Below are 123,675 nucleotides of genomic sequence, written 5' to 3'. Positions count from 1 at the left end.
TTGTTTGCTTCTCTATGTTGCCTTGTATATGACTGTCATTCATAGATAGATAGATAGATAGATAGATAGATAGATAGATAGATAGATAGATACGAATCTTAGGCTATAGTCAACAGTTTTGCAGCTTTTTGGGTTCTGCTCACTTGGGAATAATGATAAACGTAATGCTGTGATATTTTTATAAGAACATAGACCCTGTCTTATAACAAGTCAGTCAATGGATCCACCTAATTCATTGATTTTTATGCGAATAGGCAGCCCTGTCCAGGATTTTTTTTTATTGTCCTTTCTTGAAACACCAGGGGTTGAACCTGCAAACTTCTGCAGACAAAGCATGTGTTCTACCACTGAGCAGTGACCCTTTCATAATCCATATCTTACTCCTTTAGCAATTGTAATACATGTATATTTTACCATACAGATTATCATCATCTTTAGTTGTGTTCCAGCACTCCACACTTAAAAAGGTCAATGAGAAATCTTGTCTGGTTACAGAAGCCTGCGACATCATTTCTGGCAAGCTTTTGTTGTGTTCAGGTGGGTGATTGCAGATTCTACCTTTCAAGACTATGAAGATTAATGTTGGGTTTTTTGCGGGGAGGGGAGAATGCATAATGTCTGCTGAAGACTTAAACCATTTAAAGGCTTCAAGTGCCGACCACCTAATTCCTGGCTGTATGGTGCCAGCAAGCAGAAGTAGTTAGGAAGGGTATATACAGCTGTTAAAATCTGCTGTTCCATTGATACTTCTGTGGTTGGGTTTGGGCCTTGAATACTGGTATAATGGTCTAAAGATTCAAAACTGGGTTTAGTAAGTACAAATTCAAACAACTTTTACTCTTTAAACACCTTGAAAGAAACCTGGCTTTCTGGGAGTGATACTTGGAGAAGTGAGGGGCTGTTCCCCAACTAATGATGTTATTTCCCTGTCTTTTGCTTCCCTTTTTCTGAAGATGCTCCTACCACAGCTTCAGTCCACCCACTAAAATTGCTGGGGGACCAATTCTGTTGCCATGAATACCACCTGCTGCACTTCTTCCCTGGCTCGGCAAGTGGACAACCAACTGATAGCCCGCAAAGGGCTGGCCCCTGGCCCAGGGGTCTCCAGTTTTTGACCTGACTAGTAGTCAGCAATGACATTTTTAAAATGAGAACTGGTTTGTTCCTACAGCTTTCCACATCTTTAGATAAAGAGTAGCCAGTATATGTGATGAAAACGAAGTTTTATAAACATGTTTTGCTACGTCAAAATCAAGTGATTTGTCATTACATGGGAAAGACAAGCCCATGTATTTTATGGACATGAATGAAAATTAGTTGCAAGTAGTTCACTTGAGATGGGATTGTCCTTCTCTTAGTATTTGCTCTTGTTTTTTAATGGAGAGCCATGTAAACACTTAGGAGCGCCTGCTGGCATTCTCTCTTCCTTATAATCTGCACACTCAGTGTTTGATTTTTGTATTTTTCTCCAGTTTTAGTGTCTGCACAGGTTGCAGACCATGGCTGGACCCGTCTATACAGAGAGAAAGCAAGAACCATGGTCCCACTCTGAATTCTCCCCCACCCAGCTACTTTTTGCTTTTAAAAATTAAGAGATGGAAAATCTAATCACGATGCTTCATTGCCTCATCCAGTCTGGCCCTAAGCTACCTATTTTCTGATTTGGAGTCATATGTTACATTTTCCAAAACTTCCTTTGCAATAAATGTGATACTCCTTTCTCTCTTTGCTTGTGTAACTGGCTGTAACATATCATATTGCTTGTGTAACTGGCTGTTCGACAGTGGAATTTGCTGCCAAGGAGTGTGGTGGAGTCTCCTTCTTTGGAGGTCTTTAAGCAGAGGCTTGACAACCATATGTCAGGAGTGCTCTGATGGTGTTTCCTGCTTGGCAGGGGGTTGGACTCGATGGCCCTTGTGGTCTCTTCCAACTCTATGATTCTATGATTCTAAGTAGGCTGGTTGCAGAGATTACGCTTCCCCACCGCTTGAGAGTAACCAACTTACTAGGCATTTAAATGCTGGATGTAAATAATTCCAAAATTAAAATACACACAGAGAGAGATTGGAGGGAATAATCTGAATTTTAAACGATGTTCCAGTGATGAATGAGATCTTGAGTATTACTGAAGAGCTGTAAATAAAAACAACATAATATGAATATTTAAAGTAAAAAGGTAAAGGTGCCCCTGCCCGTACGGGCCAGTCTTGCCAGACTCTAAGGTTGTGCGCTCATCTCACTCTATAGGCCGGGAGCCAGCGCTGTCCGCAGACACTTCCGGGTCACGTGGCCAGCGTGACCAGCTGCATCTGGCGAGCCAGCGCAGCACACGGAACGCCGTTTACCTTCCTGCTGGTAAGCGGTCCCTATTTATCTACTTGCACCCGGGGGTCCTTTCGAACTGCTAGGATGGCAGGCGCTGGGACCGAACAACGGGCGCGCACCCCCGCCGCGGGGATTCGAACCATGCGATCGGCAAGTCCTAGGCGCTGAGGTTTTACCCACAACGCCACCCGCGTCCCTAATATTTAAAGTAGGTGACTGCTAATTAATCTAAAAGCAACAAGCTTATTGTGAAACATTTCTACATGTCACATAGTAATGCATAGAGTTGCTGCATTTTTGGCTCCAATTTCCACCTACGCCAGTGCTAATTGACATTTAGCAGCTGTGGAGACTGGTCCATTGGGGCATGTGGGCAACTGCCCCACCAACCACAGTCCGACCTAAGCCTGCCTTCCTTACATCCAGTCCAGGAGGTACCACTGACTGTCAGCTTCCTTCTCCTTAACCTCAGTCCTACCATTGTAGACTTTAGCAGGGAGGAAGATGTGGGGCAAAACTAGAATTAGTTGCCTCTGGCTCCACCCAAGTCCCAGTAGGACTAGCCACCATGACAATCAGGCTCGACATCTATTTAGTGTCTTCTGTTTGTTAGGTACTCTATCAAGAGCCCTGCAAGCATGACATGTGGATAAGGGGTTTGAAAAAGAGGGCAGGGCCATTTAACAACTATAGTAACTGGGGGTTCCAACCGTTGGGGGCCAGTGGGTATATCTGGAATATTGAGAAAGGTCCATGGGTGCCAGTCACAAAATGGCTGTTGTGGGGTGTGTAGAAGCGGCTGAGCCAGTGCACACAGGAACTGAGTCAGAAGAGCAAGCTATCTCCTGCATTGTGGGTTTTAAGTGATATTGACTGTGACCTTTTGCAGGCACAGTAGGAGGTTCTGGTGGGCACCCTGATGTCTGTGGGTGCTGTGTTGTCAATCCCTGACTTTGAGGGACATGAAAAAGGCAATAGAAGATAAAAGATGGACCAGAGTGATTTAATTACAGGTCTTTTTCTTTCTTTTTTTTGAAGGATGGTCTTGTGGTGAGACTTGAAAGCGGCAGAGGAAGCTAGCCAGAACAACAGAATAGATTTAGAGGTGTGGCCATGGAAGAGTTAAAAGGGAATTGCAGAAGAATATGAATGATCTGAAAGGGGGGATAGCATAAGTGAAGAGAGAAATAAATGGCTATGCTGCTTTTTGGCCAAGAACTCTCAAACCACTGCCCTGCAATCTTGATGGTTAAGATTTTAATAATATCAATATATGTGCATGGTTACATATAGGGGGTTAAGGGAGGGGTAGTAAGTCTGGTGGAAGACACATTATGCTACTTCTGGGGTAGTTTACTGCAGCCTGCACTCTCCTATCACCTGTGGCTTCTAGAAGCTGTCAGCATGTAACAGCAGCCACCTGAACAACAGATTGAGCAGACCCACAGCTCACCTGATCACCATCTTTGTCACTATAGAGAGATGCATTGTATTTCTATTTGAATTTTTAATAAATGTGTCTAAATTTGTGTCTATGAATATAAATTAGCCTATGGAGATTTATGTCCTCTTTCTTTTTTGTAGGGTGAGATTTTCTCTCTTGGAAGATGCGTAAGTGGCCAACCTTTGTGGCTTATATTAGCCCATTTGTAAAACCAGGAAACAGTGATCACAACACACTGCCTTGGATTAAAGTGAAATGAGACTGCAGCATAGAAAGGGGCACTCTGCAGAAGCAAGATTCTCCTGCCATGGCTGTGATGCGATATGAGGCATGTTGTTTCAAAAAGCCCTTTGGCCTTGCATTGTTCTAGCATCAATGATCTAGGTATTACAAATCTGGGTATGTAGATACAAGTGCAGTATAAGAATGTGTGCAGAATATTTGCCTATTACAAGGAACAGCTTTAACAACTCTGAGATGCTCTTAGTGGCCTTGCAGCTTCAAGTCTAGCTGCCAAAGCTGGACACTGATCTGACTTCAACACACACCTTCTGCCATTGTTGGCACCTGTCTGTCTTGAGAGACAATGGAGTGTGCCTCTGGGGGTGAAGTCAAACCACTGTGTTAGCAGCACTGAAGTGACTTCCCTGGGCACAAGCCCTGGGCTGCCTGTTTGAAGCTCCTGGGCTGCCCAGATGACAACACTCCCATCTTGGCCTCACTGATGAGGTCCAAAGGAAAGCAGAGCAATATGTTTGGCACCAGCTTAGTTGCCGGAGGTGTACAAGACGCCATCTAACTTAGGAACTCCGCTCAGGATTTGTGTAGGGTTTACTCCTTAGCCTTTTCTTCTGAAGATATCCCGCACGGCAGCGGAGGTTTAAGATCAAGAGTTTTGATTCTCCTAGATGGGCACCCTTCCCAGGTTGACTAGTCTCATCTGCCCCTCATTTCCCTCTACAGCATGAGCAGAAACCGCCTACTTGACCGTTGGACCAACTATTGCTCTCATCTGCCCAATCTGTCTTCACATGCAGGCGAAGTCCCTAACTCACTTAGGGGTTGAGACCCATTAGCTACCCTCACTTGGTTTAGCGGACCAGTTAAAGCCATTCCTGGGGTGTGGCTGCTGTTGCATGCTGGCAGCTTCTAGAAAACACAGGTGAGAGCTGAGTGGAGGGTGGGGGCCAAAGGTGGACAAACTACCTCGGAAGGAGCATGATGTGTCCACCACCAGATGTGCTGCCCCTCTCCTAATGCTCCATACACCACCTGCCATACACTTCAATCAACATTCAGGGATGTGAAATCTAGGTAATGGTCAGGCAACCATCCAATTGCCTTGCACTCATTGGTGAATTAATTCCAACATGCTCTGCAACTATTTACATAATTGCTTCATCTCCTAGGCCCTGGACCAGTGAGGGGGGTGGGGTGGGGAATCTGCTTCTGCTGTCCTCTTGCATCTAGATTCCAACTCATTTTAGTAGTCAGTGTTGCTCTGTTCCTTTAACCTTACCTGATGTGAGCAGAGTGTTCATCTGTGGTGCCAATTCAGAACTTTAGAGCTGCTCGTATTGCCTGGCATGCTGCTCTCTTCACCTCTAAAGCCCTCTCGGGCTGGCCTGACTGATAGACAGCCACCTGAACTTGAACTTCTGGCTCTGTCCCATCCTGATCTAACAGTAAGTCGCAGCAGAAGAACCCATCTAACAAGCACCTCAGCCAGCGCCGTGCCCGGGCCTCTTGTTCTGCATCCAAACCCGGGTCGGGATCCACCTGCACAATGACCCCAACCAGAGCCACCGGGTTATAGTAGATGCAGTTCTTCAGCTTGTGCAGCATTTCGGCCAGTCGATCCAGTTGGTCCCACGACTTTAAGAAAGGAGCTCTGCACAGGAAGAAGATGAGCTGGGAGTAGATCCTTTCTTGTTGCCTGGAGCAGCCATTTTCAGTCAGGACCTGGGGTCTCTCGGGCCTTTGGCTGGCTGCTTGGTCGCAACAGATCACCGAGCTCGTCACATGGAAAGCTGGGATTGGGAACTTTGCAAACACCTCCTGGCGGAAGGTCTCCACCACTGCCTGGCTTTGTAGCTCCCCAAGCAAGTGCACGTTGCCTCCCATCATAAACTGGAGAGTCACAAATTCCAGCTCCAGCTTTTCCTCGTGGGGAAGGTCAGATCTGGCAACAACAGCCAAGAGGTCCCTGACTAGTTTTAGACCTGCTTCTTGACCTTGGTTGTCCTGTTCTGCCATCTTCCCTTGCCCTCTTCCCGCTTGGTCTGTGATCTCTTCCCAGGATCTCCCAGCCTGCCTCAAGATCTTCCTATGGGTTCCTGTGGTCCACCCTCTGAAGACATCTTGGCTTGCTCTAATTTGCTCAGTATTCCTTTTGGGGGCTTCTGTCGGCTGCTCTATATAATCTTCCTGCCCACCTTGAACCTGCTCCTTGATCTTTGGCCTGGCTCCTCCAGCCATACCTGTGACACACTCATGATCCCTGCCAATCTCTTCTGGGATTTCTTGCGGCATAGCTCCATCCAGCTCAGTGCTCTCTTCCTGTGGTCCTCCTTCCTGTTCTAGAATATTCTCCTGTTCACTTTCCTCCAGCTCTGTGAATTGCTCCTGAAGTGTTCCATCCAGCTGCCTGATGTTCTCCTCAGCATCCCACTCTTGCTCTGTTACCTCCTCTTGTATTCCTTCCTCCTGCTCCATTCCCCTTAGCTTCCTTCCTCCCCCTGTTCATTTCCCCAGATCCTCCCAACTCTGCTTTCTTGTTGCCTAGTCCTCAGGCAGCCTTGTGTCATAATACACATTGACCTGACTCATTCAACACACATTAACATGTGTCACCCGCATTACTATCTCTTGAAGACAACTGCATGATAGTTTCAAAAATATGTTTTCAGACAGCGCATTTTCTGGACCTGTCTGAAAAGAAAGAAATTATGACCCAGTATAATTGGAGAAATCAAAATAATCACAGGGTGTTTACTCCCATTGGTTATTCTAGTTGGTTGTGTAAAACAGTGTTTCCCAACCTTTTTTGGGCCAAGGCACACTTTTTTCATGAAAAAAATCTTGAGGCACACCACCATTAGAAAATGTTTAAAAAATTAACTCTGTGCCTATATTGACTATATATAAAGTAACTCTCTTTAATAGGAATCAAATAAACACAAAGAAAGTATTTTATAATTACATTATTATGAAATAGTAAGTAAACAGAAATATGAAAAATTATAAAATACTTTATTCAGTGCGCAACCTGGGCCTGTTTGGCTGAACACAAAGCTGATATTCTGGCTGGAATCGAAGAAAGACACACACGTAGCTCTTCGTCAACAGCTCTCAGTCTCTCTCTGTATTTAGTTTTTATAGCAATCATGCTTGAAAAGCTCAACTCACAGAGATATGTACCGTATTTTTCGCTCTATAAGACGCATCAGACCACAAGACGCACCTAGTTTTTGGAGGAGGAAAACAAGAAAAAAAATATTCTGAATCTCAGAAGCCAGAACAGCAAGAGGGATAGCTGCACAGTGAAAGCAGCAATCCCTTTTGCTGTTCTGGCTTCTGGGATAGCTGCGCAGCCTGCATTCGCTCCATAAGACGCACACACATTTCCCCTTACTTTTTAGGAGGGAAAAAGTGAGTCTTATAGAGCAAAAAATACGGTACTGGAAAATGGGAGCAATGTCAAAATAGCTTTGTTTGCCAGAAGGGGGAACTCCTTGGCAGTTTCCAACCAAAAACTGTCCAAAGGTAGATCAGCAAATCTCAGCTTGAAACCACGATTTTGGTTAGGTGCTTGTAAAACTAGCTTGTAAAAAAGGCTTAGGTGCTTGTAAAACTAAATTCCTCCAAACTTTTGACAGCACCGAATCTCAAACTTGGAAAAGGCAAGAACAGCAGAGCCAATCAGAGAGCAGTTGGCAAGGCTGTCATGAGAGAGAGAGAGAGAGAAACCCTCTTAAGTACTTGACTTCAGAGGAACTCTTGTACTGTCTTCCAGAGTAGAACTGCCGGATTCACTTGTTGGTGCACAAAACACGCACGCAGCAGGAATGCTATTTCTACTTCTACAACCTCCTTGCCACCTTTTGATTTAAAAGAGCAGCAACACTTGGCTGAGAGAAGACAACTTTCAGCTTTGATTTCTGCTTGCTCACTCACTTCCTCCTGCCCCCCTGCTCCAAATGCTGTCTGCCAAAAGTCACTCGCCACCCAAATCTCTCCATGCTCCTGAATGCACTCAGCCCTTCATTTCTAGGGAGGAAAAAAACTAAATAATAATAATTTATTATTTGTACCCCACCCATCTGGCTCGGTTTCCCCTGCCACTCTGGGCGGCTTGCAACAAAACACTAAAATACAATAACCTATTAAACATGAAAAGCTTCCCTAAGCAGGGCTGCCTTCAGATGTCTTCTGAAAGTTTGGTAGTTATTTTTCTCTTTGACATCTGGTGGGAAGGCCGCCTGCGAGGTCTTGCCCTTGCACCCTGCGCAAGACCCACCTCGCCACCTATGAACAACCACGAAAAACCCCCGACTAAGTGCAAGGTGCATTTATTTTCCTTGGTGCCGCCAAGACATTCCCGGAGAGAAACTGGCGCCGTAACCACAGCAGCCCCTTTTTGCTCCCACCTCTTGGGAAAATCTAAATTTGACTCCTGCCGCCCCCAAACAACCGAGAAGCGGCATGGGCTCGAGTTCGCGTGAGAAGAAGAAACACTCTGCACGTGCCCAGAGGCACTCCGCTTTTCTTTCTGAGCCCGCCGCGATGCACTCTGTACATGCTCGCGGGCGCGCCTGCCTGTCTTTCCAGCCCCCGCAGGGCCCCCCCGGCTCACCTGAGGCCCCGCCGCGCTTCTGCTGCCTGCGGTGGTCGCTCTCGTAGAAGCCGAGCGTCTCGGCGGTGCACTGCTGCTGCTGCTTCCCGGGGCCGGGCGACGGCGGGCTGGAGGCGGGCGGCGCGGAGCGAGCCGGGGACGGCTGAGGGGAGCGGCACTCGCCCCCCGTGAAGCTGCTCCGCCGCTGCTGCCCGGAGCCCGGCAGGAGCAGGGAGAGCTCCGGGGGGCCGCCGCCGCCACCCCCCCACCGCCCGCCTTCCCCGCTCCCGGCGGAGGCGGCATCGGCGACGCCCGCCATCTTCACGTGAGCGGCAGCCACAAACTCCGCTCCGCGCGGCGGAGGCGGCAGCTGCTGCTGCTGCTGAGGGAAGCCTCCGCTGGCCCGCCGGAGCACGTCACTGCCGCGCGACAAGGAGCGCACCAGACGGGCCCACCTCTCCAGCGCGCGCGAGCGGCGAGCGGTCCTGGCGGCCATCTTGACGGAGGCAGGAGGGGCGTTGCCATAGCAACCGCCCCCGCGCGGCCTGCTGCTGCTTCTCCTCCTCCTGTCGCCCAGCCCGAAGCCTCACAGCGACGACGCGGAGGGCGGGCGGGAGCGAAGGGAAGCGGGCCCAGCCTCCTCTGGCAGAGTTTCAGCCCGAATAACACCACCACCGCCGCCGCCCCGCCTCTCGCCGCCCGACTCGCCCGCCTCCCTCCCACGGCACACTAGGCAACCTCTCGCGGCACACTAGTGTGCCGCGGAACACCGGTTGGGAAACACTGGTGTAAAAGACAGTGGGGGACTTGGGGCTTTCAAATTTCAGCTCTGGGGGACACTAAAATTTGGCATTGCCAGCTTCTTGCACTCCATTCTACAGCACTGTTGTGGTATCCTTTGCAGTGCGGCACCCAGTGCAGCCAAACTGGTTGCGCTACCCTAAAACCGCCTCTGTAAAATATGAAGTCCTAATAGAGGATAGAGAAATGGCTATTAATGTATTGACAGCTGCCCATATTATAACCTGTCATAATTGGGGAGAAATATAAGGTCCCCAACAATGTAATACTGGGTGATCAAAACCTGAGAAATAGCAAAGTTTGTTTGTTTGTTTGTTGCATTTGCCAAAAAAGGCTCCCAGAGTGACTTACAGTCCAACATGGCCAAAGTGGAAAGAGGAAAATCTAAACTTGGGCACCAATTTCTAGACTGTTGTTCCTATATTGACCAGCTGACACAGTTCCAGAGCCAGCTTGGTGTAGTGGTTAAGAGCGGTGGACTTGTAATCTGGTGAACCGGGTTCAATTCCCCGCTCCTCCACATGCAGCTGCTGGGTGACCTTGGGCCAGTCACACTTCTGTGAAGCCTCTCAGCCTCACTCACCTCACAGAGTGTTTGTTGTGGGGGAGGAAGGGAAAAGGAGAATGTTAGCCGCTTTGAGACTCCTTCGGGTAGTGATAAAGCGGGATATCAAATCCAAACTCTTCTAAGACAGGAAGAGCATGATGGAGCTGGATCTCCAACAAAGCTGGTGAAATGAGGCCGGCTTCTTATCTCTCTCATTAAGTCCGATGGAACGGCTGCCCCCAGGTAACAGTTGAGGGGAGAGAAGGCTTGAGGGACGTCTGTCACCGCACAGCTGATGGAGTGAGCTCTGCTTTTCGGCTCTCCCACTGCTGGAATTTTAAATATAGGCAACAACCGTTTTGCGTGGGGTTTACATTCCTGACCACCACCACCCCACGGGTTTGCAGAGCACGCATAAGTCTGCTGCAACCTGCCCCTTTTTCCAAGTTGCTGTGATGTGCGCATGTGCAGTCGAACATATATTGGACAAGCGTAAGACAGCCGTTGCCTGTATGATAAAATTTCACAAACCTCATCAGAGTATGAGAAGGGCGGTAATGTAGTACAGTAGCTGATTTATGGAAAAGTGGAATATGTTCAAAACGCATTGGTGCAACACAGTACAGGAAAATGCAAATATACAGGCCCTCAGGCATGTTGTAAGTCACTTATTTTTTTAATATATAAATACACTGATTGGATAAAACAGCAATATTGGAACATATTTGCACTTCTCATCAGATTTTTAAAAAACCTTAGAATAAGCAATCATTTAAATAAGTAAACATTGATAGAATTAAAACTATATGCCGGTAGTTTATATATAGTTTATATAGAGAGCTGGGGGTGCTCGTGTAATCTCACTGTATACAAGTTGTACAAGTGACAATAAAGTATTTCAATATAACTACAGAACTCGCTCATACCTTTTCATTTTCAGCACGTGGGCAAAACAGGAACAAAACAGCTAAAAGGCTTAAAAGGACTGCGGTTAAGGATCACAGTTAACCCCGCGGCTGAAAATAAAAGCGTATAGGCGAGTTCGCCTAAAGGTGTGAAGAGGAGGGCAAAGGACGTCACCCTGCCTTTCCCACATTTATCAGAATGAGGCGGCGAGAGTCCCGGCAGGTGCCTAGAATGGACTGTACCACTTCGGACCGCAGCTGGGGTGAGGAATTTTGTTTTTTTTAAAAAAAATCTGATTGTAAAAGAACAGTGAAACAAAAACCCTCCCGCCTCTTGATGCTAGCGCGCCTATTTCCACCTGCAAAGAGTTGCCGTGGACACAGAGGCGGAGCCCCACTAACCACCGGCATCCTAGGACACACCTCCCTGCCTGGGCGTGTTGGAACGGCCGGCCTTACCGCGAGGCCCTCAGGGATCGGGGAGGCGCGGCGTAGACGTCCGCATGCGCCCAGCTGCGTCGGGGGCGGGGCAACACGGCGCGCGAGCGCCTCTCCTCCGCCCCTCCCTCCCCTCCCCATCTTCCGTTGCGGCGGCGGCGGCGGCGGCGTCGCGTGCGTGAGGCGCCGCTTGCGGCCTGCTGCTCAAGGTGAGTCCTGTGGCGGGGAAGGCGTGAGGTAGGTGTGGGGAGGGAAGGAAGGTTCGGCCTCCTTTTTCTTCCAAACGTCTTCCTGCCACTGGAAGGGAAGAAGGAAATACCGCTATTTATTATTATCCGTGGCGCCCCCCCCCCCACCCGCCGCAAACTCTGAGGCAACTCGGGCGCCTCAATTCTCTTCAGCTTTGTGGGGTTGTAGGAGGCTCGCTAGCTCCACACACACCCTCATCATCATCTTCATCTGTAGGATGGACCCAGGCTTGATTACGTTCAGACCCGTTTATTATCTCTTGTCAGAGGATCCATCCCGTTACGAACGCGCCTCTCACCTTCTGAGGTGGGTAGCCAGTTATTGGGGGGGGCAACCTGTGTCTTTATGTAAAACCGGCATACATTGGTACCTCGGGTTACATACGCTTCAGGTTACACACTCTGCTAACCCAGAAATAGTGCTTCAGGTTAAGAACTTTGCTTCAGGATAAGAACAGAAATTGGGCTCCGGCGGCACAGCAGCAGCAGGAGGCCCCTTTAGCTAAAGTGGTGCTTCAGGTTAAGAACGGTTTCAGGTTAAGAACGGACCTCCGGAACAAATTAAGTACTTAACCTGAGGTACCACTGTAAAGGGTAAAGGGACCCCTGACCACTAGGTCCAGTCATGGCCGACTCTGGGGGCACGGCGCTCATCTCACTTTATTGGCCGAGGGAGCCGGCGTACAGCTTCTGGGTCTTGTGGCCAGCATGACTAAGCCGCTTCTGACGAACCAGAACAGCGCACGGAAACGCCGTTTACCTTCCCACCGGAATGGTACCTATTTATCTACTTGCACTTTGACATGCTTTTGAACTGGGTTGGTAGGAGCAGGGACCGAGCAACGGGAGCTTACAGGGATTCAAACCGCCGACCTTCTGATTGGCAAGTCCTAGGCTCTGTGGTTTAACCCACAGCACCATCCGCGTCCCTTGAAACCACATAGGAACCCAGTTAATTGATGAACGGTAAATGGCAGCAGCGCGCAAGGCATCCTAATTCATGCCTGCACGCTTTATGCACTCAGGAGCGACTTAGAGAGCCGCCCCAGTGGAGCTTCTGCGTCCGATTCGGCGGGTTGCGAGGAGGCGGGCTCAGCTCGTGACCATGTAAAAAACACAAACATAGGATGGGGCGCCTGGAGGGACAACGTGGTTTGAAAGCAGCGGGGACGGGTTTTGCTGCTTTTAGGGGTGGTGATTCAATGAGGCTGGGTTTCTATAGCATTCAGTTGGGCTCTACCCATTCCTGGTAGAAATATCCCTTGTGAGAAGACCTGTTTTCTGGGATTTGGGATAGGTTTATTTGGAATAATGAAAGGGCACTCATTCTAGAATCTTTTGCTTCCTTGTAACACTTGCAAGAGGATTCTTGTGCAGCATATATATCTTCAAAGCATATTAGGTGGTACTGACATGGAGAAAACTGTATCTTTTCAGATATCAAGTCATGATTGATGGACACTTTTTTAAAAAAAGTTATATCTTTTAAAAAATGCTACCTGTAAGTAGATATTTAGTTCACTGTGCTAAAACACTTATCCTTGATTTAAATTTTCCTTGACAGGAGACTTTTATTTTGAGAAACATTTTAAAAAAATAGTAGTCCCCCCTTGGTATTTGAGATGGAATGCTCCATTCCATTTCCTGGGATTCTAACAACCTCATTCTGCTTAATGTGTTGTCCAGATGTGCAGGTATCAATAGCAGTGTTCGAAACTCCCATTGTTTTAGCACATTTTGCGATGCAATTTCATTAGCACGAGCAGTTTCTGAACTCTGGGCACAGTACTGTGCCTAGGATTTCAGAATAAAACTGCAGAGTGGAAGGAAAGGATGACCTTTTTCTGCCTCCCCACTTCCAGCTACTCTCTGAAGACTGGAGAAGAAGAATATTAGGGGGGTGGGCAGGGGAAGGTCTAGACCATGTGAAATCAGACAAAATATTTTAGCTGAAGTTCATTTTCAGCTTTGTATTCTTGTTATTAAAAAGTGTGCCTAGACATTCTGTTGTTGCTCCCATAACCTAGGTTCAAGGTGCCATTTAGCGCCTAGTATTCGTATCTCAGTTTCTAACTCTGATTGATAGGGAGGGCAATAGTCACATATCCTCCAAAACTGCTCCCCTCCACTGAGAGGGAGCTTTTGGCAAATGGGAGGGAAAACTGTCAGTCACATTTACAAGTTCCATTGAAATACAGTGGTACCTCAGGTTACAGACGCTTCAGGTTACAGACTCCGCTAAGCCAGAAATAGTACCTTGAGTTAAGAACTTTGCTTCAGGATGAGAACAGAAATCGCACAGCGGTGGTAGGAGGCCCCATTAGCTAAAGTGGTACCTCAGGTTAAGAACAGTTTCAGGTTAATAAAAGAGCTACATAACGAATTAAGTTCTTAACCCGACGTCCCACTGTATAGCATATGGAAATATATCTGTTTTGGGAAAGAAACTAAAATTGCAATCCTCAGGTGCAAGTGCTGTTCTTATTTTCTGTTTTCTTAATTGTTTATATTTCTCATACAATCAATCTCATTCCCATTCTTTTTAAATACTGGTGCTCTGTCATTTTTAGGTCTGGTTCACACATCAGACTAAGTCAAACCATGGCTTAATATGAATGCATGAGCTCCCAGAGAGAAGAGCCACTCCTCCCCAGTTGTTTCACTGCTGCACTGAGCTAAACCATAGTTTGGACTAGATGATCCTTGGGGTCCCTGCCAACGCTACAATTATATGAATTAAACTCCTTTTTGGATTTAAACATAATATTCTTAACAACAAATGCAAAAGAAAGATAAGGAAAAGCAAAATAATTTTTCACTTGACTGATTCACTACTTGTCTGATATGTGTGCGTCTTGCCATTAAATCTTCAACAGATTTCTAAAAAAAAAGTTCACAAGATATTAAAAAAGGTGGCTTGCTCTAATTTAAATAATTCGGTAGTGGCATTTATGAGTATGTATTTCATTGATCAACATGCCCTTACAACCTACTGTTCATGGAGTGGGGCATGAAATCCAAGTTCAGTCAGCCATTAAGTAGATGAAAAATCTCTTGCATAGACCTATTTGGTTGGCACACATTATTCTTAAATCGGTATTTTAATTGAGTGCTATTGTAGTCGTAGGAGAGGTACAAGCTGGAAGGAATGGAAAGCCAGCCAGAGTACAAAGATCTGCCCATTTTCACATACTGCTTACATAGTTTCAAGTTTATCTTCTCAACAACGACTGTTGCTCTGTGATGAAAACTTGTGCTTTTAAAGATAAAACTGAATTTTCTGAAATTCAGATTGTGGGACAAAGGAGTCTTGGCCTAACTCTTGCAGTAGGCCCTGATCCCTGAACTTGGTGATCTAGGACCCTTTTGAAGAACACTCTCCTTCATGTCTCTCTAGGCAACAGGACAGAGAGCTCTTACAGAGATGCTGTGCTCCAGAATGCATCCCTTGCTTTCAAGTGAATAATCTCCAGCTGACTGGTTATTTATGGGTTCGCCAGAGGCAACACTCTCGCAACTCTATTGTCTCACGGAAATTATTCCAGTCAGCCAAAGGTCAGACATTTGAGCTGGAATGGTGCATGAGGCCATATGGGTCAACTAGTACTTGATCAGGAAGCCTGTGTTTATAAGCAGTTTCAGAGTACATTGAGAATATTGGGAAAGATCCAGGAATATGTAGGTTGTTTTTCTCCAGGGACAGCCCCTAGTGAGCATTGCAATCCAGATGTACATGCTACCACCCACCCACCCCTTTTGCTGATCCAGTGCTGCACTGTGTCCGCATTGTCAATTGGTGAGGAGCCAGTGCAGGTGTAAATATTGCATATCTCTACAGCAACACGAGTTTTCAAACTTAATCCCCAAATTAATTTTGTCTAGTTCTAGTTCTCCCCTTGATTAATGCCTTATGCTAATGACTAATGTGAATATGATTATAGCAGAAGTTCAGGGAACAATACTTTGGGTGGAGCAATGCCACATTTCATAAAATACATATTATTGACTACATTGGCTTAAGAGTTACTGCAGTTAGACACATCAAGATATGCTTTCTGTTTTCAATTTTTTAAAATGTTGAATAGTGCACACTTGGTTATTTAGGACTTCAGGCATGGTAAAGTCAAGAGCAGGATTAGTAATTGGAAAATCCTACTACTACTGACTTCCCTCAGACCACCTAGTGACATATTGGCAGGGGTGATATTTAAAACAGGCACTTTGTGAATCACTTGATCTCCTAGTTACTATACAATACCAGCTTGCATGTCACATAAGAGATAATCTCTGTGATTGAACAGAAATTCCCTGTTGAAAATATTTCCATCTTTGAGAATATCCTAATTTGACTCTTGGCTCTTTTTGTGAACTGTGTTGTGCTCAGCTGCTGTTGAAGTTGTTCTCCAGTGAACTTACACCCACTCACAAAGTGCCCTGGTAATATTTCTCATTTGTGAACTGGGAATGTGAAATGCATTTTTGTCTGCTCTAAGGACGATCAGCTTCAGAGAAACTCAGTTTCTAAGAAACTGATTTAAAACTGACCTATGTCAGGACAGACAGGGGAAGTGTGTCCTTGTTAAATATCCCCTGCTTCTCAGTGGCTTTTGATACCATTGACCATGGTATCCTTCTGGAGCAGTTGTCCAGGTTAGGGGTGGGTGGCACTACTTTGCAATGGTTCCTGTCCTACTTGGATGGTCGTTCCCAGAGGGTGATGCTGCAGGAGTGCTCTTCTGCCCCATGATGCCTTCATTGTGGGGTTTCTCAGGGTTTGATTTTATTCCCCATGCTTTTTAACATCTGCATGAAATCACTAAGTGAGATCTTCTAGAGTTTTGGAGCATATTGTCAGCAATATGCTGCTGAGACACAGCTCTGATTCTCCTTTATATCTGCAGGTGTGGCAGTGAATGTACTGAACTGATGTCTTGCCTCCGTAGTGGACTGGATGAGAGCCAATAAATGGGAGCTCAATCCAGATAAGACTGAGGCACTGTTAGTGTGTTCTCTGGATCAGATGGATGGGAAATGGCTTGCTATTGATGTGGTTCGCTTCCTCTGAAGGAGCAAGTCCACAGCTTAGGGGTGCTTCTGGATCCGTTGCTGTCGCTTGAGGCTCAGGTAGCCTCTGTGGCCCAGCTGTGCCCCTATCTGGTCTGGGATAGCCTGACTTCTGTCATTTATGCTCTGGTAACCTCTAGGCTAGATTACTGCAACATGTTATACATGAGGTGCCTCTGAAGAGAGTTCAGAAACGTCATCTGGTGCAGAAGTGGCTGCTGGTTAATAATCAGTGGCTTCTGGTTATTTTTCAGGCCCAATTCAAAGTGCTGACTTTGACTTATAATTTCTATAGCGTTAAACAGCTCTAGGCCATAATAATTCAAGGACCACTTCTCCTCTGCCCCAGACCCTGCAATCACAATCTGAGGCCCTTCTTCATGTGCTTCCTCCACAGAGGATGGCACCAGGAGAACAGCCCTTTTCTGTGGTGGCCCCCCACGTGTGGAATGCTTTCCCCAGGGAGGCTCTCCATGTGCCTTTGTTACATATCTTTGTTACAACTCCATAATCCTGGACAATCAACTGTGCTGGTTGGGGCTGATTTTGAGTGTTCCGGACGGGATCCGTTCTAGAGACCTATCTGTAACGTGGCATGCCTGCAACTTGAAGTGCTGTGTCTGCACAGGTGCGCGGCGTTATTTGGCGCTTATGCCACAATTTAGTGCTTCTGCGCAGCGTGAGCAGCAAAACCCAGAAGTAACCCGTTCCAGTACTTCTGTTGTTTTTTTTAAAGAAAATTTATTAAGGTTTTTTTTAAAATACAAATGCATAAATAACAACCAACTTCATTTACATAACATACTTTCATCACTTATTTGGACTCCCTCACGTCTCCCGCACCCACTTACATCGTAAATAAATTTTTTCCAAACAAATTATCATCTTGTTTAGAATCTTATATCCCTTCATTTTAGAACAATCTAACAGTTCTCTAACAAAAGAGAATATGTAATCTTCTTAATCTCACTTATCGTCAAATTAAAATCTAATTTAGTGGTGGACAGTTTAGTGGTGGACCACCAATAACTGTCCGTTCCAGTACTTCTGGGTTGCCGCGGGACGTAACGTGAAAAGACGCAACATGAAGCAGATGCAACACAAGGTATAACTGTATCTGAAAGGCCAGAGGTTACCCACTCCTGGTGTGCATTATACAAGGGAGCACCTCTTCTTTAAATCTCTGCCTATGTGACTGATTAATATTTCAAAGCAAGGAGATCCTAGTCCTCAAATTGTTGTTAATTAATTCATTCGTCTCCTCCCACATGCGTCTCAAGGTAATTTACAAACAGATCATAAGAATAGTTTGTGCTTTGCATAGTTACTCTAATCTGATTAGGTTTCTTTTCATGCTTGATTTATTTCTTCCTTCAGATGTTTCCTCTGTTGTAAGAAGTTTTGTAGTTGACAGTTCTTCAGCTTCTAATGAAGAGTTCGTCTAGTAATTTGGAAGACCCAGTTCTTTTCCCCACATTTTATTATGTAAACTCAGGGAGGAACATATCTAATATCTAATTAAGTCCAATTTGAAAATAACACAAGAATAGACCCTTGGTTGTAAAATGTCATTCAGCAGTTTATCAAAGGCTGAAATGGTGAGAGAACTGCCTCATCTTTTTCTGTCCAGTCATATCACTTTCGATTCCAAAGGGGAGATTTAAATTGATTGACGTTGCAATGAAAGTTTCATTTCTTTTCCTTCAGGGGAGGGCATCATCAATGACAAACATACATTTTGACTAGCTACAAAGCTAGGCAAAATGTGTTGGTTCCTGAGAAAGGAAATCCTTCAACAGCAAAGCAGACACAGTGGATTCATATCTATGTTCCCCTGTTCTTCTGACTTTGATCCATAGATAGTATCCTCACCAGTGTTTTCAAATAGCACATGTGCTGCTGACCCAAGATCTCTCAGTCTGGTTTCAGGCAATTTCCCCCCTCACACTACAGTTGTGTGCAACACAGCCCACGTGGTTCAGGAGTGGGGCCCAACCCTATGGAGAGTGTTTTTTCAAGGAAGGAAGAAAAAAGAAAGATGGTTATTCAAGTTACCTTGCTTGTGCAACTAGTGGATAAAACCCTTTATTTTCATTGCTAAGCTAAACTATACTAATGCCCAATTTGGGCACCTACATATAATAAAGGCATGCAACAAGGAATACCCAACAGTGCAGATAAATTGCATTTAAAAATTAATTGCAGCAATCTAACACCTACAACCAGCACAAGCTAATCTAAATAGATGGGCCTTTTACCCTGAAAAATCCTGTTGAGACTGACAGGAGTCACAAGTCTTCCAGTGACACACAATCTCTAGTTTGTGGAATGATTTGTTACTTAGAGACTTAAGACTTGGCACATATCATCTTGCTGATCACACTGATGCACAGCAGGGGTGGTTAAATTATTGACTTGTGTTGTGCATATATATCTTCCCATCTAACTCACTGTAAAGGAGCTTCAACAAGTTTATCGTTTTTCTTTCTGTTCTTTTTTATTTCAATTTATTTAGACTGAAGCAAAATGAATGAACATCCAAAGAAGAGGAAAAGGAAGACTCTACACCCCTCACGCTATTCAGGTAGATTAATATGTTTACCTATTTCATTTACAGAAGGCTATTACTTATCTTGTGAACAAAGCTGGTAAATAGTCACAAGATACATTTTGAAATGGGTGGTTAAAGAATAGCTTATTTTTCAAAACTAAGCATCAACTACTAGGACATATATTTTTCCCTATTCCTGTTTAATTAAAATGTACCAGTTTATTGAATATGCAAAGCATGTCTTTATGCATATAATATATGTAGTTATAATGTTGTACGTTCAGTATAAAAGCTGCAAACCTTTATGGTTCTTGATTACAGTGTGACTGAAATAGAAGTTTGTCCAGGAACTACAGTGTTGTGTACAACACACAGTAATGCTCATTGGTGTCTGAAGTAGCACCACTGGTGTCACCATAGTATTAAATAAGGAGCAAAAGGATTTCTGTATGCTTTGTTAGCATTGTTGCTTCTAAGAGAAATATTCTAAATAATAATTTGTTGTCTAGGCTATTCTGAGAAAAGGCAAAGTGATGGGATTGAGGAGTCATAAAGCCATAACTGCCACTGAAATACCATCCATTTACAGTATTTCTGGATTCCTTTGTTAACCTTGTTAATTTATTTACTGCAGGGAATTGAGTATAAGAACACAATGTCCTTGATACTGTCATACTTTGGAAATAAACATTGCTATATAAGTTCTAAATACTATTTTCAGCATTGGCCATCAGTGCAAAGTATATCAGTTGTAGTTTCTGTACATTTCATCAGAAAGCAGCAAAAAAAGTGTGTCAAGCTAACACTTGCCTTTCCTTCTAACTGTCTAGATTCCTCAGGCGCCCCAAAATACATAGACAATAGCGGCATATTTTCAGACCACTGCTACAGTGTGTGTTCTATGAAACAGCTAGACTTGAAGGTTTCTGATAATCGAGGTAAGGTTTAGCATCTTGCTTTTTAATTCAGATTTGTGATCTCCTTGTCCGTAACTCAGTAGAACTTGGATTAGTTCTAAAAACTAATATTTCTATCCATTGTACTTTGATACATTTTTGTCAGGCACATTAAAATGGCAAAAGAAAATACCTGCGCATCTGATTTTCATCTTGCATATCTTTTATTCCCTTTTTGCAGATAAACCTGCCAATAATGGGATTTTTAAAGACACATGTGAGTCTCCTATCTTCAATGACAGCTTAACTGAAGAGGAGAAACCACTGGACATTCAGACTGTAGAAATTTCTACTACTGAAGTCCAGGCTGTTGAAGTTCATGACATAGAAACTCAAACTATTTCCCCAGAGAAGCTTGAAGTGGAGGAAACGGAAGAAATCCCAGTTGAAAGCTGCAAAGTGCTTGAGAAAAACCCTCCCTTGAATGTTACCATTCAGCCAAAATGGCCTCTCTTACGGGCCAACAGCAGTGGCTTATACAAATGTGAGCGCTGCGCATTTAACAGCAAGTACTTTTCAGATTTGAAGCAGCATCTTGTCCTGAAGCACAAGGCATGTCCTGAGGGCAACATCTGCCGGGTATGTAAAGAAACGTTCTCCTCTAAAAAAGTGCTTATTGAACACTTAAAAATCCACGAGGAAGATCCCTACATTTGCAAATACTGTGACTACAAAACAGTAATGTTTGAGAACTTGAGCCAGCATATAGCAGACACACACTTCAGCGACCACCTTTACTGGTGTGAGCAATGCGACGTCCAGTTCTCCTCCAGCAGTGAGCTGTACCTCCATTTCCAGGAGCACAGCTGTGATGAACAGTACCTGTGCCAGTTTTGTGAGCATGAGACGAGTGACCCCGAGGACTTGCACAGCCATGTGGTGAATGAGCATGCAGGCCGGCTGATTGAGCTGAGCGACAGCTACCACAGCAGGCAGCAGCAAGGCCAGTACAGCCTGGTCAACAAAATCAGCTTTGACAAATGCAAGAACTTCTTTGTGTGCCAAGTATGTGGCTTCCGCAGCAGGCTTCATACCAATGTCAACCGGCATGTGGCAATTGAGCACACCAAAATATTCCCCCATGTTTGTGATGACTGCGGGAAGGGCTTTTCAGGCATGCTGGAATATTGCAAACATTTGAACACTCACATGTCGGAAGGGATTTATTTGTGTCAATATTGTGAATATTCGACAGGGCAGATTGGAGACCTCAAAATTCACTTGGACTTCAGGCATTCGGCTGACTTGCCTCACAAGTGCACTGATTGCTTGATGAGATTTGGAAACGAAAAAGACCTTTTAAGCCATCTTCAAATTCATGAAATTGCTTGATTGTTGTTGTTGTTGTGTGTCCCTGTGTCAGAATCTAGCTCAGAATATTAGAATTTAAACGTGTTTTCCGCATATGCTATCCTTGAATGAACTTCAAATGAATCTACTCCTATGTCACTAGGAAAGAATCACCATAGGCAGAGGCCTACTTGTGATGTAGCCCTACTTGTGTTCAGTAATAAATCCTGGCTCTAATGGAAACCAGGGCTTTGAACTTGCAGCCCTGTAGGGTGAGCTGGCTGCAGACCCAACCCACCAGCTTTCTTTACACACACTATGCAGATTGTTCAAGAAATGTTGGGTGAATTTTCAATCAGTGCAATCAATGACTTTTTCTCTGCATTTTTGGGTTTCCTGACTAGGATTTATGCAGGTAGAAAATAAGTACATCAGTGAAAACAGCTGTTGAGTTGGGGTGGAAGGGGGAAGTTGTGTGTGTCAGTGAACCTGTTAATGCATAATAGCATGTGCAGTTGGTGTATGAAGATAACATAGTATAGAGTTGTTTTGTACCTATGGGGGGGGGGGAACGAAAATAAATACTCAGATATGTGTATGTCATTTGTGTTCCGTGCTATTATCATCAAGCGGTAGGTAGAGATGTGTAGATTCGTACAGGATGCCACGAAAAGTTCCACTTTGTGAGCTGAGAATATTATTTATATGATTGAAAAACTGTCACTTAATATCTGGCAAGGGGAAGATTTAAGGTGATAGCATGAATATCTACCAATATCTAGAGGGGGTTCTGCTCATAACAGTATAGGCATTAAGTGGCAATATCTGTGTTTGAACCAAAGTGGTCTCACATTGAGATCAGGAGAAAATGTAGAAGTACTGAAGTTGAGAGCTGACTTGAAAGTTTGCTCTTCTTCTGGACACTATGTAGATGTCAGTAAGTTGGAAAAACAGCTTCTACGCAAGTCCTCCATTTGCCACTTTCATATTTCATCTCATTGTTTGGCTACCATCACTCCCAAGTGAGAGTCATACATACATGGCTGAGTGCGTCTCGCACCAGTGATGTGGATAGCAGATTTTCCAATGCTTTATTTTTCTGTGGAAAACCCGTTCCATGCCACTTGCAAATAAATATTATGTAAGCCCCAGTACAGTGCAGTGGAGGGGAAGTTGTTCTGTCGGGCAGGTAGAAAGATTTGCACTGATGGAACGATCTCCTTAGCACTAATTTAAATATGACCCAATATACAACTACAGGCTGTCCGAAAGCCTCTATAAATACATAACATGGTAAAAAGGACTATAAAACTGAATTCTGCTCTGAGTAGACCCATTAAAATTAATGGACATTAGTGAAGACCTTCAACGAGTGTACTGAGTTTGACTAATGTTGGATGCAACCTAAAACAACCATCTTAAAAGCCATCAGAGTAGCAAATGAAACCAGCAAATAATGCAAGTGTAAAAGTAGATAGCAACAAAATAACAATTTAATTGTGTTAATGATTTGATTGTCCCTGAATCTTCCCACCACACTTGCCATCCTCTCCTGCCATACCCTTTGAGAAACCCTGATGTAAGGGGTCTTCCACACTGATCTTGGGGAAGTGAAATTATGCATGCTTCAAAAAAGGTGCTGTGTATATGAAAAGTAGATATATATGCACATGGGGGGTAGTTAAGAGGATTGGGGGAAAAAATTCTCAATAGATTTGCTTTCTGGAAGCAGAGAAAGTGTTTCTTGCTGCTTGAGAAAGCGCTCTGAGAACATTAAAGTGCAATGTAGCTCTTTGAATTCTGGACCTACCGTGATAAGACTGATGAAAGCACCATGTATCCACTGTTCGAAGCTCCCATTGTTCTAGGCACGTTTTGTGACGGAATTTCATTGGCGCAAGCAGTTTCTGTTCTCTGGGCGCAGTACTGCACCTAATATTTCGGATTAAAACTGCAGAGTGGAAGGAAAGGACCTTTTTCTGCCTCCCCACTTCCAGGTACTCTCTGAAGACTGGAGAAGAGACCCTCTTGAGAATATTAGGGCGTGGGCAGGAGAAGGACTATACCATGTGGAAAACGAACATATTTTAGCTGCAGTTCATTCATTTCCAGCTTTGTATTCTTCCATGACATTCCATTGTTGCGTCCATAACCTAGGTTTAAGGTCCATTTAACTTCTAGCTTTCATATTTCAGTTTCTAACTGCATGTATCACCATGGGAGTTGCTGTTAATTTCTACTTAAATTATTCAGGTTTATTATGTGACCTATAAATGTTTCATATACCCAAGCTATAAGCTATAAAATTATATCCAGTACGCTATTGTACCAACAGCTCTGGTAGTCTAGCAAGCTTCCAAGTGGCACAGTTTGCCACTGGGCAGAAACTATTCTGCTCTGCTCAGCTCAGCTGCTTGCTAGCAGTGCAAAGCTATGCATACCTATGCAGAAGGAAATTCCATTGAGCACAATGGGACTTTCTTGGGAGTCAGTGTTTACAGTAGTGTTTAGGTTATAATGCCTATCAGCCCTCTTCTTCCTTTCCTGACCTGGGAGCAGCCATTCCATCAGACTGCTTCAGTGGGGAAGATGGAAAACACAGCTCGCTCGCATTAGCTGAAAGATAAGCTTGATCCGGCACTTTGTGCCCCAGGAATTGAGCCAGCTGGTCATTGTAAGAGCAACTTATTGCCTGGGTTTGATTCTTCCCTTTTCCCTTTTCCTTCACGTGCCATGTTTTTCTTATAACCCTGCAGGCAGGGACTGTCTTCTTTTGATCGTATGTGAACCACTGAGGGAGCTGAAGAGCAGGGTACAAATGCTCCAAATAGTTCACATTTCACATTTATCGGGTCTTTGCTGCAACATCTTTTTAAAGGCTAAGCAATGAAGAGGTCCTTGAAGAACGCAGATTGCTAGGCTGCAGCCCTATACACCATTAACCTGGGAGTAAGTCCCATCAAACTCCGAAGGACTTAACTTCTGGCATTGCACTGTTAAGCACCTAATCTAGTGTAGAGTAGTGGCTAACACTGCCATCTTCGTCTGCTCAGAAGGAAGTCCTGTTGAGTTCAAGGGACTTACTCTCGGGTTAAGTGTGCATAGAGGACTGCAGCCTTAGGTGCCCTCCAAATTTTTTGGACTGTAAGTCCCACCAGCGTGTGGCATAATAAATTTACTAAGCGTGTGGCATAATAAATTTACTAAGTCATTAAGGCTCCCGAAGACTCTTGTTTTACTGCTGAGCAAACAGGCACAAGTCTTATTTGCAAGAAGGCTGAAATCTAAATCTCAGGGTAATGGGGAATCTCTGTTTTTTCGTCATTTAGTCGTGTTTGACTAAATGGACCAGAGCACGCCAGGCAATCCTTTCTTCCACTGCCTCCTGCAGTTTGGTCAAACTCCTGCTGGTAGCTTCGAGAACACTGTCCAACCATCTCGTCCTCTGTCGTTCAGAATGGATAGGTTTAATCTTCTTGCAGTCCATGGGACTCTGAAGAGTCTCCTCCAGCACCATAATTCAAAAGCATCAATTCTTCAGTGATCAGCCTTCTTTATGGTCCAGCTCTCACTCCCATACATCACTACTGGGAAAACCATAGCTTGAACTATACGGACCCTTGTTGGCAAGGTGATGTCTCTGCTTTTTAAGATGCCTTACTAAACCAGTGTGGTACAGGGGGTAGATTGCTGGAATAGAACCTGGGAAACCAGGGTTCAAATCCCCACACTCAGCCAAGACCAAGAACCTCAACATAAACAACGAAGCCTGCCCCTGGCAGTCGACTTGCATCTCTGCTCCCTTGACCACTCCCAATCTTTCCTATCTCTATGCAACGATCCCGAGCTGAACCGAAAGGCTTTCCAACGTCCGCAGCGAAGAGACGGCATGGTGATGGTGGGAGGGGGTAAAGGCGGAGTTAACCGCTGCGCACGCGCAGAGGGAGTCCCTGACGCCTGCTGGCCCCGTTGCCCTGACCAGCGATGGCGGAGCGCGGGGATGGTGGGAGGAAGGCGCTCGAGAGGCGGCGGAAGTGATCCCTGCCTCCTCTTGGTTGGGCGAGAACGAGGGGCGGAAGACGCCGGCGAGGCTGAGCGCGGGAGGGGGGCGAGACTTGCTCCCGTTGCCAGGTAAAAGGAGCGCGCGGGGGGGGGGGCAAGTGACCTTTGGTTTTTTTTGGGGGGGGGTTACCTTTCGTCCCCCATTTGAGTTGCGGGGCTTGTTCTGTCAGGTTTTGCTTCAGGCTGGAGGGGGCTTATGTAATGCCAAACTGAACTTGGTCCCAGGCATTGGGCTACCTCGTGGCTGACCTCCTCTGACAGGTTTCTTCTTCACATTTATTTATTGCATCGAGTTATTTCTTCCTTTAAAAAAAAAAGTAGCTGTTGTAAATCTTCTAGCTGTGGGACAGGCAGGTCGCTCGCCCCCAGTCAGGACACTTGCCCTACCAACCCCCCCCCCCAAAAAAAAACCCCAACAGAATTGGGTGCAACAGACAAATTAAAAGGGGCTTGTGCTGTAGTCGACTTGGAGCAAACCCAAAGTACAGTGGTACCTCGGGTTACATACGCTTCAGGTTACATACGCTTCAGGTTACAGACTCCACTAACCCAGAAATAGTGCTTCAGGTTAAGAACTTTCCTTCAGGATAAGAACAGAAATTGTGCTCCGGCGGCAGCAGGAGGCCCCATTAGCTAAAGTGGTGCTTCAAGTTAAGAACAGTTTCAGGTTAAGAACGAACCTCCGGAACGAATTAAGTACTTAACCCGAGGTACCACTGTATATTGGACGCAGCTGCCAAGCCCCTCTCTTTCCTCTTCCTTTTTTCCTAATCTCTCCTTGGGAATCTTTTTTTAGGAAAGGTCAGTTGCGAACATTGTTGTTGTTGTTCGTTCCTGCCAGCCTGGAATCCTGGCTCGGAAGAATGCAGCTCAGACAGGATCAGGTTGGGCCCCACTAACACTTTTGAGTCTTTCAGGGAGCTGGTTTTAGCAAAAGCACCTATAAAGACTCTCAGACTGAAATCAGCGAAGAAGTTTCGACGGCAGAGTCCAGCCTGAAGCTGCCAACTTAGAATTAATAGGCAAATTTGACACTTCCAAACTTGGGCTTAGTGGTGATTTCATTTCACTTTTAAATTGTATAACCTACCACGTTTCTGTATTACTATACGCAAGGCGATTGGGGATTGGCTATCTCCCTCTTTGAGTTATCTTCCTTTTTTTGTCAGTTCATTCCCAGGTGGGAGAGTCTCGTGTCTCCTCTGGTTGGATCTTTTATAGTTTGTCTGGATTTCATTTTAAGTCACACTCTGAATAGGAATGTGGTGTATCTTGAATGTGGGGGAGAGGGTTTCTGGCCACGCTTTGGACAAATGCACACTTGCCAACTGAGGTTAGGGCTTCATAGAATTGTAGAGTTAGAAGAGACCCCAAGGCAGCTGTCCCATACATCGAATGTGCAACCCTTCACTGCAGAACTAGGGTGGTATTCAACTAAGCTTTACTCAGCGTAGACCCAAACAAAAAAGGTTTTCAAAAAGTGAAAAATATCCTCTAGATCTGTCACCAGTATTGCATCGGAGGGTATGCTCCCTGGCCCATAAACGCTTGTGTTTCCAATAAACGTATTGTTGAAGATTCCACGGAGCTCTCTGCTATTTAAGGTATATTCATTATGCAGAATAGAAAGTCTTTCATCACGCTCCATTTCTGGCAAAGTGCTTGCTCCATATATTGCATGGAGCTGACAGTTCCAGCAGCTCAGAGATACGCACCCAGTGTTTTTCTAGGTCAGTATGGCACCGTTGGGGTGGGACTGTTATGGTTTCCTCCCTCTCTGAAGAAGCTAGTCACAATCCGGTTACTAGTCAATTTCACTTGAGTTTGACACGCTAACTTGCAGGTCACAGAGAAAAATGTGAACTTTCACTACAAAGCACTTGAAGGCTGCAGACACTTTATAAGACTTTCAAGAGATCATTTGTTTTATGAATATTGCCTATAAGGATCTGCACTGAGGGAAAATAGTACTGATTTTTCTAATCCGGAGAAATTAACATTTGCACAGGGGGATAAATGGAATGCATAAAATTTAATGCAACATCTGATTGGCCACTGTGAAAACAGGATTCCTGCTTTACTAATCTAATTTGCTGTTTTGTCCCCCTCATTTGATTAAATTGGACAGTCTAATTTCATAATAATACATATTATTTCTTATCTTCTTTATTTTAGCAATGGTGAATTGTATGGGAAATGGTTTTTTCTGTCTCTAGGATTATAACAGCTAGTCATAATATCACTTCATCCTGGAGTATGATTGAAATATTGTATGGCAGAATTGAATTAAACTTTTTGAACATGGATACAAAAGGCGCAGAAGTTCAAAAGGCTTAAATATACACATGTTAATTGTGGATGACATAATTTTTTGATGATTGGGTTTCTCTGCAACAAACAAGGAAGCAAAGCTTGATAATGATGGCTATTTATTACATTATATTGTAAGTCACTTTGAGTTTACACGTTGTGAAAAAGAGACCAATAAGTCCTGTGAATAACAATAAAATATTAATATTTAATTTATTAGTTGCCCCTTACAAAATTTTAAGCGTATAAAGTATAAAGTGTATAAAGTACCAAATAAGAAGAAACAATGCCTTACAATAAAATTTGTACAAAATAGACTTAATTAAACAGCAAAAACTTATAACCAACAAACAGCAAAAACATCTTAATCCATCACGTCTCTGGTGAAAGAAATAAGTTTTTACCTGTCGCCAAAAGGATGTTAAAGATGTCACCATCTAGACCTCACTGGGGACAGCATTCCACAAGTAAGGAGCCACAACTGAAAAGGCAATATTGTCCCTATTCCTAAACCTTCCTCAGAGGGAGTACCTGAAGGGGGGGCTAAGATGAAGATTGAAGAGTTTGAGTAGTTTCATATTGGAAGAGATACAAAACCTCAAAAATATTGGTCTGTAAAGCCATACAAAGCTTTGTAGACCAAGTCATCACATTGAATTAGGCTCAGAAATGTGCTTGGTGTTGGAAATCCAGCCTTCTGTAAAGGTACACTTAGTAGTACGGTGGTACCTCGGGTTAAGTACTTAATTCGTTCTGGAGGTCCGTTCTTAACCTGAAACTGTTCTTAACCTGAAGCACCACTTTAGCTAATGGGGCCTGCCATGCCGCCGGAGCATGATTTCTGTTCTCATCCTGAAGCAAAGTTCTTAACCTGAGGTACTATTTCTGGGTTAGCAGAGTTAGTAACCTGAAGCGTCTGTAACCTGAGGTACTACTGTAGTGCTAGTAGTAGAAATAATTTGCAGATACCTACAGTAAATATCCCTGCTATTGGATCCATACCTAGTACTTTGAAATTCTTGCAGTACTTTTGAAGAAGCATATGGAAATTAATTTCCCACTGTACAATACCACTGGGAAAGGCAGCAGTGGAGTATCTTTCTCAGCTGTCATATCTCCAGCTGTCAGCGCCTCCATTGACTGCCAAGAGAAGGTACCTTGGATGCTCTTGTGTGGAATGCAAAGCATTGTGGGAACATCTGGACTCCCTTCTCTCTGTGGAGGGGCCTATGCCCAGGAAGGTTCATTTCCATTTGTGGTGGAGAGATGGGAGAGGGGAATAAAACTCTCCTTGCAAATGACACCATTGATGTATTGCCTTGGTTGCTGAATGTATTTGGACTTGCTTGGATTGGGAGTTAAATTTCATTTTCTCTTAACTTCTGTACCACTTACTCTTTCAGTTGCATAATGGCAGACACTAATCCCTCCCCCCTGAAACACTTTGTGCTGGCTAAGAAGACGATTACTGCCATTTTTGAAGAGCTCCTGGATTATGTTACGGAAGGAACGCATTTTGTTGAAGGTTAGTTTTTAGGTGGAGAGGGGCAGGGAATATATGTTTTTGCAGCGGCAGGAAAACACTGAGAACCATTCCTTCTCTCACACAGCATGCGTAGGTAGTATCTAAGAATGCTTCACCGTAATCTGTTGATGGCAGGTTTGGTTAGAGAGTCCGTCGTCTATTTTGATTCTGCCTGGCTTGAAATACAATCGAGTTACTGTTACAATGGTAAACTTGGGAGTGAAGAAGTTGGCAAAAATGATGATTAGGGGCTCAACACACATTGTAAAACTAGAAAAGGGCTTAGCGGTTTGTTCTGCCACTTAACTATGGAATTTGGTCCCACAAGGTGCAATGATGACTATCAACCTGGGTGGCTTTAAAAGAGGATTAGACAGGTTCACTGAGGATAAGGTTTTCAGTGGCTACTAGACACTTTGGCTATGTTCTACCTCCACTGGAAGAGGCAGCATGCCTCTGAATACCAGTTGCTGGAAATCACCAGTGGAGAGGGCACTGCTGCACATGGGTCTTGCTTGTGGGCTTTACGTAAAGGTAAAGGTAAAGGGACCCCTGACCATTAAGTCCAGTAGTGACCGACTCTGGAGTTGTGGTGCTCATCTCGCTTTATTGGCCGAGGGAGCCGGCGTACAGCTTCCAAGTCATGTGGCCAGCATGACTAAGCTGCTTTTGGTGAACCAGAACAGCACACGGAAATGCTGTTTGCCTTCCCGCCAGAGCGGTACCTATTTATCTACTTGCACTGGCGTGCTTTCGAACTGCTAGGTTGGCAGGAGCAGGGACCGAGCAATGGGAGCTCACCCTGTCACAGGGATTCGAACCGCCGACCTTCTGATCGGCAAGTCCTAGGCTCTGTGGTTTAACCCACAGCGCCACCCGCTTTACCTTTTTTGGTTTGGTCCCATAGGGCTCATGACTTCCCTACCTGCTTTGTCTTGCTTGATTCAGTTGGCTCAGCTGCTCTGATGGGCCTGGGCAAGCAGCAGTTTGCAGCCCTTCTGACAACTGTTAGTTAGCTACTTTGATACCACAGAAGAGCTTGGGCTGCCTTGGGGCATGCAGTTGAGTGCCAAGGATTTCTTTGGCAACCCATTCAAATTCTGAGATCCCTGAACAGCATCTGGTAAATGAAAACTTCCCGGAGTGCTATCTATACTCAGTGCGCTTTTGAACGTTGGTGTAAACTGGCTGATTTGGAGCCTTCCAAGGGCATGCAGCAGGAATACCTATGCTGCTTATTTAATAGGGGAAGAGTGTTGGGTCATGTAACTTTGGTAAAGATACGAAAAGGAAACATAAATCCTTAAATGTTTTCCTATTTGGAGAACAGAAATTTAGAATCAAATCCAGTAATCAAGAAGGAACTTCTTGACATGCCTTTATTTTTGGCCATCTAGTTAGAAATGATTAGAGTAGAAATGCCTTCCTTCGTTCACGGGTGCCGGAAAATAATGTTCCTGGGAGTATTGAGATGAGGAAGAATGAAGAAGATAAGTGGCCCTACCACTACTTTACTGTGCTGGGAAGTGGGGTTAAGGAGAGAGAAAATAAGCAGTAACAGATGTTGGATATGGAGTTGGAAGTACTTAGAATCATAGAATTGTAGAGTTACATATGACCACATGTAGGTCTGTGATTTAATGGGTCAAGACTAATCTGCTAATCTCTGAAATATTTGGACCAGGTCACCAGGTTGCCGGCAATGAGTCTAGGGAGATAAGGCAACGCTAGAGTCGGCACAAGGGATCAAGCACTGGGTCTTGATCCCTCATTGCACTAATTTGTCCCATTGGATTAAGGAAGCACTGCTGTGCATAGTAGCCAGTTGTGTCATTGTGACATTGTCCCATTTAATGGCAGAAACTTACAAAAACCCGCAACTTGAAGATATAGCCACCAAGGATGAGCTGGCAAAAATAGAGGAGTACAAGAAGAAGCTGGCAGTCATTGGTGAGGTACTCGCACGAAGACACATGAAAGTAGCTTTTTTTGGCAGGTAAGTGTTAGATGACTCTTATTTGGGATCAGTGTGTAAAATTACGCTTGCAATCTGCTAGGAGTCTCTTCTGACCAAGTCTCATAGAAATGAGTGGTGTAAGAAGCACTGAAGCGTTCCGCTGTCTCATCAGTCCCTAAAGCAACCTTGCAAGGCGGTTCAGAATCATTCATACCCATATCGCAGATAGGTTGAGTAAGGCTGAGAGATTGTGAGTTTCCCAACTACTGAGCTCAGCGGAGATGACAGTTTAGCTGCTCCTGGTTCACAGTTCACCTTTATTTTAATGCTGTTTATGGGTGGTCTTTGTTTTTAGGTCTTCTCCTCTCCCCTTTCTCGTTGTTTGTGAAAGTTTCAGTGGGGAGGCAGTCAGGCTGCTAACACTATTTGTCCCCTCTCTCCCAGAGCTGCTCTTGCTTTGAATCAGAATTGAGATTCATAATCTGACTTCCCGTAAGTTGTGTCTTGAACAACCTGGGAGAACAAACGCAAAGTAAAGCAGCCTTGGGAAGTTTCCCAAAGCTGGAGAACGAGAAGGATATTTGAACAGTGGCCCCAAAGAAAGAGCCTTTGTCTAATGATTCCACCAGAGTATAGAAGAAAACACAGTGTGCTAGGAGGTATATAATTCAGCTTCCAGAGAGGCTCTGTTTTAAGCATAAAATCATCTTTCTAGCTGCAATGTTTGCAAAACGATACTTTAAAGCCTGTAGATATTGCTTGGCTAGATCTCTGAAGAGTCAAATAAATGTCCAAAGTTTTATGGCTCCATTGCTCTGCCTTGTTCAACGCCCCTCCCTGAATGAATTCTGTGGAATAACACAAAACTTATGGGGGTGGGCTATGAATCGTGCCAACGTACTCAGTTCTCTTAACCTTTGCATGTCATAATTAAGCTTTAAAAATTAAAAAAAGTGATGTTTTGATTTGTTGGGCTAGATTTTTAATTTAGCATGGAGTGTTCTCACTCGGTTTGAAACCTGGCAGTTTAACACTGCGCTTGCCCTCCTTTTTGCAGAACCAGCAGCGGAAAGAGTTCTGTCATCAATGCCATGCTGTGGGACAGAGTGCTCCCCAGTGGCATCGGGCACACAACCAACTGTTTCCTCAGCGTGGAAGGAACAGATGGCGATAAGGCTTACCTCATGACTGAGGGCTCGGATGAAAAGAAAAGTGTGAAGGTACAGATTCTCGTGGCTTATAAACTGGTGTCCAGAAACCTTATTAAAAGGACTACACATGTACACTTGTTTCTTACCCGTCATCCTTTATTTTTCCCTCTGCCGCTCAGAAGATTGTGTTCCAAGTTTTAAGAAGTAGTTGTCCTATGCCAGTTTTTTCAGAATTTATTCTCTGCTGCACAGAACAATAAGGGCAAAACTCCTTTTTTAAAAAAAATCTAAAACAGCCAGGTTTGTGTCCTCAGACTACAACTCCCATCAGCTGCATGTGCTGGCTGCTCCTGATGGGAGTTGTAGCCCAAAACATCTAGAGGGCACCAGTTTGGCAAAGGCTGGTGCAGAAGATGCTAAAAATGAGGCATTTGGGAGGACAGGAGTTAACGCAGAGATTTGGAAAGTCCAATTTCTGTTACAGAAGACAAACACAAATGTGCCTACATACTCGTTAATTTCTTTTGCTTTCATTTATTTCAAGATATTTGTGTCCTGCTTTTGTGTCCTGAGTGGCAGTCAGGGGAGGAAGAGAGGTCCAGCTAGACTACTGGAGGCTGTCAGGAGCTTGTCCTACTCTCTCATAGGACCCTGGCAGAGACATGTTCTCTCCCTCCTGGTCGATCGTTTGGGAGCTTCAAAAGCATTCTTCAACCCAAACATCACAGCGACCAATGCCAACAGACATCGGCACACTTAGGGATCCGCAGAGTCTTCGCAGCTTGCGTAACAGACCTCAAAAACTCAGCATTTTGGCTAACCTACCTTATTTACATATAAACACACACGGAGCACTGCCACATGGCTCCCTCTCTCTCTAGCATCAGACAGCAAATAGAAAAAGAACAAAGGACAATACTCTCACTTTACAGAACACAGTAACACAAACATCCTGTCTCCATCACTTCCCACTCTATGGAGTCAAAACATACACCGTCATGTGAAAGACAACAATCCCATGACTGCAGTCATGGAGCAGGAATTCTAACAGAGGCAACATGGTGGACACCTCACTTGCCTATTATCCAGTATGTGTTTCTGGATTTTGGGGGAAGGGCCTTAGGACCAGCGTGGGAAAGGTGCGTCCCTCCTGATGCTGCTGAACTACAACTGTCATCATCCCCTAGCTATTGGTCACACTTTCTGGGGCTGATGGGAGTTGTGGCTCAGCAACATCTGGAGGGCCAATCATCTCCCATGCCTGCTTTGGAAGGAAGGTAAGAACGTGTGGAGCAAATGAGGACAATTTGAATTTTCAGAGTAAGGGGTTATGGGTTGGTGAATCACTGAATACACACACAGAGAGAAACATAGCTGAGAAGAGACCAAACCTCTATTATATGCAAGAGTTCTGCACTTATATGTGAAAAGACATAATAATAATAATAATAATAATAATAATAATAATAATAATAATAATAATACCCCGCCCATCTGGCTGGGCTTCCCCAGCCACTCTGGGCGGCTTACAGCCCATTAAAAAATGCAAAACATCAGACATTTTAAAAATCCCTATACAAGGTTGCCTTCAGATGTCTTCTAAAAGTCAGATAGTTATTTATTTCCTTGACATCTGATGGGAGGGTGGGTGCCACTACTGAGAAGGCCCTCTGCCTGGTTCCCTGTAACCTCACTTCTCGCAATGAGGGAACCGCCAGAAGGCCCTCGGAGCTGGATCTCAGTGTCTGGGCTGGACAATGGGGGTGGAGACGCTCCTTCAGATATACTGGACCGAGGCCGTTTAGGGCTTTAAAGGTCAGCACCAACACTTTGAATTGTGCTCGGAAACGTACTGGGAGCCAATGTAGGTCTTTCAGGACTAGTGTAACCTCCCAATAGCTTATTTAGGAATGCTAGTCCTTCAATTACCATGCCATCTTAAGAGGCACTTCCTAACCTGTTGATTTCTTTTACAGACTGTTAATCAGCTTGCGCATGCCCTTCATATGGATAAAGACTTAGAGGCTGGCTGCTTGGTCCATGTCTTTTGGCCAAAGGCTAAGTGTGCCCTCTTGAGAGACGACTTGGTGTTAGTGGACAGGTACAGCTCTGGAATTTTGTTGGGCATATAAAGGTGCCGTGAGAAAATGCACCGTTCTTTTGGAACGCCCCAGGCTCTCCCTTGGCTGCACTTCCTTCTTTGCTAAGCCTCTGTGCCCAGATTGGCTTGGTTTCAGCTGAAGCAAGAGGAAGTCCCATGACTGGAGCTTAAAAAGGGAATCTAGCACTTGGCTGAATTTTAAGTGTGCTTGCGAAACTAAGCCAAGCACGAGTGCAGAAATGTCCCCTTTCACTTTCAGGTTGTCCATTTTTTTCTTTTAAAATGCAGAGGACCTGGAAGTTGGACTTCCTGAGAGAGGTTTAACAAACAAACAAAAAACTGGGGAAAGTGATGCTTTTCAAAAGGGCAGCTGTGCTGGTCTGCTGTAGTTTGCAAGTCCAGCAAATTTATTGTGTGATTTTAGAGGTCATTGCTGTTAGTGTGATCTTAATCTAGGCTTGTGTTGCTTACTTAATAGAGCATTTTCCTAGTAATTTGTATTATGGCACTTCTTTGGTATGTCACTGGAAGTCATGCGAACACACAATCATAAGTACGCTGCTTACAAGGACCGATTAGGAGAATAGGGAGCTATGTATAGATGAGTACAGATGCAGAGAAAATTTGAAATTTTACAATGGAGCCAAAGGTCAAGGGGAGTGAATGAAAAGCTGTGTGTCACTGGACAGTGTAGGCAAATTTCAAGATGCCTTCAGAACAGGGATGTGTTTCCTGCTTCAATCATATATTCACAAATGATATGTTACAGTTTGGTGGAACCTGCAGCAGACCACTGTATGAGGGCTGCATCAAGATCAGGACCCCAGGGAGAGTAGTTTTACCCCTTCCCTGCCCCCTGCATGCCACTGACACCCTCTCTGTCCCACCCTCCAAGCTATTTGCTCTGGAAGTGATGCTTCCAATGGAAACTTCCTTTCTGGGTCTAATAGGAGCTCAGCTCAGGTGGTTGTGTTGGGATTTTATCAGAGCTGTGTAATGCCGGGGGGAGCTAATATTGCTTTGTCCCTGTTGTCTAAAGTGGGTTCATGTAGCAACGTCTTCCCTAATTATCCCCTCTTCAAACATTAACTGCATTCATTCACCACTACCCCATGCAAGCATTGCTCACCTCTGTTCATTTCAACACCCCTTCATTTCTCCCTCCATACAACTTGCCAGTCAAATGAGGAAATCTTCTATTCGCCACAGTTTCCTGTTTCATCAAAACCAGGAAACTATGGTTTAGCACCCTTGGAAAAAGGCAGCTTGGGAACAAGCCAGGATATTAAACCCTGGTTTTGAATTGATTAGAATATCTTCACTTTTTCCAAAGCTGTTAACCATAGCTCCTTGGTTTAGGCAGACTGAGAAGCAACAGTTAACGGAAAATTTCCTGGTTTGCTGACTTGCATTAAGGAAGGAAGCACCTGTGGGGGAGTGGCCAAAAGGCTAGTTCATATCTTGGATTATTAAGGCAAAATGTGATTGGACTTTCCCTCTTCTGTGTTCTTATTTCTGAATTGGAATAACTACTTCAGGTTGCTGAGTAACTCTCTGACTTCATTCCACAGCCCTGGCACCGATGTCACCACAGAGCTAGACACCTGGATCGACAAATTCTGTTTGGATGCCGATGTCTTTGTTTTAGTCGCAAATTCAGAGTCAACCCTCATGAACACAGTAAGGCTTGTTTAAACCTGCTACTTCATTTGCCTCATTTGCAACACACCTTTCCTTGGGTCAGCAGACAAGGGCTTGAGATATTGTGCAGACTCTTAGTGGAATAGCAGCATCTGAGTTTTTAAAATTAAGTCTGTTGCAGAGCATTTTCTTTATTGGACAAACAAGCAAGGGGAAGATGAGAAGTTGAGTTTGACTGCATCTTCATTCAAAGGTCTGCTTGCTACAAAGCCAAGAATCATCAGTGAAATTACATGCCTGCTTGCAGCTTCTTTGAATTTTGGGTCTTCGCCCAAAATCTTTAACTGCTTGGGTTTGTGAGGCTGTATGTGTCAATTAAAAAACAAACAGCAGTCTTTGCTTTTGTATTGAAGTTACAATTTAAAAGGCCAAAGGTGGCTTGGCATTCTTTTATTTGGGTAAAAAAAATGTTTTAATGACTGTGCAGACTTCATGCTGGTGAGCATGTTGCCTTCTCAAGAGACACTGGGACACAGCCAAACCCTATGGATAATCCCCCCCCCCCAAAAAAAAACTACTTTAAGGCTCTTAGATCAGCCTTCCTTCCAGTCACCCTCCTGGAGCATGAGACTGTTTCCTGTAGTAATTAAATATTATGGCAGGCAGATGACCAAACCCCAGAGATACTGTTCAGATGGCATTCCTTTGGTGAAGCTGGTGTGTGCAATAGATCTTCTGTATCACAGGACAAGGAAGACATGTGCGCCCCCTAGCTCCCATCAGCCCTAACAGGTAAAACCAGCAGCTGGGACTTATGGGTGTTGTAGTCCTGCAACATGTGGAGGGCCATAGGTTCCCCAGCTCCACTGAATCAGGTTAGTAGTGGACAGTTACCAATACCTCCTAAGAAAGCGACTTAAAGCTCCAAATGGGATTTTAAGTGCCCTTTGCTATGTGGTCCACACTGTATGGGCATCCCAGGGCACTGTCTGTAATATTGCAAATTTACCAGCACTATAAACATGTGTTAATCAGATTGGTACCTGAATGGGAGACTGCCTGGGAATCACATGTAGAAAGGTGGGATTTGAAGGAAATTGCCATGTGGCAGAACCAAAATTGAAACGAGGGGTCTAGACTGAAACCCAGGTTTTGGCCCAGGTGCTATTTTGGGGGGCAGTTGATGAAGATGAAGATAAATGAATAAATAAATATTTCATAAAGATAGGTATCTAATAAACATAAAAATCAGCATTTTATCTGAACTGAGAGCAGATGTGGTATAATGACTGTACAACGGAGCTGTGAATGAAAAAAATTACGGGTTCAGTTCTCACCTCTCTTGTGAACTCGGCTTTATCGAGCTGCTCTCTCTTAGCCTCAGCCTCACACCAGCACATAGCTGTCAACCGTCCCTTATTTGGGAAAGTCCCTTATCCCAGCGCCGTGTCCCGCTGCTGTCCCTTATTGATGATGTCCCTTAAATTTCCCAGGTTTCAAAGGAAACAGCTCCTCTCCCTCCCTCCATGCCGGCCAGGGAGGAGGGAGGCTCCAACTGTGTTGCTTGGCTGTGTTGCTCACCCAATAAGGAGTCTAAGAATGACTGGGGGGTGGAGCTTGCATGCCTTGTGCCGATCAAATCGGCCGCATTACCTGGGGACTTGCCTTTGCTCAGCGCTTCCCAGTGGAGAGGTGATGGTGGTTTTCCTTGCTGCATCCCCTTTGCCGGGTTGCTACGCTGTGGGAACCACCGCTTGAGGGTTTGTTTGGCTGCTGGCTGGGCTTTCTGCCTTTGGCTCGGAGGGGCTCAGAAGTTGAACATACCTGTGCTCTGAAAATCCCTTATTTTGGCTGCTGATCCCTTATTTTCGAGGCTGCTGGTCCCTTATTTTCAAATCTGTAAGTTGACAGCTATGCACCAGCAACATGGGGCAACAATAGTCACTTGCCTTTAAGTTGTCTGGGGCTGATGGCAGGTGCAGTTCAAAACATCTGGAGGATGCCAGGTTGGGAAAGCCTTCAAGCAGGTGTGGGGAATCTCCAGATGTTGCTGAACTTCACCTCCCATCATCCCTGGCCATGAAACACTTTAACTCACCATAGAAATTTTGCAGATTTATTTATTTTTACATTTGCTTTTAACGTGCTGCATGAAGACCTCACAATTAACACGTGTTCGCACTCCATGTTTCAGAGTTTAAAGGCTTAAATCTTCCTCTCCCCCCAACCTTTTTTTTTAATAGGAAAAGCATTTTTTCCATAAAGTAAATGAAAAACTTTCAAAACCAAACATCTTCATCCTGAATAATCGATGGGACGCTTCTGCATCAGAGCCGGAATACATGGAGGATGTGAGTTCTTCAATTGTTTTGAAGGGGCTCTGTGGGTGTGTTAGATTGGTATTTAAGAAAAACTGTGTATTTAAGCTGTCAAGAGGTTGAAGTGAGTTCAGGGATCATCATCCCAGGATATGCAACCAACAGGTGGCTTAGATCACACCAAAAAAAAGCAAAGTATGATCCAAGACCTCTGTAGTGCATAGTGCATAGTTTAAAATTTCTTATCTAAAAAGAAAGAACTGTAGTGAGAACCAACAAGAATTTCCAAGAGTTTTTATTACCTCCAACTAAAAGTGACATTTGAGGTGCAAATGAATTGTTTTGTACTGAGGAGTGTGTATGGATGTTTTGCACTGCTAACTTCAAAGGAAAGTAATCCTTTCCCTGATTAGTACTTTTGACTCTGGGAAGACATTAAGGCCATTTTTGTGACACGGTTGTAGGAAATAAATAAATAAAAGCTCTCCCTTTTCTGTTGTTGTTTTCTTTGTTTATGTTCTGATGTAGCCTCCTGCTTGCCTGAATGGACAGATTGGGGGAGGGAGGACTGTGAAAACACGTTTAAAAGCATATAGAATGTTAGTCAGCCAAAGACCTGATTGAAGAGGGACATTTTTGCCTGGTGCCTAAGATGTATAATGAAGGCGCCAGGCAAGCCTCACTGGGGAGAGCATTCCACAGACAGGGAGCCACTGCAGAGAGGGCCTGACAGAACAGGAAGGTTTTCAGCAGGTGTTTAGAAGTTGGAACAGAAGGCGACGGCTGATTCTCTGTTGGCAGAGAATTATTATTTCATTTACTGTATTTTTCGCTCTATAAGACGCACTTTTCCCCTCCTAAAAAGTAAGTGTGTGTGTGTGTGTTATGGAGCGAATGCAGGCGGGAGGCTCTGCTCAGCGCTCCATTTTCCTCTTGGGGGAGCCTTAGCCGCGCGCAGCCTCTCCCAGGCAGGGGATGAAGGCTCCCCTTGCCCGGGAGAGGCTTTGCGCGGCCAAGCAAGAAGCCAGGAGAGCCAGCGGGATCGCTGCGCTGCAATCCCGCTGAGCGTCTTGGGTTCTTGCTTAGCCGTGCGCAGCCTCCCCGGCCGGGAGAGACTGCCCCTGGCTGTCCTGGCTTCTGGGATTCAGAATATTTTTTTTCTTGTTTTCCTCTTCCAAAAACCAGGTGCGTCTTATGGTCTGGTGCGTCTTATAGAGCGAAAAATAGGGTATATACTGCTTTGTATTTTTAAGAAAAATCTCAAAGTGGTTTACAGAATAATAAAACATCAATAAAACAATTCTACAGAACTGGACCGATGACGCTAAAGGCTCTTATTTCTTGCTGTCAAATGAGCCTCGCCAACCCTGGGAATGATCAGCGATGCTCCTACAGATGATCTCAGCAAATGAACTGGGATATAAGGGTTTAGGCATCTATGAAGTATCCTAAATCTTTGTTGTTCAGGGCTTTGCAAGTTAATATAAAGAACCTTGAACCTGGCTTGGTAGTCGATGGGACAATGCAGATGCGGTCCCACCCAGAGAGGCTGTTTGTATAGCGCTCAGTTTATCAGCTGATTGAAGACTGCCCTGATGTGCTGCTGCTCTCTTTCTTTAGGTGCGCAAGCAGCACATGGAGCGGTGCCTGACGTTCTTGGTAGATGAGCTCAAGGTCGTGGATCCCTCTGAAGCCCAGAACCGAATCTTCTTTGTTTCAGCCAAGGAAGTCCTCAGCGCCAGGAAACAGAGAGCCCAGGGCATGCCTGAGGGAGGTGTGTATTGAATGTGGGATCCTGCAATGTAATGTTCCTTTGAAAGCACAGCTTTTCAAAGAAGCCTTGTTAAAAACGAGGCTTTTGGTGTGTGGTCTTGTAAAACTTGAATAATTGAATCAGAGACTTCCAAGTAACCTAGTCCAACTCCCAAGCCAATTCAGGAAATCAGCTGCTACAGCATTGCTGGTAGGAGGCCATCCCTGTTTATAAACCTCTCACATCAAACCTCATCAGCTGCTTTGTGCTTTTCCAGGTGGGGCACTGGCCGACGGATTTCAGACACGCTTCCAAGAATTTCAGCAATTTGAGAAAATGTTTGAGGTAAACTTCCTGAGAGTCTAAAACAATTGTGCTTGGGTTTTTAATATACTGCACAGTGGTACCTTGCTTTAAGAACAGCTTAGTTTATGAACAACTTGGATTAAGAACGCTGCAAACCCGGAAGTAGGTGTTTTGGTTTGTGAACTTTGCCTTGGAATAAGAACATGTTCCGCTTGCTGTTGAGTGTGTTCCATTTGTAAATTGAGTCCCCCGCTGCTTTGGGAAAGCACGCCTCAGTTTAAGAACACTTTGGTTTAAGAACAGACTTCCGGAATGGATTAAGTTCATAAACCAAGGTACCACTGTATATACTTACGCAGCAGCAACATTATTCTAGGAAGACTAGTTTGAAATGTTGCAGCTTTTATCTGGATAGCTCAATTGGTAGAGCGTGAGACACTTAATCTCAGGGTCGTTAGTTTGAGCCGCATGTTTGATGAAAGATTCTTACATGTCGACTCTTGTGGCCCCTTCCAACCCTACAATTCTGTGATTCATATGCAACCAGCCATTTGGCAATGTTACTCCTGCCACATGCAACAGGGTGCGCTTTTTGGTGGCATCCACCCAGAGGCTGCAAGGCGGCCTTCGCAAACCTGATGCCCTCCAGGTATTTTGGACTGCAACTCCCATTCTCACCTCAAAGAGGGAAGCAGAAAGGGGAATCATCCTCGCCTTCCTTATCTCCTCCTCCTCCTCATGAGTGCCAGTGCACAAATGTCCAGCTCTCTTCTAGGCCTTTACATTGGAAGCATACTCTTTGACTGGTAAGGTAAAGGGACCCCTGACCATTAGGTCCAGTCGTGACCGACTCTGGGGTTGTGGTGCTCATCTCACTTTATTGGCCAAGGGAGCCAGCGTACAGCTTCCGGGTCATGTGGCCAGCATGACTAAGCCGCTTCTGGTGAACCAAAGCAGCGCATGGAAACACCGTTTACCTTCCCGCCGGAGCAGTACCTATTTATCTACTTGCACTTTGAGGTGCTTTCGAACTGCTAGGTTGGCAGGAGCAGGGACCGAGCAATGGGCGCTCACCCCGTCGTGGGGATTCAAACCACCGACCTTCTGATCGGCAAGTCCTAGGCTTTGTGGTTTAACCCACAGTGCCACCCATGTCCCACTCATTGACAGGTAATTCCTGTCAGATGTTTGGGGAAGGGCCATAGCTTGGCTGTTGGGCATCTGTTTTGACTGCAGAAGGTCCTAGGTTCATTCCCAAGGTAGGGCTGGGAATATCATCTGGTTTGCTGCCAATCTGTGTATACTATACTGAGTTAGAATAATTCAAATTCTTTTCAAATTCTCTTTATGTAAGTCAATAAGTAATGCACATCCCGACCCCAATGTATTGATTGATTTTTCTTCGTTAACGGCATTCAGAATGTGAAACTTTGGCAAGAAGTAGGTGTAGTTGCTATATAACAGCTGCTGCAACAAAATGATTTGATGTTAAGCCTCTCATAACCTGCGTACATTTGATTGCCTTTGTTAGAATGCAATTCGAAAGCACGTCAAAGTGCAAGTAGATAAATAGGCAGGAAGGTAAACAGAATTTCTGTGCGCTGCTCTGGTTTGCCAGAAGCGGCTTAGTCATGCTGGCCACATGACCCGGAAGCTGTACGCCGGCTTCCTCGGCCAATAAAGCGAGATGAGCGCCACAACCCCAGAGCCGTCTGCAACTGGACTTAATGGTCAGGGGTCCCTTTACCTTTACCTTTTACTGCATCTCTTAGAAGGCAACATGTGTTGGCAGGATAAATCAGGCAAGAAGCTTTGCAACTGTCACAAAATGGGGTGAGGGGAGAGAAAAGGGAGACACATATTTAAATTACGTTCTCCTGATTAGGATGGCGGTTTCAGTGATGGAATTAACATGTGCTGAACTTTACTTCACAAGTGTCCTGAGTTCCAAAACAATATTCACGGCAAGGAATTTCACTTGCAACCACCCCAGCAATATATAATGCCGTCTTCCCCAACCTAATGTTTACTTCTAAGCATTCTTGGACTGCAGCTCCCATCATCCCTGATCACTGGCCGTGCTGGTGCACCTCATAGCCCAGAAGGGCACCAGGCTGAAGAATGCCTTTCCAACAAACTTGCCATTGTGCTTGAACTGCAAGGCAGTTATTTATAAAATGATTGGATTGAGCCATGCCCCCTCCCCGCAGCCATCAGCTCAGTAGCTGAGCTCATGCATTACATGTAGAATGTCCTAGGTGCTCATTGCCTGCCATCTGACTTGGTTGGTATCCATAATACTAATTATATTGTTATTTGTACCACACACAAACATCCATCTGGCTGGGTTGCCCCAGCTACTCTGATCCATAGTCTGATCCATGTAGGGTTTTCCCCAGTCTCTCTCCTGCGCCAGATCCTTTTAATTTCAGGTGCCTGAAATTGAACCCAGGATGTTTTGCATGCAAAACTTGTCTATTTTGTATTGTTTTAAAACTCATCTTCTGTTGTCAAAAGCAATTATTGTTATTGTTGTTGTTATTGTTGTTGTTACTATTGCAAAGCATGTACTCTACCCCTGAGTTATTGTTGGGAGGAGACCAGGTTTCAAGATGGTAATTCAGTTTGCTCGAATAATGTTGATGTGTGAACGTGTTTGAATTGTGTACTTCTTTATCATTTCTGAGGTTGTTTGTTGTTGTTTTTGCTGCGGTATTACTAACTTTTGTACTTCTTATAGTTTTCTGCTGTGGATTTTCTGGTTGCATAGTGCACAGGATGGGATTATAACCCTTTCGCCTCCTTCCTATTTGCCTGTCTGGAATCTGACACTCCTCCACGTCTTGTCTAGCTCTAACAATGTGCTGTTACATGCCAGCCTCTTGCATTTTCATTGCTGATTTCTAGATCTGCTTCATCGAGGATCAAGAAACTCTCCTTATATATTCTTTTCCCTTTTTCTTTCTCCTTCCATTTTAAAAAAATTATTCTTCTGTCACCTGCTGTGATCTAAAATGTCCTGAGTGCAAGTAAACCTAGATACAAGAAAATTTAATTTTCCACTGTTCCCAGAGGGCAAGTCCCATTGTTTGCCACATGTTTGTAACTGCACAGGCTGCATTCACATGTCTTGTGAGCCATAAACTGTGGGTTGCAATAAGCCATAAACCATGGCTTGCTTTGCTGCTCACACTGGGAGCATTCAGACCATAGTCATTGGCTTTTCTCTTGTGAACATGGTTTATTTCCTTCCACTGCATGCAACAATGATCAAAACAGCCCATTCAAGCCAGTTTGTGGCAAACCATGGTTTATCACGATAGGTGAACTGAACAACAGATTCTTCACAGGAATGACTTGAGCAGCTTTCTTGCTACGAGAGAATTCTGTTTGTTTCTTACATTTATATGGCATTGGGCACATACATAGGATTTCTGCCTTCACCAAGTCACCAGACGTCTGTGCAACAGCTGCATCAGCCTGCCTTCAGAGATGCCTGCATTACCACTGTGGGTATCTCAGAGATGTGCAAGGTCCTCCTTCAGGATTGTGGGCTATGCGTGAATACAGAAAGCCTGATTCATTTGCATGTCTCGTATCTGTGCATATTTGGGGAGTGATAGACCAGGTGCCTGCAGAAAGTCCCAATCAAGAGTCAATGCAAAAGACCTCTTCCAAGGCTCAAGAACTCTGTTACCAGTCAAAGTAGGCAATTCTGGGCTTGACGGACAAATCTGGGGAGTGATAAGGCAGCTCTATATCAGTTGGCACCCAAAGTCACTAGATTCTTGAAGAGCACTAGGGTCATGCCAATAATTATTATTATTATTTATTTATTTATTTATTTATTTATTTATTTATTTATTTATTTATTTATACATACCCCGCCCATCCGGCTGGGTTTCCCCAGCCACTCTGGGTGGCTTCCAACAGAATATTAAAATACAATAATCTATTAAACATTAAAAGCTCCCCTAAACAGGGCTGCATTCAGATGTCTATATTAGCCAGAGGCAAGCCTGAATTAACCGTAGAGTCTACATTCAAAATGGAGCTGCAGCTGATCGCAGCTCAGTAACCAACGTACCTGTGGGATAGGTGTGTTCACCACATTCACATGTTCAGTTTTTAGCAATACACCTATAACCTGTCACGTGTGTGGTGACTCTTAGCAAGAAGTAGCAGCAGCAGCTCCTTCCTTCTGAATGAATGGCCAATGCCAAATGTCTTGACATTCCTCGTTGCTCCTCTTTTGCTTTTCATTTGACCATTGCACATTACTGTGGCTCAGGGTGGGGATACCTTGGCTCTCCAGAGATCGTTTGACTTGCATCTCCCATCATCCCTGACCCCATGGCCCATGTTTGCTGGGGATGGTGGGAGTCCCAAGAACATCTGGAGGGCACTAGGGTCCCGATTTCTGCTGCAGCTGCACCATCAATGACAGCACTAACTTCCTGCTATTGACTTGTGATTTTGTTTTCAGTCTTCCTTTGTTCCTTTTTTGCTTCTGTTGAATGTTTTTTACTTTAAATGTGTGTGTTTTTAAAGATATAATTTGCTTTAGGATTTAAGTTTTACTACATAGCAGCACAATGCCTTTGTGAAATTCCACCGTGTGTTGGTGATGGAATTGCAGTAATGTGTTGTGGCTTGGGCCCCTCGCAGGAGTGTATCTCGCAGTCAGCTGTGAAAACCAAGTTTGAGCAGCACACTCTCAGAGCTAAACAGATCCTAGACACAGTGAAAAACATTATGGACTCCATAAACGTGGCAGCAGCCAATCAAAGGTAGGCCTCTCCTATCATATTCACCTTGCTCAGCTAAGCAGGGAAAGAGCCACCGGGTGGCACTGACCTTTCTTCCCCTTATCAGGAGATAGTGCAGCCCTTAGGCCACTGCTGGCAAGAGTTGAGCAAGGGGTTTCTCTGGTCACTTGGCCTCCACATTCGTTGGGTTGTCCCTTCAAATGCATGAAAGATGGCCTGGCCACCGTACTGCATACTTTCAGATTGGACTACTGCAACACTTTCTGCATGGGGCTGCCCTTGAAGACAACTCAGGTCTCAGTGCAGCTGCATCCAAAATACAGAAGCCCAGATTATTGGCTGGCGTCCCATTTAGCTATAATGTAGTCCCTGTTTCAAAAGGGATGCGGGTGGCGCTGTGGGTTAAACCACAGAGCCTAGGACTTGCCAATCAGAAGGTCGGCGGTTCGAATCCCCACAACGGGGTGAGCTCCCGTTGCTCGGTCCCTGCTCCTGCCAACCTAGCAGTTCGAAAGCACGTCGAAGTGCAAGTAGATAAATAGGTACCACTCCGGCGGGAAGGTAAACGGTGTTTCTGTGCGCTGCTCTGGGTCGCCAGAAGCGGCTTAGTCATGCTGGCCACATGACCCAGAAGCTGTACGCTGGCTCCCTCGGCCAATAAAGCGAGATGAGCGCCACAACCCCAGAGTCTTCCACGACTGGACCTAATGCTCAGGGGTCCCTTTACCTTTACCTAGTCCCTGTTTCAAAGCAGTTGCTTTGGTTGCCAGTTGGTTTTGAGGGCCCAATTCAAAGTGCTCACATTAGTGTTTAAAGCCCGAAACCTCAGGCTTGAGAGCCACTTTATCTGGTCTTCTGGACTCTCCTAAACCATACACCCTACTGGTCCCAGTTCATCCCCACCTTGAATGTTGTTGTTTTAAAAAACCTGTCTTTGAACCCTGATAATGCCTCTTGCTCTCCTGGAGAAGTGTGGGTGTTGAAACTAGTCTTCTCTATAAGGGTAAAACCTACCCTTCCGTCATGGTTTCTTTAGTTGAGATCCCTGCATTGCAGGGGGTTGGACTAGATGGTCGCCGGGGTCCCTTCCAGGCCTTCAAGTCTGTCATTCTGTGACCCCTGGCATGCAGCTCCCAGAAGGTTGTCCAGAAGAGAATGCAGCCCTCAGGCTGGAAAAGGCTCCCTGCCGTTAAGGACTTAGGCCCCAAATATCTAAAAGATGGCCTCCTTCCCTACAGACTCTCTTGGGTGTTAAGATCGGCAAAGCCCAACCCCCACCCAAACTGCCTTAGTAGTTCCCCTGCCCTGAGAAATTTGGGCAGGAGAGGGCATTCTCGGTGGCAGACCCTAAGCTGGCACCTTGATTGTATAGCTTTCATCTTATGTCAAAGATACATCTTTGTACCCTTGATTTAGGACTGACCCTAATAAATCTAATATGGGCGAGTAATAAATTGAATGAATGAATGAAGGTTTTGGGCTTTCCCCCCAATGACACTGGTTTTTGCCCTTGCTAAAATTGTGGAATCCCAAGTCCATGTTTGGGGAAAATGACAAGTGCCCAAATTGCCTCTAAAGCAGGGCTATTTGTTGCCTGCCTGCCCAAAATCCAAGCACTAGCACTTGGAAAAATGATGAAAAAATAGATCTGCTCTGCATTAAAGAGGAACATACCGTATTTTTCTGTGTGTAAGACAATGATTTTTGCTTTTAAAAAATTAGTCAAAAATTGGGGGTCATCTTATACACGAAAAAATATGATATTTCTCCATATACCTTGGGAACTAGAGTAATGTAATCGCTGGGAACTGGGGATGTATCTGATTAAAAATCACTCCTCTGCAATGAATGTGCTAGATTTCCTTAGTGAGTCTCACTCACTGGCTCCCTTTCCTCCCCGCACCCCCAGTCCATCTGCAGTAGAATGATAATACTGGCCTGCCTTAAAGGAGTTATTGTAAGAATATTGCAAAATAATCCCTAGGCAGCATATGGTCACACAGCGTGAGTGTATAATAAAGTGTAACGACAAACGGTAAAAACAGCAGATGAAAAGCAGAGGGTAAAACTGTTAAGCATAAGGTGTTGAAACCCAATGGTAGGTAAAAGACAATTGGCTAAGGCTCCAATAGAGTTCAGAAGTTCTCCTGAGCATGTGAGAGCAATACAGACTTTGCCGGGTGTCTAAACATTGAGGGCACCAGGCCAATGTGGCTAGGGAGCGAGTTCCAGAGTTGGGGAGCCACCACTGGGAAGGCCCTTCTCCCAAGGGGTTGGGGCCTTTCTTTAACTGGCGAGCTGCCATTCTCGCCCGTGTCCTTGGGTGTAGTTTTGCGTCAAGCCTACCTAGACAGGGAGAGGCAGCAGCACTTTGGTGCTCGGTTTTTCTCCCCCGCTGGGACACTGTGCGTACAGTCGGGGTTGACGGTTGCATTTCCGCTACTTACCTTAGAGTCCATTCAATGGAAGAGCGAGAAGATCAGAAGGACAGGCTGGAATTTGTCCGCAACCAGCTCAACCTTTTGACAGACGACATCAAGAAGAAAATCAAAGGAGTCACGGAGGAGGTAGCAAACAAGGTAAGTTGCGGTAACCAGCCCGGAGCATGCCGATCATGGCTGTTCACAGACCTTTGGGGGGCTTTTACGGGCTTCTGGTGCTGGAACAATGGCTAGCGAAGACAGTAAGTGCCCAGCAACTTCAAAGATATTGAAAGGGGTTGTTAAGAACATCAGCTGGGAGGTGGAATTCACTGAGTGACCTTAGCCCAGGCCTTTCCCTATCTCTCCAGCTGAGTCTCTCCTTCCATCTGTGATAAGGAAACTATTACTGGCCTGCCTTGCAGAGTTGTAAGGTAGGTGGGAGGCCATAGCTAAGGGGGTTGGTTTGCATGCGGAAGCGCCTAGGATCCCTTTCTGACATCCTCTGTTCAGTCTGACACAGCGCGGCTGGGAACAGATCCTGATTGTGAGGCTAGAGAGCAGCGACTTGTGGGAGAACATGATAAATAGCCTGAAGTCCGCTTGCTCCTGGGCTAGTTGATGGATCAGTGGCCTGACATGGAATAAGGAAGCTTCATATATTTAGGGTCATAATAAGGGCACATGATGGGCTTTGAATGCGTGCAGCATCCCAAGATTGTACTGGAAGTTAAAGCTGCCCTGAGCATCAATCTGCAAAGAATTTAGAATAACCACCCCGCTTGCATTTCGTAAAAAGGCTCCTCATGCTGTTCTTGTCCTTTGTGCGTCCCGTCTTTTCCAGGTATCTTCAGCCATGACTGATGAAATTTGTCGGCTTTCTGTTTTGGTAGATGAGTTTTCCTCCGATTTCCACCCATCCCCACAAGTTTTGAAACTATACAAGAGTGTAAGTTCTGCCCTAGGCGGAAATGGTTTAGATTTTGTCCAGTTTTGCTTTGTTGGGGTTCTGCGATGGGTCTTTTTGTGCTTACATGACCAACACGTAAGGTAAAGGTAAAGGGACCCCTGACCATTAGGTCCAGTCATGGCCGACTCTGGGGTAGCAGCGCTCATCTCACTCTATTAGCCGAGGGAGCCGGTGTACAGCTTCTGGGTCATGTGGCCAGCATGACTAAGCCACTTCTGGCGAACCAGAGCAGCACATGGAAGTGCCGTTTACCTTCCCACCGGAGCGGTACCTACTTATCTACTTGCACTTTGACGTGCTTTCAAACTGCTAGGTTGGCAGGAGCAGGGACTGAGCAACAGGAGCTCACCCCGTTGCGGGGATTCGAACCGCCGACCTTCTGATCGGCAAGTCCTAGGCTCTGTGATTTAACCCACAGCACCACCCGCTTCCCAGACCAACACATAGAACGTCTCAAATACATCAGTTTGTCTGAGTTTAATGTGAAGTGTTCAGATCTGATCAAAATGGCAGAGGGAGGGATGAATTAAAAGGACTCAGTTCTGGCACCTCTGAAATGGGCGCCATTGCCATTATTCAAGAACAATGGAGGCATTCGTGGTGAGCTCCGGCACCTCTTTTTCTAGGAAAATAGCACTGCTCCTGACCCCTCCCAAGGATCAAAAAGATCACACACTTTAAAAAAAACCTTATTTGGCAAAATGTTGCCACCGCCCCTCAGGATCTTGCTGAAGCTAATGTGTTTGAGAAACTCTGTGACTGAAGAGAGAGTCATGCCAACTGTAATTAGAAAGTTCGTTTTTAATGAATGGATGATCTCTTTTTGGGGTGGGTGGGCTAAAATTAAAATATTCCTTCCATTCCCCCTGCATCTCTGTGTATGTGTGTACTCCTTGGAAAGTGTTGAATTTCGGGGAGAGAGAGTTTGAAATTGAATTGCCTTGACTTGCATGGTGCTAGTGAAATCAGTTAGAGGGCAATAGTGTTTGTTACCCGCAAAAAATCGAGTCTGTATGTTTTGCAGCCAGTCCAAACGTTCTGAAAATATGGGGATGCAACTCATTACATCAGGATAGCACAGGATAACACAGTGGCATACAGTGGTGCCTCGCAAGACGAAATTAATTCGTTCCGCAAGTCTCTTCGTCTTGCGGTTTTTTCGTCTTGCGATGCACGGTTTCCCATAGGAATGCATTGAAAATCAATTAATGCGTTCCTAGGGAAACCGCGTTCAGACCAGGTCCGGGGACAGTCTGTCCCCGACCTCTTCTGAAGGCTGGGGGGCGCGGGCTTCGCAGCAGCGCTACGAAGCCCGGCGGCTGGGGCAGGTGTTCCCGCCCCCCCCCCCTGCTTCGGAGCAGCGTTCCGAAGCGGGGTGGCTGGGGCAGGTGTTCCCGCCCCCCGCCCGGCTTCGCAGCAGCGCTACGAAGCCCGGCGGCTGGGGCAGGTGTTCCCGCCCCCCCGCCCGGCTTCGCAGCAGCGCTACGAAGCCCGGCGGCTGGGGCAGGTGTTCCCGCCCCCCCACCCCGCTTCGGAGCAGCGTTCCGAAGCGGGGTGGCTGGGGCAGGTGTTCCCGCCCCCCCGCCCGGCTTCGCAGCAGCGCTACGAAGCCCGGCGGCTGGGGCAGGTGTTCCCGCCCCCCCACCCCGCTTCGGAGCAGCGTTCCGAAGCGGGGTGGCTGGGGCAGGTGTTCCCGCCCCCCGCCCGGCTTCGCAGCAGCGCTACGAAGCCCGGCGGCTGGGGCAGGTGTTCCCGCCCCCCCGCCCGGCTTCGCAGCAGCGCTACGAAGCCCGGCGGCTGGGGCAGGTGTTCCCGCCCCCCCGCCCGGCTTCGCAGCAGCGCTACGAAGCCCGGCGGCTGGGGCAGGTGTTCCCGCCCCCCCACCCCGCTTCGGAGCAGCGTTCCGAAGCGGGGTGGCTGGGGCAGGTGTTCCCGCCCCCCGCCCGGCTTCGCAGCAGCGCTACGAAGCCCGGCGGCTGGGGCAGGTGTTCCCGCCCCCCCCACCCCGCTTCGGAGCAGCGTTCCGAAGCGGGGTGGCTGGGGCAGGTGTTCCCGCCCCCCCGCCCGGCTTCGCAGCAGCGCTACGAAGCCCGGCGGCTGGGGCAGGTGTCCGGGATCTATTTTGAAGCAAGCGGCTGCGGAGAGACGCGATCTCCCCGCAGCCGCTTGCTTCAAAAGAGGTCCGGGATCTCTTTTGAAGCAAGCGGCTGCGAAGAGACGCGATCTCCCGCAGCCGCTTGCTTCAAAAGAGGTCCGGGATCTCTTTTGAAGCAAGCGGCTGCGGAGAGACGCGATCTCCCCGCAGCCGCTTGCTTCAAAAGAGGTCCGGGATCTCTTTTGAAGCAAGCGGCTGCGGAGAGACGCGATCTCCCCGCAGCCGCTTGCTTCAAAAGAGGTCCGGGATCTCTTTTGAAGCAAGCGGCTGCGGAGAGACGCGATCTCCCCGCAGCCGCTTGCTTCAAAAGAGGTCCGGGATCTCTTTTGAAGCAAGCGGCTGCGGAGAGAAGCGATCTCCCCGCAGCCGCTTGCTTCAAAAGAGGTCCGGGATCTCTTTTGAAGCAAGCGGCTGCGGAGAGAAGCGATCTCCCCGCAGCCGCTTGCTTCAAAAGAGGTCCGGGATCTCTTTTGAAGCAAGCGGCTGCGGAGAGACGCGATCTCCCCGCAGCCGCTTGCTTCAAAAGAGGTCTGGGATCTCTTTTGAAGCAAGCGGCTGCGAAGAGACGCGATCTCCCCGCAGCCGCTTGCTTCAAAAGAGGTCCGGGGGCAGCGGGAAGAGCTGCCCCCGGACCTCTTTTGAAGCAAGGGGCGGTGGGGAGAAGCGATCTCCCCGCCGCCCCTTGCTTCAAAAGAGAAGACCCGCTGTCCCCGGGGCAAGCTTCGTTTTGCGAAGCAAGCCCATAGGGAAATTCGTCTTGCGAGACAACTCGAAAATGAAAAAACCTTTCGTTTTGCGAGTTTTTCGTCTCGCGAGGCGTTCGTCTTGCGGGGTACCACTGTATTTTTAATAGCGCTGTGTGTGTTTTAAAAGCATTGTTAGGGAAACGGTAGATAGTTTAATGACAAGCTGCTAGCAAGTTGCCCATTAAATTGTGAAGAGTGTTAACATTCAAACCATTGGGCAGTGTGCCATGTAGAGGCTCGAAGTCTCAAGTATGCAAAGAGGGGAGAGGGCAGAGGCCTCTGATTGGTCTGCTGGTTGCTCCTAAGTCTCTACTGGAGGAGCCTTTGACTGACATGTCCTGGAAGGCAGGTGGGGCCTTTGGGAGGCTGTCCCCCAGGTGGCAGGTGCACCCCGCAGCTTTCTGATTTCTCTCTCCTGCCCATACAGATGAAGAAGCTCAGGAGCTGAGCAGTTTCTTCACAGACAGCTAGGATACTAAAAGTTAACTGTGTTGCACAGCTGTTCATGTTTTGAGAGGCGTTTGCAAATGTGGTGGCTCAGAAGTAACAGTAGGAATGCCCTCAAGCACATCATTTGCTTGCCCTCTGCTGCCTCATTGTGGCTTTTCAGACCCTACAGCTTGGCCAGGTCACCTGCTGACTCTTTGCTTTCTCTGTGACATGTCAGGAGCTCAACAAGCACCTGGAAGAGGGCTTGGGAAGGAACCTGGCTGACCGTTGCTCCAGCGAAGTCAACAAGTCTATGTGTCAGTCGCAGCAGGAAATGATCGGTAAGATTTAGGCAGAGGAACGCGTAAATTCTGCTTTTTCACTTCCCTCCCCCAAGAAACTCTTGTATATCTATTTGAACAGAGATTTACGGACAACAGTATTTCAAGTTTGTGCACCAGCAGGGTTGCCTCATTAGTTTATCCTTCCTTCCTTCCTTCCTTCCTTCCTTCCTTCCTTCCTTCCTTCCTTCCTTTTGCCAGTCCCCTTCCTGATAAGCAGCTATTTATCTTTGTCACTTGGGTGTCCGCTGAATGGGGACTCATGAGAGAGTGCGGTGTAATGGTTAGAGTACTGGACTCTGACCTGGGTGAGCAGGGTTCAAATCCTCAGTCAGCCATGAAGCTCACTGGGTGACCTTGGACCAGTCACCATCTCTCAGCCGACCTCACAGGGTTGTTTTGAGGATGAAATGGGGGGAGCAGAACCACGTACATCACCTTGAGATCCTTGGAAGATAAAAGGTGGCCTATAAATGGAACAGATAGATAGGAGTTGTAGTCAAAACAACTGGAGGGCACCAGGTGGGGGCGGTCTACCTTGAGCTCTGCTTTCACCCCTCTCCTTTCTTTCCCAGAAAGCCTGCAGGCCCTGCTGCCTTCCGACGTCCAGAGCAAACTCCACTTGCTGATTCCGTGCAGGAAGTTTGACCTCAGCTACGACCTGAATTGCAACAGCCTGTGCTCCGACTTCCAAGAGGACATCACTTTCCGGTTCTCGCTGGGCTGGACGGCCCTCGTCAGCCGGTACCTGGGCCCCAAAAACGCTCACCGGGTGCTGCTGGGCGTGGCGGAGCCGGTTCTTGCAGTGAGTGCTTCGCAGGGTTTTTCTAGGGGGCTTCAGCTTGTGCAGAAGGATCCCGATCCACCGGGTGCAAGTAGCATCTCCAGTGTGACTATGGAAGCCTATGGCTTCTATCTCTGTTCTCTTAATTAGCAGGGCAGCTGCCTGCCTGTGTGTGTTCAAAACGGCATCAAACAGCAACAGTGGGACCTTTTCCTGCTCCTAAGTGCCAATGTGCAACTCCCTTCCAGACCATTAGAGTGGATTTATACCATTTGGCAGGTGATTCCTGCCAGACCTTTGGGGAGCTCAGTGATAGATCATATGCTCTGAATGCAGAAGGTCCCACAGTCAATCCCTGGCATTTTTCGGGCAAGGTTGGGATTGTCACCTGGTCTGAAACCCTGGAGAGCTGTTGCCGTTTCAGTGGAGAAAATGCTGATCTCGATGGATCAATGGTCTGACTCGGAATGAGCCAGCTTCCTTCTGTTCTTATATTCCAGGGCAGGTTTTGGCCTCCTCCCCTAGCCCAGCCCCTGTGTGCGAAGTTATGATCCGTGCAAGTCAAATGGGCCTGTTTTTCCAAGAGGGCAGGAAAAACAGGGAGCGTGGTACTCGACACGCAATCCAACTTTTTTCTGAGTCTCTCTATTGCATCTCAGTTTGCAGAGCAAGCTTGTAGTCCCCGTGACAGCAAAGGTGTGCTTGAAGTTGGGTGGGAAGCACTTGCTGCAACCTCTGCATTGAGTGGGTTGCCAGATAAACTGGGGCTTCAGTACACTGCAGTGCCCCTAGTTCTGCCCCATAACCTGCAGAATTTCTGAGGCCTCGGCTTGCACTCCTTCTGGAAATAGCGCAAGATTTATTTATCATAAGTTAAAACTGGCTTTTGAGATACATTGGTACTTGCCCAGTGCCATTGGGATCGGCTGTGTCCAGTTATGTAAGCATCAGAGCGAAGTGTACAAAATAACGTTGCAGAATTCTGCTTTCTTGGTGCAGAATTTGGACTGCCTGGCTGCAGAATATGCTTGCCCTTTGCTGAAGGTATTTGAAACCCCTTTTGAAGGCTGATGCTCCACCATTAAATAGTTTCATCCAACCCACTGTAGCTCACAAACACACTAATTGTGAGCTGTTTATTTAAAGCTGAGCTCTCCCCGTTCTGGTCTCCTGGAAAGATGGATCTCAGTTTCTGTTCTTCGCCCCTAGATCCCTCGTTCTCTTGCCTCCACTCCTTGTGCTCCCGCTGCTCCTGCTCTGACCCCAGAGAATGCATCACAGGAGGAGCTAATGGTCTCATTGGTTACCAACTTGGCGTCGCTGACCTCCCGGACCTCCATGACCGTCATCATTGTCGGAGGACTTGTGAGTACCCTGCGCAACTCTGACGTAGTGAGAAATCCCGGGAAAGGGTCAGACCTAGGGATGGGCAGCATGTGGCAATGGATTAATTGCCTGTCTAAGGCACCCTTTGTGCCATGGGGGGCTGTTAACCAGGGGAGCAGTGCTAAGGTGTGCAGCACCGCACAGTGGCCCAGCTCACATGCTGCACTGAACTATTGTTTAAAGCCAAACCTGTCTCTCCAACTGTTTTTGAGCTACAGCTCCCATCATCCCTAGCTAGCAGGACCAGTGAGTAGGGATGATGGGGAATTGCAGTCTAAAAACAGCTTGGGAAACCCAAGTTTGGGAAACCCTGGTTTAAAGCAAACTATGGTTTCACCTTGCCAACAAAGGTCCGTATAGTTAAAGCCATGGTTTTCCCAGTAGTGATCTATGGAAGTGAGAGCTGGACCATCAAGAAGGCTGATCGCCGAAGAATTGATGCTTTTGAATTATGGTGCTGGAGGAGACTCTTGAGAGTCCCATGGACTGCAAGAAGATCAAACCGATCCATTCTGAAGGAAATCAGCCCTGAGTGGTCACTGGAAGGTCAGATTGTGAAGCTGAGGCTCCAGTACTTTGGTCACCTCATTAGAAGAGAAGACTCCCTGGAAAAGACCCTGATGTTGGGAAAGATGGAGGACACAAGGAGAAGGGGATGGCAGAGGATGAGATGGTTGGACAGTGTTCTCGAAGCTGCCAGCATGAGTTTGACCAAATTGTGGGAGGCAGTGAAAGACAGGAGGGCCTGGCGTGCTCTGGTCCATGGGGTCACGAAGAGTTGGACACGACTAAATGACTAAACAACAACATGGTTTAGATCCTTGGGTTTATTTTGGGTGGAATTCTGTGTCAGGCTCTTACAAACGTACCATCTCCACAAGCATCATAGCTTGCCAGGTGGAACGATCCTCACTCTCTGTGCCGTTCAGCGGGTTCTCCCTACAGCCCACAAGCCAATTTTGGAGGGCACATCAGGGGGGAAGGTGGGGAAACCCCATTGCACAAGTGAAAGCCCTAGTGCAGGGCTTTTGATGATGGGTCTTATAGGTGACTCCTACCCTTTGTTTTTAACTGTATTTTATCGTGGGTGCACATGTCTTCCTGGGCTCCTGTGAGTAGCAAGGGCAGGATATAAATGTTATGGATAAATTTATAATACTGTGAATGAAAAGTCTCTTCTGCTGCCATGCCACAGACAAAGCAAGGGCAGAGTCTAGTTTTTCCTGTCTGTAGCTTCCAAACAGTCTTCAGGGGCAGACTGCTTGTGGTGCACACTGTGGTAGGCTAGCCTGGATGCATTAAATCAGTGTTTCTCAAACGTGGGTCTCCAGCTGCTGTTGGACTACAACTCCCATCATCCCTAGCTAGCAGGACCAGCCACCAGGGATGATGGGAGTCAGGGATGATGGGAGTTGTAGCCCAACAGCAGCTGGGGATCCACATTTGAGGAGACACTGCATTATTAGACAGATCCTGCTCAAATTCTGACCCTGGTGTTCCTCTTCCAGGTTTGGAGAACGGTTGGCTGGAAGGTCATCTCCCTCTCCCTGAGTTTGTATGGGCTGCTGTATCTCTACGAGAGGCTCACTTGGACGACCAAAGCCAAAGAGCGAGCCTTCAAGCAGCAGTTTGTCAACTACGCCACGGAGAAGCTTCAGATGATCGTCAGCTTCACCAGCGCAAACTGCAGCCATCAGGTGCAACAGTACGTCTTGCCTGTTTCCGTAACTTGGGCTTCTGATCCAGAGGAGCGAAGTTGTAGGGCCGTCTCAGCCGTTTACTCAAAGGGGATCTCTGCAAGGCAACTGGAAGGGGTGGCTGGGTGTTGCAATGCAAAGGACCGAGCGGATTGAACTGAGAAACTTCTGTTAGGTCCCTGAAAGAGCCTGTGACTCAGCTTTGCTTAGGGAAGTTTTTAATGTCTGATGTTTTATTCTATTTTTAATATTTTGTTGGAAGCCGCCCAGAGTGGCTGGGGAAACCCAGCCAGATGGGCGGGGTATTATTATTATTATTATTATTATTATTATTATTATTATTATTATTATTTCCCACCTGCCCTATCCTGAAAGTTCCAGGATGAAGCTACTTCCTTCTCTGTGGCTCATGCCAACTCATTTCTCATCCTCTCCACAGTTATCCCTTAGTAAAGAGACCTTTCAACGTGTGATTAAATTGGTCCAGTGGTACCAGCTTTTCAAAATCTGATAGTAATTTACACCTCCAGAACCCCCTGCCCACCTCCCACCTTGCCCCTTAGTGTCCCTCTAGGTAATTCCACCTGCAGAACCCCAGGGGGCAGTACTCACTTTGGGAACTACTGGTTGAAAGTGGCACATTGGCAGGACCAAAATGGGAGCCACATTTCAGGGTTTCCCTGTTCTTCTGTATAACATACCGTATTTTTCGCCCTATAGGACGCACCGTCCCATAAGGCGCACCTAGTTTTTTTTGGAGGAAATAAAGGGAAAAAAATTATTCCCCCCCCCAGGTGCAGGGCTGGGGCGGGGGAGGCCTGAGCTTCCCCTGACCCCAGCCCCCAAACAGGCAGCTCTCTGCAAGCCATGGGAGCCGAGCGCTGGCTCCCGCTGCTTGCGGAAAGGTCCACAAAGCCTGGAGCGCTGAGCTCAGCGCGCGCAGGCTTCAGCATGCAGGCAACTCTCCGCAAGCAGCGGGAGCGCTCCCGCTGCTTGCGGAGAGGTCCGCGAAGGTGCACACCGACCCCTCTCGCTCTCCAGGCTTCAGCGAAAGCCTGCATTTGCCCCATAGGACGCACACACATTTCCCCTTCATTTTTGGAGGGGAAAAAGTGCGTCCTATAGGGCGAAAAATACGGTATGTCATAAAAAAAGAGGTAGGGTCTCCCCTTGGGCACTTGGTCATCCATGCATATGGCAGGAAATTGGGGCGGGGATGGGGACATCTCATTGCCGTTCCCCCCCCCCCCCCGAGCCTCCAGGGTTGAACAAGTCGGCAGACCTGGGCTTTCCGGGTTTCTCTTTCAGGGAAATGGCCATGACTTTTGCTCGCCTGTGCCAGCAAGTTGACATCACGGAGAGGAACCTGGAAGAAGAGATTACAAGGTTGTCCAAAGAGATTGCTCAGCTGGAGAAAATCCAGAACCACTCAAAGCATCTACGGTAAATGGCTTCTGCAGCTATTGAAATGAGCAGCCCTGAGATGAAATGACTGCTTCACTTTGGCCTTAAGGGGCGTCATAATCTTATGGCTGTGTCTTCAAGCAATATTGGCGATAGGTCTAGAGCAGGCACGTACAACTCTATAGAGACTGCGATCTACTCCCAGTATTTTAAAACTGGGAATGATCTACCCATGGGTAGGCAAACTAAAGCCCAGTGTCCGGATCCGGCCCAATCGCCTTCTAAATCCAGCCCATGGACGGTCCAGGAATCAGTGTGTTTTTACATGAATGGAATGTGTCCTTTTATTTAAAATGTATCTCTGGGTTATTTGTGGGGCATAGGAATTCATTCATCCCCCCCCAAAAAAATATAGTCCGGTCCACCACAAGGTCTGAGTGACAGTGGACCAGCCCCCTGCTGAAAAAGTTTGCTGATCCCTGATCTACCCATTGCACATAGCTGTTGAGCTTTTGGGGGGGGGGTACCAGGAGGGTCTTTTTTACTTTTTGAAAAACTCGTGAGTAAAGCTTAGTTGAATACCACCCTAGTTGTTCAGTGAAGGGTTGCACATTTGATTCCCATATTCTTGCATTGCAGAGGGCTGGACTAGATCCTTAGGGTCTCTTCCAACTCTATGATACTATTCTATTTGGATCAGGCCAGTGGCCCATCTAGTCCAGCACCTGTGGACTCACCTACATTTTAAATGTGAAGTGCAATATACAAATGTGACACTAGAGGGCGAAAGTGAGCTATGCTAAATTCAATGTATTTTTCAAAATGTTTTTATTAAAAAAGCTTTTCCACAGCATTTTTTTTATATGTGTGTAGATCCCACCCTATACTCACAGTGGCCAAATAGATGCATATGGGAAGCACAAATTTGGGCGTACGGTTTTTGATTTTAAGTTTTTACATTGTGCTGCATGTGCGGTATGTGTTAACTTTAGGAAGCTACTGTGAATACTCTTTCAGTGGAACGGAGTAAATATCCTCAGAAATGATTTTTGAAAAGTAATGTGCTGCCACACATATTTCCCCTCTTTTTTTTCGTAGGAAAAAAGCTGTCCGCCTTGAAGATGAGTTTGACTGTTTTACAAAGGATTTTCTCCATAAAAAGAAATGAAGAGAAGGCCTCGTGCTTTTTGGCTGCTCCAGGTGGAATTTACAAGATGACACTATTTCCCATCCCTGCAAAGTCACATGAATTTTTCAAGCCCCCTTTCTTCTACTTTCCCAGTTGCTGCCTGGCTCTTTTGACGCTTAGAAAATGAACTCTGCCTGAGAGCTAGAGGAGCGAAGCAGTATTACCACTGATTGAATCGTTTTGCATCTTTTCTTAGAAAGAGAAATAATTTATATTTACTGGTGCGTACAGAAAATTATTTGGCAGTGTAAAAATAATAAAACTAGCAGACCTATCTAGTATTTTGTATTAGTGTTTGCCTAAAGGACAGCCCCCCTCTTTCTGGCATCCAGGAAGGGAATAGAGCAAATTCACCCCTAATCCTGTGTCAAAGTCTTGTATTAGCTGGAATTCTCTGTGGGAATGTGTGCTGCTGGCTTTTTCCAGGACTCTTGTTACAGAGCTGAAGTATTGTGGTGACAGATTTCCAAAGGGATTTACGAAGTTTGAGTGCAGAGACAATCACTATGGCTGTGCATTAAACAGAGCTCTGGATTTCCCATTCTGTTAAAAGGGACTAAGACCGTCAAATTTTATTGGTCATGCTCTTAAAGCTTTAATGCCCTGGTAATTAGACCTTCTCAGTCAAGATTAGCTAGCAACCTTGTTTGTAGAGAAGAACATGGCTTAGCTCAGAGAACTGTTATGGAGAAACACCCTTTTCAGCGATGGCATACGTCCTTTTGACCCAATGGTAGTTCTTGAAAACCAAACTGATGCTATGCGTATGAAGCTAGAAGAAGGGTGTCTAGTTTTGAGGTGTCTGGAAGTCCAAAATTCATTTTATTTGCCTGGCCCGGGCCAAGCATTTCAAGCTGCATGCCCAAGGTTAACGCTCTTTTAAGACCCTGAAAAGCATCAAGACTATTCTGTTAAGGGGGCAACTGTATAAGCAGAGCGGTCTTTATTGCACACGGACTCTTTTGCTGATGGTGGTTCAATTAGGACCTCAATGATGGTCTGCATCAGGACCTACAACCTGATGTTGCCTCCAGCTCAGGCTTCCTCAATCTTGGCCCTCCAGATGTTTTTGGCCTACAACTCCCATGATTCCTAGCTAACAGAACCAGTGGTCAGGGATTATGGGAATTGTAGTCCCAAAACATCTGGAGGTCCGAGTTTGGCTATGCCTGCTCCAGCTGCTTCAATCTACCATGGTTGCACTGAGTGATGCGAGTTGCTTACCCAAAGCATCTAGAGAGGGGGGCACCAGGTTAGGGATGTCTCATGTGCATAATCAAGGGGCTCTCCTGCTTTTTGATACCCGTCTTCCCATGACAGTTTTCGGTCATTGCATTTTACAAAAAAGAAATGCAGAAGTTTCAGTTGCTCCTACAAGTGATCTTTGAGTTAATGTGTTTGAAACTGATGAATTGATTATTATGAGTGAAGGTGGCGTGGAAGTTTTTTCTTTCTTTTAGGTACAGTTACAAAATATGCATGTTTTTTAAAAACCAAAATGAGAACTTCGTTGTGAAAGAGCCCGTGTTTTTGTAGTGTTGCTTGAACACGAAAATCCACTGCTCAGGAAGGGCTAATAAAACTGCTGGGTTGGTAGAGACTTTTGTTTAGCAAAAAAAAATTGAGGTTCACTCTTGTATTTTTACTCTGGTGCACTGAAATGTCTGATGCGATTCTCCTGCTTGAAGTGGGTGGTGGGTGGGTGTGTTTCATTGTGAATGCAGCCAGTAGGATTTTTAACATTTGATGAATGTGAAACTAAAACTACACCATGAACTGTACAGATTGCAGCTATTTAAGGTCTACGATTCTCTAAAAACGGATAGACTTTCACACATCTTTTGTTATGGCACATTTTTGTAGGTATTTATATTGGCGAAGGAACACAACGAATTTGAAAGCTACTCATTCAGTAGTCATTTATGAGCTGCTTTCTTCATTCACCGTTGTCATACATGTCGTTCCATGTTTCTTTGCTGGCTGTATGTATGAAGATATGACACGTTGGGAGAATTCTGCTCTCTAAACTGCGAAGGCTCGAAGGGGAAACTAAAAACCTCACTGCAATTGGTATTTTCCTCCCAAGATTATCACTTTATTGTTGGAAGTCCTAACTAAATAAACTTCTAGACTTCTTTGGTAGTGAAGTGTCCTGAAATGATTTTAGCCTGCTGCAGTCAAGTGATAGCTCTCGCCCTCTGCTTCAGCTGGGGAAGCTCAACAATTTTCTTAATAGGATTTCTCCACTTGAATGAGGTGCCTCTTCCAGCAAGGTTTCAGCTATTGCAGATCTAGATAAATGCAGGAACCACCAAACTGATTCTAGCATTTCACAATATGTAGTCCAGGCCCAAGCTTAATTGTTGCTGTAGCTAAAATTTAGCTGCTAAACTAAAGCTCATCTAATTCAGGGTCTAACCAAAAAGAATATTGCTTGATCCAAAGAGACTGTTCTTGTTAATAAGCTTTAATCTGTAATTTCTACTTCTTTAAGGGAAGCTATACTTAATTCTAAGTAAAACAGAGTGGTCATATCGGTTGTCCTAAATAAAATGTGATGTTTAACATTCTGCATCTTCCACACTTTCAAGTTAGTTTGTGATGGGAATTTAGGAGCACTGGTGACATTATTAGGATTTCACTTTACATTACTGCCCTGTTTAATTGCAGTGGTCATGTATCACAAAAGGATTTATGCTGGAGCCACAGGCAAAAAATTATAGAATTTGATCACAGCCGAGATTGAGAAGGCATGTGGCAGGAAATGGCTAAGGTTTCTATAGAAGACAGTCTAGAACACACTTTTAAGACCTTACAGTGATTATTTAGTTTAAGCTGGGACTAACTTGTTTTAAAATGGAATTTGACCATTTCTAGAATGCTCGTTTCAAAATGTAGTATGCACACGTGCATAATTTGTGTGTGTGTGTATATATATATATATATATATATGTATATGCGCATACACATTAATTCTTCCCATGTCTATTATTATAGTCAATTTATTACCTTCTAAACCACTATCTCAGGACAATTTAGATATCTAATATTTTGTGATACCAAAATTTCCTTTCCACCTTTTGCTGCCTTGAAGTGGTTTTTATACTAGGCAGCTACTAAATCAAGCAAACAATTTTGCTCATTGCATTTTATCAGCTATACAGGCAAGATTGGAGGGAAAAAATCACATATGAAAGGCAGCCTCCCTCAATTCTGGCAGTATCTCCCCTCTTTCCAGTGTCCCATACTGTTTTGGAGGGTCCCCTGGCAATGGCCTTTATGGAAGCAGACAAGCTCCACTGTCTGAGCAAAGTTTACTCACACTTCTTTGCAGCTACCCCAGTATATATGGTAGTTATGTAATAGATCAGATGCTTAGGCGTATAAAAAATGGTTCTGAACATAAAGAAAGAGATGTAAGTATTATACAGCCATGTCTCATATTAACTCATATTTCCAAAGAAGGAAGAGAGAAGGAAGGAAGGAAGGAAGGAAGGAAGGAAAATGAACCATTGCAGGCAGAGAAATCCTAGTTAAAAGCGGTTTATTGGTTACAATATCAAGTCAGGGTAACATCTTTCACGGAACCACTGTACAAATACAAAGGAAAGGTTTGTTATAGTGGGGGGGGGGGAGGCAGGAATATAAACAATTCATAGCAAGTGATTTTTTTATTTTTTAATCCACAGGGAAGTCTTTATACAACAGCACTGTTAGAAGAACAAATGGCACAAGTCCCTGCACTCTTCTTTTTTAATTAGGTTAAATAAAATAATTTTTAAGACTTTCTGAATACACAATCTAAAAGGCGGTGCAGAATCACTTGGCACCTGGAAATGTTTTGGAAGGTTTTTTTTTCCTCAAAAGAAGCTGGCAGCAAGGTAAAAAGAGAGAACCACACACATACACCAAACCACTGTGCACACACACCCTGGATGTGAAAAGGTTGAAGCAAGTCATTAGAGCGGGAAAACCCCATTCATTTCTGAAAACGGATGCAGTTCCTTTGGATGGCTATGCGAATATACACATGGCGAGATGCGTTGCCGTGAAGAGGAAAGAAAGAGCACCATTGTGTTGTAAAAGCAAAGGCTTGAACTGTCTCTTTAAGATGCCCACATTTAGTCAAAACCGAACGTCGTGTGGCACGAGAAAGGTCAGGCACATATAAAAAAATAATCATCATCGTTTATAAGTCATTAGTAATACTGTTCACGTACTCACCGTAACATCATTGAGCATTTTTAACAGTCTTGCGTGTATTTTACAATCAGTAACTGACTTGAGAAAGGAAAAAGACCATGGCATGCAAGTGCCCCAAACATGGAAGAAGTTGTTTGGGCAGCATGCATGCCAGGCCAAGATAGGAGGCGTAACACAGAGACCCTGAACTTCGAAGGTAAGAGACAGCCATTGGACATTTCTACCTAAGGACCGGGATCCCAAAGAGGGAGCACTGGCTATTTTCCTTCCCAGCTGCAGCCAATGGCATTTAAGATCCTTCTCCCAACCCAACATTCAGGGCTATCTGCTCAGTAGGGAGGGAGAACATTTAAGAAGCCCCACCGCAAATGCACGACTTTGTGTCCCACCCACAGACAGAGGATTTGGCTGGCTGTAGACCTTGTTCACATGGCAAGCCCTATTGCAGCCACAGAGAACTGGGAGGCACTCTGGGCCTGGGTTGGCTTGCCCCATGACCGAAGCCTACGGATGCTTTCCGGGCAACGGGGGCAGCCGGACAGGATGGGATGTCTTTGAACTGTTGTTAAATGGTGGCCAGTTTTCATTTGTTGGCACCCTTGATCCCAGCTGTGTTATTTCTACGGGCCATCTGTCATGGATGCTTTAGCTAAGATTCCTGCATTGCAGGGGGTTGGACTAGATGACCCCTGGAACCCTTCCAACTCTTAAGGTTTTATGATTCTATGAAATGCTACTAGCAGTCACTCTGATGCACAAACTCCTTGAAAGCAACAACTGAAAATGACCTAGTCATGCTGACATCTGAACAACAACAGCACATAAAGTCTAGTGCAGCGGTTCTCAACCTGTGGGTCCCCAGATGTTGTTGGACTACAACTCCCATCATCCCTGAGCTCTGGCCTTGCTAGCTAGGGGTGATGGGAGTTGTAGTTCAACAACATCTGGGGACCCGCAGGTCGAGAAAGGCTGGTCTAGTGGGAGATGGGGAGAGAGGGCAGAGGAAACACTCTTAGAATGTTTTGGCTGTGCTCTGAATTAATATGGAACTTTGCAGTGTGCAAGACCAAGAGTGATTTTCATTTCATGCAGTGCAGCAAATCGTTTCATATCAGGAAACAACATTGCCAATTCATGGGTAACCTTTCTCTTCGGAGGAAAAACCGCTCAAACCCTTGACTCAACCTGGGATGCTCATGTGAGCTAGACCCCCTTGGTTCTCTTAGAAGACGGAGGCTGGCTGATTCACACAAATTGTGGCTCACCCCAAGGCTTGGCTCAATAGGTGGAAAGCGATTTTGCTTTTGAAATATAAACTCATGACAGCAGTTGGCATATCCACGTGGCAAATCGCTGCTCCGCTCCACATCATTTAGTGCAATACATGCGAGTGGAGGCCACCATGGATGTAGCTGGCAGGTAAATTTGTGCAAGAAATTGCAGTAAGGAACAAGGGGTTGAAAAATCTGCCCTAGGGATGCTGATCCTGCTAAAGTAAGCCACAGAACAGCCAAGAACACAGAGGCAAAAATGACGGACCCCTTGCAGGTAAGGATGTACTTCCAGTGTTCAGATGCAAAGTTCAGCTGGCAGTACTCAAATCATGAACTTGAACCCAAATAGGAATGCAAATATTTCAAATATACTACATTCCTTGTGTTGCTGGAAACCAGAGTAATCCTGTAATTGGCCTAGCAATAGCCTTTGGACAGCTTAACATAGGGCACAGCTTGCAAGCCCACGGCACAACTGCCCCTTTCTCTGAACAAGCCCCACTAAAACAAACGGAGGGAACGTTAGGAAACAGCTCTGCCTCTTGCCTATATTCTGTTCATTTCAAGCTGTGTCCAACCTGAATGGTGCTAGGGCAATAGAGACTTGGGACATCTAGCTAAATCAATAGGGTTGGTCTATACCAACAAATGCCGTGTTCATTTTGTAAAGCGGATGTGAGCACTCTGTGCAACCAAGTCCAAAACACTACAAATAAGGAAATTTCCCATCAAAACTCCACAGTTGTGCAGTCGCCTTCAGCCATGCACAATGTACACACATGCAAAAAGAAAAAAGTGCCCTTGGTATCAGCAACATTGAAGAACAGCAAAGCAATGCTTTTGTTACAAGGGCACAGGAGGCAGCTCAGTTTCGACTTAAGATGAAACCGTTTATATCTGTGTGGCAGCCTTGAGAAATCTGGTGCCATCCAGGTGTTTTGGAATATAAATCCCCATCAGCTCCCAGCAGATGGGAGTGGAAGCCTCTGAAAACCACATGCAAACCTGCAAAACCCTCCATTAATTGATCTGTAACTCTCACAAATTGTACTTGGAAAATCATGGGCATCACAAAATACTCATTTCACAGAAGAAAAACCAAGGATGCTCAGAACCACCCTGCCCGGCCCAATGACACAAAAAAGTAGGCAAGGGAAGAAAAATCATTTAAAATATAATATTTTTTGGGAGGGGTAAGGGTCCTTGGCAGACACAAAGGGTTAGTGTACCATGATGCCCATGAGCACCATGTTGGGGACTCCAGGCATACAGCCTCATCTATAAACAAGACATTTCCACGGGTATCCATGCCCAGGGTCACTAATACATGCATTCTAATACATGGTTATAAGTCGTCGCACCCCTTAACTGGCACAAAGCAGAAGCGGCTATGTAACAACATCTGCCAGCTTGCTTGGCTCACTGGCTCATCCATTCTCAATTTCAAAGTTTTTCTGGAGCTACTGTATTTCACTTTTCAATTCAAGGACTGCATTAGTTTTACAAGCGCAAGTCAGTCTTAAGGTCAATTCAAAAGGTGGCTTGTGTTTGTTGTAACAAGGGAGGTTTGTACACAGTTCAGAGTGACTGCCTGAGCATGGAAAGAAAAATAATATAAATCCTGAAACATTACTTGACCCCTATGCTCTCTGGTCCACATGAAAATACAAGTGCGCTTGTGAATTTGGTCCTACACAGACAATAGGTTTGTTAGTGTGCGGAGGAGCAAATTCCTGAAAAATCACAATGTAGTAGTGTCTTTTTTACCCCTGCTAAATCCACTATGCTTGGCACATGAATTGGCACTTTTACTGTTGTAAACCAGGGCAACTCGAAAGGCTGGAATGAGTGATTAAAAATTCAGCTGAAACTTGCCAAAACAGATGGCTCAGCTGCGAGACTGTTTTAATGTCGACAGCTCCTGATATTTGCCAACAGAATTGGGATCGTTTTAAAAGCTTCTCTTTCCCCACACTTTGAGAAATGGGAGCATAACAGCAATGTAAAATTGCATCTTCTGATACTGTGTGCGCAATGAGAAGACAACCAAGGATCCACCTCCCCTGTCCACTCTTTTAATATTTCCAGAAGAGTGTGATTCACTTAATTGATTATAAGCACAGGCACATTTTTTTTACCAGCACCATAAATTGATTCCAGTGATTTCTTTTTATTTTTAAAAGCTATTTCTAACCCTTTGCTGTATTTCAGCAAACAGGTCTTATGAGCTGTGACTGGGTGAACTTCATCTCACACACATTTAACTTTTTTAAGAGGCAGTGTGGCCAGTTTGTTAGGATGATCTTCCATAACACCTGGCTCCCAATTAAAGGCTGAATCTGTAGCAATTAATGGATCAGGATTAACTGGGATGAAATGTTCTAGAGAGAGAGATGAAGACAAAGGGAAATAAATGCCCAAGTTCAGAGAACCTGTGGACCTCCAGATATTCCTGGACTCCAACTCCCATCAAGAGCACCCGCCCAAAGAGCATTTAATGTCATGCCGTTTCTGTGACAGGCACACATAAAAGGCAACTCTGTTCTGCTGTGGAATGTCTGGGTAACTTGGCAGTATTAGAATGAGCTTTCCTAGAGCGGTGCAACTGAGCAGAAGGTTCTAAGAGCCAAGACTTATGCTAGCACACAAATCCCAAGGTTGGAAGAATGCTTGAATGCACTCCCGCTCTTATCATTTCTCCGCATGTGCAAAACATCAGGTGGGTGTTTTCTAGCTGACAAACAGATCAACCTGTGGATTGTACAGGAGAACGAGATTGAATGAGAGGAGCTGCCTTCAAAACATCGTTATGCCCCCACATGGACTTGGAGTGGTATGATCCCATGAGAAACAGCATCTTTGCTAGAAAGTGGCTCAACCTTATACCAGACTGTACAGGCTGATGATTTTATAGCAGGTCAAAACTTCCCATTTACAACTGCTCCAATAAAAACAAACAATTAGCTCAGCAGTTTTTCAGCCTCCGTCCCTCAACTTACAAATTTTAGAGGCTGCTGGAAGGAAGCTCATATAGTCTGCAGACCAAAATATTTCAGTTCTTGCTTGTGAAATGTCTGTCTGATGACCTATTTAAACCCCTGGTGTTTAGAACCCCCCCTGACTGCCAATGGACTAGCCAGGGTCCACAGGCAAATAGGATCAAACCGCCTATTTAAACCAACTGGTCAACAAGCAAGTAAGGCGCTAGGTGTCGCAAGAAGTCGTCAGGGCCTTCTCTCCTGTTGTTGTTTTTCAAAATGGATAGAAACAAAGACAGATCAAGCAGTAATTCAAACACTTCCTGTTATAAAATCCACAAACAGCTCAGTAACGTCACACTTTATCTACAGTAAATTCACTTGGAGGGTGGGGAAATAAAAACATATCAAAACAGCAATCTAAGTTGATCCACCGCAGAACTCAGGAGGAAAGAGACATCTCAGATTAAATGTAGAGCTATATAAATGCAGTTTCTTAAAAAAAATGGCGAACATTATTTCTTTACTTACAGACATAATGTTACATGATTGGCTGCTATGTGTATATTCAGTTATGTACAAAAAAAAAGTACAGAATTAGCCGGGATAGGCACAAACAGAAATCCCTCCAGGAAATATAGCCAAGCCAAACACACAATGGACTGGCTCTTTTAGCTTCTGTCAACCATAAACGTTTTGTCCTGTTCCCCACCCCAATGCATCAAAGTCACCAATTTCTCCCACCCACGACTTCGCTTGATTTTATATATATATATTTATATATTTCATTTACAGAAAGCCTATTTATGCAATAAATCAGTGAGTAGAAAAATTTCACCTGTAAATACAAGGTAGAAATGTTATTTCACAGCAATAGGCTGCAGCATTGATCTCTCCAGATCTCAGTGGAGACGGTGTGCGTGTCTGTGAGTGTGTGTGTGGACTGCCATATTAATTCCAGATTCTGAGAAAACTGTCCCAAGATCCTGTAGCTACAGCCATGCCATCATCAGTAACTCCTAAGCAACTGACTCTGTTGTCATGGCCAGCAAGGACGCCTGGGGAAGAAAACAAAAATAACATTAGGACGGGTGGCCCCAAAAAAAGGCTTATTATTTACCACATTTGTTATCTTGCCATCCTTCCAATATCTTAACAGCAGCATATGTAACCATTTCAACAGCTTCGACAGTAGGATGGCAAAGACAGAAACAATGGCCCGACGCCGTTCAATACGCTTCACAGCTGGGCAGGAATTAAAACCCACATCTCCCGAGCTCAAGTCCAACACTCCATCCCATCATGTCACTCTCCCATCCCATCATGTCCGGCTCTCCCGGAATATGACCAAATGGACAAATTAGACATTGGTGTGAAAGATCAAGGATCAAATCCCAAGCTTGACCACATATATGTCGCCAGGAAGCATTAAACAACCTGCTTGTCTAAAGGTGCAATCATGTTCTGTCTGTGGTCTTTCCAGGAATTAAGCGACTGGATAGTACAGCTGTAAAATGTTCCCAACGGGACTCTAAGTTAGTCTTGAAACTTACCAACTTACCATCAAGTAGCATTCACCGTTCTGATGATCTAGACGAACTCTCATGTTTGAGCATGCGTAAGGTAACCTGCACAGCTTTCATTCCTTTCAAGCTGAGGTTGTGCAAGAGAAGAAATTGCACCCAAAGCCACAAAAATATCCCTCCATTTATTTAATCTGAAGAGAATATTAAAGGTCTCAAAGAATCCAGAAAGCCGTGAGTTTATGACTGATTGGGGATACTGTGTCACCCCATCACTGGGGTTCTCTGGGTGAAGAGTTTCACCAATAAAATGGGGCTGAGGTTGCTGTGTTCATGGAAGAAGATTCAGCTGGAGCGCCCAACTTGAGACTACTTTTTCCACCACTCCTGGTATTGTCCTTAAACCTCATATCTGGCAGGAACTGTTGGTGTTAGTGGAACCATCCTGCTGTGGCTATTCTTATAAAATCGATGGACTAGCCAGGTCCTCCCACACAGCCCTTGGAGCTGTTGCCTCAAGCTGAGCAGCTTCCTTGGCTGCCAGTATGAGCTTTTGAACATGCAGGAATCCCTGAAAGAGCCATTTCTTTCTGTAAGCACGTCAACTAACCTGCACGCTCTCCCTTCAGGGAGTCCCAGACGTTGCAGTTGAAGTCGTCGTAGCCTGCCAACAAGAGGCGGCCGCTCTTCGAGAAAGCGACGGATGTGATCCCACAGATGATGTTGTCGTGGGAGTACATCATGAGCTCCTGGTCAGCTCGCAGGTCAAACAGCCGGCAGGTGGCATCATCAGAGCCAGTGGCAAAGGCATGGCCATTAGGGAAGAACTGGGAAGTGAAACAAGAAGGGTCGTGGTGAAGAGAAACAAATGGGCAACATCAGGAATTGTTTTCCAAAGGGACCAGGTGCCTTTACTAAACTAGCTTATTTCCAGAGTTGTTGGCATGTCTGTCTGTCTCAGAACACAATGAAGGAGTGCCCCTTTGAGGGGTGTAGGAAGGTTGCAGAGCCTGCTGTGGCTGTAGAGGTAAAGGCAGGAGAGACAAGCTTCGTTGCAGCTGGGGCACATGAAGGCATCCATTTGTGCTGCTGTAGATGCACCGTGGCTTTTCTTCTCTCTGCGCTCTTCCCAGAGCACATTTCAGAGTGGACAAGTGTAATTTAAGGACTTGAGGTTTCAATTTACAACAGTGGAGAAGGGGAACCTCAAACCCAGGAGCTGAATGCAGCCCCTCCAGTCCTGTGTCTGGCCCTTACAACTCTTCCCCAGGTCATTCCCCTCAATGGCTCTCTTTGCATGTTTCTTGCCTGGCTGGATGCATCATGGCTTGGCTGGGAAGCAATTTTCTGTCTAAAGAGTCCCATCCATTTCTCTGCCCTTTTTGGCCTGTGGAGCCACCTAACACTGGCATGTGGCCCCTGGAAGATTCCCCACATGGAATGTGGCCCTTAGGTAGAAGGTTCATTGCTCCCATTATACAGAACGCTGGCTTGAAACCTGACGTTAGCAGACACTTTTTTAAAAATGGCAAAAAAGAAAAACGAACCCCTGGTTTCTCTTCCCATCGTTTTACAGCACTTTAAAAAGAAAAGTTAATTTGATCATGCGATAATCTCAGGGATCAGAACTGCTGGATCTGAAAGACTGGCTTTAACAGGGACTTCATGTTCTCCTGCCTTTGCCAGTGCCTCTTCACCACAAACACCCCATGGTTGATAAGAGGCTTTTCTTATCCTGTGTCAAACTGACTTTTTTTGTGTGTGCTTTCCTCACAGCAGCCAACCTGCCAATATTCCATGACCCACTCATCCACGTTTGACCACACTTGTGGCAGCTCCCTCAACACCCTGAAGTGCACGCGCATGACAACACCGTTTAAATTCATTATTTTCCCTCTCGGTGTATTTGAGCATAGCTAGCCACTTACACAAACTGCATTGATGTCAGACACATGCCCTGTGAAAGACTGCCTGCACATTCCGTCTCGGATATCCCAGAGCTTGGATGACGCGTCACAGGCACCCGAAACAAAGGTGCTCATGTCTGGGCTTAGAGAGAGACTCATGACATCACCGGTATGCCCCGTAAAAGCAGTAGTCTGCTGGCCAGTCTCAATGTCCCATAGAGCGCTGTGAGCAAAAGAAAAACATTTGAACACAGAAGGTTAAAACACGCAGTCCCGACAGTTCGAGGCATGTCACGAAAGAAAACCCAAGAAACTCACCAGGTGGTATCTCCTGAGCTTGTGACTATTTGGTTGTCGTCTAGAAAGCGACAACAAGACAAATACCCTAGAAATGCGAAACAGGAAACATGTCAGTGGCAAAACCCATCACTTAAGAAGAGATCCAAAATGCAGATTGTGTGCGTTATGTAATTGAAATCCAGTGCCCAGCTTTTATTCATTTAAATTATTTTCAACCCTCAAGGCTGCAAAGGTTTGGTGTTAGGTGGGCATCTCAGGAGCTGGGAAGAAGCTGAACAGTTAAGTAGATGAGTAATTCTTCTCCAAATGAATGGTGGTGTATAAATTCTAATTCTAATAACAACAGCGCAGCAGCACCTAGGCCATATTGAGTCATACACTGGAATACGCTTCCAGGTGCCAACCTTAAATCTCCTATTCAGCTTCAGGAATAAAACGTCTCTCTGTCAGCAACCATGCCTTAATTCACAAGGAGTCAGCACAGTGGGAGAGAACACTGCTCTCTGCCACTCCAGATTTGGCTGCAGCCTCTCCTCAGTCCAGCTGTAGGCAGGCCGCTGGAGCAGGGATAGAGCACGGAAACCAGGCAAGATAGAAATAAAAATTTAAAAATAGTGTGGCTCCCCAAAGGGGTTATCCCCAAAGGAATACAGCCCTAAATATAAAAGAGGTTCCCCACCGAACTTAAAACAGCCAGCCAAATGTCTCGTAGAAAATATTTAGGAAGCATGCTGTTGTTGTTATATATATATATATATAAAATGCTCAACCAACAGATGTTTAACGGTCAGGGTGCCCAACAAAGCCATAGGGCCTTCCCCTTTCAGCTGTCCACTGTCCAGTGCGATCACATCTCAGGTGAGCAGGAATTCCCAAGGCCAGACTGTGTGTAGCTCTCAATACACTTCACTTGGAACTGTAAAATCATACAAACTATGTGCACATGTTGACATGTTTGCTTAAATGCATTCAGGTTGCAGATTCACCCCTTCTTGACTATTACCTTTTGACACCTTCACACAGAATTTGGACTAGGAACAATGGCTGCTCATTTGCAAGCCATTAGCAGAAATTTCAAGTCTCTCTCCCCCACCCTCCAAATTCTTTTATGGCCGCTATAGTACAGCACTGAGGACAGACCAGGTTGGACCGACCCGCAGGCTTGCAGGAGCTACTTTTTAAAAAAACCAACAATCCTCAGATTCAGAAACCTGGAGCCAGGTTGGACATAAACTTGGACTTGAAAAATAGGGTGCCTCTGAGCTCATGCTCAGTGCAGGAATTTCAGCACCACAACAAAGTAGTACACAGTCCTTACTGAGAAATTCACCAGTTGATCACAATCTCTCTTCCCTATACCCACGGAATACAGCATTAGGTTTGGACAGAAGAACCTTAGGCCACAACTTGCGCAATCAAATTCTGGTTTAAAGCCTGGCTTGTTGGGAAGCTATTCATCATAGCTCCCCAGTTTGCATTTAATGGGAAGATGCAATGAACGGTGGCTTTCTGGTTGGTTGTGCCACTGGTGGAAGGGAGAAGTGAAACTGCAGCAAAAGGGTCGTGGGAGAATGAAGTCATAAGGTTAAAACACGGCTTGGCAATGACACTGGCTGATAAGACACATTAGCTCAGCAATTGGGAAATGTGTGGTTTTTTTCGGGGGGGGGGGGATGTTGGCATTGAAAGCAGACAGGATAGAAGATGACCGGTTGTAGCAGAACAGTTTCTGCCACAACAAATCTATCTAGTTATGTATTCACTTTCGACTCCTCTGCTTTTAGGGAAGTTCAAATAAAGTCACAATTTAGGGAATTGCAGAAGTTCAAATAAAGTTCATCGAAACAAATAGAAACAGAAGCCTGCTGACCAGTATGTCCGGGTAGCTCTCTGCTCACTCGTACGTTGCCCTCTCGTGTCTTCAGGTTGTATATGGAGCAGATGTTGTCCAATCCACCACAGGCGACGTAATTGCCAGATGGGGCGTATGCACAGGTCATGACCCAGGAAGATCTTAAAGGAATGGCATGCATCTTCAGAGCGGAAGGGAGGGAAAAAACACAGTTAGAAGGGAAAGGTTGCCCCCTGAGCATGAATAAACTTCTTCCAGAACCATATGCAGGCTTCGCCAGGGTTGCCTGAGCTGCCACTGCCACACTGAGAGATGCTGTTCATTCACAGAGCCTGCTCTCCAGATGAAGAACCAAGATTTCATGGCGAATATTGAGAGAACAACATTACGAAGTGAGGGAATATATATATTTATGTTCTCAAATTGCAACTTCCCCAATTTTACTTGGATTTGCGTAAGGTCAGAACATTTTAAACAGGTGTTATGATATTCCCCTCAACAAGAAGCAAGCATCTCAGCAGGCTGCTCAATCACTGTGTCCTCAAGAAGAAGTCAGTCAGTATTTTTATTTCTCTGCATCATTATTAATATTTTATTTACTAACTGGAGTTACATATTCCTGTGACACATTGACAGAGTATAGAATCACAATTAAAACACGTGGCACAGAACAGTCTAAAAGACAAACTGCTTTGTGTAAACCTCTTTTGAGGTTGGATTGTTGCTGGGGTGTTTGTTTGGTTTTTACAGTCAGGTATATAAATTTTATGAAATCGATAAAAATTAAAATACAAGCAGAGGAGTGCTTTCAGACATTGTAAGCAAGTTTTAAAACAGGAGTCGATACACTTTGCCCAAACACTGAAAGCATTTGGCTCTGCTTTAGATTATGTTCCAATGTCTCCTACGTTTTCTTCAATTTACTGATAGCCTTCAGTAACCTGCCCTGTGGCATAACATAAAGGTAAAGGTAAAGGGACCCCTGACCATTAGGTCCAATTGCGGACGACTCTGGGTGGCGGCGCTTATCTCGCTTTATTGGCCAAGGGAGCCGGCGTACAGCTTCCAGGTCATGTGGCCAGCATGACTAAGCCGCTTCTGGCGAATCAGAGCAGCACAAGGAAACGCCGTTTACCTTCCTGTTGGAGCGGTACCTATTTATCTACTTGCACTTTGACGTGCTTTCAAACTGCTAGGTTGGCAGGAGCAGGGACCGAGCAACGGGAGCTCACCCCGTCGCAGGGATTCGAACCGCCGACCTTCTAATCGGCAAGTCCTAGCTCTGTGGTTTAACCCACAGCGCCACCCGCGTCCCTGTGGCATAACATATTGTATTATTATTATTATCATTTAATTCATTAACTAAGCACTTTCCCTAGTCCTCCAAGCAAGCATGGAGAAAAGTGGATAGATCTGCCAAGTTCTGCTTGCCAAATTACAGCTACCCCTACTGCCCAACCTAGAAGTGTGTAGTTCCCAGGCTTCCCCTTTCTCAAAGAGCAGGATGCTACCCTTGACCTTGTGCTACACCTCTGAAGTGCAGCATGAGGTTTGGGGTGGGGGAGAGAAGTGCCTGCTCTCTTTCCAGCTCTATGCTTGGAGCTGAAGATTGGGGGTGGGCAGAAAATGGGCCTGCCCCCCAATAACTCAATGTATGCCATGGGGAAGAGAGGTCTGCTTCTGCACTCCATGGGTGCTACAAATAACCCTCAAGCAGAGTGGCAAGTCCAAACACTTCTGCCACATTTCCAGCTCAGCACTGAAAGTTGCGGGGATGCAGAGAGGTGCCTCTGTCTGTAACTCCAGGCTCATATTGCTCACCAGAGCATGGCTTTCTGGCTTCCCTCTGGCCATAGCAAACTGAACGAGTCCAAGTTTTTCAAACCTGGGATTTTTATGGTCCCAAGCAAGTCCAGAAGCAAACAGAGACCTCACTGGGAATCAGAGGCAGCTGATTTTGCCGGCCACTAAACAGATGCACAGATCGTCAACCAGACTAGACAAGATAAAGCTTCTGCTTTCTCATGGGGTAAATTTAAGAACTGGGCATATTTCAAAAAGCACCACCTTTTCAGATTGCAATGCAGCTGCTTTATATCTAAGAAACCTGCCATTCCGAAAAGATACCTGTAACCCCACATCAATAGATGACGCCCCCCTCAGAAATAGACAAGAGACCCACAGTGTTTTCCCCAAGCAAGTGAGCCGCTGTTGTTAAGAGCAATGAGATGGAAGAGTCAATGAGAGGCTTGAGTAAGTAAGTTTAAAAAATAACAATAAACGAAAGCAGAGTTAGAATTCTTGGAGGGTGGAGAAAATAAAAAGCAAAAGAGTCAATAGAGGGGGGAAACAGAAAAAGTAGTACTTCAGGTAGAGAGCAAAAAGAAAATAAAAATAGCAGTGGAAACAAAAAAGCAAGCCCACCAGCGATAGGCACATAAAAAAATGCCAAAATGGATTACTTTTTTAAAAAACAAAAACTCTACCTTGTTTGTTGTGTAACTATCCCAAATAATTAATTTTCCATCTTGGGAAGCGCTCACTAGTAGCCTAAAGATAACCACAAAACACACATACACACACAAAAAAGACATTATCAAGTTAACTTTGTGCCTCCTTTGCTAGGTTTCAAATTTGGTAAGCGTCACGTATATGCATCCGGCCGTTCACCAAGACCCTGATTTTGCCTTTTCCTCTTGCAAGACGCATCAGCAGAGGATGTCTAGGCAACATGTTGCAAAGTCAATCGTGCTTTACTTTTACTGAACTCTAAACAAATGCCCGACATTCTAGCAGGGGTGGAGAGATGGACAGAAAGGGTTCCTGTATACTGTTATCTCCCCTTAAGAGCAGGCCTAAGGACCCAGGGTCAGGTATGGCAGATTCCCCAAATGCAATGCTCTCATAGGAGTAATGCCAGCTGTTCATTTACGCAGAGGGAAAGGAAATATGTGTTCTCCAGACAGCTTTCAGGTAGGGAAAACGTAGCCTACCCTCCCGATGATGATGGCAGTTTCTTGTTCATGGAGGAATTAAAGGTGCAGGTTTTTGCATACCGTGAACGGTCTTGCTGATTGCAGCCTTATTAATTTTGGCATGTGGGCTTCCATAGAAACAATTAAAACCACTTCTACCTGTGTAACTCTTCCACCCCTTTTCTTGATGCAAGAGACAGAAAGAACTCTGGAACCAAAATATATATTGTTTAACCGCTAAAGGAGTTTCCAAGATTGTATGGCTTACTGAGGACGAACAGGTTAAATGCTTGCATTTGCTTTTAAGTATTTTTTAAAAAACCTTTTTTTTCCCCAGTAGTATTTTCTTCTGGTACTTCTATATATTCAAATCTAGTATTTTATGAAGCTTGTCCATAGCATAGCTAAGCCTCCCTACCAAATGACTGGGTCTTTAAGGGGGATCAAGGGCTCCTTGAACATGTAAATGTTTTGTTGCTGTTTGCTGTGCTTAATTTATGAATATATTTATAGCATGCAGGTGCTCATGTGGGGCTGTAGAGTGCACACGGCTTTCCCCCAACAATGGCAAGAATCCTCCGACATGCACATCAGCTCTCTGTACAAACCTTGAATCGGATCCCCAATGCATGGCATATATTTTAGCTAGATGGCCTCTCAAGGTACGTCTTGTGCGCATCTGGATTCGGCCCACCGAGTCAAGGCTTGTGGTGATCTAGGCAGGAAAGGAGAAGAACATGCATTACTCCAAGCCTTCTTCCTGGGCACAGTAAGACTACAGAACATCTAAATACTGAGGACACTTTCACAGGTGAATCTTACAGCAACATTTTTGGAAAGGGACAGACCAACTGAGATCTGGCATCAACGTTATCAGGCTCCAGCTTCCAGACTGAATCTCTACGTGGAAACTCAGCATGTTGTAGAAGATTTCTGGTGCATGTTTTAGGAGGCACTGCAGCAGATAGCTCCCAGAGTAAATATCTCATGTGTGAAGGAGCCCAAGTCTATAACCAGGAGGTACCAGGGCTTCTGATAATGAAGTAACCATTTAACGAGCATTATGCAATTAAGTAATAGGCACATTCCACAGTAACTCACTTTAATCAAGCCTGGTTGAAATCAAGTGAATGGGTTTTACACGGAAGTTATTACTTTATTAGCAGCCGAAGCTTCATCCATTTCGTTTATGAATTGAGGCATCTCAAAGCAATTTAAAACTTATATAGAACAGTTTCATATATAAAAATTACACACACACACACACACACACACCAGTTTAAAAACAGCAGCAGCAGATACATAAAACCAATTCCAATCCACTACAGATATCAGCTGGGATAAATATCTCCATTTGTTGAAAATGGAATATCTTTAGCAGACACTGAAAATGCAACAGATAAGCTGCCAGTCTGATACAGTGGTGCCTCGCAAGACGAAATTAATCCGTTCTGTGAGGCTCTTCGTTTAGCGGTTTTTTCGTCTTGCGAAGCAAGCCCATTGACAGCTTAGCGGATTAGCGGTTTAGCAGCTTTTAGCGATCAGCTGTTAAGCGGCTTATCAGCGGATCAGCTGTTAAGCGGCTTATCAGCGGATCAGCTGATAAGCGGCTTAGCGGCTTAGGAAAAGGGGGGGAAAGGGGAAAAAACCCGCAGGAACTCGCAAGACATTTTCGTCTTGCGAAGCAGGCCCATAAGGAAATTCGTTTTGCGGAGCGCCTCAAAAATGGAAAACCCTTTCGTCTAGCGGGTTTTCCATCTTGCGAGGCGTTCGTCTTGCGGGGCACCACTGTATATATTGTGGGGAGCTTCAGAGGGCAAGTGCTTCCACAGGAAAGGCCCAATTTTGACATCGTAAAAATGGATCTTCTGAAACGATGGTAGCTGCACGATGCCCTTGGAGTTTAATGAGTATGTACTGGGTAAGGTGATATTTCAAGTTCCCCATGGATTGCATGAACTATGCAAGGTGCATAGTTATTATTCGTCCACGTGAATAAAAATGTACTACTTGACTTTGTGTCCTAAACCTTTTAGCTACAGCAATATCCCCTCCCTTGAAATGCCCCACAGAAATTTCCCCACAGGCAAGAATGAACGTCTTTGTCTTTTAGTTTATCTGGTTGTTTTATGTTTCCGATACTGATTTTATTTCACCCTAACTGTTTATTTTATTGCAGTTAGCAGAGTAGGGGGCTTCAGTCGGCAAGGTAGAATATTTGTATAAAACACGCATACATACCTGAGCAAGAGTGGTGTCACTACACGCTTTTCTAGCATCCTTTAAAATAAAACAAACAAATATCAATCTACGCAGAAGAAATTGGAATTTGAAGAACAGTGTTATCATGGAGCTTGATTCTAGCTTCCTCCTTCTTGGCACAGTTAGCTTTCTATACACCGTGAGTTTTATCCTTGAAATGTGTGTTCAAACATGTCAAACACTACCTGAAGCTTAAAGTAGCTCAGTCGTGTAGTGCAGTCAAAATCCTCCACGACAGCAAGCTTTCTTTCTCAGTTGATGACAAGTGTGAAAAGAGATTATACTACCACACATTGGCTTGCTCAGCCTGACCCCTTAATCTCAGCCTTCAATCCTGAACCCATCATGGGTGATAATGGAACTCGGAATCAGGGTATAAACACTGGCTGTTTGTTCTTAGCCTGTGCTAGAGCATCACAGCCACAGGGGGGAAAGCTCACACATGCACCCCTTGACTCTGAATCCGTCACAGGAGCTGAGCAAGACAGCTCTGGAAAGCTCTCAGGAATGAATGCTGATTTCATTCACACATGCAGTGAGGAGACCCTAAGGAGGCCCAGCACTGTATCCCAAGAGCTTTTAAAATACAGCACCAGCCCCCCATTGGCGCTTTGCCCACCAAGTAAAGAACTCATGGGAAAGGTGTTGGGAAGGGAAAGGAGGCAAACTCCATTTTTTTCTCCTCAATATGTTCACGGATCCCAACAGCATCAACAGCATCAAAAAAGAAACTCCTTACTCTGATTTGATTCCGGAGTTGTTCCGCCTCCTGCCGCAACTGCTCCAGTTCACTCATTCTCCTGAATGACTCTCTTTCCCACCTTCACTGTACTTTTGAAGAAGATGTCTGCCAACAAAGAGGGAGGAAATAAAGAAAATAATACCTTCTTCACCTCCCAACACATCACAAGAGACAAAAATACAACTTACTGAAGTTCAGGGCCAAGATGCCATTTCAGCTAGGGAATCCCTTGCTCATAAACCTCAGTAAGGGAAAGACAAAGATGATGGGAAAGATACAAGCATTTCTCCTTCCTCGGTTCTAATGCACAAGACACAGGGCAGGTGCAACACAGTCAAATAAGGCAGCCATGCATTCTGAACAGGAAACAAGCAAAGATACTGGAAGCCCAAGGATAGCATTTTGGCCACAGGAACAGTATTTTTGCCCAATGATCTTAGCAGGCTTAAAATACAAGCAACTCGTTGCCCCCCAAAGAGGGCTTTTGCTGGCATTTCACATTTTGTGTTCTTAACAAGCAGCACAACATAACTTTTATTTCATTCTCTTTATATTATTTATTTGTATCACGGATATCTCTGGAAACAGTAAATTGATGCGGCTCAAAGCTTTCAAAAGATGCTTCAGCCTCATTAGGCACCGAGGTGAAAATTTAATTACCTTAAAAGCAGCTCTTTATTCACTTAACAATGCCATATTGCAGTGAATGCATTAGCTCCTTGAACGTGGAGAGATCTTTCCCAGGAAGGGAGGGAGCAAAGGGATGAAGTCAGATTCGCAAACATATCCACATGACACACACTGAAAAATAACATGTCTTGTGCTTCCTGAAAAGCACAAAATATAAAATACTTCCACACCCAATTCTTGTTTAAGGGATGCAAGGCCACACTTTGCAGCATAATGGAAAAAGTTCCCAATAAAAGGTTTGAACAAAGTGAACACAACTCCAAGCTTTCAGTCTATGTCATCCTCAGCAATGATGAGTGTGGTAGAACTCAATTCATACTATTATCTACCCCAACCTATTGAAAGTAGCTCTTTGCTCTTCTAATGACTTCCTTGAGTTTCAGACGTGTGCCCAGGAAAGAGAGGAAGCAAAATTTTAATGTGCATAGTGTGAAATGGAGGAAACCAAAATCATCCTGCGTTTTCTGCCATCCTGTGGAGTTGTAGAATATATACATCCTGTGTTTAATAGGGCTCGCCCTGTCAATGGTGGTTTACATGTACAGAGGTACCTCGGGTTAAGTACTTAATTTGTTCCGGAGGTCCGTACTTAACCTGAAACTGTTCTTAACCTGAAGCACCACTTTAGCTAATGGGACCTCCTGCTGCTGCCGTACTGTCGGAGCACGATTTCTGTTCTCATCCTGAAGCAAAGTTCTTAACCTGAAGCACTATTTCTGGGTTAGCGGAGTCTGTAACCTGAAGCGTATGTAACCCGAGGTACCACTGTATAGCACATAAAATACAAATATGAATGAGAAACATCCGTTTACAAAACTTTAACTGTATCGGTAATAAAAATTCACATTTTCATACCATTATCTCACTACAGTGGTGCCTAGTCCGGTGCTTCTGAGAAGACCATGAGCAGGGATGAAGGCAAGAGCTATTTCCTGCAGTCATAGGGCGCTTATGAATATTAGTTAGGGGGCATGAGAACATGGGGGTTCCTTTAGGTCATCCTTATTGACAATGACAGACCCATCCTTCATGAATGTGTCAATCCCTTTTTAAAAGGCATCACCACACCTTGCAACAACCAAGCTACATATGCAATTATGTATTGCATATTATTATATTTTGCCTGCCCTTAGTGTATATGAGAACGGAAGAAAACATTTGTCTGCATCCAGTTTCTCCATACCAGTGTACCATTTTAGGAACCCTAACAAGTCCTCCCTTAATTGCCCTATCTTTTACACATAACCCTGCTTTTTAAAAATCTGCTTAGTTTCAGCAAAGACACTATTACTCTAATTACAATTTAAAATGGGGCAGGGGGAAGCAACTTAGGTCACATTTAAAAAATATTCTTAAAGATGTGTTTTTATCCTCCCCCAACTCAAAATGACCAAACTGTCCAAAGAAAGTGGTTGAATGCTTCACCAAAAGGTAGGCATATTAAAGCACAGGTAAGAATCAGGCTTAAATCAGCTTTCATTTACACACACACACACACACACACACACACAAACACACAATTTACCCTAAAATGGCATGGGGTATTCAAAGCAAATTACAGTGTTATCTCGAACTTAATCCATTCTGGGAGTCCTTTCGACTCCCGAAACTGTTCAAAAACCAAGGCACAGCTTCTGATTGGCTGCAGGAACTTCCTGCACTCAATTAGAAGCCGTGTCAGACGTTCAGCTTCCGAAAAACATTTGCAAACTGGAACACTTCTGGGTTTGCGGCGTTAGGGAACAGATTTGTTCGACAACTAAGCCATTCTCTCAACAGTCACACATGATGCAAACCAGCACCAGCAGCATGAACAAGTAAAAAGAAATGTATATAGCTGCTGAAGTACCACACACCTCATTTTCCGTATGATCCTAATGTTAATTAGACTAATTTGCAATTAATACAAGGTACAAATACTTCACTTATAGAGGTTGTTTACGACAAGTTGTGGTTGCTGCTGCGGTTTCCTATCAGTATCAGAATTCTAAACAAGCATTCCTACACAGCCGAAGTGTTAAAGAAATCTTTTATTGTTTCACAAGTCCTTTTGTTTCTTCAAAAAATAAGCACAGGAAACAGGCCTAGGTGTGTCCTTGATCTTCTAAGGTTGAAAACACTGTGCACATTTTCAAAAGGGTTCTGCGGCAACGTGTGCCATAGCAGATCTACTACAAAAGCACAGAAGGCTTTAACTCGTATTGTAACAACCAAGCATCGGTGGAGGACTAGATTCTTTCACCCTATTCCACATCCCACCCACTGCATCCTGGGACAACACAGCCCATGGTGCTTGAAAGGCCCACACAACCCTCTGAAGAGGATGCCAGAGCAGAAGCTTGCTTTCGGCTCACATACGATACAGCCAAGATCCAAGAGGTTGAGAAAGTAGAAATCAGAATGCTCAAGGACCTAAAAACGTGCCTTGCAGTAACTACAAGATCATCAGTCGTAGATTCCTGCTGTTGGGAACCCACACAAACGCTCTGCCATTTTGACTTGAAATCTGGACGCAGTGTTCCCCAATCTCTTAAGTGTTTGATAAGAGAGCCTATCATGCTTATCTTCCGTGTGACTTGGGCAAAGCAACATTCTTGGGCAACTTGATTGGCAGGAATTTATTCAACAGTATGAGGCTCACAGCTGAAAGGGACAAGTGTGCACTACTGTATTGGTGCTATAGGCATTTTGTAAAAAGTATCGGCTTCATTGCTGATGCCCCCCAAAGCTTTCTTCGGCCAGCACAGCTCTGGCACTTAAAGAACACATTAAGACAGCTTGCATCATCACGCAGCTGTGACATTTAGTGCACAGCTGTAACATCTCAGAGAGCACAAAGAGGGATATAGAACCATTGCCTTTTTATACACCACTGATCACCCAAAAATAATTAACAGTCATTGCTCTCGGTGCTAACACTTAATTTGATACATCTTCCCAAAACGCAACCATGGTTGACTTCAAACTGGACTGCTTGTTTTTTATTAAAAACCCTTTCAGTTAGAAGATACAACTTTATAATGACTGTACATCGTTATCTTTATCATTAGATTTCTTATCCACCCTTCCAACATATGCTCCCATGGCAGATTACAACAATTTGAATATAGAATATTAAAAGGAGTTAAAACAATTTACTGATACTGATTTTTCCTCAGGATTTACTCCTCAAGTTGAGCACCCTGTTTAGTCGTTTAGTCGTGTCCGACTCTTCGTGACCCCATGGACCAGAGAACGCCAGGCACCTCTGTCCTCCACTGCCTCCCACAGTTTGGTCAAACTCATGCCGGTAACCTCGAAAACACTATCCAAACATCTCGTCCTCTGTCGCCCCCTTCTCCTTGTGCCCTCCATCTTTCCCAACATCAGGGTCTTTTCCAGGGAGTCTTCTCTTCTCATGAGGTGGCCAAAGTACTGGAGCCTCAGCTTCACGATCTGTCCTTCCAGTGAGCACTCAGGGCTGATTTCCTTCAGAATGGAGGGGTTTGATCTTCTTGCAGTCCATGGGACTCTCAAGAGTCTCCCCCAAGCACCATAATTCAAAAGCATCAATTCTTCGGCGATCAGCCTTCTTTATGGTCCAACTCTCACTTCCATACATCACTACTGGGAAAACCATAGCTTTAACTATACGAACCTTTGTTGGCGATGTCTCTACTTCTCAAGATGCTGTCTAGGCCTGTCATTGCCCTTCTCCCAAGAAGCAGGCGCCTTTTAATTTCGTGGCTGCTGTCACCATCTGCAGTGATCATGGAGCCCAAGAAAGTAAAATCTCTCACTGCCTGTGGGATGCCGAGCTGCAACTCGACAACTGCCTCCATTTCTTCCCCTTCTATTTGCCAGGAGGTGATGGGACCAGTGGCCATGATCTTCGTTTTTTTTATGTTGAGCACCATCTGCCCCTTATTTCCCTCTACAGCACATGAAGCAACCACCTTCTTGACCATTGGACCCACTATTGGTCTCATCTGCTCAATTCACCGGAGCCTGCCTTCGCATGTAGGGGAAGTCCCTAACTCATTGAGTTTCAGAGACCCATCATCTACCCTCACCTGAGTTAGCTGGCCAGTCAAAGGCATTTCCTGGGGTGTGGTCCCTGTCACATGCTGACAGCATCCAGGAGCCACAGGTGAGAGCTGAGTGCAGAGTAGGGACCAAAGGTGGACAAACTACCCCAGAAGGAACAAGACATGCCCCCAACCAGAGGTTCTACCCTTCCACTAACAACCCAAAGTATATTGTAGAATTCAATGAAAGTGAAACTGAATTAATATGACACCTACACAGACTCGAATGATGGTTTATACTATCCAGGTTCCTCTTAACCAGGATTTGCAAAGCAGCTTTGGTGTTAAGACTGGGGCCACAGGTAGTGGTGATGCAGACATAATGTTAAATGAAGAGGAGAAGGGAAATTGTGCAGAAGTGGGGGAAAGTGCAAGCCTAACCAATGAAGACATTACACCTGCAGTGGGCCAATAATTTATTCTACCAAACGAAAAGAAAAAAATCAAACTGTTCTGGAAAATGGTCTTTTCAGGCTGGTTTTTCAGACGTTTTAGCAGATATAAGCAAAATATTAACATTTACAAAGGGCACTGAACTGGAAGAACAAAAAAATTCCTTCCAGTAGCACCTTAAAGACCAACTAAGTTAGTTCTTGGTATGAGCTTTCGTGTGCATGCACACTTCTTCAGATTCTTCAGATGTATCTGAAGAAGTGTGCATGCACACGAAAGCTCATACCAAGAACTAACTTAGTTGGTCTTTAAGGTGCTACTGGAAGGAATTTTTTTGCTTTGACTATGGCAGACCAACACGGCTACCTATCTGTAACTGAACTGGAAGAGACAGCTTACCCATTCAGAATACAATACTTCAAGGAGTGCCTCTCCCCATATCAACCGACCCGGACCCTGCAATCATAATCTGAGGCCCTTCCTCGTGTACCTCCTCAAAAGGTCTGGAGGGCGGCAGCACAAAACAGGTCTCTTGTACAGTAGCTCCCCATTTGTGGAATGCTCTCCCCAGGGAGGCTTTCCTGGTGCCTTCATTACATATCTTTAGATAGGCAGAAATGTTTCTCAATAACTAGGCCTTTGGTTGATTAAACATTCTATGCCTTTTCAATTGTGTTTGTGGGAGAGGGCTTATTGGTTTGTTGATTTTATTACAAGCATCCCGCCCCCCTTACCTGAGATTGACACATGGGAGACTGCGTATACTTGAGGCACCAGGAAATAGGCCCCCCAAAAAAAACTTATGTGCATTTTGTTGGGGGGGGCAAATGTAACCCCTGCCTAAGTGAGGAGTTGCCTGTATTGTGCATTTTGTGTTCTCTTTTTGTATTTTTATGTTGTGAACCACCCTCTGATCTTTGGGTGAAGGGGCAGTATAGAAATCTTCATCATCATCATCAAAACTCAAGAAGACAAGTGGATGCTATGTATCTTTCTATTTCCAGGTCTGTAAGTCATCTTCAAATGAATCACGGTTAAAACATGACAAGGAAAAAATTTTACTGGTATAAACAGCAACATGACTCAAAGTTCTCCCAAGGCAGCCGAAGATAACAATAAACTATCTAGTCAAGAGTTTGAACCCAACAGATTTTGTCACAAACACATATTCTATCTATGGGCCGAGGGCAGACACCAAGTCTGATAAACCTTCATAGTGCTGAATCATAACCACAATGTTATTGGATGGGAAAGACGCATGATATCAAATGGTACCACGACACTGAGGGTGTATAAATGTTCAGACGCAGCACTTTGCATAAAGTGGCTGCAGGAGCTTCAAACGTTTGCTCCCTTAACAGCATTTCATATAGCAAACCTGTCCAGAAATCAAGAGGAGATTCAAAAGTTGTTTGTGTTATGGCATGGAAGTCTGATATCGAAAGGAACAAAGTAAAAAGAAATATGTCTACTTGACATGCTGAAGCCTTTACACACACCTAAAGCAGAATCCCAGACTTTATATTAGTAAACAGTCCTATGAAAGGTCAGTATTGTCGCCATATTACAGCTGGAGGCTGAGATAGCAGCCTGCTTAAGGCTGACACCTTGGCCCAGGCTTCCTCAACCTCGGCCCTCCAGATGTTTTGAGACTACAATTCCCATCATCCCTGACCACTGATCCTGCTAGCTAGGGATCATGGGAGTTGTAGGCCAAAAACATCTGGAGGTTGAGGAAGCCTGCCTTAGCCAATTTAAGTCTCATGACTGTTAAAGTGAACCATGGATTTGGCCTCCAGGCCCAACAATCACATGTACTGTACATTGTGGATTTATGGCTGCAAGCCCTAGACATGACTTCTAGCAAAAATAGAACTACCAACAGAACTACCAAGACTACCACGGAGTAATTCAACATGATTATTTATTTCGCACAGCACACTTGCCACTGAAGTCACACAGCAAAACTTCCATTCCTTTAAATGGGACAGAACTGCATCAAAACTTATTTATCTACTTCAAAGGCTTCATTCTTTAGGAGGGGAAAGCAATCTGCTTCCTTTCGACAATACTCTGCAGGTTGCTTTTTGTTCTGATTCTACAAGGGCCACCTCTAAGCAAGATCACGTGATCGTTCAAAGTAGTATAGGAATAAAGAGTCTTGTAGTGAATTTTAGACATGAGAGAATGAAAAATGCACTTCGCTTCCACGGACTGCCAAACTGATCATCCTCCACATACTCAAGCAATCATCTGATTGGATGTCTTGCAGGTGCTGTAGATGAAATATACAATACGTAGATAAACACCGTACAATGTTAATTTGCAATACAGTGCTACCTCTGGTTACAAACTTAATTCGTTCCAGAGGTCCATTTTTAAGCTGAAACCGTTCTTATCCTGAGGAGTGCTTTTGCTAATGGGGCTTCCCGCTGCACACGGGCCTCCGGCGCACATTTCCATTCACATCCTGGGGCAAAGTTTGCAACCAGGTGCAGCTACTTCCAGGTTAGCGGAGCTCATAACATGAGGCGTTCGTAACTAGAGGTGCCACTGTAAAGCGCAAACATGCAGTACATTTTGACTAACAACACTTCTTCTATTATGGCTTCTTCAAACAGCAATACTCATTTTTCAATGCTCAGCTTAGTCTTAAAGTGTATGAAGTCTAAACAACTGAAAAAATAAAAAGCTCTAGAGAGATAAAACTACACTGCTGTCCTGGCCTTAGAACACACCAACAGCAGAAACTCCAAACAAAGCAAGATTCTGTTCCATGGAAAAGCACCTAAGATCAAGCTGTTCAAATGTGTACACTCGCACGTGTACATCAACAAGCACTGCCACCATCAATTTAACTGGCACAATTCCAACTAAAATTAATCTAAGTAGACTAGGGCTTTTCTTATATTCTTATTTTCTAACAGGTCATTATAATTAACCCTCATATTATTGTCAAGGAGGAATGATACATGGATTGCTTCTTTTTTTTAAGCCAATTTCATAACAAAGACATGCTGTGAACCAGACGTTTTCTAATACACAGCTGTCTCTTGAGCCACAAAGTTACACTGAAAATGATATTGGCATATGATAACCATGCATTTTCACAAGCATACATTTTTGCAAACATACTTAATATTTGGCACCTTCGTAATAAAAACATGAGACCATATGTCACTTTAGATGCCATTCAGAAACAATTTCAACTCCTTTAAAATGAATTGGCAACAACACGTAAGCTTTTCCCACAGCTCTGCCAATTACATTATACAGTACCATACTAATTTAAGTAACCCATACATTGTTTCATAACATCCCTTACTGGAGACGGGTTCCAGTATTTGAATATTCATTTATCTCTTTTCTTCTCTCATTTTCAGTCCATTCCCACCGATAAATTGAGCCCTGCTGTACCATAAACTGATTGGCAGGTAGCCACGGCAGAGCTACTGTACATAAATCTTCCCAATGAACCATGATTGCAGCAAACACTAAGAGATTTTTGCACCATTCCACAATATCTAATGGAGCGCTGTGACGAGCAGATGTTCCTTTTGTTATGCCTCTTTTGAAACTAGAGGGACCCTGCAGGAGCTTGTCTGGACACAGCAGGTCTGGCAAGAGGTTGAGTGTGGCAACACCAGGCAGCAAAAGACTCAACCTGCTGAATCCAAATATGTAACATGGGCTTATGAAGTGTGAGATAGATCTGGGAAGAGGAAGGGGGAGATCACATGCAATTAAAAACAACCTGTAACGAGAAAATATGTACCTTCGCCGCAGAAAATCTTCGCCAACTCAACTGATTTAAGCTGAATCAGTTTAAAGGAGTGGAAGTTTAGACAAGCATAATTAGGACTACGGCCAATTCCCGTTTCATTCATTAAACCCCATTTCAAAGCAACCATATTAAGGCAACTCTCAGTGATCATGTGATTCCTACAATGTTCCATCAGAAAACACCAGAACATGTGGCTTCTTAAGGCATGGTTATTATTTTTTATGTAGAACCTTATATAAAGCAACAGCACAAGAAGAGCCCACAAGGAGGGGACTGGTACAGGAGCTGAAATTGTCTAATTTCAAGGCAAAGGGCAGAGGAGCCCCTTGGTTTTTTTGGTTTTGTTTTGTTTTTTAAATGTATTTTTATTAAAGATTTTCTTGATTTACAAAGGTATGTGCAATGTAGAGGAGCCCCTTGTTGATTTCAGCAGCAAGCCCTGTTAAACAAACCCACAACAGACTCCTCCAGACTTTGCATTGAGATTAGTCTACCTCTTCGCTAATTGTCCTCTTTGAAAGTTGAGCACTAAGTTAGGACACCGTAATCATGGAGGGCAGGGAGACGAAAGAGGTCAGAGCTGTGTTGCTTATTACAGGCAGTAACTATTCAGTAGACGCCTCTGACAATTGTGCAGCCTTGTTATAGCACTAAAAGTGCATTTTGCTAGCAGCAATATTATAGTTCTGGAAAAACAGTGGGATAACCCTGAAACTAAAGTGCTTATCTGAAAGATGTCTGGATCTTGTACAATAAACGAACAACAACTATTCAACTTGTTGTGTAGTCTAGAAATGTTAAGGTATGCCCACAAAAAGATTTTAAAAAATATTTACTAATCATGTCTCCTATGCAACAAAAAAGTCAAAATAAAACAAGCCAATCAGTAGTATACAGAGGTCATAGGAAAAGAAGGAAACCCTATCATTCTCACAAGCAATGCAAAATAATGTTTCCAAGGACTACATCTTCATATTTCAATAACAATAAAAAAAGGAAATCTCACAATCTGCAGCTGGTAAGTTACTATGTTTTAGAATTTAGACAGTGGCACCTTTCTCCTCCATAAGGGGACACGGGTGGCGCTGTGGTCTAAACCACTGAGCCTCTTCGGCTTGCCAATCAGAAGGCCAGCAGTTCAAATCTGTGCGACGGGGTGAGCTCCTGTTGCTCCGTTTCATCCTCTGCCAACCTAGCAGTTCGAAAGCGTACCAGTGCAAGTAGATAAATAGGTATCGCTGAACTCTGGAACTCATCACGGTTCTCCATGCACCAGTAGCAATTTAGTCATGCTGGCCACATGACCCAGAAAGCTGTTTGTGGACCAACACTGCCTCCCTTGGCCTGGAAAGAAAGATGAGGGCCATACCCCATAGTCACCTTTGGCTGGACTTAATCGTCCAGGGGTCCTTTACCTTTAACCCCTCCTCCATAATCTGATGGGGGAAAGAAGTCTCAGTTCACAAACTGCACACTTCCTTAAAGCTATCGACAATAGCATATCCTGGACAAAGGGTCCCAAATCAATGAACTTGGGATTAGGTAGAAAGCACCAGATACCATGCACCACCATCATCCCACTGAGTGTCTAGATAACTACAAATCCTCTGTGTAAGCAAGGCTCATCCTACCTGTTCTCACTGACAAGATGTGTTAGCTTAAAGTCAGATAACTCACATCCACCACTCTCCTTAAAACATGTGCTATTCTGTTCTGAGTCAATGTGGTTCCCATTCCCCTACCTATCCCCCCGTTCTGGACCGTTCTTCACTTCCCAGTTCCTGCTCCTGTATTCCTTGGATAGGCAGCTATTATCCTCAGCTTCACTCAACCCTATCTTTAGATCTCCCTTGAGTCGTCTCAACCCACTATGACTGTTTTACTCTTTCCTCCTCCTAGTTTCCCATGACTATGTCCTTGTCCTTTTCTTCTGGCTGTCGTCCCAGGACTCATCAATACACCCCTCAGTTGCAAAGCATGTTTTCCACTAAGGTCCTGGTCCTATAAAGAGAAAGAGGTTTATCCCTAAACAGGGGGGATTCCCACTAAGATATACGCAGAAAAAATAAAATACAGGTAGTTTCATCTAAGAGAAATGAGTCCTTATTTGTACAGTATATGGTACTTCCAGATCACTCACTGTATCAAGAAGGACTCCTTAGATAAGGTATCTTAAGCCTTTTCAGATCCAGGACACACTTTTAACCAAAAAATGAATTTGGGGACCCATTTCTTAATCTTTTACAACGTATTTGCATGGTGGTTGTGCTTCTGTTGGACCCACCTGCGATCAGACCATGACCCATTAGCTGGTTCCAACCCACCAGTTGAAGAACGGCGTCTTAGATTAAATTACCTGTATTTAAGGCCTTCTGGTGGGTTCTCCCAAAATTCGGAATGGAACAGTTGGTTACCTGGAACACCAGATGATGGTGGCTGTTGCATTGCATGGCTGCATGTCTATAATGTTGAGGTTTCTGCCTTTTTGTGTGTCTTGTTTGTGACACTCAGTTGTCCTTTTTTATTCCTTGCTTTAATTTGCAGGATGAATTTAAAATGTTTTGCTAGCTACCCTTATAGAACTAATAGATCCACATTTTAACTTTAAAAAAGTTGAAGTCAAGCAAACATGTGTCCTGATTAATGCCTAAACACACAGAGAGAAACACCCTGGGGCAAATAAGCTAAGCCAAGTTTCCTTAAGGAAGGGCAATATTAGTAAATATTTTGTATCAACATTTACTGATGAACAACAGTCTGTAGCTTCAGAAAGCCTTCACAGAAACATTGCTCTGCTGTGACTCACCATGGACGCGACACATGTTAGCAAGTCTGGGATTGTTGTTCTCTGCATGTACCATCAGTTCAGCATTACAAATATATATGCAGTCCAAGCTTTAAAATGCAAACCTGTGTCTGCATATTTAACCACTTGATCATTTCTAATCCCCAAACAAAAAATTTTCAGTAAGCCATGACAGCACTAAGCATCAAACATACAGGATGCTAAAACCATGAGTAAATCACTGGGTAGTCATGGAAACGATTGCCCTTGCCTTACCACAAGGTAAAAGTGCAATGTCTTTAAAATGGCACTCATGTCACAAATCCCACATATCTCAAAATATTAGCTTAGAAAACAACTAAATATATGAAGTAGAACTTTGCTCCAAATCAAGATATCTTATCACCCTTACTTTTTACATACAGTACAAATAGATGGAAATAAATGGAAACTTCTTCAAAGGCTTTAGCCACATGATCAAAATTCCAGAAAAGGGACAGGCACAGTGGGGAATCTACTTTGCATGGCTCAACAGGTATAGCTACTAACAATTATAATTTTGCTAAATGCTTCATTTAGACTAAAATCTATACTATTGGTAACTCCCCACATAATCTCAATTTTCAAAGTGCTCCAGGTCACTAAGGTCAACTTCACACATGCTGCACTGAGATAATTCCCATGATCAGGGAAAATATGTGTGTTTGGGATCCATATGAAGACTCACTGCTGGGTGTAAGATTGAGAAGTGGCTACTTGCAGTTTCAATACTTTCAGTTTCTGAGCACCTACTGATCTCACACATGCGCACATCATTGCAAGCCAAGATTCACATTAAGGTTCCAATGTGATATGTGGACAGTATTGCTCATCATCAGTGATGTCAGGGGTTTCTATTCAATAGGTTCAACATTTAGTCAGCCGCATTCCAAGTAACACTCTGAATTCCTGTAACACATTGTCCCTGCCCCTGCCTCTCTCTGTCTTTCTCTATATAACACATACAGGAATGCACCCAGACCCACAAACGTACCCTGGGATAAGCATCTCTTACAGCAAAGTGAAATTAATGAAGCTATGATTCCACAGTGGGGAATAAAGATAAACCTCTAACAAATACCCAACAAGGGTAGCGCTAGATTTATTCTAGTTCTGCTCCCCTTGGCTAGGTCAGTGTTAGAGAAGGATTCGTACTGCCAATCTGGTGGCTACACTAAATCCAGTGCTTTGCATAATTACCAGCAAGCTGCAGTTTCCCATTTCTTAAGTCCAACGGAACATGTGAAGAAATCCAGATATACGTATGCAAGGCCAACATTTTCAAGCCCTGGCTACTGTTGTTCTCAGAACCTGGTGCAGAACAGCTTCGTCTCTTCGAATGGTTGACAGGTAGCCACTGTAGACTACTCTTACAGGCGAAACTAACAAAGTTACAACATGATAATAATAAAAAAAATGCTACGGCCATCAGAGGTCAGATAAATTTGTTTAGAATAGGGGAAGTGGATCCAGGCTGTTAGTTGGCCTTTTCTCCTCCTCAGTATATTCTGAACTACAAGTAGGATGGTTCTGTACTTAGTTTTATCCTCATGTTCTTCACTATCAAGTTTTACATATGAGTCACCAAATCTGGGCAAAACTGATCCTTTATTTTCTGCCCAGCTGATCAGTGCAATATATATCACTCACAACTAGTATTATAAGATGATGATTATTCTTTCTTCTTAAAATTTCTATACCGCCCTTCATCTGGTTATCAGAATGCATGCATGTAAAGGAGACAATTTAATTCACACCAAGTTCATGAGCTTAAATGTGGGCGACTTTTCCTATGGCAGGAATGGTTAACCATTTCCCAACAGTTACTCCTTTTCAAACTGTGACACCAACCATGCAGCATGGATAGCTAAACTGATGCCAAAAGTGATCTAAGCAGTAAAGTTTTGTGGCAAAAGCACCAGGAAAGCATCAAGAGACTGTGGACCGTACTGCACTATAATGGATTCCTGCTTGCCTCTCCTGAATTGCCAGCTCACTAAACTAGAGGAAATAAACTACCCCTAGCAAAGGGAAAACACACCCAGTACTGGGGTGATGGAGGTGGGAGTAAGGAAAGGAATCATACGTAGTTTCATTCATGCATGGACTATCTAATATTATGCACCAGGCACACTTAAGTACTGGCTTCCCAAAGAAATTAGCTACTACAACACTGAAATTTCAAAACCGATGTAAACACTAGAAATTTTGTACAATTTGTACTATTGCCCTATATGATGGCTTTGGATGATTTATAAAACCATGTGTTAATCGTAACTCATCATTTGCTACCCAGCATATACTCTTAAATCTATTAAGCGCAATACCAAGCCATTACTAAATGTGTATACTAATTTCCCTCCTAACCCACCAGAGATCATGGGATTTTGTGAGACACCATATCCAGGATTTGATATGTCAACACCCCGTGCCTATCCATTCCTCATGCTGAGTAACATCCTTTATGCCATCGGCCAGTTTTACCGCAAGTAAAAGGCAGCTTGCAATTGCCAACAATTACACCTTTTTATTGTTTTTGTATTTATTAGTCTCTTTTCCACACCCCCAAAAAATGAATCCCAAAGTAGCATATAAAAATTAATAGTAAAAACAAGTTTAAAACAAGCTAAAATACAGATGTAACATATACAGTGGTAACTTGGTTCTAGAACTTCATCTGTTCCGAGAGTCTGTTCGGCTCCCAAAACCGTTTGAAAATTAAGGCGTGGCTTCCAATTAGCTGCAGGAGCTTCTTGCACTCAATTGAGAGCCACGTCGGACGTTCGGCTTCCGAAAAACGTTCGTAAACTGGAACAGTCACTTCCGGGTTTGCGGCGTTCGGAAGACCATTTGTTCGGGAGCCAAGCCATTAGGAGTACCAAGGTACCACTGTATATAAAAAAATGATCCAATTTAACCTTTGCATCACAGATAGTGAGGGTGCCAGACACGCCTCCCTGGGGACAACATTCTATAAATGGGGAGCCACCACTGTGAAGGCCTGTTCTTGTGTTGCCACCCTTCCACCTCAGTCAGAGAGGACACAGGGAGAAGGGCCTCTGATGAAGAGCATAGGGTCTGGGTTGGTTCACATGACCTGACTTTCGACACCTTTTCTGCCTAGTAATCAGATGTCCTGTTTTGCAAAACTTTACACACCACCATCAACATATAAAACAAGTCTTGTGAGAGATGTGTATTATCTCTCTCTCTCACACCTACTAATCTCAGGGTTGTGCGTTTGAGCCCCACATCAGGCAAAAGATTCCTGTATTGCAGGGGATTGAACTAGATGTCCCTTGTGCTCCCCTCCAACTCTACAATTCTATGATACTTTTACTCTATTAAAAAAAAAAAGATCAGAGGTGAAAATTGCTTTTCTGCCTCCCACTAACATATGATGTACTTTTAATACACAAGTGTCATGTAACGGGCTTCCCTGCTTTTTGCAGTGATATGAGAAAACCAGAAGTTTTGACCAAGATAATCCCATTAGCCTTTTTAACATCGACTCTTCCACTCTCTTCTTCCCCATCTATCATCCAAGGATGCATGCTTAAAATCCTTTAGCTATCTTCTGAAACCCACTCTATCCACAGGTAACAAGTCTATAAACACTGGAAGAGAACATGGGAATCAAAAGACAGCAGTTATCCCAGATAGAATCTGAGCACAATCCTGTAGATGAGGCATGGAAGTGGTTAAAGAATAGTAAAGCAGGTTATTTTATTTTCTTTTTTAACTCATCCTTTCCAATATACACCCACACATGACTATGAATAAAACGAAGGTTCTAACCCATTCTTTAAATAAATAATAAATTGCTCACTCTGCTCACAAAAGTTGATAAGGCATCCAACAAAGGAATAAAAACAAAATGCTCTCAAAGAACACAATGTCTCAAAGCTGTATCAATGACGTGATATTTTAGTAGAAGTTGTCTTATAGCAACCAACAGCATAAGGCCAGCCAACAACCCTTCCAGGACCACCAGGACAAGAGAAAGGCTCTCAGACCAACTACATCATACAGTACAAAGATGACCATAAGAGTGAATCCAGACCATTTGGAAGGCAGAATAGGCTCTTGCTTGGCACCAACATCCTAACCTTAACGTATGTTTTACTCAGATGTAAACCTCGCTGCGTTCAAGGAGGCTTACGAAGCATTTACACCCTGCCCTTTACACCTCACAACCACTCCATAAGGTAAGGTTAAAGCAAGAGCGACAAGCCAGTTTCGCCACTGACCCTGAACCGCTCCAAGTCAAACTAGCCACTAATATTTCCACACAGGCACTTCTGTGCTGCAGAGCCCAGGTTCCAGAGGAATGAATGGGTTCGACTCCTGAGCAAACATGCACAGGGCGGGGCTGTAAGGCATGTAATGTGTGCAAGCTAGAGGGAAAGGACTGGGAAGCTGTAAAAAAAATGGAACAGCTCAGCTGGCAGAGCATGAGATCTCAGGGTTGTGGGTTCGAATCCCACAATGAGCAGAAGATTCCTGCCTCGAAGGGGGTTGGGACTAGGTCAGGCTTTCTCAACCTCGACCCTCCAGATGTTTTTGGCCTACAATTCCCACGATCCCTAGCTAGAAGGCGAGTGGTCAGGGATGATGGGAGTTGTAGTCTCAAAACATCTGGAGGGCCGAGGTTAAGGAAGCCTGGACTAGATGACCCTCACAAGTCTATGAGCCCGTGTGGCCCTCCAGGCATTGCTGGGCGGCCCCAGGGGCTGATGGGAGTTGTAGTCCATCAGTACCTGGAGGGCAGGTAACACAGGTTTCCCAATGCCCACCCCTACCAGCCCTCAAGTATCCAGGGGGCTCTTTCTCCCCACAGCTTCTCCCATAGCGGGGGGGGTCTCCTTCCTTCTCCCCCTCCCAGCCCCAGACGCCAATCACTGAAAAGGGCGGGAAAGAGGAGCGCGCGCGGGGGGGGGGGTGTCTCGCCCTCACAGAGAAAACCCCGAAGCCGCGGAGGCAGACGGCCGCCGCACACCCACCTTCTTCTTTCCCCCCGAGCGGGCGGAAGGAGACGGCGAAGGGACAAGAGAGCCGGGCCGAACGCCGAAAGCTTGAGCGGGACCGAGCTGCGAGAGAAGGGGCGTGGCCAACGCGCTCCCGTCAGCCGCTCGCTCTTCCCCGGCCCCTTCGGACGGCGGAGCAGCCAATCAGGGCGCCGCCCGCGGCTATAAGTTTTCCAGGAGGCCACGCCCCGTTTCCTCCCTCCCCCCTCGCCCGCTTTTTTTCCCTTCCCCAATGTCTCGTCACGGCGATGCCCCTGTGGTAACCGCCCAAGTTTCCTTGTTCCGTTATCGGGAGGGCTTCCCTTCCTCCAGCACCGCCCCCGCCACAGTTCTAAATGGACCAGCCCACACGCTGGCTTGAGCGGGGAAAGGAGCGGGCAACTTCGGGGAAGAGGGGTGCTCCCTCTCCCTGCTGAGAGCCCAGCTAACTCACACCCTCACATACGCGACTGTGGAGGTTTTTTGTTAACTAGGGAGTCAGCCTCATTCACCTCCCCGGGGCTTGCTTCTGAGTAAACACGCAACAGTTGAAGCGTATTTTTGTTTTTTTAAAATGTATTGCCTCCAACAACCCTGTGAGGTAGGGCTGCGTTAGCTTTAAGCCGCCTCGAGCCCCCAGCAGTGGGAAAGGCGTGCTATAGTAACAACAACAACAGAAGTTAGATGAGGGGAAGTGACTGGCCCCCCAAAGTCTTCCCCCCCCACCCAGCATTTTCATGGCCAAGTGGGGATATGAACTCCGGTCTCCCCAAATCCTAGTCCCAACACTAACCAGTACACCATCTGTTTGCTGCGTTTTCCAGCCCAACCTAAAAGAACACCATATGCACGATTTGCAAGTAGGGTGAATTAAAAAAGGCCGGCTGGATCAGACCGAAGCAAAGGTCTTTTTCGTCCAGTTCCCCCATTGTGGCTGACTCATAGCTGTCAACCTTCCCTTTTTTTGCAGGAAATTCCCTTATTCCAGCGCTGTTTCCCGCTGCTATCCCGGATTGTTAGATATCCCGTAGACTGTCTCCGGGACAGGTGAGGCTGCTGATCCCTTATTTTTGAGGCTGCTGGTCCCTTATTTTCAAATCTGAAAGTTGACAGCTATGGGCTGACTAGATGCCCACAAGCTGGGCAGGATGGCAGGGCCAGCCCAGCCATTAGGCAAAGTGAGGCTACCACCTCGGGCAGCGGGATCTACAGGGGCAGCAGATCCCAGTGTAGATCTTTACGTTTCCGAGCACAATTCAAAGTGTTGGTGATGACCTTTAAAGCCCTAAATGGCCTCTGTCCACTATACCTGAAGGAGCATCTCCACCCCCATCGTTCTGCCAGGACACTGAGGTCCAGCACCAAGGGCCTTCTGGCGGTTCCCTCACTGCGAGAAGTGAGGTCACAGGGAACCAGGCAGAGGGCCTTCTTGGTAGTGGCACCCGCCCTGTGGAATGCCCTCCCACCAGATGTCAAAGAGAAAAACTACTACCAGACTTTTAGAAGACATCTGAAGGCAGCCCTGTTTAGGGAAGCTTTTAATGTTTAATAGACTATTGTATTTTAATATTTTGTTGGAAGCCGCCCAGAGTGGCGGGGTGTAAATAATAAATTATTATTAATTATTATTATTATTATAAATTATTATTATTTATTCTCCCCTTGTTCCCGATGTAAATCTTCATTCACCCCTTCTTCCTTTGCAGGGGATGGGTGACATTTTGTGGTTCGCCTCAGAGGCTAAAATGTCCTGGGCTAGCCCCACAGGATGGAAATAGCCCTTTCCTGTGACTGCTTCCCTCCTTCCCACAATCAGTATACAGAGCTACGCAGCTTCAGAATTTGATTCTATGCCTCCTTCCTTACGGGAGAGTAAGTGTCACTTAAGTCACTGGGTCTTACTTCTGAGAACAGCTACATCATTTGCAACACAATCCTATATGTTCAATGGGGATTTATCTCCCAATAAATATTTCCTGGATACCTTACAGAAAAAAATATTTAAAATATAGCATACTACCGGTAATTAAAACCAACAATAAGAGAGAGCAAAAAAAAACCTTCATTACAACAGAGTCAGCATAAAACAATATACAGCCCAGACTTAAAGGGCAATAAAAAAAGCCCGACTGAATAAAAATATCTTCATCTGGCACCAAAAAGACTGTAAAGAAAGCACCAGGCAAGCCTCTCTGGAGACTATTCCATAGTCCAGATGCCACTACAGAAAAGGCCCCGTCTGTAATGGCCACTCAGTGTGCTTCTTTTCCTTTAGAACCTTTTAAATATGCAAAGATACTTTGTTTCATACATTTTGTCAACTAAAACTTACATAATTAACTGAGATTTATTTCTCTATATTCCCCTTACCCAGGAGTAAGGTTGTAAACTCTTATTTGGGAATAAGCCACATTAAATTTAATAGGTTTTACTACTTACGAGTAGGTACAAGTACCAATATTTATTTCAGTACCTATGAAGCTGCTTTACAGAGATTAACCCTCCCTAGCACGCAACATATAAAAAAATTATTCAAAATTATTCAATTATTCAAAATGTAAGTTACAAACCATAAAACCACCATATACAAAACATCTAAAAATATTTTTTTCATGTAAGCAAACATACATAGCGCTGGACTCCCATGTACTTGAAGTAAGCCTTCCTGAAATTAAATGGGTCTTACTTCTAGGTAAGCAAAACTAGGATTGGGTTCTGTACGGCATTTGAGCCGCATGTAAAATGTGGTCTTTGCGTTGCACATCTCTGAGTGCAGACGTGTTCAGAGAAGCCTACACATGTACAACACTGTACACATAGTTTCCGCACGATATGCACAGAGGTGTACCAATGGGAGAGGTGTACAATGCGGAGATCTGCACTCAGTGCGTAGAGGCAGAGACTAGGCATGACGCAATGTCCAACATGGAGGATGGAGCCAGTAAGAGCAGCAGTAAGCATATGCCCTAAGCCTGGAGCTACACATTAACAGTGTTGTAAGAGCATGCTGACGTTGAGTTATGCAGAGCCCTCACTGGCCAGGCAGAAAGTCAGTTACAATCAACTACAGAGAAAGCAATTCTTTAATCAAAAATCATTTACAGTGTAACCCAGCACATGTTTGCATGGGGAAAGTCTATTCAAGGGAATGCAGTCCCAGAAAGCACACATATAGCTGACAAGTTGTGTGTGTGTGTTTTCCAAATAATGGCTAGTGTCGGGAAAGACTTGAGAAACCCAGCTTCAAATCCACACCAAAACTTTATTTATCCTCCTCCAAAGGGTTGTTGTGAGCATAAAGAGAGGGTTCGTGGATCAAATGCACTGCCCTAAGCTCCTTAAAGGAAGAGCAGAATGAATGTAATATATAATAATTATGTAATGGAAATAATAGAATAGCTAATAGAAGGTTAAATCACCAGAACTTCAAAGTAGTGTTAAAAAAAATGTGCCGGGTAAATCACAGCTAGGAGGAGGATTTTTATCAGGACTATAGCACATAAACTGCAAACTGCAATCCCACTCCTGATTCCCACCACGACCCCGCAAAAAGCCACTATTTACACATTTGTAAAGATGAAAGCAGTTGCAAGTGCCGCATTTTAACAGCACATGCAGTTTAGTCCCAATGCATGCAATATGTGAACATGGAGAATGTTCATCCAAAGCACAGGGTTGCGTTTTCTACGGGAACTTTATAAGAGAAAGAAAAGACGAGGAGGAAGATTTACAAAATGTTTTTAAAGGGCTTCAGGAGTGCTCCCACCATTCAGATTTGCAGCAGGGAATTACTCAGCTTCTAACGAAATAACAGAGCGAATAATTTTTTCCTTGCTAGAAAAAAAAAGGAGGCATTATTATCTCCTGAGGCAAGCAGGTTAACCCCCTATGTGAAATGTGTTTTGATGTCCCACAACAACTGCCTAACAACACAAGAATTGCCTCCTAAGGCCTTGATCCCGTGTTCAAAGAAGCCCACGCATGTTCAACACTATGCACATACGCTATATATGGCACAGCAACAAATCCAGCAGATGTCCCCTCGCCTTTCCTATGCCTGTACAGTGCAAAAGACCGCGCAACGTGTGTGTTTTTACAGGAAATTTTCCAATAGAGAATTTAATAATTCCACCTCGCTTGCATTCTGTACTCACAGGAACCAATATGGTGGAAACTGTCTTTATCATGCTAGGAGTGACATGAGGTACTCATACAGCAGGGCACCTCTGCTGCAATGTACCTAGTTTGGTTGTAGTTTGGAGAACGGCACCATATTGTCTACGCATATCTCTGCATTTATTTATTTATTTATTTATTTATTTATTTATTTATTCAGGTCTCCAGCATCTACAGGCAACAAGTCCCGTCTTATCGCTAGACGCAGTGTGCAAACTTCATCCCTCATCTTTGAAGGCTACGCACCGACGACATTTAAATTAAAACACACCTAGAACATTTCCGTACCTGTGCTGGGTTTTTAAAACTCTTGCAGCAGGCAATGGGGGAAATCTACAGCAAAAGAGGATTTCCAGGTATAATTTTCACTGGAAACTAGAACAGGGTTCTCAGCCCCATCCGTGCCAATAAATTGAAGAGATGCAACATTGTCTCACCTGAGACAAATGCCCCAATTCTAAAGCTTGAACTAAGCTTTGAACTAAGCCCCTTTCCCACATAAGTACTCGCTTCCCACACTGTGGTCACAATCCACAGCCTTGCAGTGCATTCTAGCACCGCCACATCCATTGCACCTACCAAACAGATTGCTGGCTCTGGTGGTGCCTATCGGAGATAGGAGGAGGAAAGAGGAAAAACATAACAGGGTGGCCACCCACTCACAGACCTGACCCAGCCAAGATACTCGTTTGCAACAGCCCTTACGTGCGGCACCCGTTGGCGCATGAAGACCATATCCAGCAAAGGTAACCGGTTGCCTTGAAGAAACCTACAAAGATTGCTTTTTGCAGGGGTTTGGGTTCTTCAACGTTTCAAGATACAAGCATAACGGGGTTTGAGATATGGGCATTGCCACACAATAGCCTAGTTCACCATAAAACGGACTGAAAAAAGTAGTGTGTTTATCGACGCAACATTAGCAAGACACAGCGGAGGATACGTCAAAGGGTCAAAATGAACAGTGGCATTAATGGTCATTATTATTATTATTACTTGAACGCCTTTTGCCAGCTGAAAAGCTAAAACCTAACAATTTCCTGGAGAATGGATTCTAACCACTTGTTGTAGCAGGACGCACCAGCACACAGTGGCAAAAGGGAGGCAATATGCTCGTGTGAATGAATTATTATTATTATTATTATTATTATTATTATTGTTGTTGTCGTTACAATGAGACATGCAAATTTGGCTGCAAATTTAAAGCCCCCTCCCCATTTTTAACCAGGAAATAATATCGGGGGGGGGGGCAGTGAGAAGACACCAACAACATACAGCCTGGCCACAACCATTCATTGCGGCAGTGTGCCACTGTCACGCCCACATCTGTCTTCTGATCCGCCCCTGGGATTTCCGCGAAACCCGGGAGGTTGCAGAGAAAGTCCCGGGGTGGGAGGGAAATCATGGCTATCTGGGTGTGCCTTTAAAAAGCCGCCGGCGCCGCCACCTCCTTGAGTAACGAAGGCGCCTTTTTTTGCGCATTTGCAGTCAAAGAAGCCGCGCATCGCATGCATGCACGCACGCACGCTAACAAAAAGCAAAACGCGGGCTGGATCGATATTCGCATTATTAATGCAGGGGGTTCCCCGTGGGGTGGGGGGGGGGGAACACGACACACACGGAATGGTCTTTCTTTACAAATGGGCGTCGCCACACTTTTTTTGCAGCAGCCTGAGCAATGCCTGAGCCTTTTGTTAGCTAGGGAACGGATGCGAATAGCCGCTTGCCCCCTTAATCCGGAGTGAACCCGGACTTCGGTTCCCCAGCCCCCGACTCCCGATGCAATGCACGCGATTCTTTCAGGCGACCCTGAGCGGCCGCTTTTTGCAGCCAGACAGCCGCTGCGATTCCAGCACCAATCAATCAATCAATCAATCCAATTATCGACAAGGGGATCTACTCACAAGACTTGGCGAATTTCCCTCCCTGTGCGTCGCCGTCTGCGCCTCTGCTGCGTTTTTTCCCTCCTTCTTTTGTTTTCCCGCTTTCCCTTTTCTTTCCGTTTAAGGCTCCACTCTGAATGTCACAAAATAAATGCGTCCATTGTGCATTGCAACCACCCCGAAGCCTCGCTTGAACTGGAGCGGTTCCTCTCCCACTTCCCCCTTTCCTCGTGTGCTCATCCAACGTGATGGACAGTTGCTATGGTTTCGCATCTCTGACGTCAACGACATTAAAGAGAAAGAGCTTTCCTTTGCTGCCTGGGATAACTCCCACCAAGGAGCACAAAAAAAGACAGAGAGACAGAAAGAGGATTTCTTGTGCAGTCGAGCCTGGCAGGGCGTAGTCCAGGCACCTCCCATTTCTTCCCACTGAGGCAGCTATCACTCAGTAATTACTGCAGAGATATTAGAATTATTAAGCCTTGCCAGGGATGCTGGCACTACTATTAGGCAGACTGAGGCAGCCCGCTCAGGAGGCAAGGTGCTGGGGGCAGTGGTGTAGTGTGGGTTGTCAGCACCCGGGGCAAGGCAAATAATTTGAGCCCCCTAACCCGTGGATTTGCGCCCCCTAACCCTAACCCCCAGATGTTACGGCCGGTGCGGCCGGCGCCCCCTGCACCCCCCACGCTACGCCACTGGCTGGGAGGCAGGCAGCAAAGTGGTGGGTGATGTCGGCCAGCTCTGTGCCCCATAAGACAGCCCACCACCCTCTGGGGGGGGTCGGTGTGGGGCAGCATCTCAACCCCCATAGTGAACTTAAGAGTCAACAGCCAGTCTGGTCAGCTTCTGAGTGTGGAAAGGTTGTTGGAGGCAGGGAGAGAGGGAAAAAATCATCATCATCTCCTTTGTGTCAGACAAGGAAAATGCCTTGGACTCACAAATATTAACATGCACTTAATGCAATAAAGTTTGTTTTTCAATATACATAGTATTGTGTTCTGAAGTGGTTCTGTCTTAAAGGTAAAGGGACCCCTGACCATTAGGTCCAGTCGCGGACGACTCGGGGGTTGCGGCACTCATCTCGCTTTATTGGCCGAGGGAGCCGGCGTACAGCTTCTGGATCATGTGGCCAGCATGACTAAGCCACTTCTGGTGAACCAGAACAGCACATGGAAACGCCGTTTACCTCCCTGCCAGAGCGGTACCTATTTATCTACTTGCACTTTGGCGTGCTTTCGAACTGCTAGGTTGGCAGGAACAGGGACCAAGCAACGGGAGCTCATCCCGTTGCAGGGATTCGAACCGCCAACCTTCTGATCGGCAAGTCCTAGGCTCTGTGGTTTAGACCACAGCGCCACCCGCATTCTGTCTTCTTGTTATCTTATTATTTAATTTTGTGTATATAATTACATACTGAGCGACATTGGCAGCGGTGTTTTTTTATATTGTCCTGGCCTTTTTCATTGCCATAGCAGCAAAACAAACAAACAAACAAAGTGAATTAATTGATCCCCATGTAATTTACTGTCGGTTGATTGATGTCTGAATAGTTGTTGTTGTTGTTTTTTAAGTAGCTTTATCACTAACTGAGTGAATTCAGTTTTCAGGATACGGAAACTAAATACTGTATATCAAATTGCCCGAAGATCACATAGCAATATAGAAATAAGAACAATTATAAAATACTTGGCTAACAAAAATCCAAGTTGATGAAAAATGTTGACCTATAGGACAGGCCTCTGACCCAGAGGGCTAACACAATAAAAATGGAGAGGGGGTTGAGGAACAGAATCCAGCCAGCTGTCTGAATCCTGACCTCCCTTAAACCTCACAAGCTATTTTGATAGCTAGGTGCAGCCACCCACTTGCCCAATTCCTGATATCACCTCCTACCAGGACTGTTATATTTCCACAAGAGCCAACATTGATGCCGAAATCCAGCAACGCCATAACTCTGCGAATGCAGCTTTCTCCTGATTGAAGTGCAGTGTGTTTGAGGACTGGGACATTTGCAGGGAAACCAAAATGCTTTCTTACAAAGCTATTGTACTGATACACATAGAGCTACCGTACTAGCAACCTTACTGTACGCTTGTGAAACATGGACCACTTATAAACTCAATCTACAACTCCTCAAAAGATTCCATCTTTCCAAAAAAATTACACATCACTTGGGAAGACAGGCAAACTAATGCCAGTGTACTGGAAGAAGCAAAGATCACCAGTGTCAAAGCAATGATTCTTGAACATCAACTTCGTTGGACGGGTCAGGTTGTACGGATGCCTGATTATCGTCTTCCAAAGCGACTACTCTATTCCAAACTTAAAAATGAAAAGTGTAATGCTGATGGTCAACAAAATAGGTTTCTCAAGGCAAATCTTAATGGCATATCTTAAAAAATGTAGTATAAACGCTGACAATAGGGAAACACTGGCCTGCAAGCATTTCTATTGGAGAACAGCCTTTACCAAAGGTGTCATGGACTTTGAAGACTCTTGAACTCAGAACGAAAGGGAGAAACGTCCTAAGAGGAAGGCTTTTTGGCAAACCCTCACCATAATCAACTCCCACCTGGAAACCTGTGTCCCCACTGTGGAAGGACATGTGGATCCAGAATTGGCCTCCACAGTCACCCACGGACACACGGTTAAGACCGTTTTCATGGAAGACAATCTTATTCGGCTACGAGTGTTCACCAAAGAAGAAGAAGAAAATCAGGTGAAGTGTTTTCCTTTGCCTGTGGGGTTCGAAATCAAACCCCCTAGGCACAGATGCAGGAGTTTGGAAACGCTGGTGACTGGTGGCACCCGCAAATCTCACTTTGGGCAAGGATCAGCTGCTCTGCTGGGGCGCTCCCAAGTTGGGGTTTGGCACCACAATCTAAACGCCACTGAATACAAGCCCCACTTGAACAAGGAACAATCACTTTAAGCTTCCCGATTGTTCCTTGGCAGCCGCATAATTTACTCATCCAACATCAGGTGTGAGGCAGGTGGGTATAGCTTTGAAGAAACCATTTCATGGGCCAAATTAGGACCCCTGCCGGGTCTAATTAGACCCAGGGGCCAAAGATCCCCCACTGCTGACCTAGAAAATAGACATAAGAGAAACGACAGAGGAAAGCAGGGATGGAGGCTGCGGGTAGAACAGGTGAATAATTGATTATTACGTTTCCTTAGGCTTAGTTGCAGTAGGACGATGGTGGAATCAGGGGTGTTGTACCAAAGGCAGCACAGAAGACCGATGTCCTTATCTTTCCTTATCTCGTCAGCAGGCAACTATTTCTGGCTCCTTATTCCTCTCTTGCCAGCCTAGGCCTCTTGCTTCCCCAAGCTGAATGAACACAGGCACTGACACCCAAAACAAGAAGCGTGATTGTCACCAGAATGTCTCTGATTCAAAGAGGTCATTTGTTATTTGTTGCAGCTGCTGTTTATTCTGTTTCATCTGCTGTCTGGCCCATTAGCAATTAATACCTGTTTTAAGGAATAAGGAGCAATGTCTTTTTTTTTTTTTTTTAAAGCAACAGTTTTCTTCACAGCATTCCGTGACGAGAACAGATACGTTAAACACACGACGCTCCATTTATTTTCCCCAATTGTAATTTTTCTTTTTTAAAAAAGAAAAAAAAGCAGAACTTGACAGACTGGTTATTATTAGAGTGGAAGAAAATAGATAAGCAATGTGATCTTATCACCAAGTTATAGCAGCCTGGAGAGGGACAGAACTGAGATCAAGGCTGAGATCAGTGTTATGCCGGCACAATTAATGCATACTCCTTCCGCAATTCTGTTTCCAAAAGCCACAGCTAGCATGGCCAATGGCTTTGGATTTGTTGAAAGGAATTGTCCAGTTTAATTTCCCTTCAAGAGTTACCGTATTTTTCGCTCTATAAGACGCACCAGACCACAAGACGCACCTAGTTTTTGGAGGAGGAAAACAAGAAAAAAAATATATTCTGAATCTCAGAAACCAGAACAGCAAGAGGAATCGCTGCACAGGGAAAGCAGCAATCCTTCTTGCTGTTCTGGCTTCTGGGATAGCTGCACAGCCTGCATTCGCTCCATAAGACGCACTCACATTTCCCCATACTTTTTAGGAGGGAAAAAGTGAGTCTTATAGAGCAAAAAATACGGTACTTCTGCATGCTGCCCTGAGTTCTTTGGTGGGAGTGCAGAATAAAAATAATGTAACTTCTCAGTATAAACCAACTCTGCAGAGACCCAGTAGGAATAAATATTGTCTACACTACAGATCCCAGTCAGTAATGAAACCCTCTATCCCCGAAGGCATACCCTTATTACTATTGCTCTCTGTAGCTAATTCAACCCCATTTTGATGTGGGATAGGTAAGAAGGGGCAAATTGCAGCGGTCTTTGCTTTAATATGAGGGACCCATGTTGTTTTCGTGGGGGTCTGAACTGAGGCCAGCAAAAAGAATTCATGCTCATGGTAGAAGGTTTCAGTCAGTGAATACACAGGTTGGCTACGTAAGCCTCTCTCGAACCAATTTCAATTCCCAGAACTCCTCAGTTTCCGGTAGGATTGTCACAGGAAAAGTATTCTCATTTCCTACTTGCAATTGCCTTTGGAATATCCCTCAGACCATTGCCAAATAAAACTTCTCCCTTCCCTTGCCTGAACTTTTCACAGCTCTCAGTATCAGGACCCCTCTAATTACAGTCCTGAATCACAGGCATCTAAAGGGGAGTATATATTTTATGGTCTATTTCTGTTATAGCTTATTATTTGTTAGGATTCAGGGTTGATGCACACTGTTCCTTCATATGCTCCCAGTAGATAACACATACATGTTCACAGAATATAGACCAGGGCAGTCCAACACACAGCCTGAGGGCCACAGGCGGCCCCCAATACCTTTTTTGGTGTCTCTCAGCAGTATTTGATGTCCCTTCTGCCACAGCTTTCCCAAAGCCAAGAAACTGAGGCGCTGGACTTTGGGAAGGATGTGTGAGAGCTCTGACTGGGTCCTGTAGTCTTCCTCCCTCCTTCCCAAAGACTACTTAGAACTTTTCCAGCTTTTGGGGGAAAGGTGAGAGGGCTCTAGGACCCTGCCAGAGCCTCACATCTCCTTCCCAAAGCCCAGCGCCTTGCTTACCAGCTTTGGGAAGGTAGTGTGAGGGGGGCATTAAATTTTGGGTGTGTCCCCCCACTGCACATGGCAAGGCAGCGTGAGGCGCAAAGGTTCCATGTCAAATAATAATAATAATAATTTATTAAGTACTCTTGTGGCCCGTTTTGTACAAGGATTCCATTCCTCCTCCCCCCCTCCATGCGCCGACATAGTGCACAGAAGCCCCCCAGAAGAGGACATTACAGGGGGCAGGTTTCTTCTGGGATGGGGGAGCCAGAACTTAACTTAATTAAGTACTGTGCTTTCAATGCTTTCCAAAAATTATTGTGGATCCATGGTTATGTCCTGTTGTGTCCTCTTCCATCCCTGTTCTGCCCTCTTCCGGGTCCAGAAGGACCTGCACATCGATGTTCACACATCAGTTGGGCATGCCAAAAATGGCCGCTGTCTGTATAGGCTCCGAGTGCCATGACAGCTAGCTAGCTAGAGCTAATTGCAAGGCAGTAAGTGCCAATGCCAAAGGACTCCTGTGAAACATAAATAGGTATCCACTTTCTCATGGAAACCATGACATTTGCAGAATATACATATATTTAACCACCACCTATGGGGAAGAGAAGAGAACTCAAAACAGTCTGAAGATGACCCAGTCCTCATGGATCACATCCACGATATATGTTTAAAGGACGCATGGTTTCTGCCAAAGAATAGATTTGATTTGATTTGCTGAATTTCTATGCTGCTTTTGGTCCAAATGAATCCCAAAGCGGCTTATAAACAAAAAAATAACAATAACAGAATAAAACAGAATAGATCGTCACAAATGCAACATGAATGATATAAAATGTTTAACAAATAACCCATAGAACAATTACAAATAATCCGTAAAATAATTGCAAGTAATCAGTAAAATTATTATTATTTAAACATGTTTTTCATTAAAGATGTATTGGTTTAGTGGGTGATGTTCCAGGGGAATTCGTGGGGATGGGGTTGGAGACAGTTTACCTATTTCTACTTTCCATGTTTTATGCATGGTCTGTGTGAACCTGTTTAGTGTTGTGGGAATTTTCCTTAGTTTGTTTGGGAGGAATGGGTATGCTGCGGTGCATGTATTTTCAATTGTGTCCCTCTCCAGGTGTACCCATTGTTTTGTCTCGTCTTCTAGTATATACAGGATTATGTGGTGTACTTGGTTGGCAATGTAACATGCTTCTATCTTGGGGATTCCCCATCCTCCCTCTGAGGAAGGAAGGTGCAGGTATTTGGGGCTTATTCTTGTTTTTTGTGTGTGAGAAGATAAATGAGTGTATGTAGTTTTTTCTGCCATTTGCTAAGTTGGGCTGGGGGGAATCCAGATTGGGAGGGTTTGGAATAGGTAGGTTAGTTTTTGGAGGGTGATCATTTTGATCAAGGCTATTTTGTCTGAGAGAGTGAAGTTGGTGTTGTTCCATCTCTTTAGGTCTTTGTTTATTTGTCGCCACAAGGGGTTGTAGTTGTGGAGATATAATTTGTTGAGGTTTCTTGTTATTTGTACCCCTTGGAATCTGAACTTGGTGTGTGAAATATACTCGGAGTCGAGAGTGGATTTCATGTTCTTTATTCAGCTCATAGTGGTGAGGAGGAATGGAAGTTGCCCCAGAATGTCTGCTTTATATACATTATTTACACAATGGGCCCCATGTGATTGGCTAATTCCAGGATTCTCCTGTAGGCCAATCAGGTTGAGGATTTAATTCCATCTGGAGCTGGATTGGGTGGCTCCTGTAAATCAGACAGCTGCATTCTGGACCCTATTGTTCTAGGACCATTCAGACTCCTGCATTCTGAATCCTATTATTCTATGACCAATCAGACTGCTGCCTTTTGGATCCTATTCAACTCAGTACATAACAGTGCGCCAAAGTTTTATCTTGGTGATGTTGGCGAATTCTTTTGGAGTGTGAGGGGGAGTGCTGAAGCAGATAGCTTCTAACTTTGCAAAATTTGCCTGTAGGCCCGACACCATTGCAAATGTGTTGAGTTCTCTGATTAGGGAGGTTGCTGTGTTTATGGAGTCTGGTGTTGTGACCATTAGGTTGTCTGCAAAGAGCCCTAATGTAGGTTCTGCCTTTTATTTCCACTCCCTTGATGTCTGTGGCTGCTTGGAACTGGATTGCTCAGTAAAACAATTATAATCTGTAAAACACTATTAGCAAAGCAGTAACTAAAAAATAAGAGAAACATCGCCAATTACAGCAGAAGAATCATGGGAACTGTAACTGATCTCAATGGGACTGTTATCTGGGTAAGCACTCATAAAGTCAACTTGCAGCTTTCTTTGGATTGGGACTGCTGTCTTCAAAGGGACACTTCGAGATGGGGTTTTTTATTGTGGGATCAGTGCTACTCATGCCTAAAGTTTTTCATAGCATGCAATTTTTTCACAGCATCCCCACAATGCCATCGGCATCAAAATGCCAATCTAACCCCTCACAAAACTCAATTACGTAATTTGAATTTACCCTCTCTCGTGTGCTTAAGGAGGTAAAAAATAAAGTCACCAATCAGCAGTTTGAGATATGTGAATGTGCAGTTTTGCTGTGTATGCACTATACCTTTAAAGCACATTTGAATCACATTCTTCCTCTCAAAGAATTCTGGGCACTGTAGTTCACCCCTCACAGACTTACAATTCACAGCAATCCTTAACAATCTACAGTACCCATAATTCTTTGGGGGTGGGGAATGTGCTTCAAGTGTGCTTTAAAGGTATAGGTAGAATAATAGACACATAAAAAGAGTTGTGAAAATGCTTTAAAAAAAAAGTTGTGAAAAACACAGTGAATTTGCCATAGCTCACCATCTCCATCTAGTGTCACATTTGTATAATGCACTTTGCCACACACTTAAAACATTTTATTTGTGTGTATGCAGCCTCAGTCCCCATCTGGAAGCAACTTGTAGAGAGAAGGTGAGGAAAAGTGATGAAAGCCAATGATCTGGTTATGTAATTACCAAGGACAGCAGTTTCACACATGGGTAGTGTTATGAAGCAAAAACTGTTGTGGTAATGCACATGAGGTTATGCACAAAACCGACCCAAAATGGGAGTGAGGGACTTTCAGGTCAGATGATGGTTGGGTTCAGTGGCGTAGCGTGGGGGGTGCAGGGGGGGCCGGCCGCACTGGGCGCAACATCTGGGGGTTAGGGTTAGGGTGCGCAAATCCACGGGTTAGGGGGCACAAATCCACGGGTTAGGGGGTGCAAATTACTTGCCTTGCCCCGGGTGCTGACAACCCATGCTATGCCACTGGTTGGGTTTGACAGGTAGCTCTAAACAAAGACACAACCGATGGATCCCGTTAGTTCAACTTCAGCAGGTGAAAACTGAAGGATTAAATGGTTTGATGCAAGCAAGGGAATAGCTTGCTTTTTTTCTTCTTCTGCTAAAAACCAACTTCTTAAATACTGAGTAACTCTTTCCCTCCCCGCACTCCATCCTGTCATCTTGACAGTTACATTAACAAAAAACCCTGTTCCCTGACAACTTGATTATCATATGAAACACCGGAGGATATAACTGCTAATCTTTTGAGTTGAGCTGTAGAAGCTGAATTCTGAATATTAAGTTTTAGCCACATTTAATGATATTCTCAAAGCTTGCACATACATTAATTCCTCTGAAATCCACAGAAAAAAAATGTCAGCTCGGATTGAACACCACCGTGTTAAAAGAGACGTGCTCAGTGGATCGGTCATAGATAGGGCACCTTAGAAGGTATCTTCATGAGCTCCACAGTGCTGCCAAGATTGGGCTTGGACTGACAGGCACTGATGCAGGAGGAGGCGGAAGAGGAAGAAGATGAAGAGGAAAAGGGGGTGCTGAATTGCCAGAACATGGAGGGGGGCTCTCCACTTTCCACCTCTATTTCAGGGGTGCTTTAGAAGGAGGAGTGGGGATGCTGGCTCCCCCCTTGGAACTTCTTGCAAAGGGGACAGCCTCTGTGGAGGCTGGGAAGGGTGCGAATGAATCAAGAGGTGTCATGGACTGGCTGGAGGTAGAGGAGTGATGGGAGGTACCAGCTGGGGAACCCCCAAGGGAAACCCCCAGGGGAAAATGGCTCAGAGCCAGGGGAGAGGTGGTGGGACAACTATGAGTGGTCAAAGAGAGGAGGAAGAATACACTGGGAGCTTAAGATGTTGGAAGCTGAAGAGGTAGCAGGGTTTAGTGAGCAGGAAGAGGCTGTGACAGAGAGCAGTCCAGAATCGGAGACAGCAGCAAAGTGGAGGCAGGCTGTTGAAGAAGCCAGGGAATCCCCCCTCCTGCTGCGACCAGCTCCCCACCCACCTGGTCTCCCAGAACACATAGAGCAGGCACCCCTAAACTCGGCCCTTAGGGCTACAATTCCCATCATCCCTGACCACTGGTCCTGTTAGCTAGGGATGATGGGAGTTGTAGTCCCAAAAGAGCTGGAGGGCCGAGTTTGGGGATGCCTGACATAGAGGAATGAAGAGGGAGGAGCAATGAGAGACAAGACTACAGAGCCTTAGGGACCTTCAGTCGTCGCAAACTCCCTCATTGGGGCAAGACCTACTGGGAAGAATTGCTGCAATCACTAGGCCCGCACCATTTTGGTTTCTTTGGATAAAGAGTTAACTTCATTGACACCGGGTGTTTTATTGCTGACCTTGAAGTTGCCCATCAGGAGGGAGCTTCCTGGACAGCAAACTGCTCACAGTCACAGTCAGAGAGATGTAGAATATGTAACTTCCATGCAGATATGTGTCCTCTTTTACCCTCTTTTTTTAATAGATGTGCTTTCTCTTTTTTTGGCAGTGCATTAAGAGGCCACCACGTTTGCCCTGGTGTTTTGAGGTCAGCTCATGTACCCCAAAGCATGCTGACAAGAGTTGAGATGATTTGCATTTTTATTAAAAAAAACAAAAACAAAACACTAGTCTTAATGAAGTTTGTTGTATAGTGCCAATGCTTTGTAGCACTGATTGGATTCTAAATGCCTGCTAAACAACCCAGCAAGGCTGCATGGCTTACTCACAGCTCTCTATAGCTCCATGCAAGCTAATTTGTGTTAGCTTGTGTACGTCCCCCAGGCAGGATACAATGTGTGTGTTGTTCATCTTCTTTCATGGTCAAATACTCTAAATCAATGGAAGGATGTTACTTAGTGACATGTGACTAGCAAGGGAGGCCAAATAGTTGCCTTTGCAAACACTTCCCATGAAGAAAATTCTGCCCATAATTTCAGGACATTTGGTGTGATTTTAAAAGGAATACATTTTTTTATTACTTTCTATTTTTGTATTAGTCTTAACTCAGTTGCAGGACTAAAGGAGCTCTCACTGTTTCAGCAGACGGGGATGGTAGCCTTCTTGGAAAAATGGGGATAAGGCTGTGTGTACACGCCATAGATTTAAAGCAACCTTTTTCAACCAGTGTGCCAAGTCAGGGGTGCCATGGGCAACACTGGCCTCTGTCTCTCTTTTCTTCCCTCAATCCTATGATGCCCTCTGTTATGTACTGAGTTGAATAGGGTCCAAAATGCAGCAGTCTGATTGGTCCTAGAACAATAGGATCCAGAATGCAGCAGTCTGATTGGTCCACAGGAGCCACCCGATCCAGCTCCAGATGGAATTGAATCCGCAACCTGATTGGCCTACAGGAGAATCCCGGAATTAGCCAATCACATGGGGCCCATTGTGTAAATAATATATATAAAGCAGACATTCTGGGGGAACTTCCATTCCTCCCTCCTCACCACTATGAGCTGAATAAAGAGCATGAAATCCACTCTCGACTCCGAGTCTATTTCACCCTCTCGTGTCTCTGCCTCCCAAAGGCTTGCAAGGCAGTTTGTTGCAGCAGGCCTAGCTCCCCAGGCGAATGGTGCCTCTGGGGCTGGCCAGGGGGTGCTGGTTGCCAGGAGCTGCGGTGGCTTCGGAATAAGGTGCTGGCGTCAGGTTCAGCTTTGACCAGTCTCTGTCGGACTGCTAAGGCTGGGGGCATCCTCTTCCCAGGCCCCTGTGGGGTGGCGTAGGGAGGCACCTCTCTTTGGGGTGGGGGTGCTGCCCAGAAGACTCCCAAGGAGAGGGGAGACGAGAGGAAGGAGCCTAAGGCAACACTCCACAAGGGAGGGTGTTCAAAATGGGGTGAGGGGATGTTGGATCTGCAGGCAAGGGGTGACATAACTGAACTTCTGAGGCTTGTTCAGCCCGGACACTGAGATCCAGCGCCGAGGGTCCTCTGGTGGTTCCCTCATTGCGAGAAGTGAGGTTACAGGGAACCAGACAGAGGGCCTTCTCGGTGGTGGCGCCCGCCCTGTGGAACGCTCTCCCTTCAGATGCGAAGGAAATAAGCAGCTATCTTATCTTTAAAAGACATCTGAAGGCAGCCCTGTTTAGGGAAGTTTTTAAATATTTAATGCTGTGTTGTTTTTAACACTTGATTGGGAGCCACCCAGAGTGGCTGGGGAAACTCAGCCAGATGGGTGGGGTATAAATGATTATGATTATTATGATTATTTCTCCCCTGGGGAGCTGCAGAAATAGTGTAGTTGGATAAGCGAGCCATGGAGTTAAAAAGGCTGAAAACCTCTGATTTAAAGTACAGTGGTACCTCTGATTATGAACTGAATTCATTCCGGAGGACCGTTCTTAACCTGAAACCGTTCTTAACCTGACGTACCAATTTAGCTAATGGGGCCTTCTGCTACCACTGTGCCGCCGCCGCGCAATTTCTGTTCTCATCCTGAGGCAAAGTTCTTAACCCGAGGTACTACTTCCAGGTTAGCAGAGTCTGTAACCCGAGGTGTTTGTAACCTGCGGTATCACTGTACAGTGGTAGCCATCTTCTTAGTCATACTGTTGCAGAGGCATTAATAGAATGTGAATTACTCTTCACCCTCTTGAGATTTGTTCCTCTTTTTTCTCTCCTTTCCACTGGATGCTTCCGTCCTTTCCCCATCTTTTCTGAAACCAGGTGAAACCTGACTCTGTTGCAGATTACTTTGAGATAATCTTCCACCTTGACCAATGTTTACAGCTTCACCCATGTGCAGTGATATAGTTTCACCATTTGGAACACATGCCTTTCCAGCTGACGCTATTTTATCAACCCGTGTGTTTTATCTGAATTGATCTTTTAATTAGCACTTAACACTTTCTTGACGATATATAAAACGTTAGTGCAATAGCACTCAGATGAAATCGTGTTATACTGCTAATTAAATACACAATATTTTCTTTTAAGAAAACAGACCACTGCCTTTCTGGTCACAGCCATTTTAGCAACTGCCCCGCCCCCAGTTACAACATGTCTGATGTAAAAATACACCAATAACCCCCATATATATATATATATATATATAGGCCATGGGAATGATGCATTAATTTTAAAACCGCTATAATGCTTATTGTTGTTATTATGATTACAAAATGGCTGCTCAGGTTAATTGTACCTTCCCATCCTGAGCCCACAGCATTTGGGTGGATGGGACATAGAAGGATATACGTACTGCAAAAGCACAATTCTCCCAATAGAGTGGTAAAGTTAGTTGCAATTCCAAAAGGACAGGGGTTGCCGAACTTTTTAGGGCTGTGGAAGCCCTTGGATTTTTTAGCGAGCGCTGTAGGTGCCATGCTCTCTAGCCACTTCCAGCAGAATTAATCTGGAATACTATGTCCAGTTGCAGGGAATACAATTTAAGAAGGTGATTGATAAGCTGGAATATGCGCAGAGGTAGGCAACCAAGTCAAGGGTATGGAAACCAAGCCTTATGAGGAACGGCTGAAGGAGCTGGGTATGTTTAGCCTGGAAAAGAGGAGACAGAGCAGAAAAATGGATAGCTGAAGAAAGGGCTGTCACATGGAAGATGGAGCAAGCTTGTTTTCTCCTGCTCTGGAAGGTAGGATTCAAGAAAGAAGATTCCGACTAAACATCAGGAAAACCTTTCTGACAGTAAGAGCTGTTCAACAATGGAATGGACTCCCTCAGAAGGTGGTGGACTCTTTCCTTCATTGGAGGTTTTTAAGCAGAGGTTGGATGGCTTTAGTCGAGACCCTGCATTGCAAGGGGTTCGGCTTGATGAGCGCTCCACGTGGGGCTACCTTTGAAGGTGACCTGGAAACTACAACTAATCCAGAATGCGGCAGCTAGACTGGTGACTGGGAGCGGCCTCCAAGACCACATAACACCGGTCTTGAAAGACCTACATTGGCTCCCAGTACATTTCTGAGCACAATTCAAAGTGTTGGTGTTGACCTTTAAAGCCCTAAATGGCCTCAGTCCAGTATACCTGAAAGACCATCTCCACCCCTATCATTCTGCCCGGACACTGAGGTCCAGCGCTGAGGGCCTTCTGGCGGTTCCCTCATTGCGAGAAGCAAAGCTACAGGGAACCAGGCAGAGAGCCTTCTCGGTGGTGGCGCCCTCCCTGTGGAACGCCTCCCATCAGATGTCAAAGCGATAAACAACTACCTGACATTCAGAAGACATCTTAAGGCAGCCAGCCTTAAGGCAGGGAAGTTTTTAATGTGTGACATTTTAGTGTATTCTTGGTCTTTGTGGAAGCCACCCAGAGTGGCTGGGGAAACCCAGCCAGATGGGCGGGGTACAAATAATAAATTATTATTATTATTCTAACTCTATGATTCTATGAAACAGGTGAAAGCAATATCATTACAGCGGGATCTGTCGCAGTCATCCCTAAAGCTACTATTTTCTTCTGCACTGTTAATGGCTTCCCGGACATTCCCTTCAAATGCACCTTAGCATCTGGAAGTGAAAAAGCAAGAACGTCCTCTGCTTGTCTTCCCCTTCAGTCCTTTCGTGCACCACTCTTGAGCTGAAGCAAGGAAAGGGTTCAGCAGGTAAGAGAGGAGGGAGAGGATGAAAGAATCAAGGAACACAGGAAGGCGCATTACTCAGAGTCCTCTCACTGGTCCATCTTGCTTGGTATTGAATGGCAGCAGCTCTCTAGGGTTTAAGGCAGGGGTCATTCTCAGGAGATGCTGGTCATTGAGACCTTCTGCATGCAAACCAGATGCTCTACCACTGAACTGCTGTCCAAAAACAGTAGCATTAGATGGGGGAAAGAAGCGGGAAGGAATAGCAGTCGCAAACCTGAGAACACATGTACACACAGAGAGAGATAACATGGGGCAACCTTCTTGTAACTCAGTATGTTATTATCCTTCCCTCCCCTTTTATTTTATGTGGCCAAGTTGTGTTTGTGTGTGTTTGGGGTGGGGAGATTAAACTGGCTGTTCATGGTCGTTTCAGAATAAAATTTAATGGCTTTTCAGAATTCCTATTCTTCTTTTGCACACTCACCTCCATGGAGGGGCCTCTCTCGCCCCTCCACTAACCTCTTGGACGCAACCTCTGAAGTGGTTAGGAAATGCCCAAATTATTCTCGCTGTTGGAAGTTTACATTTTGCAATGCAGCCCTTTTCCTGCAACAGGAAAGTGTGGGTGTGGGTGGGTGTCTGTACAAAGTGTGGGGGTGTGCCGGGGGGGCGTTCAGGCAGACTACAGCGGTTGCCATAGTGAGTGGCTGGCTTTAAGACTTAAGTATAGGATTGTACGTGAAATATCCTTGTAGTTAATGACGATGGTGTCTTGTGTTTCCCGCTAGGGGTGTCATCTATGAGCAGCCTTCCCTCCCCTCCCCGTGGACTTAAACACTTGTTATTTCATTTATCTGTTTATTTACACTTCTGCATCTCTCCAGATGGCAAAACCATGCCCGTGAGTTGGCTAGCCATATTTGCTTTCGGGGGAGCCAGGCTCAAATCCACCATCGTCTTTAGGGGAGAGCAAAAGCAACCTCTCGCTGAGGAATTGATGCTTTTGAATTATGGTGCTGGAGGAGACTCTTGAGAGTCCCATGGACTGCAAGAAGATCAAACATATCCATTCTTAAGGAAATCAGCCCTGAGTGCTCACTGGAAGGACAGATTGTGAAGCTGAGGCTCCAATACTTTGGCCACCTCATGAGAAGAGAAGACTCCCTGGAAAAGACCCTGATGCTGGGAAAGATGGAGGGCACAAGGAGAAGGGGACGACAGAGGATGAGATGGTTGGACAGTGTTCTCGAAGCTACCAGCATGAGTCTGACCAAACTGCGGGAGGCAGTGGAAGACAGGAGTGCCTGGCGTGCTCTGGTCCATGGGGTCACAAAGAGTCGGACACGACTAAATGACTAAACAACAACAAAAAGCAACCTCTGCAGAGAAAGGCAGATTGTGTTGTGCTGTGGTGGTCAGAGTGGCCAACTAGGACCTGTGAGACCAGGGAAGAAGAAGGAGGAGGAGGAGGAGGAGAAGGAGGAGTTTGGATTTGATATTCCGCTTTATCACTACCCGAAGGAGTCTCAAAGCGGCTAAGATTCTCCTTTCCCTTCCTCCCCCACAACAAACACTCTGTGAGGTGAGTGGGGCTGAGAGACGTCAGAGAAGTGTGACTGGCCCAAGGTCACCCAGCAGCTGCATGTGGAGGAGTGGAGACTCGAACCCGGTTCTCCAGATTACGAGACTACCGCTCTTAACCACTACACCAGGGATCAAATCCCCACTTGGCAAAGTAGCTCAGTGGGTGACCTTGAGCCAGTCACTGCCTCTCAGCCTAACATACCTCGCAGGGTTGTTGTTTTTTGGGGGGCGCGTTAAATGAGAAGCGGGGAAAGAACCATGTCTGCCACCTTGAACAGTTGGAGAGAAAAACTGGGATAGAAATGCAATAAGTCAGAATGTACCCTCTCCTCTCCTGGAACAAGCTAGGTGGCCCTAGGGCAAAGAAGAGGAGGTTAAGGGGTGATATGATAGCCATGTTCAAATATATAAAAGGATGTCAGGGAGGGACAGGGATAGAGGAGGGAGAAAGGTTGTTTTCTGCTGCTCCAGAGAAGCAGACATGGAGCAAGAAAGAAGATTCCACCTAAACATTAGGAAGAACTTCCTGACAGTAAGCAGAGGCTTGACAACCATATGACAGGAGTGCTCCGATGGTGTTTCCTGCTTGGCAGGGGGTTGGACTCAATGGCCCTTGTGGTCTCTTCCAACTCTATGATTCTATGATTCTATGTGTCCAATTTCTTCTCTCTCTGGAGTGCACCCTTGCCCTCCCACACATTCTGCAATCGCCCCTTGGCTTGCAACTCCCTCTGAGCCCATCTGGCACCAAATAAAATGCATGTGGTGTCATGCAAATATTCCTGCTCATGGGAGACTAGGTGTGCCTTTGGCTGGAAGTTCAGTACGGTGCGGGCCTATTTGACCTTGACTAGAAGAGATGTAAGGGTCGCGGGTGGTGCTGTGGGTTAAACCACAGAGCCTAGAACTTGCCGATCAGAAGGTTGGCGGTTCGAATCCCCGCAATGGGGTGAGCTCCCGTTGCTCGGTCTCTGCTCCTGCCAACCTAGCAGTTTGAAAGCACGTCAAACTGCAAGTAGATAAATAGGTACCGCTCTGGTGGGAAGGTAAACGGCATTTCTGTGCACTGCTCTGGTTCGCCAGAAGCGGCTTACGTCATGCTGGCCACATGACCCGGAAGCTGTACGCCGGCTCCCTCAGCCAATAAAGCGAGATGAGCGCCGCAACCCCAGAGTCGGCCACGACTGGACATAATGGTCAGGGGCCCCTTTACCTTTACCTTTAGAAGTGAGGCAGGTGGCACTGTGTTCTAAACCACTGGACCTCTTGGGCTTGCCAATCGGAAGGTCGGCAGTTTGAGTCCGTGTGACAGGGTGAGCTCCCTTTGCTCTGTCCCAGCTCCTGCCAACCTAGCAGTTTGAAAGCACATCAAAGTGCAAGTAGATAAATAGGTACCGCTGCAGCGGGAAGGTAAACAGCGTTTCCATGCGCTCTAGCACTCGTCATGATGTTCTGTTCCACCAGAAGCAGTTTAGTCATGCTGGCCACATGACCCAGAAAGCTGTCTGTGGGCAAACACCAGCTCCCTCAGCCTGAAAGCAAGATGAGCACCGCAACCCCATAGTCGCCTTTGACTGGACTTAACTGTCCAGGGGTCCTTAACCTTACATAGAAGGGAGCTCCATAAAATCTGGTCCACAATATTGAACACATGGCTCCTAGTGGAATCATAGAGTTGGAAGTGACCCTGAAGATCTTCTGGCCCAACCCCCTACATTGCAGGAATATGCAGGAATAATATGAGGCTCAAACCTGCAACCTTGGCATTATCAGCGCCACGCTCTAACCAACTGAGCTAGCCATGAATCAAAGCCATAGGGGACCACGAACAGCCACTCTGCGAAATACCTCAGCGATAAGACAGGGAAATGAGGGTTCAAGCAGTCCTTGAGGTATGGCAGGCCCAAATTTTGAAGGACCCTGTAAATTAACACAATAGCATGGAACCTGGCCCCTTCGCCAAATAGGACATGTTTGTCTTCACCCCTCCTGTTCCTGTCTTAGGCTTTCCCTAATTACTCTTCCTGAAGGCCGAAGGCATGTAAGACACAGCTGTGGCTCCTCTCAAAACTATTAACGTGTGGACGAAAAGGTCCCTTTCAAGCATCAAAGGTGGCATCCTCTTGAGAAGCCCACTGAGCTGCCAATCCCCTTACCCTTTGATAAGCTATATCAGGAAGCCTTGCTTTTATCAGTCATGGAGAAAATAGCAACTGCTCCCCCAAAGGTGCATTGACGTCAAACGGATGGTTTGAAAGGGGTGGTTTGGGAGGCCCAAAAGGCTAGCCCTGATTTGGGGTGGGGAGCACCCACATCGGGGGGCAGTGAAAATGAATGGCAAAGTGCTGCCAGCTCTGAGGGCGGAGACCTGCTGCTCACCGAGGGGGGCCGCTTGAAAGGAGAACATGTTTTGAAACTGTCATGGCGCTGCTTCGCCATCAAAGACAACAAGGACTTCAAAACCAGGTGGAAAGGGCAAAAGGAAAATATGAACAGAACGCCTGAGGGGGGGCCCGGCACTTTCGTTCGACCAGGAGACTTGAAGGCTGGCAGCTGACTGTGGCTGACTGCCATTTACAAAGCAAGTTGATGCACACTTAGCCTGGAAGAGGAGTCCCATAATGTTCCATAAGAACGTCTGCCACATAAGGATTGCAGCTGAGCAGTGTGGTGCAATAGTAGGAAGCAGCCTTAACCCAAGTCAGCCCATTGGTCCATCAAGCTCACTAGTGTCTATAGCAGGGATGGGGATCCTTTGGCTCCCCTATGTTGTTGGCCTTCAAAGCCCATTAGCTCAAAACACCATGGTCAACAGTCAGGTCCTGCTTGTAGGGAGCAGGTGACGCTGTGGTCCAAACCACTGAGCCTCTTGGGCTTGCCAATCGGAAAGTTGGCAGATCAAATCCCCACAACAGGGTGAGCTCCCATTGCTCTGTCCCAGCTCCTGCAAACCTAGCAGTTCAAAAGCACACCAGTGCAAGTAGATAAATAGGTACTGCTGCGGCGGGAAGGCAAACGCGTTTCCGTGCGCTCTGGTTTCCATCACGGTGTCCCATTGCACCAGAAGCAGTTTAGTCATGCTAGCCACATGACCCGGAAAGCTGTCTGTGGACAAACGCTGGCTTCCTTGGCCTGAAAGCGAGATGAGCACAGCACCTCATAGTCACCTTTGACTGGACTTCACCGTCCAGGGGTCCTTTACCTTTTTATCTTTACCTGCTTGCTTTTGAATGATCATATATATATATGGCAGATGTGGAGGAACTGCAGGAAAGGTGAGGTGTTTTCAACCCTTCCCTCTGCATAGTAGATTCATATATGCCAAAATAGAAATATATCACATCATCAATTCATTTTGGGTCACTTCTGGATGGCTTGTTTATTGAGCATTCATCCTGGCTTGTTTGCGTGGAGGTTATACAATGTCACATCAATAAGTTGTTGTCCCACACTTGCCAATGCGGTTTCCTTACCGCAAAAAGGACCAACCTGGGGTGGAAATGAGTCTGTTGCTCAGGTGTTCTAAAACCACCTGAATTTTCTGGTATGTGTTTGAATTCTGCCCGCAAAGTAGCGATGTTAGGTTAGGAAGCGGCTTGAGCCATTATTTAACCACCAGCATTCAGAAATTCGACATTTCTATTCTTCTGAAGAAAATGTAATTGTTCATTCCTCCCAACACAGCACACCACACCACACACACACCACATTCAGTGAGGAGCAAACTGCAACAATTTCAAAGAAATAGACTTTCACATTCGGTAGTCGTGACCTTTATCTGGCTTTATCCTTCTTTTGGGCACCATCTGCGATCATTACAGGGTTTAAAGGAAAAAGAAAATCTGCAGGCTTCAGGGGGTGAGATGAGAAACGGACTGAGCTGCTGTTGCTATATTAAGCTACATTTGAAGCTAAAAATAGCTTCTCGGCTTGTAGATGTAACGCTACTTGCATATCAATGGCCCATTTCTACTCCTCCTAGCAGATAACAATCTCTGCATGCTTTGCTGCTGCTGCTGCTGCAGATGTGGATGCCCATACAGATGGCATTTTAAAATAGCTTGATAAAAGCAAGGTGGATTTCTCTGCGAGTTTTACCAAAGGGAATTCTGTCTAAATTGGGTTTCCCTGTGTAACAGCTCCCTGCCCAAATGGCCGGATCTAGACTGATCTTCTGCCGTTTCGGGAAAATATTGAGGGAGACACTCAAAACGGCTCCTGCCACTCAACTCAGCACACCGAGTTCTGCTAACTGGCAGCAAAAATAGCCACAAAACTTCCACAACTGCTGCAAAGGTTAAGGAAGGTTGATCTTGGCTTTTGGAGAAGTTCCACAGCTTGGTGATAGAGCTGGTGATTTACATATGTTGTTGTTGTTTAGTCGTTTAGTCGTGTCCGACTCTTCGTGACCCCATGGACCAGAGCACGCCAGGCACTCCTGTCTTCCACTGCCTCCCACAGTTTGGTCAAACTCATGCTGGTAGCTTCGAGAACACTTTTCATCCATCTCGTCCTCTGTCGTCCCCTTCTCCTTCTGCCCTCCATCTTTCCCAACATCAGGGTCTTTTCCAGGGAGTCTTCTCTTCTCATGAGGTGGCCAAAGTCTTGGAGTCTCAGCTTCACGATCTGTCCTTCCAGTGAGCACTCAGGGCTGATTTCCTTCAGAATGGATAGGTTTGATCTTCTTGCAGTCCGTGGGACTCTCAAGAGTCTCCTCCAGCACCATAATTCAAAAGCATCCATTCTTCGGTGATCAGCCTTCTTTATGGTCCAGCTTTCACTTCCATACATCACTGCTGGGACAACCATGGCTTTAACTATACTGACCTTTGTCGGCAAGGTGATGTCTCTGCTTTTCAAGATGCTGTCTAAGTTTGTCATTGATTTTCTCCCAAGAAGCAGGCGTCGATTTACATATAGAAGGTCTCAAGTTCAATCCTTGCTTCTCTAAGTGAAACAGGCAGCAGGTGATGGAGGAGAAAGACCCTCAGCCGTTGCCATAGCATACAGTATGGCACTAGATAGGCTGACAGCCTGATCTGGTGAAATGGAAGCGTCACTGGAACACAGGAAGTCAGACCATTGGTCTGCCAAGCTCGGTATCATCCACTGATTGGTGGCAATGACTATATCATCTATCATCTATCTATCTATCTATCTATCTATCTATCTATCTATCTATCTATCATCTATCTATCATCTATCATCTATCTCTATCTATCATCTATCTATCTATCTATCTATCTATCTATCTATCTATCTATCTATCATCTATATCATCTATCTATCTATCTATCATCTATCATCTATCTATCTATCTATCTATCTATCTATCTATCTATCTATATCTATCTATATCTATCTATATCTATCTATCATCTATCTATCTATCATCTATCTATCTATCTATCTATCATCTATATCATCTATCTATCTATCTATCTATCATCTATCTATCTATCTATCTAATCTATCTATATCTATCTATCATCTATCTATCTATATCTATCTATCATCTATCTATCATCTATCTATCTATCTATCTATATCTATCTATCTATCTATCATCTATCTATCTATCTATCTATCTCTATCTATCTATATCTATCTATCATCTATCTATCTATCTATCTATCTATCTAATCCAGTGTTTCCCAACCGGTGTTCCGCGGCACACTAGTGTGCCGCCAGATGTTGCCTGGTGTGCCGCGAGATGTTGCCTGGAGGGAAGCGGGCGAGTCGGCGGCGAGAGGCGGGGCGGCGGCGGCGAGGAGAGGCCGCGCCTCCTGCTGCTGCCTGGCGCTCCTCCTCGCAGCCGGCAGCGCTGCCTGGGCGCCTCTGCGCGACTCTGCCTCGCTGGGTTTGGTCTCCCAGCAGAGACGGGTCACACGCGCCACTCCCTCCCTCCCTCAGCCTGCGCGGAGGGAGAGCCAGAGAGAGGCATCGCTCCTGCGTGGCGGGAGAGGGAGCTTGGCGCGTCCGCGGCTTTTATAGGGCGCCCGGCGCGCACCAGCTCGATAACGGGCACCGGCGCGGCGGGGGGCGGCCGGCCTGTCTCCTTGGCAACCCCATTGAGCAGCGCCGGCTCCCCCGGGAGGGCCATCCCCCCGCGCCGCCGATCGCCAACACCGCCGACGCTGTGGCTGCCCGAGCCCGAGCCGAAGCCCGAGCCCGTCAGTCAGTCAGTCAGTCAGGAAGGAAGGAAGGAAGGAGAAATGGGGAGGGAGACGAGGGAGGAAAATTGCACGCAGGGTGAAGAAAGGAGAAGGGTGAACGAGACGAGCTTCCAACCCAAAAAAGGGCTGGAAGACTGGGAGGATGAAGGATCGGGAAAGAAAGCGACGCCTTCCCTGCCCGCGACGTCGCCCGCTTGTCATTGGCAGCGCAGCGGGCGCCCAGAGGGGCTGGGCACCGGCGCAGGGCCGCTCTGCAGCCGCGGAGGACAGCTGCGCGGCTAGCAAGGTGCGCCGCGTAGAGCGCGGCCCTTGTGTGGCC

The 123,675-nt window shown here is 45.4% G+C and overlaps 4 protein-coding genes across 8 annotated transcripts; 2 read left to right on the top strand and 2 right to left on the bottom strand.

Annotated features, from left to right (window-relative positions):
* Positions 1-2,064: 2,064 nt before the first annotated feature.
* LOC309369875 (uncharacterized protein) lies at positions 2,065-6,566 on the bottom strand. Its single transcript, XM_081911294.1, has 2 exons — positions 5,289-6,566; positions 2,065-2,133 (listed from the first exon to the last, which is right to left on the bottom strand). Exon 1 carries the CDS (start codon positions 6,482-6,484, stop codon positions 5,324-5,326), a length of 1,161 nt encoding a protein of 386 aa, XP_081767420.1. The 5' UTR covers positions 6,485-6,566; the 3' UTR covers positions 2,065-2,133; positions 5,289-5,323.
* Positions 6,567-11,398: 4,832 nt separating this feature from the next.
* On the top strand, positions 11,399-22,001 carry ZNF639 (zinc finger protein 639). 4 transcript variants are annotated; one of them, XM_081911233.1, is made up of 4 exons: positions 11,399-11,503; positions 19,122-19,190; positions 19,988-20,095; positions 20,295-22,001. In XM_081911233.1, exons 2-4 carry the CDS (start codon positions 19,133-19,135, stop codon positions 21,443-21,445), a joined length of 1,317 nt encoding a protein of 438 aa, XP_081767359.1. In that variant the 5' UTR covers positions 11,399-11,503; positions 19,122-19,132; the 3' UTR covers positions 21,446-22,001. The 4 variants fall into 4 exon arrangements, with proteins under 4 accessions (XP_081767359.1, XP_081767361.1, XP_081767360.1 ...); XM_081911235.1 differs by having other exon boundaries at positions 11,477-11,531; XM_081911234.1 differs by lacking the exon at positions 11,399-11,503 and adding an exon at positions 11,687-11,849.
* Positions 22,002-25,368: 3,367 nt separating this feature from the next.
* MFN1 (mitofusin 1) lies at positions 25,369-60,959 on the top strand. Its single transcript, XM_081910940.1, has 18 exons — positions 25,369-25,534; positions 29,179-29,300; positions 31,161-31,296; positions 32,315-32,477; positions 34,385-34,509; positions 36,081-36,189; positions 38,394-38,501; positions 40,089-40,242; positions 40,499-40,566; positions 45,196-45,317; positions 47,749-47,875; positions 48,561-48,665; positions 52,255-52,357; positions 52,933-53,162; positions 54,351-54,506; positions 56,036-56,232; positions 57,533-57,667; positions 58,727-60,959. The coding sequence occupies exons 1-18, from the start codon at positions 25,404-25,406 to the stop codon at positions 58,794-58,796; spliced, it is 2,361 nt and encodes a 786-aa protein (XP_081767066.1). The 5' UTR covers positions 25,369-25,403; the 3' UTR covers positions 58,797-60,959.
* A 1,385-nt stretch (positions 60,960-62,344) lies between these two features.
* GNB4 (G protein subunit beta 4) lies at positions 62,345-101,995 on the bottom strand. Of its 2 annotated transcripts, none has more exons than XM_081911334.1 (10): positions 101,675-101,995; positions 78,831-78,938; positions 78,071-78,109; positions 76,438-76,544; positions 75,341-75,404; positions 72,873-73,035; positions 71,021-71,087; positions 70,724-70,925; positions 69,406-69,622; positions 62,345-68,330 (listed from the first exon to the last, which is right to left on the bottom strand). In XM_081911334.1, exons 2-10 carry the CDS (start codon positions 78,885-78,887, stop codon positions 68,224-68,226), a joined length of 1,023 nt encoding a protein of 340 aa, XP_081767460.1. In that variant the 5' UTR covers positions 78,888-78,938; positions 101,675-101,995; the 3' UTR covers positions 62,345-68,223. The 2 variants fall into 2 exon arrangements, with proteins under 2 accessions (XP_081767460.1, XP_081767461.1); XM_081911335.1 differs by lacking the exon at positions 101,675-101,995 and adding an exon at positions 95,595-95,729.
* Positions 101,996-123,675: the final 21,680 nt, after the last annotated feature.

Source organism: Podarcis melisellensis (assembly GCF_964234715.1).
Source record: "Podarcis melisellensis genome assembly, chromosome: 5".
NCBI classification, from domain to species: Eukaryota; Metazoa; Chordata; class Lepidosauria; order Squamata; family Lacertidae; genus Podarcis; species Podarcis melisellensis.
This window is presented reverse-complemented; position numbering and strand designations above follow the sequence as displayed.

Excerpts from the sequence above, each read along its gene's own strand:
- GNB4 (XM_081911334.1), bottom strand. The coding sequence starts at position 78,887 with ATGAGTGAACTGGAGCAGTTGCGGCAGGAGGCGGAACAACTCCGGAAT. Across the intron at positions 75,405-76,437 it reads CATTGGGGATCCGATTCAAG|GCTACTAGTGAGCGCTTCCC; the intron begins GTTTGTACAGAG and ends GGTTATCTTTAG. Across the intron at positions 73,036-75,340 it reads ATAGTTACACAACAAACAAG|ATGCATGCCATTCCTTTAAG; the intron begins GTAGAGTTTTTG and ends TCCGCTCTGAAG.
- MFN1 (XM_081910940.1), top strand. The coding sequence starts at position 25,404 with ATGGTGGGAGGAAGGCGCTCGAGAGGCGGCGGAAGTGATCCCTGCCTC. Across the intron at positions 34,510-36,080 it reads GACTTGGTGTTAGTGGACAG|CCCTGGCACCGATGTCACCA; the intron begins GTACAGCTCTGG and ends TTCATTCCACAG. Across the intron at positions 40,567-45,195 it reads AATTTGAGAAAATGTTTGAG|GAGTGTATCTCGCAGTCAGC; the intron begins GTAAACTTCCTG and ends GGCCCCTCGCAG.
- LOC309369875 (XM_081911294.1), bottom strand. The coding sequence starts at position 6,484 with ATGGAGCAGGAGGAAGGAATACAAGAGGAGGTAACAGAGCAAGAGTGG.
- ZNF639 (XM_081911233.1), top strand. The coding sequence starts at position 19,133 with ATGAATGAACATCCAAAGAAGAGGAAAAGGAAGACTCTACACCCCTCA. Across the intron at positions 19,191-19,987 it reads ACACCCCTCACGCTATTCAG|ATTCCTCAGGCGCCCCAAAA; the intron begins GTAGATTAATAT and ends CTAACTGTCTAG. Across the intron at positions 20,096-20,294 it reads GAAGGTTTCTGATAATCGAG|ATAAACCTGCCAATAATGGG; the intron begins GTAAGGTTTAGC and ends CCCTTTTTGCAG.